Source organism: Vanessa tameamea, chromosome 16 (assembly GCF_037043105.1).
Source record: "Vanessa tameamea isolate UH-Manoa-2023 chromosome 16, ilVanTame1 primary haplotype, whole genome shotgun sequence".
NCBI lineage: Eukaryota > Metazoa > Arthropoda > Insecta > Lepidoptera > Nymphalidae > Vanessa > Vanessa tameamea.
Genome location: NC_087324.1, coordinates 656476 through 800654, shown reverse-complemented (window position 1 = coordinate 800654; position 144179 = coordinate 656476). Strand labels below are relative to the sequence as shown.

General features: G+C 31.8%; 1 protein-coding gene across 1 annotated transcript; it reads left to right on the top strand.

Moving 5' to 3' along the window:
- Positions 1–81279: 81279 nt before the first annotated feature.
- Positions 81280–143482, top strand: LOC113403565 (knirps-related protein-like). Its single transcript, XM_026644144.2, has 3 exons — positions 81280–81561; positions 130463–130540; positions 141651–143482. Exons 2-3 carry the CDS (start codon positions 130463–130465, stop codon positions 142680–142682), a joined length of 1110 nt encoding a protein of 369 aa, XP_026499929.2. The 5' UTR covers positions 81280–81561; the 3' UTR covers positions 142683–143482.
- Positions 143483–144179: the final 697 nt, after the last annotated feature.

The following is a 144179-nucleotide window of genomic DNA, read 5'->3' as shown; positions in this document are numbered from 1 at the left end:
AACCTCGCGCCCACGTCTTTGCTCGCTGTCTGAATGAGATTAGTACGAACAAAAGTTAATTAATCAAGTGAGTCACCGAGACGATTCAATGCGATAGGCTTAAATGAGATCGTCTACGGATGTGGGGTCACGATTTCCTAATACCTAAAATTATATATTTTCTACTCGAGCTTTCTTAGATATTGCTCTGACTAATTTTAAAATTGTACTTGATTATTTTAGTAATAAACTTGTACTATAAAATCACCTCCTGCAGCTTCTCCTGCAAGTGGGGGAAGGGAGAGGGGTGTGTAGGTGAGCCAGGTGGAAGGTACCCTATGTCCTTTTCAGCACCCCTGACAACGTGTGTTCAAGCCGATGATCACTAAAACCGAAAGCGTAACAAACAAAAATACTCATTTTATTATTTCTACTAGATAACACCTAAAGATGATAAACCTAGCTTACTTACGAAGACTTGCTTACTTAAGAATGACTTAAAAAATATAATTACAATCGCTTAGCTCGTTTAACACTTGCTCGAAGCGATAGAACTTTCAGTCCAAAAAAAACAACGGAATACATTTAATTTTTTAAATTAGTTTCACGTTTCACGTGCTCGGTGCTGTAGAAAAATACCTCGAGGAAACCTACATTCATGGAATAAAATTCGGCATGTTTATTTGTACCGACTCGTACTGAAACAGGAAAATGAAACAAACTATCTTCTCAATAATGTGATTTCATTCCTTTAAACATATTTTCTGCGTGAAACATGAGTTTAGTCATCACAAAATTCTCAAATAGCTATTATAAAGGATATAAGTTCACTATTTGTGGTGCAAATGGCGCGTCCTCGAACCACCAGTACCATACAAATACGATATTCGAGCGTCTTGTGTCAACAAATTATGGTTGAGCTTGAAACAGGAGCTTCGAGTGTGTTATTAATATAATCGACTCTTAAAATAATAATAATAACGTACTTGTTTTTCTATCGCATGTTGTCTAAGGTCATTGATCTGTGGTCAATATTTTGTGTATTAAATGTGCTCGAGGGACTCTTTGTTTAGTTAAAATTCTTGTAGGCTCATGTTTAATAAATTTATTAAAGAAATAAAAAAAACGAGATAATCTAATTGGGTACAATACATGCAATTTTATTTTATTATGACATTTAATTACCTTTTATTTAGTATAATATTTTTAGTGTGTTTTTATTTAGAACTATAATAGTTGTAATTATAACTAATAATCATATGTATTTTCAATTTACTTTATTAAAAGACAAACAGTGCACAATACATTCGGACCATTATTACTGAAACGTACACCAATTATATTTCTACTAAATTAATAATAAAATTCTCATAGTTATCATTAAGTTTTATAAAAAATAAAAGAAAACTTTCATCTTAAAAGTTTGCAGTCGCCAGTCACGTATCGTTTTATTTTCAACTCAATGTTTGTTAAAAGCTAAGTTTTTGAATGGGTATACAATCAAACATTTTCAAATTTAGAATATTGATATACTGTTAAATTTATTCTTATAAACTCTGAGTTAAATAAATAATTAAAGGAGGAGTAAATATTATTATTATTATTATTTCCACGAGTAGGGCAACACCACAAATCAGAACAACTCAGAACAACGAAAGTTGTATTGGTAGAATCCAATATATCGTATGAAGAAACCTCTTGAGCTCTTTATGAAAAAAAACCTTCAAAGTATTTAAGTGAACCCAATACTTTCAAAGCAATGAAACACAATCATCGGTACACTGAATTGTATAACCAATTAATCTAAAACAACACTTGAAAGTAATACGCAGTAATTTAATATGACAGGTATTTGCATCAAAAAGTGGAACTCGCGTCTGTTTGTGTTGTAAGACGAGAAGCATTCAGCTTAAGAGAAGTCAAACACACGCTACTGCTTTGGAGCTAATCTTCGCTTTGTCAATAGCTCGGTCTAAATTTAGATTTCGTTTTTCGTGTTTTTGTTTCTTAGAACTGCTTTCTTTGCGTGTACATAGGTACTTTGGATTTACAAGGAAACATATTTTTGTCGACTTTGTTAAGCTATTTATAATAATTAAATTGACAAGCTAATTGGCGTAAATTTTCACCTTTCACCCATAAACATTTGGATTGTATCCATCGTGTGTGCAAATATACATAATAATCAGTTGAATAGTTAAGACATGAAAGTATAAGATTATTATAACAACTATGGACCGAAGATAGTATGATCCATGTGCCAGTATTCTTGCAAATACGTAAACGCTCTAACACGAATTTAGTTGATATGACTCTCCCATTGAATATAATGAAAAGTATTATGAGAATTTACTTAGGCATTTTGTATATTTTTTTTTTTAAATGTATTTGTAGAGGGTTACCTCAAAATACACAAATATGAGAGTTACACATTTCATACAAAGCAGTTGACAAATGTTTTTATATAACCATCCCCCTAACCAGACCAGTTCACAAAATATTTTGTTATCGATACTTATTATTATAAACATTAAAATACGCGTATTATATAAACGTAAAATATCTAACGAGACAATAAATTAACGTTTAACTTTTTAAATATAGAGAGATACGACTGACAAGCAATTGGCACCTGACGGTGAGTGTTTACCATTGCTCATAAACCTTGGCGCTGTTAGAAATTTTAATCGTCAATGCGCTACCAACCTTGAGAACTAAGATATTATCCGTTGTGCCTGTAATTACAGTCGAACCAGAACACAAGAATATTGTATTGGTGCTGCTCCAGTCGGACTTGCACAAAGCCCTACCAAGTAAACATATCCCAATATTATCAAAGCAGCTTTTAAAAAAATGCCCCTTCAAGGGTACAACTGTTTAAGATAAGTAAACGCCATCGGTCGCGCCCTCAACATTTGCATTTGATACATTGTGCTGTCAATCATTGTGCGCACGCGCGCCTATCACAGATAATCTACATACGTATGGGCAAGCAAAAACGGGAAAACCTAACCACTAGCAATAAAATCGGGCGACAATATTGAATTTGTTTATTCAAATTAGAAAAATAATGTAAGAAATATGTTAAACTTTGTACGTGATCTTCAAGTTTGTTTTAGATGGATTTACTGGTTGATCTTTCTGCTATTCGCATACACCATATTTGAACAAATCGATAAATTCCTTGTATTATAATTAATCTTGTGGTATGTTTATTTTTTCAAAAATTATATCATTATCAAAATATATTGTAGTTCTATTGAGGAATCGATCCTATGAATCAACCATCAACATCGAACCAAAAAGTTAAAAAAGGCACGGGCAAACAAAAGAAATCCTATACATTTGACGACCTCCGTGGTCGAGTAGTGTGTACACCGCTTTCCATGGGTACGCCACTCCGAGGTCCCGGGTTCGATTCCCGGTCGAGTCGATGTAGAAAAAGTTCATTAGTTTTCTATGTTTTCTTGGGTCTGCGGTACCGTCGTTACTTCTGATTTTCCATAACACAAGTGCTTTAGCTACTTACATCGGGATCAGAGTAATGTATGTGATGTAGTCCAATATTAATTATTTATTATTTATACTTCAATTGCTTAATACATTATTGTATACAGCTTTAAGGGGAGCAAAATAACGATAATCAAAATCAATATTTCATATGGAAACAGTCTAATTTAATTTACAATTACTAAAAATCTTTACATATATAATCAAGGTACGAACATAGATTCTTCGACCTTTAAAAGTAATGGTACTCGATCGAGAATAGATCCCGTGACCTCGTGATAAATCGTTTCTTCTCATCTCGGATCAGTTTCAAATGCAATCAAACGAACCTCATTTGCAGCATCAATCCAAACCTACACATTTTACGTTGTTACGATGATCTGAGCTTAATACAATTGCGAAATAAAACGTAAATTATTTTTAATACCAAGTACACAGGTAAACCTTGTTACATATGACTTAAAACACGCTTCAGTATAAATTCGTTATGTGACATATACGACTAAATATGGGTGGACAAATACATATGTACCCTGTTACAAAATTATCGAATTCTAAATTTAAACAACTTTATAACCAATCGTAAAACAATTTATCTTCTGTATTTATAAAATTGTAACAGTATTAGTACCACTGGATTTTACTTGTATAGAAAAAAAATCTAGTGTTAAACCCATTACGATACTTTGAGGATTAGGATAACATCATTGTAATAATATATTTGTTATAGCTTCCCGTTTCGTTCTATACGTATAGGCGTAGCAAATATTTACAAAAAAGCTGTAAAATTAGTCATTTGAAAATATTTTCGTTTAATTATATTAAACTATATTATGTAAGTTAAAAATCAAAAATATAAGCGTCACAAAAGCAATGCTGCTCATTTTAAATGTAATATTTCTATTATGTTATTATTCACTGTACCAAGTACAATAAATTTCGATAAAATAAATTAACATAACACTTGATACTAACGATTTCAGCCAACACGTCGTAATGAGTCATTTGTTAAATCATAAATCTAGCCTACGTTAGGTTAGATTACTACGAATAAGTATCCGATATATAAAAAAAACACAAAGAGCAACCAGCAAACAAGAGGACACGAACAGATGACACTTGAGCTCTTGGAACTTAATTAATGAATTTTTAATATAACTACTATTATTAAGTAATCATAGGTCAAATAGTTACTTAGTGGCTTAGATTAATTCTTCTTAGTACTTATCAAAATCTTTTCAATCAATTATATCGTATTTAAACTGCATAACTTTATTATTATAACCTATTGTTGAAGTATTATTATGAGATACCAAATATTAAGTATCAGACGTAAATATTTGTACTAAAAATATATTCCCCAGAAACTACATTTATCAATCAAAAATACGGTTTAGCCTTTACATTATTTTAAGTTTTATTAAATCCATTAAATATACTTTATAAATAATAGTGTATATCGTTTTCATATTCGTTACCTTACCTATGCTAATTATTTATATAATTTACGAACAAGGAGGCTTATTAAATCATTATAACAAGTATTACAGATGTCATAAAGAAAATTTCGAAACAGTACATTAAGAAAAGTTTCTCTGGTAATTTATTGATCTGTTTGCTTAAATACTAGCCATGTCTGTATAACATGTGTATATTCATAATTGTTATAATTATAATAAAATAATTCGACCTTACTTAACACACTCATTTCTATATGAAATCAATAATTCAACTTTAACCTACGCTGTTAGTATTTGTACGCCATAAATCCATTTAAATAATTGTATGAGTAACTCATTACCATAACCAGGTGAAGGGCAATTGGCATTGTTGTGAATATAATGTATGTATCATTTCATATAATGTATTGAGCCCTCTTTAATTCAATTAAGGATTACTTCTCTTACGATATAATCTTACGACTACAACAATATGACTTGACGTGTCTTTGAAAGAATATATTTAAATATAGAACTATTTTAAATACCATAAGTATCAAATTTGAATTTCAAATTAAGAATTAAATTATCAATTTCAAACACGATAATTTTAAAATATAGCAGATTTGAATATTGAACTTTTAAATTCTTTGATTGAATTTTTAAATTCTTTTTAAAAATATATAATTTAAAAAAAAACCTGTACAATTTAAAAATTTGAATTATTTTTAAACATGCATAAAATCTCAAACCTAAAATCGTTTTAAGATTAATTTATAATCCTAAAAATATTTTAAATAGATGGCTTTATTTTAACATTTTTAATAAGACGAGTACTAATGCTTGCTTGCTAGAAAAATTAAAAAGCTTTACGATAAGTATGACAAGTATCAGATTAAATAAAAACAGTATCCAGAGAAATACAAACTAAAATCAAGACGTATGTAATAATAAATCTCAAGCTACATTGTGATGCTGCTTGCCAATAAAATGCAATCATACCAATATCAAACAATAGTAAATAGTTTAATATAACAATGGCACGGAGAGCACGTCTGTGGTGAAATAATTAAAAAACACATACATCAATGTGCTCTACTTTTTTCCTTTTAAACTATACAGTTTGGCGGACGACCTGTCACCAGATAGTAAGTGGTCACTCACCGCCTATAGGCATTAGCGCTGTAAACTAACTCTATATTAGTACAAAATTTCGCAGGAATTATTACTAAAAAAAAACTTTTATTTAACTAATTATTCACATAATTCAAATAAGAGGACATATAATAAATATACATTACTGAGGAATTGTATCTAATTTCCGATACGAACTTGAAATGAAACGCGAGTCCAATAAATACTGCGTAGAGGACCGTATCGCTCATCTGCACACACTGCATTTGATAACATATATCAACTCTACTCGCTAATATGTCTCTGTGAAGAGACACCGGCAAACCAACAGGGTGAAGTCACACTAGATGCGTCTAAAAAAATCGGAGAATTTCAAAATAAATAATATTAATATGTTAAAATATAGTTAATTGTAATTTTTTTAATTGGGATCTTATATCCATATAAAAGAGTTCAACGGTATAACAGCAGCTTCTTATTAATAAATTAAATTCCTATGTTAATTATAAAATGCTTATGACATAATACAATAATATATATATTTTAAAAACGGAGTTCGTATCATTTTATTTACATACATGACATAATATAAATTTACTATGTATTCAATTTAAGAATAAGACCTAAGTTAGATGCGGCTACTTAAAATCCACTCACGGTGCTAACTTTACGTTTCATTTAATTCTGTGATATGATATATAAAAATAAAAGGAAGCCTAGCTGAATAAAAAATATTTTGATTTTTATTACACTGGCTTACAAGTATCAGTTATTTTTTAACAATAAAATTTATTTTTATATCACAGCAAATTACAATTGCAGCAAGATGTGGCTATTCCCTTACGCGTGTGTGTCTTACATATTTGTGACTAACGCTGTGAAACAAGATGCACAGAGCAAGCGCATTTGTCCCTCGCTAAACGCGTATCACCTTTACACTCGGAAAACGTTAATACAGGATGATGTTAAGACGAATTTAATTTAATATATTTTACTAAATATAATTCATCAAATAAGTAGCCGTTATAGTATAAAAAAATATGTTTTCTATATATCGTAGTAAATTAATAAAGTGTTTCTTTTAACATAGGTTAGCCGACGGGCAAATGATAGCAATATGATGGTTAGTGGTCACCACTACCCATAGATCATGACGCCGTAAAAAAATTACCATTCCTTGCATAGCCAATGCGCCACCCTAGGATGGTGGAACTGAGATGTCCCTTGTCATCAACTCACTCATCCTTCAAACCGGATAACAACAAGACTGAGTATTGCTGCTCGGTTCTAGAATATATGATGAGTCGGTGTTACCTACGCAGGCTCGTATAAGGCTCTATCATCGAGTCAGTTTTACTATTCAGATTTTACTTGGTGGTAGGACTTTAGTAAGCCCGTCTGGGTAGGTAAAACCCACTCATCAGATATTCTACCGCCAAATAACAGTACTCTGTATTGTTGTGTTCCGGTTAGAAGGCTGAGTGAGCCAGTGTAATCACAGGCACAAGGGACATAGCATCCTAGTTCCCAAGGTTGGTGGCGCATAGGTTATGTAAGGATTGGTTAATACTTCTTACAGCGCCTTTGTCTATAGGCGGTGGTGTCCACTTCCCATCAGGTGGCCCATATGCTCGTCCGGCAACCAATGCCATAAAAAATATATATATTATTATATAATACATATAATTAAATTAAAAGAAATAATGAATCACACATATAGAAATTGTTCCCTTAGAAATATAAATAGACATAAAAAAAGGAAAAAAGAAAAACAAAATGTATATAAATATTCTGGTCTATTGCAACACTGCATTATGCGGTCCATTAATGCGACCGCACGCGACGCTTGACCGACGCATGTGGCCGCGCAGGTGTCTGCGACCTATCAGATGGAAATTTTTTATCTCCTATCGTTATCTCCCTCACTGACCTTTGACATCTAATAAACTCCAGAACCGAACTCGTCATGCATTATTTTCATTTATTATATAATAACTACTGACTCTAAAAAGAAACGTATCTTTATCATAAATTTAGCCTTTTGATGTTGCCAACAATTTAATCATTTTTCATCCGAATTCGGAACGAAACGATTGACTTTTTTCCAGTAAAAACATAACGTATCGGTTGTGAGCCGAGATGACCCAGTGGTTAGAACGCGTGCATCTTAACCGATGATTGCGGGTTCAAGCCCAGGCAAACACCACTGAACTTTCATGCTTAATTTGTGTTTATAATTCATCTCGTGCTCGGCGGTGAAGGAAAACATCGTGAGGAAACCTGCATGTGTCTAATTTCAACGAAATTCTGAAACATTTGAATCCACCAACCCGTATCGAAGCAGCGTTGTGGAATATGCTCCAAACCTTCTCCTCAAAGGGAGAGGACGCCTTAGCCCAGCAGTGGGAAATTTACAGGCTGTTAATGTAATGTAGGTAATGTAATGCATCGGTTGTGTCATTTACGTTCATAAGGCAATCATGCTGTTAAATCTTGAGTGAATTTTTTTTAAGGTTATTGTTCACACAACCGTGACAGTGTCATCGATTTACAACAGGTAAAGTATTTTAAGATTTTATATTTTGTATAAATATAAGTCACCACTAAGTAAGTCACCCAGTCCCATAGATATTGGTACTTCAAGAATCATACCATATATCACGAATGTGCCACGAACCTTGGAAACTAAAATGTTGAAGTAGTATTGTATAATTGCTTACAAATTAAATATACTATAACTCTGAAATGCACATACGCATCTGATAGTAAGTACTTAATACAAAATGCTAATTCCAGTTTTTCTCAATAACTATTTCAAGCATAGACTGTTTGATAACTCCAAGCTAGATGATGACGATGTCGACGTCTTAATCGATTAGCTCCACCCAAAACCTCAAAATCTACACTTTTATAAGCTAGCCAATGAGGCAGTCGAGGCGTTTCAACATATACACTGTCTAATTTAAATGACTCTATCTGTATTATCTTGAGTATATTAAAATACTAATTAGTAGACTAAGATCAGCGTATTCATTCCATAAGTACACAAGTCGCGTTTAAAAATACCAATCACACGCCCCTCATAAAAAAAAATCGTCTTACTTTTAATAAAAAGAAAGCCCACAACATTTCCTCGACGAACCAAATAAGTATTTGATACTGATACAATCTTTCACGGGATGAAGTTATTAATAAAATATTATACTTTAATAGGACGTGTTTCTGAGAAATTTTATCCGATGTAATATTTATTGAGAAATATGTATTATTGCTGACTGACCCACGGCGCTCGACCATCCCCTCGTCCATAAATTAGCGCATTTAATTAATAATTTCTTTAAGTACAAGATAAGTTATATTTGAACAACCTGACTGGAACTGCCCAGGTCATATGTAACGCTAGCGATTTTATTTCTTTTGTAATTGGTATAGATTAACATTGAACCAGAGGTTGCTTAATTTTGTTTATTTGATTCATGATATATGAATGTTTGAATAAAAAATATTGTATTATCTTTTATCTGTTTAGAGATAATTTTATCAATCAACTCTCTCTATTGGATCAATTATGTAAATTTTTAAGTTACTGACGTTATTATTATAGTTTAAAAATGTATCCCAACCCAATATCCCGCTAAACTAAATGAGTATAAGGATTTTTTATATACTTTACAATAGAGTTTAGTAACATACCCATTTAAGTAAAAGTTTTATGCTTTGTTTCATTATATGCTATTTCATTTTAAATTCAATATCGTTTACTGAAATTGTACCGTTTATTTTAAAAGTAGAAAAACTATATAATTAAATAATTAGTAATGTGAATTATTAATATTTAAAATATAACATAGAAACTTTTTTTTAACAATAATTTCTTAAGCATTGAAAAGATAACATCATCACCTCTACACGTAACTAATCTATAGAACCACCGGTCCAAGATCTCGCTCTGAGATCGTAGCACGAGATACAGGGATAAACATTGTAAATTATATTTATTACATTATATTCGGCCGATGATATTTGTTTAACCCTATCAAAACGGGCCACGCCCCCGCGAGCAATGGGAACATCGTATTGATTTGGATTTTTAATTCGAATCTCAGAACAGGTTGGTGAAATTACTTTTGATATGTGGATGTTTTACGGTTTGTCTAAATGATCATTTTATAAAGATTATGATAATAAAAATATTCCTCTAATAGTAGTTTCATCATTGAATTATGTTATGATGTATTATAAACTTAAATCTGAATAAGGTGATTTATTAACGATATTTATACATTTGTTTGTTGCTTGTGAGGGTTATGGAATAGAAAAACTGGAACGACCGTAGAACAATCCGAGGACGGCTTTAAGTGCTTTGTTAAGCAAGGGAGAGTAATGTTGCTGCAAACTTAATATACCAGAAACTTGTGATATTTTAGGAAGCCATTAAATATGCGCGATAATTGCTTTATATCGGCTTGTCACGTAAGATTGAGACTATGGAGCATTTGTTTAATTCCAAACAGGGTAAGGTGTTTTTTATATGACAATGAAATTTCATACGAAATTATTTATTATAATTAGTTTAATTATTTAAAGGTAAAGTTGAATTTGAACTAATCTTGTGTATTTAATGTAGTAGAGTATATTTTGATTATGTTTGAATTTTCGAACACTAATACGATACGATTAATTCTTATGTATGTATTGTTTGCGTATAATTCAAGATAGTTTTGACTTTATATTTTGCAAAAAAAAATCCTTATTACGTTGACTTAATCGAAACTTATTTATATAATATCAGAGTATGCATTTTGTATATAATTTTTGGAACGAATAACTTTTACGCGGCTTACAGTAGAGTGAACTGGCAGAAATCGTTTTACGAAAACATCGTGAGGAAACCTGCACGTGCTGGATGAATGAATATGCCACGCGTAACCAAGCCACAGTTAAAAACAGTGTGATAGAGTAAGATCCAAACCCTCTCCTCAAAAGACAGGCCTACGCCGAACAGCGGTACGTTAACGTTAGACGGTAACTTTACTTTTTTATAAATAGCAAAAAGACATCCAATGCGAAATTGTCCGTTTCAAATATCGACCAATCAACGAATATCTTTATTGAAGTTGCGTGTAACAACTATTTAACATCTCGTAACATTTTAAACAGTAGTTGAATAGTTTATGAATCACGAACTAGTGGTCATACAGTAAACACGTGTTAAGATACAACTCGATATTGACTCGCTAAGGCTACTAGTCAGCGACTTTATTGATAGATTAATTTTACCCATAAACGAATTTAGCTCTTATTATAATGACATTAGGTGTTGAACTTCGTCGAACTAAATAAGATTTTATGTTTTTATATTATGTATTATATGCTGGCTAAACTAATAAACGGTTAATATTATTATTGAACATTTCGTTCTTAACGAATTTACGAATATTTTTCATTCAATCATTAAAGTGAGTGAACTTAATCTGCTATTCCAAATTCTACAGCCAAAATAATAAAATCAGAAAAATTAAATATTTTTCATGACGCTCTCAGCTTAAACCATATTATGTCAAACTATACTTAAACTATGTTTTACCCTAATTTATAGCTAAGATATAGACTACAGATATAGTTTATAAGTAGTAATTTCCATACAAGTAGCACAACAGACATAAGTTTAAAACCAAGAAAATGCATTAATATTTCACATTCATCATAAGTACTATTCAATTTGCTACTCATTTATTTGTAAAAGAAAATTAAAACTTAAAGGGATGTTTATAAGAACTAATTTCCCTTGAAAAAGTTTAACTACAGTAATTAGTTGAAGGAGTGTAATTTGAGATGTTTAAATATGACTCTCCGTGCGTTATTACCTCTATAAGAGGTTTATTTGTCACTAAATCTAGTTTTTGCATATATATATTTCTTACTTAAATAATGAGATAGTTAATGTATTTACTCCTGTTTGTTTATGTTTATACCGCACCTCGTATCACTTAAATACAAACTATTTATAATATTTTCATAAAATAGGTGTTGGATTTATAATTCCCTGTGTTCTAACTTCACATATCAATATAAACATTTATGTTCATTATTTAAATAAATATAAGTTCAAATTAAAAACAGATGCTGTAACCATGACCACGTGGGACTAGTTCACAAGAAGTATTTTGTCGTTTCGCAATACTTGCATCGGATTTCCGATTTTCTTGACCAAAAATTAATCAGTTCTTTTATTTTCTGGTAGAGTCAGAGAGACGTGGCGTAACGAAGAAACGTTTTATGTCTTTGTATAATTCCTGCAAGGCCTAAATGTTTCAACTGCAAACGAAACAAAGATATACTTAGGAAATAGAGACAAATATTTGCACAATTTGTTCATTTTAGCACTTTAATTCAACACGAAACGGTTTCAACGAAAGCAGCGTCCCATAATAAAGCCCATCCTCATCTTCAAAGGACACGTGTAGTCTATATGTCTTATGCCATCCTCATGAATAATTTCAAAGCAAAAGTTTTATATGATAAAGATTATAAAGATCAGAAAGATAATAAAGATAAGAGGTCATTGACACTCCGGATAGACTCTACATTCTGAAACGTATCAGCGTTTTGTATGTAATCTATGATGTGATGCTCTAGTGGTTTCAAGACATTAACCTACGACTCTGAGTTCACACCCGGGACAACTAAAACTGCTTTTAGTGTTCAGCGGTGAAGGAAAACATCGTTAGAAAAAAAAATCCACCACGCTGCTCCAATACAGATCATCCAACCCGCATTGGAGCAGCATCGTGGAATGAGCTCTAAATCTGCTCCTCAAAGGGGAGGCTGTTACTTTTATCATCCTTAGTAGTTTTTTATTTTTGTATTTTCTAAAATTAATACACAATCAGATTGTATACGCGACACGAAGTTAGCATCACTGTTTCCTAATAACATCTCGACACAAACCAAATACACGAAATTCTTTAAAGAATGATAAAACGCGATCAGTAAACAAATAAAACACACAAAACACATGTTCCCACAAGCACCGTAAGAGAGATCACCGGCATTTTGTCATTACATCCAATATTTAACTTTGAGCGATGTTTGAGGCTGGTAAAAGCCGTAACGCCCGATCGCCAGGCGAGTGTAAAAAAATCGATTAAAACGTTGTGCTAGTACATCGCCTTGCAAGATAACCGGTAAAAATGTTTATCGGTAAACGCTATTGAAGTAGATACGCTGTATGTCGAGTGAAACATTATATATAAAGTGTAATTGTTGTCATCGATATTAATTGATTATAATTCCAGCGAACGAACCATATACGTATTACATCTACTGAGATGTGCACATTTTTTTTATTTTATTAAAAATAAATACTTAACAGAATTTCGATCACAGAGCCACGATGTCAGTTAAAGTTTTTTTTTTTAGACATTGAACGTGATAATCTTTTATGAAATCGTTTTCAAAATAGTGTAACTTTTATTATACGTTTGAGCATTTTTAGATTTAGATTATTTTTTATTTTATCAAAAATATTTAAATCTATTATAATTTTCAACATGATGGCGGAAAAAATCATTGAGTTCCGTGTTATATATTTCAGAAAAAAAATATTGACTAGCAACACATTTGAAAGTTCCTCTCACTATTAATATGAAATTATTGTTTTAATCGTACCAACTGTATATAACATATAACACAAAATGTAAACCCCATTAAAACTAGTACAATGATATACACAAGAAATATTTCATATACAAGTCCCGGCTTATTATAATTATATGTATAGATAACGTGTCTTAAGGTACTGTCAAGCACACAAATGTTCTCAGCGGTCGTCGCCTTTCAAGAGTACACATCACAATGGCATATACCAGAACACGCCGGGTTTTTGCCACCACATTGTAGTGTGCACCACTTCGAAATTCCATACTGGACTTAAAATTCCACAAAAGAATATTCACTACAGAACTGACATCTTATTTTGACCTGTTATAACTAATATAAATATTGATACTCTTTTAAAACATTGCAAATAAATTAACTTTAATGTCAATGAACTCGTTTCTTTTTAATTTATTAATAATTATCCACAGACGTGTTGTCGTTGCCGTTTTTATAAAACATTATTTAAAATTGTTTTTTTATTTAAATCTCTGCATTTTATTGTCAGGCAACATCAAAATCTGAATATCTGGATTGCAAATTGATGTCGAAAAGTTTGCATTGAACTCTACAACGATGACTTTTTCATTGAATCGGAATTTGTCTTAGTTGAGAATGTTCAATGAACGATTACATCATTAAACCTAAACTACTGTTACAGGCAGACATATAAGAATACATATAATTAACTAATTAAAACATAGTAGAAATAAAAGCTCTACTAAAAAGAATGAATTAATTATATGTATATGTCCAGTGAAACAGCTTTCATTACAAACATAAATACACTTCAATTGTTGTGTTATAAATAAATAAATATGTATCAATTTATTAATTACTCTAAATAAAAAATATATTAATGACAAAATACGTTTTATTGAAAAAATATATAAAAAAATAACTATCTGCAGGTTTAAATTTAATTTATTCTTACTCTATATTTCTTAGGAGGTCTCATCCAAACTATTGATCTTTGTGATGCGCACACGCATAAAACGGTGCGCCGTAAAACGCAGTTTAACATAGCCGTAATGCTTGCGCTCGTAAACTTAAACGCACGGACGGACGCGAACTAGCATTTTGTATGAACTATTTTACTTTATATGTAAAGTGTAAATATGAACGTCGTGGAACTTAAAATACAAGACACAAAGTGGTAGGTTTTATGAAACATTCTTCAATAATGTTGTGACTCAGTTCACTTTAAAAGCGTTGTAAAATTAAAACAAAATAAATGAGGTCAACATGCCTGAAGTTGTAATAAGATATAAAATGAGGATAGGTCTTTTTTGTAATGCTTAACTGAATAATCTACTAAATTAATATACATAATATTTATATTAGAAGACGTAGAGTATTTCGGAGAAGGTTTTAGTATGTAATATTTAGTACATAAGTAGTTGCGCTTCGCACTCTGGTTTAAATTTATACCATTCACGTGAAAATTATTGTTCTTGTAATTCTTAAAAAATATACTTACGTTTATATATTTATAGAGTAATGTATGTTCAGAAGGCGGACAGGATGGTTATAATAAAATATTTTTAATATCCATATTATATTTATATTATATACTACATAGCTTATGACGATCTCCGTAGTGGAGTAGTGTGTACACCGGTTTTCATGGGTACGCCACTCCGAGGTTCCGGGTTCGATTCCCGGCCGAGTGGATGTAGAAAAAAATCATTAGTTTTCTATGTTGTCTTGGGTCTGGGTGTTTGTGGTACTGTCGTTACTTCTGATCTTCCATAACACAAGTGCTTTAGCTACTTACATTGGGATCAGAGTAATGTATGTGATGTTGTCGAATATTTATTTTTATTTATAGCTATTGAAGTATATTAACTGATTCGAAATTTCGATTAAAACAAAATATGTTAACTCGGTCAATTCTACATTTATATATAAATATACCCTAAAGTTAAAACTACAAATAGATATGAATAGACAAATATATATCATATAGTATATTTGGTATATATTAAAATAAAATATGCACAGACATACCCGTAATAGTTTCACTATATATACAGTTAGTAAATATGTTTAAAGACGAAATGTGTTTGTCGTTTTTAACCTCATGTTCTGTGTCGATGCAAAATTGAGAGGCGCCGGCGCCAGTTCTATTGAGAGTCTAATTTAGTTGTGCAAACTAGCGTTTTTTGTTTACAAAGTACTCGAGAAGTGGAATTTCTTAAAGTGAAATGTTTTGTTATCTTAGAATCGAATAGTTTACACTTAGAATTATGTAATGTTAAGAGAAAGATGTATATATATTTAGCGACTTTTATTTTTAACTTGAGTTTAAAGCTCGCAAATATTTGCCACATACCCTTGACTTTGACTTGACTGACCTTGACTATGAAAATAAAAAAATATACTTATATTTGTACTTGGTCTCAATGTATCAATATGTTGTGTACGCTTGACATCGTTCATTATAATTATATAATATTTATGATATCTTGAAAAGAAAACGCCGCGTTTTTAAAATCGCGGCGGTTCAACTGTCCGTTTCCGCTACTACACTTTAAATTATCGTAAAAGTGTCATCGAATGTGTGGGATGGTGCGATACAGATGTGTCGTGGGCGATCATATTGATATGGGTTCACTTATCAATTCAATATAAACCATTGAAAATAAGAGAAAGTGTTCTGTTCGATTGCGTACAATTAATGAACATTTCGTGTACTTACCTATGGTACCACAGATTCACTACTTACTTTTCTAAACCTTTGTACCCTTATGAGGACTAATGAGTTGTATAATAGGTGGGCAGAAAGCAAATTTTGGCGCCTGATAATAAGTGGTCGCCACCGCCCTGATAGATAGATATCAGCGCTGTAGGAAATATTAATCATCCCATACATCACAGCAAGGCACCACAACCTTGGGACCTAAGATCTAATGTCCTTTATGCCTGCAGTTACACTGGTTCACTCACTTTTCGAACCGGAATACAACTATACTAAGTATTTCTGTGCGTGCCACCTACCCAGAAGTGCTTGCACAAAACTCCGACCATTAATAAATCACTTAGACTCTATGTGTTTACCAGTGTATTGGTAATGTAAGGAATTGTCAGAGACAAGCTCGCAATGTCTTTGAACCTAAATAACTTAATTATACGCCGTCAAGAAGTGTAAAATTCGCAGTGTCAATATAAATTTCTTGTACAAACAATTCTAGACGAGAATGGTAATGCAAAAAATAATTTAACTTATATTATATTTAAACTAAAACTGCAATGATTACTTACCAACAGACAGACCGCTTGTCAAACTATATTTTATCCAAATACGATTAATAAATGAATGAGTGAATCTTTCATTTACATATAAATCAAAATCAAAACATTCTTTACCCATAAATGCACTTTTGAATCGACATGTTACAGTGTTGGATTAAATTTAAAGCGGATACCGTTTCGGAAAGTAGATTCTACCGAGAAGAACCGGCAAGAAACTAAGTAGTTACTCTTTTCCAGCATTTAATTATAGAGTATATTAAAAAAGTACAATTATATGTAATAAAATAATTTTAATAATTAAAAAAGATTATCACGTATTCCACAAACTATATACATATATAAATGTAGTATAAAATATTTTTGAAAATTTCACCCAATAAATTTATTTCAAAACGTGACTTAACACCTGAATCGAATCGTGCGGTTCTTGCCAATGATTTCTGACAAAATTAATTCAGTACACAGCACGTTTGCAACTGCAGCAGACACCAAGAAATATATAAAATAATACATCCAAATTTATAAAAACATTTTTTTTATTTAATATCTTAAAAAAAGATTTCTTACATTTATGAGATATTATATGAATGGGAGTCGAGATGGGTCAATCAACGTTCTAACACATGAATTTGGTTGGTCACAAGTTCAAGTCCTGGTCAGTAGCTCTGAGTTTTCATTTGATTTATTTGTCGCCATAATTCATTACCAAACTGACAATCCAAAAAAAAAAAACTTCGAGGAATACTTTATATGAAACATTCAATTCATTGTCATGTAACTCTAAAATTATATGCTCTAAAGCAATATGGTTGAAAAAAGCTTTGAACATTTTAAAGAGGAAAAGAAAGCCAATGCTACATTTACATAAAAAACACACACATTATTTTCATTATTTAAATAAAATCCTAGTATCCCTTCTAGATGAATGATTGAAGCGGTAACTCTCTTCATTCATGGCATCGCTTGCCAAAAATTCTCTTAATCAGCTCTTAAAACATTCAAAGAATTGAATGTAGAACCTCTATTGTACTCTATCAACCAAAACAACCACACGATTGCTAATCAATATAACTATTTATAAAAAACTTAAACTTAATATTTACAAAATCAGGTCAACTAACTAGTAAAACCTAAATCCACAACGTCGTAACGCACAAAGTAAAACATTCATAACACTTGAATTATATATAACATTAAATTCTCAAGCGCTCAGTCCGTGTTATGCTTTGCGATAATATAAAATAAAATTCCTTCGAAAGGCGATTTGGTAATGTAACATTTTCTTTTTTTTTCATGGACATGTCACTTCATTTGCATACAATGCCTCGGGTGCAATATGCCCGCTAATACTTCGTACGAATCAAGTAAATAGACACGAAATATATATAAGCGTTTATATGGTATTATTTTTGTATTTATTTACGTATTTATATGAATAAGTTTATTATATGAATATATTGAAATTATTATTTAGTTCGTATTAAATATAATCTCAAAAGAAAAATGACATTTCTAACAATTACCATAATACACGCATTATTTTTGTTTTATAAATGTGAAAGTGTTTGTTTTATTTTAGTACACGGATATAAATATCGAATTGATTCTTGGCATCGTCAAGACCTTGCATTGTATATACCGCAATTTTTGAAGACGAAAGTTTTCAACCTCAACTTCTTGCCATGGCATACGGTGCGAAAACGTGGACCGTGACTACAGGACTAGTTACTACGCGTGCTATAGAGTAACTATGCTTGGAGTATATTTAAAGAATAAAATTAACAATATTCAGTAGAGAACTGGAGTTACCGACATAGTTTGCAAAGTTCGCAGACTAAAAAGTTTGGATGGTCACGCATAACGAAGTATTTGTAGCCGTTAGAGCAGACGAATTCTAAAATGGAGAGAGAGGAGGGTAAAAAAACAGAGGCTTGGAGTGGACTGCAATTGATTGCATTATAATTATGATGAATAATTTTAAGAATTCTAAGAGGGATAAACTGTTAATATGTTACAATGATCTTTAAATATGAATTTATATCACAACTTTTAATAATAAATACACAAAAAGGTACTAGTGAGACAAGGTCTGCTTCTCCGGCATCATTAAAAACAGTTTTTAATTGCATGATAATAATTAACTTAAAACTTTTTTTATTATTTATGTGATAAATTTAATTTCTTTTTTTTTCAGCACTACTATAAAACTCTAAAAACTAAACATTCACAATTTAAATTTGCAATAATATTAACATTGTAAAACAAGATAAGATGTGAAGATAATCTATTTCGAACGACTTGACAATTATTGGGCGTTTTAGCAAGTTCGTCGTCTCCCTATCACTCTGTGCGCGCATCCTAAAGATTCACTCTCATAATTTTTACTAAACGCGCCAAAAGAAGTATAACTTCAAAAATGAACACAGCTGGCTCTGAATTAATGATTTACTTTTTTTTTTATTAATGATATTTGAAAAGGTATAAATTCGTCTTACGCACAATTGTGCTGTACTTTTAGTACTGTAGCATGCTTATTAGATTGTATGATGGGTTAGCCAGTGTAATCAAAGGAACAAAAGGTTTCATATCTTAGATCACAATAGTGCATTTACAGTGTAACATACTATTAAGTTTTTGTTAATTTGCTTATTAATTTAAGGTGGTAGGGCTTTGGGCAAGCCCGTCTGGATAGGTACCACCCACTCATCATATATTCTAGCTCCAAACAGCAATACTTAGTATAGTTGTGTTCCGGTTTGAAGGGTGAGTGAGCCAGTGTAACAACAGACACATGGACATCTTAGCTCCCAAGGTTGGTGGCGCATTGGTGTAATGTAAGGAATGATTATTATTTCTTACAGCGTCAATGTCTATGGGTGGTGGTGAGTACCATCAGGTGGCCTATTTGCCCGTCCGCCTACCTATTCCATAAGAAAGAAAGTATGTTTAAATCGTTGCCAGGTACAATATCTAAGATTTTACTCTCCTAGATGTTAACTGCCTGTAAGTAGACGTAAGTACGAGCTCTGAACTTAAACTGGAATGCTCCCAAACAAAATAAATAAATTTAAACAACGATTTTGTTCACTAATACCTTATTAAAGTTATTTATTATGAATACGACATTTCGTGTATCCAAAATCATTTCAAATACACAAATCTTTTGAATTGACTAAATAAAATGTTTGAGTTAAAGTCAAATATCTCCCATCGTATGTGTAACTTGGCCTCTCACCTACGCCTTATATTGTTCGACATGTACGAGACCAAACACTATTGAATATTCATAAAACAATGGCATTCGTCAATTTGTCTTTAAATCTTACACAAACAAACGTTACTTTTGATAAATATTTGACGCGCACGTCGAGCGCCCATTTTTTTTTTTTTTCGTTTTAAGGTCTACGTATGGCATTCATACGATGTCAATTGAATATAAAAAAAATTTTTAGTACACGTTTTATTAAATTTTAAAAGACCTTTTAATGTCGGCTTACTTTAGTGAATATATATGATCAACGTATAAAGTAAGATTAAAAAAAAAAGGAAATTCCATCTTAAAAAATATTTATTTATTATAAAATATATAAATCGCTGTTATATTTAAGGAAATTTACTTACAAAGGAAATTATATAGTTTTTTGTTTATATTTGAGTTCAATCTTAACAATTTCGATATAATATTTTACAAGTTTATATCATATTGGAAGCGATAAAGTATTTGATTTCGCTGCACCTCCACCTTACTTTCCTCTTGAGGTAAACGCTTGGAGCGTATTCCATCTCGCTGCTCTAATACACGTTGATGGATACTCACGTAACAGAATTTCTACATACATGCTTCCATGCTATGTTTGCTGTTTTCCTTAATTGCAAACTACGATATGTAATATAATTAAACCTATAAAAACTAGTGCTCGCCTGGGGTCGAACCTGCATTCGGAAGATTCTTATTTCTTCTGTTTAAAGTGAAGCTTCGTTGATCGCGATTAAAACACTTTTATCGCAAATAGTATAACCTCAATTTCGTGCAATGATTGCCACACGCTTCTTTTTATGTCTAATTATTATTATTAATTGCTATAATCTTATCGCAGGTAAAATTATAACAATAGTATGATAAAGAATTGTCATACCTTTTAACGCAAACATTATTAGCTTCCGGAAGTATTCATAAAAACACGAATATACAAAAGCATTTGCCATCGATCAAACTAATCCGTTTGTCAGTTAAACGTTGTCCGTTTGACTGTTTACCGATGATAGATCGGCGCTACTGTATTCTTTCGAAAATTTTAAAACCTTATACTTATTGATATAAGAACTAAAATCACTTGGCAACATTAGGTGTGAACAGAAATAAGTGTCAGAATATTTGTCACTTGACAAAGATTTAAAAGAGAAATGTCTCACACTCTGTGTGATTTACCAACTACCTGAACCACCTATACTTGATACTTTATGAATTCAATCTTAGTTTAAATACCAAAATATTTTATACTGTGACGTTTTTAACATATTTGTCCTTCAGTTCACTTTACTATGACATCATAACATACGTCGATCTTCCTTGCTAATTGGTAGGTTTTCCGTTACCATACGTTCTCTAAGAAACTAAGTGTTTATGCTATTGATAAGTGTCTTAATCAATGGGTTGAATCCACACGTATTTATTCAGTATGGCGGATAAGACCATTTGGTTAATTAAGAATATAAAAACACAGAATGGTCTCTAATTTTCCTCGTTGCCAAGGAGAGCACGACATTGAATAACTCATATGAATATTAAAATGTCAGTGAAATCGCATTACCTAAATACACATATAGCCTATTCCAATAGAAGTAGAAAAAAAAATAAACAAATGATAGATTTATGTATTTCATGCGGTTTGCTAATAACTCAGGTATATTGTGCACGACTAAGAGTTTTTGATTAATATACATTTATTTATAATACAACACTATTACACTTAACCACTTATTTCCACGTTCAAAGCGCCATTATTTCGCAAATCCATATTGAATATTATGGATTAATCAAGCTCTCAACCAATAATACCGCGTCAATTCGCTGTCCCATTTTGTTTATTTGGCTTTTTCCTGTTATAGTTGGAATATAGTATACAAAGAATTAAGTCCTGTCCTCCACAAGTTCTAGGAAGTGTTCTAAATTATCATATTACCACATCAGATGTTTAATAATTATACTTCACCATGACATTAGAAATGGTGACCCATTGTCTATGTGTGCGTGGGCGTGTTATAACGTAATCCTTCATCGTCTTAATTGTAAACTTTAAAGTCATTGCATGAGAATTATAGTGGTCTTTTTTTAATTACTAAAGTACTGTGACGTGAGTGTCATTCAATAATAATAGCAGTTTTAACGTCTGCCGGTATCGCAATCAAAATTGATTTCGTTTGTGAATTGTATAACTTTTAAGTCAAGCTTCGTTGTCAACTGTCAGAATTATAATATTATGATTATGTTGTTCTAAAATTGACTTGGAATGCTAAAGCCGAATTCTTTAACGTGACAGCTATACTGGACTTGGAATTCGGGGAATTATTTGCAGCAGACATCCTGCTTCGATGTTAATTTCACGTAAAATATTAAATATTAATATTACCTTGACCGACTTTATTTTTAACTGAGATCAACCTTCTCAGGAGATTTTGTCGCGCACAAATATGTCTGCAATCACAAATCTACTCCGACATGAGTTATTTTTCGTTTCTTAATTTCTAAACGAATCTAAATTCCAAACCGCTTGTATCTTATAATTTAATTGCATAATTAAAATTATGATTCAAAAATGATTGTGCCTTATTTTACTGAATTTATCAATTCAATAACATACTGTACTGAATTAAAAAATATTCTATCTCTGTTGCTCAGAAATCATAAGATCAACCGTAATATGATTTTTTTTTAATTGAATAGATATGAATATATTTACATTTAGAGCATTCAGTCAAAAATCTGTAAGCTAAATGTAATGTTTAATACAGCGTCTTAAAGTCAACTCGTACTTAATATTTGAATATCTTAATTTATAAGCAGCATATTATTAGAGCTAGATTTGAATACAGAATGTATGTTGGTCTCTCATTTAGACCTTAGTCATTGTCGCGACATAACCAGACAGATTTATAGGTTTTCTGTTATATCAAATGTCAGAAATATCACGTTTACAAATAATATGCAAAGCGTAACAGTTCCCAAACAATTCTCAATGTTATTTAAATAGAAATTATGTAAACAAATTTATTTATTGGGTTCAGAAATATGATTTATTGATTCCTGTCCGCGGGTTCACCATCGTGTGACCGGTGGTGGACTTTATTTTTAGATGTTGAAAAAGAGTAACTACTGAGTTTCTTGCCGGTTCTTTTCGGTAGAATCTACATTTCGAACCGTTGATATAATTTGTTAAATGACGATTCAAAAGTGCTTGTAAAAAAAGCCTAATTGAATAAATTTATTTTGATTTTGTACAAAAATATACCATATTCACTGAATTGAATGGCTTTACGGGCTGTTGTATAATTAAACAAATGCAATTGAGAAAACCAGTAAGAGTGGTCTGTAATACATTGAGTTGGTAGTGGAATTATTGATCTCTGCTGCTCTTTGTACAAAACAAAATCTTGTATATTAACGAACGACACACAATTACCAATTTTATTTAATATTCCTTACATTATAGCGAAGAAAAATTATTCGTTCTTCCTTATTGTTCCTGCTATTTATATCACACAAAACATTCATATACTCTACCTGATATTTAATATACGCAGACTTCCTTGTAGGCTATCCATCATCGGGCGTCAAGGTATTATGTAGGTACCACTTTAAGCACTAGCTTATAGTGGTACATAATATAATATCAGGTACTAACCAGAGAAGGTTTACGGGTTTGACTTGGTGGTAGCGCTTCATGCAAGCCCCTTTGGTACCAATCATAATAAACTCTACCACCAGAGAGCTAATGCTCCGCGAGGCAGTGTAACTGTCTACAAAAGACATAACATCTGAGCTCCGAAGATTGGTGGTGATTTGGCGATGTATGGAATGGTAAATATTTCTTACAACTCCGACATGTTCTGACCACGACCGGTAGACCATTTGCAGGTCCATGTAACTATAATATAAAAACCCTGACACGTGCAACGTGCTGCTACCGCTGCAGAAATAGTGTTTAACGTTTGACAGACAAATTATGCAGCGATAATAAAATAAGGTCCTAGTCCTCAATAAGTTTTACTCGAAACTGATAAGCGGTTCTGGCATAATCGGACATGATAACGAATAAAATTTTAACAATTTATATAATAAATAAAATATATCAAAGTGATTCAGAACAGACAGACCACACACGTAGGTTTACGGTTAACGCTATCAAATCAACTTGAATCAAAATTGATAAGAGCTATGAATCAAGACAATACTATGACACTTTATAGATTGAAGCGCGAGCTCGGATCGTGGTGACCACGTTTATAACAAGGACAGATTGAAATTATATGATTTTACAATATCAATAATAATTTGAACTCACAGCTTTAATACGCTATCAATATAGCTCAGCTGTGATGAACATTAATTTATATTAAATTTACGTTATTTTTTGTTTTTTAATATATTGTAACGCATTGAGTTAACAGTACAAATTGTTCCATTCGAAAGCAACGAATATCTTGGCTAACTGATCGTATGATACGCCAAATCGTTCTCGTCATACTAACTAATATTACAAATGAGTAAGTAAGTTTCTTTGTTATGATTTTACATATTAACCGCTAAACCAATCATCATGAAATTATGCAAACACCTGATACCTGAATCCACGCTTACAAGCGGCAGTTGGAAATTACAATTATTATAAAAAATAAATACACTAAAATATTTTTACAAGTAAATGCTTATATTAGGTAAGACCGTCAATAAGGTCACTCAACTGGTGAGAAAGGTATCTCGCTCATTTTTTGTTTCAATGATTTTTCATTGAAAAGACGAAGACGTGTAATTGTTAGACCTAACCATATTTATAGGTAAATCCGTGTATTTTTTAAAACTGTCAATGTCATTTTATAAACTACTAATTATTATAACAATTTAACGAATAATTAATAATTTTTATTTATAGTATTCGTTTTAATTATTTATTAGTCGAAAATTACTTATTTTTTTTTATATTTAAATATTATTTCTAAATATATATTTTTTTAGTTAAGACAGGATATAACCTTAAATTTAGGGTCATAAAAATTGTAGTACTAGTATATGTATATTTAAAATTATACATCCGCAAGGAGATAAAGCATGTCCTGTATTTGTGTATCGGGTCTATATCTATTTCGCAACAAATTGTCACCCTACAGACGTAAAATCATAAAGTAACAAGTTTATGCCCTTAGACGCCAGTCATTGCGATTTATAACATATTTTATTTAATTATATGATTAGACTAATGAATTGATGAACACGAACATTACCAATATTTTCAAGGATAAAAACAAATTTTAAATAAAGAACAATTTCAATATTGTTTTTGAAAATAAATTATCTTAGATATTATAATATTTCAAATAAACAACTGAATAGCTTTAAATAAAACCAAAGAGGTTGTATTGAAAAAATATTTCCAAATTAACCTATAAAAACTTTTCTTAATAGACAGACCCAAATAGATCCACCATAACAATTATGCGATTTACGACTCGAATTCAGTTTGAACATAGAAATTGTTTAACTTTTATGTCGCCGTAATAGTTCAAAATGGGTGTGCATTAAAAGTGTCCGGCTAATTTATGGTTCAAATGGAAATAAATCGAGGTTTATTGTCTATGGACCGATCTAGAATGAATGTCCGACATTGATGACTGCTTTTCTGATATACGATCGACTTTTGAACCCATTTTTTAAGTCGTTACTTATTTATATTTATTCGGTCGTAAATTAATCATGACACTACCTTCTACTGTTATATTTATGGTATTCTAATATTTAGATTGGAAAAATTGTCTTTGGTATTTATAAGCTTAAATATTTAAAATATTGCTCTTGACATATATTTAATAATATCAATTTCGATTTAAATATTTAGATGGCATCATTGATTTATTTGGAAAAGAGAAGAATTCGTTTAATAATATAAATAAAGATCATCGAATCATAACCACGGCCTGTGATACTTATACCGAATATACGGATAGTTATTCGGTATTATTCCACCACGCTACTCTAATGCGGGTTGGTGGTTGCTGGAAATTACATATATGCAGATTTCCTCACGATGTTTTTCTTCACCGCCGAGCACGAGATGAATACTAAACACAAATTAAGCACATGAAAATTCAGTGGTGTTTGCCCGAATTCGTACCCGCCACCATCGGTTAAGATGAACTATATAATGCTGATGCGTTATAATCACTAGGACATCTTGGCTCTTAATATATTGAATTAAATCCACCAAAATTCATACAAAAATAATACATTTTATTATTTAAGAGATTTATGGTGTTCAGAGACCTATTAACAACTTAAGTCAGATGCTAGTCATAGTTATTAAAACGTGTTATATGTTGTATTAAATATATTTGTATAAGATACATGTGTGGTTGTCTGGAAGGTGACTAATTACCCAAAAGTCAGTGCATTGGACACGCGTGTCAAATAATTTCATATGCCATAAAACGCAGTTGCCTTTCGATGTTTTCTGTCATCGTCGAACACGAGATGGATTATTAAAACGAATTCAGCTCATGAAAAATGATTCTTGATCGGTGTTAACTCGCAAGTACTACTCTCACGTACTTTATCGCTCATAGAATTTAGTAATGAAAACATTTTTCAAAAGGAAATTGTCGTTCAAATTCTAACAATAATAAGTTTCTTCTTAAGGCCAGGTCACACCTGGCGAAGCGCAGAGCAATACATTATTAACTACGAAATAACATTGCGTATGTCGAAGTAAAATTTTAAATCAACAAACTACGCGGCAGTACTTCATCAACGTAAAAATAGTCAAAGGTGCCAACAGTAACGCAAAAATATAACGACAGTAAAATGCCACGCTATCTCGAGCTTATCTTTCGTGCTACATGCGTAATCTGCTCTACCGTGCTCTGCGCTGCGCTTTCTCAGGTGTGGGTTGGCCCTTAAATAGCCTACTGAAAAACATTAAGCATTTTCCTTTAAAACAAACTGTCGACTGTGAATAAATTAACAGATATTATAAAGATTTACGAATATATAAAAAAAACACACACAAATCAAACGTGGCTATAGAAAATTAAAACCACATTAAGGTGGAAGATAAAATCTACCTGACATTATATTAAAAAGCGTATAAGTTAAATATAACTAATTAGTTTCTCATTAGTTAAGAATCCATCCGCTTTAGAATTTATTACAAAATTTCTAACATTTTAATTACGAAATCAATTATGAAAATCGATAGTAATGATATGAAGGCGAAAGTTAATCTGTCTGTCCGTTGCTCTTTCGCGGCCAAACCACTTAACCGAATTTGATGAAATTTTGTATGTATGTATAAAGCAAACTTGAAGTCCAAGGAAGGAGATACTTTGTATTCCTAACACCTAACGTCTAACCCCTAAAAAGCGAGCGAAGCCGGGGGCTACAACTAGTTCTAAATATATATTTTTAAGACAGTTCCTATACATCCATCGATGTCATAATTTAAAATTGGATGCCATCAAGATACATTAAACGCTATTTATTGTTTTTTATATAGTTACATTAGTCAGTATTTTATCAAACATGTTATCAATAGATATTATATATACAGGATAGATACTATTATAACGAGGTTTGTTTTCAATAATTAAAAAAAAAAAAACCGTAACAATTGTAATACGAGTATTTTATTTCATAATGTGAGGTCAAAATAAATCACGTTTTTTTTTTAAAATACCTTATTAAAGGTTAAGTTATAGCATAGGGTCGTTTATACTGTGCGATCATTATGCGGGTTATCTAGGTAGCAGTGCGATGCGTCCGTAAATCGAACGGTTTAGCGCGTGTCGCGACACGGGTGGTCGCTTAGATCTCGCTTTAGGACGGCGTTCAACGATATAGCAATCATCATTTTTTCACAAATTTTAATATGTGGCAGAACCTAGATGTATCTGTATATGTTTCTAGGGCATACTGTTACATCTATACACGATCATTGGAGTAACAATTACAGGGTTGCATATATTTTGTAATGTGTACAAAGATTTAAAAATAAAATAAATTCAATGTAAAGATACGCTTAAGCCACGGACAACATATCCGAAATGAATTGTTAAATATCATTCAACTGTTAAAACTCATTCAACTAAGATTAAATAGTACTACTCATTTTAAAAGTTTGTGTAAGATAAATTAAGGGAGCGCCTCATATACTGTAAGTTTTTATAAGTATAACATGTAATATAAAATATATATCCTATAAAAAAGTGATAAAATTATTATAAATTTGATACAGTTTCAATGCTGCGTTAAAACAATACAGTATATGCAGTACAGTAATACTTCATTATGTCCTCCTGATCGATATGCACGGGTGTGTATACAAATACACTCTCTACTCATTAGATCTTATTATTCATCACCGGGAAGTCGAAGGTCCAAACTGCAAACGTCCAGATCCCGAGCTGCTACTGAAAATTTATTTACATTTAAATTCAATATCGTTTAAACGGTCTAACCTATAAGCTTAACCAACTTAACCAACGCGACATCGTAATTCAATAACACCTTTAACATCAAACAAAAAATTTAACGCGTATATACTCTTTTTTTTTTAATATAAACAAATATATTTGGTCACCTTTGGCATGAGACCGTCAATCCCGCCATGTCGTCGGCGTACGCACCGGTGCTATAATTCTACGATATCACATTGTTTATTCCCCGAGTGCCGATCGCTAAGTGCCGTGCACCGATCAGCAGGTGTTGTTACGAATAAAATAAAAAATACACAAATAAATATAACGATTTACTGCTTAGAGAATTTAAACAACCACACATCAATTGATCGTTTATTTGTATCGTTATCTTCGATCATGAGATGTTTCTTAATAAATATCATACAGACATACTTTTATACATATAAATTGTCGTGTATCTGAACAAAACACTTATATCTGATTGATATGACTTTTTTGACAAATCGGTAACTGCACAAAAATTAAATAGTCCAAAAACTCGTCAGTACATAACGACCGGAATAGATACAGCTTTTCGTGCTACAGGAGAATGTAACACTGCTTTTCTAACTCTGGCTGCTTCAGTGATTGACAGAAGAACTGAAAAAATGAAAAACTCGGATTGGACCTCGTGATCTGCATTCCTATAAGCAATAGAATCTCATATGAGAAATGCTTCGAAAAATTTAATTTAAATGTTACCGATATTATTCGATATTATTGATATTATACTGATTACCTTTGTATAACTTATCTAGCTTCTATGTAGTATGTATAGTTATATACAATATACAATTAAATTGATGATGGTTGACTGCCTCCTTGGTCTAATTGCTAGATACAAGGTTTCAAATTCCGAAGTCCCAAAAAAGTTATTGCATTTTTTGCAGAAAATACTCTATAGCTGGAGGTTGGAAATGAATGACACTCCGTGCCTCAGTAAGAACGTAAAGCCATTGGTCCTGCGACGATTTGCTGTCCTATCCGATTATGAGAATGAGGTAATAGAGAGTCACTTGTGTTTGCACACACACTAGTGCACTATACTCAAACTCAAACGATTAAAATTAACTTACATGAATCTATTCGAAAAAAGAATATTTTCGTATTAAGGCATTTGCATTATCAAGTTCCATGATTTTTTTCCTTGGAGATCTAGAATACGTACACAGGTAACAATCCTTAATGTAAACTTCTAGTTATACTGATATTAAATTTAGGAAAAGCAAAGAAGAGATGCTGTGTCAGTTAGCAGCCATTAGCAGAGATGACCCCAGCTTGCACCGCGACCTTGCACTGTACAAGGCAAAATATTTATATCGCTTTATGGTATAACAGTTTACGAGCGTTCATTAATTATCTATTTAGCTAAGCATAGCAAATAATAGATTTATGTATAATTAGTTTATGCCCAAATATCAACTGACACGCTATTTTAAATTATACTTTCACTGAATTGGCAACAACTACTGCACAAAGTTTCAACAGAATCGCATGTATGGTTTAAGAAAGTACAGACTAAACAAATATTGAACTTGAAATAGCTTTATGAGTACCTAAATAGTGTACATTCTACTTGACGGAATGATTGAGAAAAGCATGGCTTTAACATTTGTTGATTTCCAGAAAATGGCTATCAAAATAATGGCCCAGTGGTTAGAACGCGTGCATCTTAACCGATGATTTTGGGTTCAAACCCAGGCAGGCACCACTGAATTTACATGTGCTTAATTTGTTTATAATTCATCTCGTGCTCGGCGGTGAAGGAAAACATCGTGAGGAAACCTGCATGTGTCTAATTTCAACGAAATTCTGCCACATGTGTATTCCACCAACCCGCATTGGAGCAGCGTGGTGGAATATGCTCCATACCTTCTCCTCAACAGGAGAGGAGGCCTTAGCCCAGCAGTGGCAAATTTACAGGCTGATTATGTTATGTTTATGTTTATTCAAGTCCTGTGTCATATTCGTGTTGTCTGATCCTGTGGTTTCGTCGTCCTACCATTTCGTGATCCTAGACGCAAACAGGGCAGTAGGGTTTCGGGTGATAGTTGGAGTACCTGTTGCAAAGAACGCTGGGCTTTGCTAAGAATATTAAGGAATAAACTTTTTTTTTATGATATCGGTAGGTGGACGAACAAATAGGTCACCTGATGGTAAGTGGTCACTACCGCCCATAGTCAATGGCGCTGTAAGAAATATTAACCATTCCTTACATCACCAATGCGACACCAACCTTGGGAACTAAGATGTTATGTCCCTTGTGCCTGTAGTTACACTGGCTCACTCACCTTTCAAACCGGAACACAACAATACTGAGTACTGCTGTTTGGCGGTAGAATATCTGATGAGTAGGTGGTACCAACCCAGACGGTCTTGCACAAATTCATGTGTTGCTTGCATATATTGAAATTTGAATTTAGAATTTATTTTAAATTAGTCGTACGAATTGAGGCGACAATAGCTGTTCCGTTGAATTTAGAACTTCGAGATTAACAGAATATTACTAGCAACCATTATATTGGTACATGGATAAACGTGTTAAGCCGAACAACTGGGACATTTTCAGTAAACCGTCCTCGGTCAAGTCTGTTAACATCGAAAGATAAAACCATACATAGTCTTACAGCTCTTCTAATAACGTTAGAACCTCGACTCTCCACGAACCTTGTAAATTGATAAAGATTACCAAATATAATATTATACTTATAACTACCTATAAAGACGAGTGATCTTCCCTGTGTAGTTTGTTGCCAATGATTCTCATCTATAAAAAGTAAAAATTTTAAAATTAAAACACAACCTCTGTTAGGCAAAAGTTTCCTCTCTCTTTTGAATAAAAGGTTTGAAACAGTGCGGCTTGGTACCCGTGGCAGATTCTCATCCACCACGTGCAGGTTTCCTCACGATTGCTTGCTTCATCGCCGAGCACAAGATGAATTATTAATACAAACCACATGAATTCAATGGTTCTTGGCCCGAGTTTGAACAATTGGGCCATAGCGGCTCTTATAAAAAAAAATACGTATTCATCGTCCTGAAAGCATAACATTTTCTATTTTGTTACTTTTACCAAATGATCGAGCTAATTCAGCGAGCGTAATATATATTTATGAAATGTGCTAATTAAGTCCTTTCGTTTGATACCAAATGTGTATATTTTGATTAAATACTTTCTGTCTTCTAAAAAGCGCAATATTAAATTTAAAACGACGTCATAGCATATAACCAGCAGACGATCAAGACTCTTCGAACAATACCTCATAATGTCGAATTCTGATAAGTATTTAATATTAGAAGTTATGCGGAAATAAATGAACGTACTGATATACATACAGATTCCAACTAAAATCTCATACGTAAAAATACGCAACATTTTAAACAAAAATGTTCCAATTGTAAAATACGTAGAATGTTAAGAATTGCACTAAATCATTACTTTAAATGTTGATAATCTGTACAACAAAATGAAAATGATCCGAGTATCCAAACGCTCACGCAAAACGGTAAAAAAGGTTCTTTCATACAATATTTATCACTTTTGTAATCTCTAATTTACAGACGTTAACAAGAACCCGAACACATTAAGAACCTACATTTCATCAATCAAGCTACAATCCGATCCGAGTATCCGATCGTACTATCGCGCATCGACCGCCATATTTCGCGGCCATATTGCGCGCCCGAATACCGCGCGCGCCGATATCGTAAATCTCTGACATTTTTGTGGCGGTTAAAGGAATTCGTTCTTTTTAAAATAAAATGAGATTGTTTTACAAAAAAATTACCAGCTGGTATTTAAGCATATTCATGATTTCTTTATAATAGCCCTTATATCATGTGTGTAAAACAATCTAAGTAAATTTAAACAAGAAAAAAAAAATGTGAAAAGAGATGTTTTTAATTAGTCCAATAAAATAATATAATATTCATTGAATGTAATGATCAGACGTAAAATTTCCTAGTATTATTAACACTATAAAGCAGCCATTATTATAATAATAGATTAATAACAAAAGCTTATAAATAAGACAGAAGGTTATTAATGAAACTAAACAACGAACCGACTTCCATAAAAATCAACGCAACCATAAATGCAGCACATTTATTAGTCATTAAACACATAAAATCGATATCGATGAATCGGCGAGAAATAGTGCGGTACATCGTAGCGTAGTTAACCCAGGGTCGAGCACAACACTAAATTTATTTTAGTGATGTCGCGTTAGATACCTTATCCCGCGCTACTGTGCCCCGAGATCCCACGATAACAGTCTCGGTCCCGGATAATTTGTTATCGATCAAGGGATATTTTTTCAATTAAAAAAAAATCTTGATTCATTTATAACGGTATAAAGTAACTGTTTTCATTTTTCTCGCATCGTATTTTATTATGTAAGAAGTGTTACTTGAATGTCGTTTTTAGTTTTTTATGTCACAAGTAATTTGATAGTCTAAATATGTACGATCTGAATATTATTTTAAAAATAAAAAAAAGATATTCAACACGATTCGTTTAATTTTAAAGGGCCTTTACATTTTTTTATCTGCGATTAAAAACATATTTTTATTATATATGTATTTGAATGAGACATTGCGTATTCTTATCAATCGTTTTAATCTATTCATAATATTTCCATATCTCTTATCAAATTCTTGTTCAGAGTAACGCTTCTATATTGATTAAAGATTTTTTACTTTGACTCCTTTTTTTATTATTATTATACGAAACATAGGATTTCTAGCCGAGTGCCAGATTACCTATTTAAATAGTAAGTGGTACCTTCTCGACTAAAATATTTTTCTGGCACAACGAGGTTCCTCTGATACTGTCTGCCAATGAAGTGAAACTTCATTACGGGATTTATAGTAAAATTAAAGTTTAAAGTAAATGTAACCCCGTACGGGTTACCTACAAATGTTTCTTACGCAAAACAAAAATTTCTATCACGTTCACTGTTTGCATTTCGGTTTCGCTTATTTTTTTCTTAAAGTCCAATTTATTCATCGAGTTATATCAACTTTATGCCACAGAGTAGATGAATATAATATTTAAAAAAACTGGACTTTTGTCAAACTGTATTAAATGATACTATCGTTTACATAATTTATATTATTATATTGAAACCAATAAATAACGTTTAATCTCGACGTATATTTCATGGTGATTTCTTCCAACCAACATGGCCTATGACCCCAAACTACATTATATCACGATTTTCTAATCAAACATATACTATTTCACGCTTCCTGCAACATTTTTTAATAGAGTTGTTCCCGGTGATTAATACACTCATTTTTATTATACAGAACTATTTAATGTTATTTTCGAATTTATTATATATTATTATAAATATTTCGAATATGAAAACTATCGTAGCACAAAAAGGGCATAAATTATATCAAAAACTTGTTTAACAAAAGATCTTTTTAGATTGATATTTGCAAAACGTTAGTGCATTACTTAGTACTTAATATGTTTTGGTTTTTAAAAATGATTTGTATTTTTAGTAAGATTAACCTTGATAAAAATAAATATTTTTTAACTACAAAACAAAAAGGTACAAAATGATCGATTTCAATAACTAGTCCCACATAACAGCTACCAACTATTGACCATAATTTCTAAGCAGCGGTAACATAATTTTGAAGTACAGATAAATTAAAAAGAAATAATTCTCTGTTTCCATGCGCAGCCATGTTAAGTTTTTACAAAGCGCTGTTGCATAGATTATATCAATTAGTGGCACCGCGTGATTTGTTCTGTGGCGCGATATAACCGCAAGGACGGGACGCACCGTGTCCCGTACTATCGCGTCCCGATCGATACGTTCACATCACTAAAATAGTGAGCAACTTTTCGATATATATTTATTTTAACACGTTCTCATTGACGTATGTTTATTAACGTCCACATTAATAAAATAGTTGCCACCTTCAAATAATGTTTCTTGATTTTCTTGGTTTTTTTTAATAGTCTTTTATTGTTTTGGCGTGTCAATAAAATATCGTATAATAAAATTATTCTATTTGTATAAAGCTAATTACTGATCACATAAATTTAAATATCATTAAGCTTATACTGGACTTGACTACTTTCAACGACATAAAAAATGGTAACAAATTGTGTTCCAGTCATACTAGGTATAAAACTTGTTTTTGTTGGTTATTTTGCTTGGGTATTTTTGCTTGTGTGGGTAATTAGAAGTCACTCATTTAAATAATACTAGCGACCCGTCCTAGCTCTAGAAGGTCATAAGGTCTACATATTTAAAAGCAAAACATAAAAACATACTAATAAGCCTTATTCCTTTAATTAGGAAGGCTTTTATGGTTAAAGAAATTGTGTATAATGAGGTTATAAATTGATAGTTAAAATTTTAAAGGAAAATTTTATTTTCTTCTTTTTAGAGCATTTAAATAAAAGCCTTTTTTTTTAAAAGTATATTTACTTTGAATTTATTTTTGTTAAATAAAATAGATGACATTCTGTGACATTTAAAATTTTATTGCATAATTGGTTTGTTTGTATTAATTTGAATGAAACCATTAATAAATAATAACAGCATAGAGACAAAATTATAAAATGTTTTTATTTTGATTTATTGTATTCCATAAAACATTAATTTTTATTAGCCTAAATAAGTCAATTTTAATATAATTAAATTTAAATATAAATATAAAAAATACACTTTTATTATATAGCATTTTATGTCTTTAATTCTTATTGTCTAGCTTTTAGATCAATTTAACGCAATACAGATAGAGTTTACTTTTCATCTTCATCAATTTTCAGCTGCGAAGAAACGTTGTTTTAGATGAATTTTAGCCACATCTATTCTGCGTTGAAGCAGCGTGGTGAAATAAGCTCTAAGCTCAAACACAACAGTGGGAAAACTAGTAAATAACGATTTGTTACTTAGTTAATTTATATTTATAATGCCGAATACTATTGGCTATGCTAACGCCTTATCACCGTATATATTCTTTATCGTTCGTATAACAATTAAGAAAATTAGAAACATAAAATTAGACCTAAAATAAAGATACAATAAAGTTTACTTGGTTGTAGTGCTGACTGATCATATATCCTGTTTCAAAACAGCAATACTTAGTATTATTGAGTTCCAGTTTGAAGGGTGAGTAAGCCAGCGTAAATACAGGCACAAGGGACATAACATATTAATTTCCAAGATTGATATTTCGTAGCAATCGTGACCAATTTATCAGGAGGCTCGTTGAAGCGTCCGCCTCCCGGTGCCATAAAAAAGTAATTATTAATTATTCTGAAATTATATATATACCGTACTATACGATGAAAGAAGACACTTCAAAAATTATTCTATTGATTGAAACAAAATAGTTATATAGATTCAATTCAAGCCACAACAATAACAGACTAATAATAATATCAATAATTTAAAGATTCTCAGAAACCGGAGCAAATAAATAAAATTTAATATCATCTTAAGCTGTGATTTCGATTTTAAGATTTAGAAATGAATCAACTTTTCTCTTGCAAATTTATTTGAGGTAAACTATAACGCGCGATTTCGTTCGGAAATCCATGTCTGTATTTGGAAACAAGTAATTATTTCCAAACACAATTCCAAGGATGAATTGTATTATTTATATTGAGAACAATTCATCCCGAGACGAGAATTCATTTGAGAAAACATTTTTCACCATCAACATTCAGGAGGTAAAGTGATGTACACGTGAGAACGTGTCAGTTGTTCTACCACAAAACGAGACTGTCGTGATTTGTCTGACTGGTGATTGAACCAGAACACGCACCGTATTACCGTCGTCTAAAGGTGCCAGAAAAAAAGTTTTAATATATTGTCTTCTTTCAACATTAACATCTTACATAAATTTATAAATTAATTAAAATAAAAAATAAACGACTAAATAATATCAATACCGCTTACGGACAGACTACATTTTTACAAACACTTTTTAGTGTCGTTTTTGAACAACTCGTTCAAAAACGATAGCCATTATTCGTTCGAAAATACTAATAAAAATTAATTCGATTAATAGCAATTCGTTACCAATAGTAATATAGTAACGCGAATTAGTAATGTATTACACGATCACACTGACCTCGCTAACTTTAAACTAGCATATATACATACATATATTTTATATAGAACTTTTTAAATATGTGATCCTTGCTAGTCGAAATAATCGAAATATTTGTATATATATATATCAACATTGTCTCCGCTTTTTATCGTCTACATAATTTTTCATATAATAATGTACTGTTTATTTATGTTAATTTTTAATAAAAGCTTTATTTATTCGCAAATACAGGATTATTTTTTTGGGACTGAATTTTTTTTTTATTTTTGTTAAAATATAGTACATCTTCTGTACACTCTAATGGATTGTTATGTTTGTGAATTTTATAAATATTTATATACATAAAACGTGTTTTAAATGTAAAAAAAATTAGTACCTTTTTGTCATTATTTTGTCTTTAACTTGTCATTCGATTTAATTTATTGAAAAGTATGTCGTAAGTAAATTAGACCGAGCACCTCATCCTTTTCGGTCGTACGAGTCATGGCAGCGAGCGCGCGCCCCGTGATTTACAGGCGCGCGCGTCGATCAACGATAAAGTTTTACTTATTGTCCGCAGTTTGATCGGCGCACCACCGATACGCCATATCGTATTTATGCCCTGTCACCGCCTTTTATTGCGATTAATATGAACCGACCTTTTTTATTCTTTCGGCCCTCCACCTGTTTATGTTGCCCTGGTACCTGAACATGCCTGCTGTTTTCATATATTATTTTCGTTCATATTTACATAATACTTTAAATATAGCGTTTGTATATATATCTTAAAGAATATTAACACAATGTGAAATGGTTATTTCTCTAGTCTTATCTTTGTTATAATAATTCGTTTAAATTACATTATTATAACTTCATGTTACGAGGAAATATGGAGGGATATCTGGATAGACCGATAGTTAAACAATAAAAGTACAAAGTAATCATCACATTTCTTATTTTATTTATTAGACAGAAAGGCTAACTTGCTTTCATTTTCATGTTACGAATACCCAGCTTTAACCATTACAAGTCATTTAATTTAAATACAGATATATTTTATTTATCAGAACTCATCGTTTGTTAAAATGTAAGAAAACCAAGCGGCCTTAGCAGCGATTAGTTACAATTAAACAATAAAGCTATTTACGATCAGATCGGAAGCAAGTCTTCAAGGCAATGACGACCTCGCTGGCTGCCAACAAAGATGCATTGTCGTTGCACCGCTTGGAACAAATCCAATATTGTTGGTGAATCTGAACAATCGTGACCTCCAAATTCCACATTAGAATAACTCCTTAACGTGAAAGGATTGTAACTTCCAATGTACTGTTAATTAAAATTGAACTCAAAGTTGTTACGTTAAAGTTTATTATTAAGTGGCAATTGAATGTAGGGTGTTTGTCACTGAGAACTAAAGGCCAGGATGGGGCGAATGGTGGCCATTGTCTATTGACCTCAACAAAGAAAGGAGCGATGACGAATGGTAGCCGAGTCAAGGTTACTACAGGACGGTTGTTTACTATCGCTATTCGTAGTAAATTAATTAGCGCGTCCTCATAACGTTAGGCCTTGGAAAATCATTTGACATTCGATTGTATTGCTTAGTCATATTGAACTTTTTATTTGTAATACATTTGAAATCTTTAAAACGTATAGGATGAGTGAAGGGATTCCACAGTCACCCTGAGTGATTTAAGATACTTGAAAAGCATTGGAACAAAAAATCAATGTGTTCTATTGACAAAATTAGGTATTTTGTCATTGGAACATTTACATATAGTATCGTATATTATTATTATTATGTAAAATTAGACAATATTTGATATTTTTATTAATGAAAAATCGTCAAATCGCTGGTCGATATATTATCCTATTTTTGAACGAAATGCTTTTGATCAATTTCGTTTGGAAAACTTTTTGGCGTTGTGTACATAAATTTTGTCTCCTCTTCAGAATTTTAAATTGATTATCATACATTGACATTTCTAAAATAATCCAATAAGTGCGCTTGCGTTACCTTCAAAGTTATCATATTATATTTAATCATCATCATCATCCTCCTGCCCTTTACTTTACTTGGGGTCGGTGCAGCATGTCTTCTTCTTCCATACTTCTCTGTCGGATGTAATCTCACAAGTAAGTCATATTATATTTTATATTTGCAAATATTTATTAATTTATATGAACTCAAACGATAATCCTTTTATTGGCAACATTCAAGCACCGATAAAATTTATATTCCGAAGACCACAGCTTATGTAGTTACTGTTGACTTATTGGTTTACATGTGTCACTTTGGTGACACGATATTAACACCGAGAACTTGATTAAAATCACACAAAGGAAAGCAAGCTCTATGATAAGATAAATAAGGAATATAATAGTTTGATGTATTTATGCAATTTCGCTATTTGTTGCTGATTGTAATAGAGACCCAGACAACAAAGATCTGATATGTGGTTTGGCTTGAGACAGAAAGTATGATTCTAACACTGAGTAATCGCTGCCTAAAACGGTGTAACCTATATCTTCCATATAAATTTGAGAGTTCCCTTCCTCTATCTATCTATCGTTTGCTGATACTAATAATTTTATAAAATAATTAAAATCTTCTTAATAGTATATAATGCTAAATATAACTGCTATAAAAGACTTTTTCGTATCTTGAAATTTATACTTTAATGTATAAAGGTTTTTCTTTTAGTTTATTTCTAGTGTGTACGAAACCTTTAAATGGCATTGCATTATTTTAAAAATATATTATATAATATAAAACAATAGCAGACATTTTCTTCATAAAATACTTTGATATCTTTATTTCGTTTTAAATTAATTTAATCATAAGCTTAGATCTAACCTCAAACATTGCTTTCAATTAAGCATTTATTTATGTTACAGCTAGACTAAAAATTCCGACCTCTTTAATTCCAGCTCATTACCTAAAAGGACGATCGGTGGCGTGTTGCTGATAACATCGCGGCGCGCATGCGCGTAAATCACGTGATTCGTATCGCGACGATGTCGCGCGACATGCAAGCTAGGCCTAATTGTAGAATAGGCTTATATGTGCTGAAGTTCAACTGCAAATAGGGTGATTTGATAAACGATCCCCATATTTGTTAGAAAGTGTTTACCAATATATACTTAACATAATGTTGGTTAAGCATAACGGGTTTTACATTTTAAGTTCGGTATTACTATATGATATGATAATATGCAAAATGTTATAGTAATAGTTTAAAATATAGCTTTTCGTGTCGTTAAATATAGATATTTGAATCTTATACAGAGTTTTTTAAATATTTGTCGATGAAATTACCGATGCTCCTAGATATTGTGATACTGTGAACTATTCTTCGTACTTATTTTCTTTCCGCTGCTAAGGATTACATTGACTTACACACTCTTCAAACTAAATTAACCTTCAAAAACTTATTACCCTGTAAGAAATATGTGTAGATTAAACAAAAAAATGTAATATTATATAGATTTTGTAGCAAAAAAAATATTTGATTATACTAGTATGGTGTGAAATTTGTACCTAAGCACGGCCACTTAAAGGTATGTAACTTAATATGTATGCTTGGCTAATTACTTATACCTCGATTCAATAACGAAGACGCGCGCTTCCAAATTAAATTATCGCCGTTTTAATAAAGTAAAGTCAACAAATATAATCCAATTTCTATCATTTTGCTTTCTTTACTCGTAATCCTCTCACGGATACTCAGACATCTTGTAAACACAAGCGTAATTCACTCACACTAATGCATCCGATAATAAATTCCCGTGGAGGGGCGCGCCTTCGTCGGTGAATACGAAGATAAGCTATACAAAAATTATAGCGTCCAAAGTGAACGTAATTCCATTGTTCGAAATTTAAATGCCACAAAATGTTCTAGTTAACACAAAATTCCGCTTTCGAAGATCGAAATGAACGAAATGAACGAATAACAATAAAATAAACGATTCTTATTCGTGAAATAATAAACGTTCGAATAAATTTGAACGCCTAGTTTTACATCGAGTGTGAATAATTTCACGTTTTCCTGTTAAAACTCAGTTTCGATAATAGATATTGTTGTGGAGTTATCTTTATATTTATTACGTTCTTTTAAATGGAAATATTGACCTTTCAAACTTTCTACGATAAAATTCATTCACACCAACATAAGGGTGAGTACATACATATATTTTAAGATAAATTAAAATCAATTGTAATGTTTGCTACCGGTTCAAATCATCACGAAATTCGCCTTACTTTACTGATTTAGGTATATTTAAGTTGTTAAGATAAGAATATTAATTAATGATTTAAAAATAATTTAGACTCTAATTAAATAAAAATGTAATCTACTTTCATATACATTTTCCGGATTACCAATATTTCGTCTGCAAAGAGAAGTGCAGACAGATTTTGTATACATCCTACCACAGGGTAACGTTAAATACAAATGGCACTTCCAAATTTAAAACGAAGATTCACCAAAGGTTCAGTTAAAAAAAAAATTAAAAAAAAGATTATTAATTCATTATGAAATGAGTTACAGCCTGCAAGGAAATACTCATGGAATTGTAATAATATTAAAGCATAACGCAAAAATATACTTATACGGTGACATGAAGATGAGGCTCAAGTGTGTCGTTGCCCTTAGCCAAATAATATACAATAAAAAAAGGTTCGGTTTCACTTAACCCTATAAAACATCTTTCATATAATGAAAACCAGTAAATTTATTAACAAATCAATAAATAATACCGATATGACGTATGACAGTTGATACGTCGAATCAGCCCCAAGCGATAATAGACCCTATATACACGAAATTATTTCAAATTTAGATAATTTTACGTTAAATGTGAATATGTCATTCATCAAACAGTTATTAGGTAAAAAATATCGGTGTGAAAATAGAAAGGCGATTTTACGGTTGAACGATTGTGAAAAACTTCGTGTGATTTTGTAAACGTGTTCGACGCGTTTTGTTTAATTGATCTAATAGATTTTAATTGATGTTAAAATTTCGTTAAAATTAGAAATTACAATTTCAATATTTTAACAATAAGATATATATGTATATTGAAAATTTAAATTTCAATCTTAAATCAGTATTGTTGTCTTAGTCACTCTCAGTTTTATAAAATATAATATTAGTGTGGTTTATAACATATTAAATATGTACAAATTTTGTCGTGTAATTTAATTCGTTTATGTATTTTTACGATACACGCAGCTCAGACTAACTTAATATGAAATAAAAAACAAGTTTTAATTGATTAAAGTATTAAAGATCGCTCTGTTTCACTATGTACCATGTACAAAGTAGAGCCTTACTTTAGTTATAATGTCTAGGAAAGGATCAGTGAATACTTTTTTTTTTAATCAAAAACCGAATCCTTAATATTGTCAGACGTAACATTATACGGACGTAATACATTAAATAATTAACTATTCGATAAACTATCTCTCAGTCCTCACCTCGAAACTATACAATGACAAAAAACGTCTCAAAATTGATTATTACCATTACCTCTCGTGTCGAAACATGGGCGTTATAAAGCCGATGTACATGCATACAAATAAATAATACATCCGACACGACGATTTTACAATGTCACATCATTTGTTTTGCTTGGGAGAAAACAATTGATATGCTATTTTCGTTCTTATGTGTATATAAATAAGGTCTCGAATGAGTTGTATAAGTGCAAGTGAGTTTTGGTGTAGTTTTTCGAAATCGGACTGGATTAATTGTCGGACCGCGACTCGGCAAACTGACAAATTAGATACAGCACATTGAATTCAAATCGATTAAGAATCTTTTGTTTTTTCTCATACTTATTTGGAATACGATTTGGTCCGCAGCGGTGAGGTTTCTAATATCCGAAGGGTTTCGTATACATTGAAACCGGATGTAAGGTTTTTATTTGTTCGCTTTGGTCATGCGTACGATATATAAGTAGAGTATTCTATCACCTCTATAGCTGCCTCGTTGGTCAAGTAGCTTGATATAAGACTACAGATCTCGAGTACTGGGTTCAAATACCAGTTCAGGCCTAAGTGTGGAAGAGGGGAGTGTGTATACTCCCATGTAGGAAAAGAAGTTTTGTGTTCCGGTTAGAAGGGTGAGTGAGCCAGTGTAATCACAGGCACAAGGGACATAACATCTTAGTTCCCAATGTTGGTGGCGCATAGGTGATGTAAGGAATGGTTAATATTTCTTACAGCGCCTTTGTCTATGGGCGGTGGTGACCACTTACCATCAGGTGGCCCATATGCTCGTCCGCCAATCAATGCCTGCATGTAAAGGTGGTGGTTCTGAACCTACACTCTTTCGGGTCGTGTCGGATTTGCCGTCCTATCGGATTATGAGAATGACGAAATAGAGAGTGCACCTGTGTTCGAGCACATACTTGTGCACAATAACATATGGCTGACTAGCTGGCTGGCTGGCTGGTCTCCCGTGAGATTCGCCTTCATGACTGATATCAGCTGGACGACATCATCGTCATCATTCTATTTCCAAACAGACAACGTACCGGAAAGTTTTTAATTTAAATTTGATTTACAGAATTGTTTATCGTTGTCATTTTTTTATGAAATATAAAACAAAATTAACAGATCGAATCCATACAAAAGTAAATAAAGATCCAACCGATAAAGGTTATAAATGTCATATTTGAATCACTTTAAATATTTTAATATATATATATATGTCTAAGAAATAAAACTACATAATTATAAAATCATTGATATTCCAAATATGTATATCACGATAATAAATAACACATATTCGAGACCACACAGTCGTCTGTCCATTCAACTCATAAAATAATAGAAACGACATTTTATTACAGACGCTCAAGTTACATCGAATATTATATCATACACAATGTATGAAACGCGACGGAAATGTATGAACCGTTACTTTCTTGTTAAGTATAATGACTTGTCATTAAATCAATCAAAACATAACATATTTAAAATAGACGCAGTGTACCAGCATATCGCAGATTCGATTATAATAAAATGAATAATAATTTCTACATATACTAGTTCTTATAATGAATTGAATTAATTTGTTCCATATTTACCTGACACTTCCGTCTGACAAACGGCTATTGCCACTTGTTATCCTCTTGAGATACATTAAAGTCACAAGTTTTATTTTTTTAATACTATTCGGGTATTCATATGGCTCCACTTGATGGTAAATTGAATTGAAGTCCAAATGCGAAGACAATCAGGAGACCAGTATAATCAAGAAGAATGAACTGTACTAGTCGCCCTCGCCATGCCTGCCTGCAAGATGACTCTTCACACCTCGTTTGAAGGAACCCAGGTTATAAGAGAAGGGGAACAAGAGAGATATTTTAACGGTGCTTCAAAGAAAAGAGTTGCCAAATTTCTGCGTGTACGATGGAATTGCATCCATTGTCACATACATAAGTGCTCCGTCTAATATCTCACTTCAATCTTGCTTAGGAACCAATTGTACTAAATAAATATCACTATATCACAATTGAATCAAAACGTAAACGTTGCTGTTTAAGCGTTTACCTCTCCTAACACAACGTTTCAGTGGGGTCCAGAATCGGGAACGTATCTTAGTCATTATAAATTATAAGAAGTAGTCCCCTGATGAAGGGCCAACAGCTTTATGTTCTGAAGCATGGTGTCAATACCAATCATTATCATTGACAATCCCTAAATTTCGGTTATTTATTAAGAACATCTCCCTAATACTGTTTTAGAGCCCAATGTGCCTTGAACTCGGGATTTCGAGATCTACGGTCTTTTAAACTCAGTATAGCAACAAAGAAATTAGTTAACGGCTCTTCTCGAAATTAATTCTTGAATTGCAAGCTTGTAAGAGCCCCAGCTCACTCATATGGTGTAGTGTATTGATACAGAGCAGTGTCTGAGCTGCATGTAAAGGATTACGTAGATTTTAAAAGCCAATCATCTTCTTAACGCTATCTCTCCTTGGGAAAACATTTATAGGATATTGTTCTTTCGCCATTCATACAGTAGAAGCACTGATATGATCGATTGGTAGATGGGCATAGGTAAAAAAATCGAGTAGAATTCATATACAAACGCTAAATAACATAATATTATGAGTCCAAGTAATTGTAGTATCTATCGAAATTCGTGATATACCGTGCTTGTTCGGCCTAATGCAATCGTGATGAAATATATCGAAATATTTACTTATAAGGAATAATTTTACGATAGTAAATTCATATAATTTTTATTTAATGTACGAGTAGATAGGCAGCCTACCAACCGGCCTTAAGTAGACCTCACCTCCTATATAAACTGGCTCTAGATATACTGACTCACTCACCTTTCAAAGAAGAACTCAACTATACAAAGTGTTGCTGTCTTGCGGTAGAATATACGATGAGGCCAAGCCTCATAAACCCTATATTACTTTAGGATGCCGTATGCGTGATAAATTATTAATTCGTGCTACTATGCGATTAGTAACATTTAAATTTCAAAAACACATCAAATATTGTGCCATAACACGGCGTGAACCCATGGCCCACATAATTATATATAAAATTAAAATTGAAATATTAATCAAATATTCAAAATAAAGCCCGTGATCATGTCTAGATTACCCATTTAATATTTGAATTGCGTATTCTCCACAGGACGGCGACGAAATGACACCGAGGAGGCAACGAACAGACATGGGAACGTTGCCGCTAATTGAACAAATATAACTCACGCAGATCCAGACCGCAATGGAGCGCGGTCTCATTCACACACGACACGATTTTAAATCATATCTAGAAGACGCAACCTAAACTACCTTTAAGGAACGACAACGAGTTACTCATTAAATATGATGCTTAATTTCTAAAACAAAATGCTTACTTAGTAGACAGACTAGCAAATTATCGATATGCCGTATTGGTGCTGTGAGAAATGTTAACCATACCATACATCGCCAATGCATCCAACCTTGGGTTCTAAGATATAATTTTCCTTGTGCCTGTAGTTACAGTACTTGTGCCTGTATACTGGTTCACTCCCTTCAAGCCGGAACTCAACAATACTAAGCATTGTTATTTGGTGGTACTATATGTGACGAGTGGGTGGTATCTACCTTGCACTAAGACCGGTAAAATGAAGTGCAATGGTTAAAACGATTTTCCTAATTCATATCTTGCTAACATTATATATAGAAATAGGCAGACGTCTATGACAAACTACCTACCTCAGGATTTCAGTGCATTCCTTAAGTAACTTTGATTTGATCTTCGGTTAAAACCATCGTGTTCCAATCGCGACGTAATCTCGGCTCCGACACTTTAATAAACAAGACATCAATTAAATGCAAATGGAAACAAACCTATAAACGGTATCTAGAACGCCCACATATTAACATGTTTATATTAATTTTATATAATTGTAGACTGAGTCTTAAGTTACATCTCTTATTAATTGTTTTGAAATCAACGCTACGGGAATCTATTCGAAATTATTTTTTTACCGATACGAATTATCGATGTTATCAATAGCATCATTTACATTATACAACGGTTGTCGAATTAAACAAGATTGAACTACATTACATTTGAATAAATATCTCTTTTCGTATAATTCTTAATCGTTTTAAATGTTTCGAGTTTATAAAATTAAAATTTAGTATCGATTCATTTAACGATCTACGTTTGTGATATACTACTGATCTGCCTTAACTCTGCGTCTTGCTGTATGTATATTAAATTAAACTATTTATAAACATATGTTTATTATTTAAATCAAATCAAATAGTTTTGATATTAATAATAGCTTCGACTGTATTATATTGATATAATACATATTAAGACATAACTATACCCTTTTATATAGTATGGACACCTCTTAAATATTTTATATGAAGCTTACTACAATGAATGCATTATATATTCGTAAGTTGTTATATATCTTTTGGTAAACAAACTGGAGGCTCACCTTATGGAAAGGGTAGTCCCTTTCTCCGCCCATGGGTATATGCAACGCTGGGGTTGCGCGACCATTGCCGGCCTTTAAGAAATGTGTAGGCTCTTCCTTGAAGGTTCCTAAGTATCGGTTCGGAAAACCGCCGTTGAAAGCTGGTTCCATTGAGTTGTTGTGCGAGACAGAGCATGCTTTAAAAATCGGACTGTTGTGGATATTCGGACATCTAGGTAAAGCTTCACCCATCCCTTCACACATCGGTAGTATACCAACAAACACCAATATTTAGTATCGTTATGTTCTGGTCTGAATGGTGAGTGAGCCTCTGAGGCACAAGGGACATGATATTGGGACCTAGTCCCAAAGGAATTGAAATAGAATACAATAAAATTTAATACTAATAACTCTTCATACAACTAGCCATCGTTAATGAGCTTACGAATGGTATTCAGTAACGGAAATCATCTCGAATCCGAACGTCAACTCTAATAACTACAATAGCCTACGAGAGTCATAGGATACTTACTTAGTTAAGAGTACGCTCCAAAAAATAATTTCATTTTCAGCCAATAAAACTTTAGTTTAACATCGATACTTAGAGATGTTACAGAATAATGAACCACATAAATATATTTATCAAAGTACATAATCAATGGTGAAATAAAATTATATATTGTAATTTCTAAGCCTTGACGCATGCGCACATTAACGCATCTGACAATATGACATTCGTGTAACCTCTGAATTGGCCTTGCACTAAATATAAATTATAGTCATTTTGTTATTACCGCAAATTATGTCACATTACAATTATATTCTCACGAGAACAATGTCTCAGCCGGCTTTTGTGTCTAAACCTTGACTTACGAATATAGACTTTGGATTTATATTTGAGTGTATCAAAACGAGGTTTCTCTGGACAATTATTTGTCGCGACTTCGACCGCGTGTGAGAAAAGAGGGCATGATCCCTGACCCCTGACCCTTGAATGCAAATTCATAATAATCGGTTGGGTAATCTCACTTTCGTTTTTTTTTTAAATATAAGACAATAAGGACATCTCTCGTGTATACAAATAAATGCAATAAATAAAGAAAATATATTCAATACTAATGAAAAATAAAATACAAGAAAAATAAAAACAGTGGCTGTCTTATTACTAAAATAGCAATCTCTTATAGGCAACTCTTGTATAGAGAACAATACGTTGCCCTTAATAAGATGCTATGTATTCTAACAAATTTCCTCGTTGGTCCTGTGGCTTGATATGAGGTCATATAATCTGAGGTTCTAGGTTAAAAAAAAAGTTTTTCTGTCGAAAAAAATAGTCTGGAAGTTGGAAGGGTATACTCTGGCGCCTCGGTAACCAAGTAAAGTTGATATTCCTGAACTCTTGCCGGTCCTGTCGGATTAGTGTGTCGGAACAGAAAGTGCATATATCTGCACTGTAATGTGTCAGTTGGTTGGTCTCCCAAGAAAGGAGATGAGAGGAGAAGGAGATTCGCCGTCATGACCGTAATCGGCCGAACGAAATCATCGTCGTGTTACCAAACAATACATATTTTCAAAATCGAAAGTGATCGATTATTATTTGGCAAATGTAACTTGTATCTGTTCAGTCTTTTTAAATAGCAGAGGGGCAAGTGAAAATTAGGTCACTTAACGGTAATCGCTCTGCCTTTTCTCAGCCTTTGTGAATACTCCAACCATGCGTTCTTGAGTCCATCAAAGTAATACATTTATATTTTTCAGTAGAATAATCCAATTTTCATTTCTTGATAGTTCTTATTGATATAATTTATAGTAAAAATCGGTGGAAGTTTATTTTACTCGATAAAGGATTATGTAGATGATAAAAAAGTCATAGGCGTCACTATTATTGGGTTTCCATGCGACGTAACTAATAATTTAATTATTATATTTAATAATTGATGTAAGTGATTATTGAAAAAGAGTACCTACTGATTTTCTTGCCGATTTTTTTTCGGTAGAATCAACATTCCGAAACGGTGGCAGTTTTAAATTTAATTTAATCATGTAAAATGATTGATTCAGAAGAGTTTCTCGCAAGAGTCTGCTTAAATAAAAATATATTTTGTTTATATATTTTTTTAAAGAATTATACTACAGTGATTGTAAGAGCCTGAACCTGTAAGTATAGTTTTATTTTGATAAAAATAATTATCCTAACGCGTTCGATATTTGGCTTAATAGTACTATTACAAATAATACTTTTAATGATATCACTTAAGGTAGGTAAGGTAAATGAGAAAATAAGCTAAAATTAACTGACTAAAAAACAGACAAAAAATTCGAATTTTAAACGTCAATTTACGTACGTAACATGCATTTGTATTACACAAAGGTTTTTCGACAAAAACTCGTACACGATCAAGTAAAATCACGACCATTAAAGTCGACTAATTAAGGATATTTTTGACTAATTAATCTAATAAATTTAACTTGCGATAACCGATCCCACGTGTCCAAACAAAAGGTTTAAATAAATCGTTCGCGTCACGGCTTTAACCTTGATGTGTTAAATTAACATAATTAAAATAAGGGTTAGTTTATTTTCAAATTTAATAATTTATTTTAAATTAATTTATATAAGTCACAGACTTCTAAAACGCTCAATATATTACGAATTTTTTGTCGTTAATGTCACGGTTTTTTATTTAGTTTTTATCAGACTGTATTGCAGTTGACATTACATACAAAAAAGGCTTCACCCAAATTGCTTTAAAAATCGATATTTTGTGTTCTTTTTAATTTGTATACCTAATTCAATTTTCAATTATTACTCAATAAACATTCGTTTCAATAAATATTTAGCAACATATGTCTGTCAACTATAGTCGAACTGTCTGAATCTGACTCAACTAATTTTGTCGTTTTTTCAAAGTCCTACTAAACACATTACATGGATTTTAACTTTATTTAATAAAATATCAATTGTTCAATTGAATTAGTTATATGATTTACTACAATAGGCAGTTGAATTTAGAAAGTAAATCAGTAAAGGGATATACTTTATACTTGTAAATAATCTTGCAAACACATAAAACCTTACCCGAATTTGAACTCAAGGCCTCATCTCCGGATTTATCTCTCTACCATACGCTGAACAATGTCGTTATAAAATTAATATAATATCATACATAAATATGTATTGTAATTAAACAAAAACTGAATAAACCTCTGTACAATCGCCGGATGCAAGACTGCTCGAGATACCATCTCAGGTGCAAAAACATTAAGACAAATGCATAGATTCGGTGCAAGGTCAACAACAATCGCATCTTGTACGCGAGACGTGATACAGTTTCATATAACTATATATAAGTTTATCTGTCAATGTATAAAACGTCATCAACACAATTTTATTCAAAAATTATTATTTATTTAATTATACTTAGTCCATGTCTCTGTTTGTCTAGTATACATAACATACATACATAAACAGCCTGTAAATTTCCCACTGCTGGGCTAAGGCCTCCTCTCCCGTTGAGGAGAAGGTATGGAGCATATTCCACCACGCTGCTCCAATGCGGGTTGGTGGAATACACATGTGGCAGAATTTCGTTGAAATTAGACACATGCAGGTTTCCTCACGATGTTTTCCTTCACCGCCGAGCACGAGATGAATTATAAACACAAATTAAGCACATGAAAATTCAGTGGTGCCTGCCTGGGTTTGAACCCGAAATCATCGGTTAAGATGCACGCGTTCTAACCACTGGGCCATCTCGGCTCTTGTCTAGTATATAGACCCAGTGCTCCTGAGTTCAAACGCCGCCTGGATAAATAAAAACAATTGGTGATTTCTAACGAAAAACACTCCGCAGCCCAAGGACTAGAAGTTGGTGTCTGAACTCCCGCAACTCAAATATCGTACAAAGTTACGCCTAAACCATTACCGGTAAAGTCGATGTCATCCAATTGTATTATGGGAGTGAAGGAATAGGTAGTACACCTGGGTTGGCGCACACACTTGTGCACCAAAAATGGTCTAGTCCTGTGCGCTGGACTAGAGGCTTCAACTTCAATAAATCTCTAAGAGAGAGAAAAAACATTTTTGACTTTGTCAATTCATAAAATCATTTTTTTAAATAACAATAATAAATAAAGAATATTATTCAACGCAAGATTATATAGATGATAAAAAAGCATGGAGCTAATTTTAATTGTTGACTTTCGCGCAGGATATATTGATATATATATATATAATAGAATTTAAGTGACATAATGTATCTCAAATGTTGGAAAAGAAAAACTACTTAGTTTCTTGCCGATTCGGTAGATTCTACACTCGGAACCGGTGGTAGCTTTACTTTTAATATAGTTATATAAAATATGAATTCAAAAGTGCTCGTAAAAGATTACTTGCCTGAAGTATATTTTGATGTTGATAGTGGCTATCCTTATATATTATATATATATATAAGCATATATAACAATAAAACAACGTGTCCTTTTAAATTAAACATTAAAGTAATTAAGTAGGTACGAGAATTGAGATATTTTTTGCTTTAAAATGATCGCATTTAAAGTGAGATGTAAATTATTTGATAATGTTCAGGGTATTTATACGATATCAAGTTCTTGCCACTTTGGGTTTAATTATAGGTTGTAATCTCCTTGGTATTTGGGTTTTGTGATTAATTGTTACAAGCAAACGTTTTTGTACATAATTGTATTGTACATTTGCAACAATACAAGTATTATTTTTCATAACCAGTGCGTCAGATAAGCGAGGAGTAATATACATTTTTATTTGTAGATCGTAATCTAGAACCTTCTCTACCCACACACAATATAATATGTTTAACGATTTTAGCGTGATTGTATTTTTATTGTAAATAAATTAGATATGTGAAAAATCTGTTGTTCTTGTCGGAATTCGAAACTGTGATCTTGTATTGAGATCAATGTATCTACTGAGTCATCTCGAGTCTTTAATTTGAAATGGATTTTGTTGGTTTATATTCCAAGTTGATCAGATTTGATGTAGACGTGTTCTGGAGTGATCTACCAGCTAAGTGGAGTGACGATGTACGCAAAGCGGTTGGCAACTGATTGAAACTGAGATCTGATTGCTAAATGTCGAGTTAAGTGACGTATTATTGGAGAGGCCTATGTCAAAATAGACGAGTGTAGGATGATGATGATATATTTTATAGAAAAAAGACATTGTTATAGTCTATACGTTAAGTAATAGGCAAGGATAAACGGTAACATAAACTGAACCTAACAGTCACATAGGACTTATTGCTGGGTTGATCCACAATGAAGGTCGAATACAAAAAATGATACACGCGGAAATTTTCACGTTTACCTTCACCGAGGATTAACTAACTCAATTAAGCATATGGAAATTAGTGCTTCCCCAGGATTGAACCCGCTATCTTCGGTCATGTATAAGGCACACGGCCTCGACAACGTTTACTAAAATCGTGACGAATTTAATGAACGTGTATAACTCACCACGTGACTTATCTTAACTCATATAGTGTCAATATATTCCAGATTTTCGGGCTACATTTTATTTTTACTCGTATTATTGACGAAATTGATAGCATCAGATAACAATGAGTAATTTACTTAACTTCCTTTTGCTAACGGTATAAAGTTAATTATTCGTTTAAAATTTTAATATTTAATACAAATATTCAATCCGATTCGATGGCAAAAAGAAAAAAAAACTTAAAACAAAGACAAAGACCAAGAAGACAGACAAGGTTGTTGCAAAATATATAATTAACCTTACGTGTTTAATTGTCAGAGCGTAACGGACGACAATACAGATAAAAATTAGCTTGAATTACCTGTTTATTATATTGGTAACTGCGGCGCTGGTTAAAAATTAAATCTTATATCCAACATTGGTCGGGTCGACAGTTGGCTGTGCTACACTCTTGCACCTCCGAAAGCACATAGACAACTGCATTCAGATCAGTTAGTATCTTTATCGTCACAATTCCGTCGCATATGGTACAACATGTATAATATATCTTTTGTATATGACTAGCTTCCGTTGTGTATGGGAACTGTGATATAAAATCGTGGACTATTCGAGTAATAATATCTGACCCTCAATAGCTCAAGATATAAGGGCCGCTAAGCGATGTCAAAGTCGCAGATTCTATAACGATCCTTCGAGTGATTAAAAAAAAACTCCATGTTATACTCTGTGAAAATAAATTATTGTAAATAAAATCCGAGCCCAAAAATAATTTTATATATAAAAATAACGGAGTGATCAAATAAATCAGTTGATAAAATAAAGGATGGAGAACAAACGTTTAAAAAGTTTTTTAAAAAAAGTTGTTTAAAACGTTTTTTATAGTCTATTAAAAATTACACAATTAAACAGTGGGATTATTCCGTATATAAGAAAATACCTGTAACATATTTTCTAGTTGACTTAAAATATCAATTAACTACGTAAAGTCAGTTACACTGGCTCGGAATTGAAGCCGCGATTTTTCGTAAGAGATCGATCAACTTAGCCTTTCGACTCTACATTGAAACAGATATTGTTAGTTTACTAAAATATGTAGAATTTTCTTAAAGATTCTTTGGCAACGAAGCTACGTCGAATTATGGTATACAATAAACACGATCAAAATAATACAATAATATCGTCACACTGTTGCATAAAATACTCACTACAGTTATTTAATTTATACAAGAACTACATCCCCTGACTTTGCACAGATATAAGGGCAGATTATTATAATTGAAGGTCAAAAATAAATTTAAAAAAAAACGACTTAAATCCTTCACAAGTGTAAACAACAACTAACCAAAACTATAGTGATAAACATATATATTATATTATAATATCTAAATATATCATATATTTAGAATAATAAGATTATTTATTGCCGTCATTTTAACACGGATTAATTAATCAACATCCTTGCAGAAGTACCTCATACAAATTGCAAATTAACTTTTGTACATAAAAAACCCTCGTACTTAATTTTATTTACTTGCATTTTCATTTTTGTGCATTAACAGATCTTATGATAATTGTATATATTTTTTATCGTAATAATTTGCAGCTATTGTACAAGTGTGCGTCCTGAGAGACGACGCGCGCGTATTTGCACTCGTCAAATTTTAAAAACCGACTTAAGCTGATACGCTGTTTGATGCTTGTCTCATTTAAGCGATCGTTGCTCTAATGGCTAGCTTATAAGGGTGCAGATCTGGATATTCTGGGTTCTATCCGGGTTAGGTCAGTAATATATTTAGTTAGTAAGCCGTTAGTCCTGCGCCGAAACATTTATTACTTTAGCCATACATAATCATAACATAATCAGCCTGTAAATTTCCCACTGCTGGGCTAAGGCCTCCTCTCCCGTTGAGGAGAAGGTATGGAGCATATTCCACCACGCTGCTCCAATGCGGGTTGGTGGAATACACATGTGGCAGAATTTCGTTGAAATTAGACACATGTAGGTTTCCTCACGATGTTTTCTTCACCGCCGAGCACGAGATTAATTATAAGCACAAATTAAGCACATGAAAACTCAGTGGTGCCTGCCTGGGTTTGAACCCGAAATCATCGGTTAAGATGCACGCGTTCTAACCACTGGGCCATTTTAATCTATTCAACTTTTATGATTTTTATTCAAACAACAAAATATAACATTAAAATTAATCAATAGGTAGCGATACAATATTTTCTAATATATAACACTCTTATGAGTGTTTTTTAATTCAAATGCAATCACCATTGAATTATATCCTATCAAGTAAAAAAGGAATGGAACACATGAAAAATATAGCTGAATTGATAACCTTCTTATCGGTACGATTAATGATAACAACATACATTATTGTGAAACCCGTTTTGCATCTCCACGCATGTTTTTTTTTTCTCAAAGCAATTACAATTCACACTTCGAATAACGTTCAAAATCAATGCTTTCCCATATACTTCACGCGTAGATCAATTTTAGATTCGCAATACCAAACTACACTATGTCAAATTGATAAATAAACAGTCACATTTCGATCCGACGTAATCCTTCCATGCTGTGATCGGCTGAGCATGATCGATGTGCGCATGTGCCGAACTAAACGGATTTCGGGTTCCTGACAGTTCAAATTATTGGATCACTGAGATTAAAAAAATCGGAAGCCTTTTTATTTCTATACATTTATTTCACAGATATTTTTTAATATATTATATATTACAATAAATTTAATAAAAAGAAACTTTTATATTACAATTAGTGCAGCCTTATTACTTAAAGCCAATGAATCAAATTATTTTTTTTAACAAGAACACTCAAATAATACTCTGGTAAATTAATATTATTTATTTATTATAAATATTATATTATTGAATTATTTTTATCAAGAATCCGAATATAAAATTAATTATACATATTTATATAAAACAAGCAAGATATATTATAGAACAAAAGTTCACTATTTTTGACGCAAGCAAAGTCACCACTGCTGGTATTTAAGATTTCTTGATAGACAATTCCAACAGCTTTTACCTGTCTCAGGAATGGTATTCAGGACTTCGAAATCTGCCACCGTATAAACATCCACTGGACCAACGAAGCTATCTTACACTTTCAAAGAAAAGCTGGTCTTCCATATATTCATTTAAAATGTTCAAGTCATTCCAGTACAATTTTAATAAGCCTTATATCAATTAAGTGATTAGCACATTCAAGTTTGTATATATAATGAAAACTATGTATAGAAGTTTTGACTGACAAATGAAACTATATATAAGAAACGAAGTAACAAGACGTTACAAAACCATGGAAACACACGGTGTTGAATACCGGACGATCACGCTGATGTTTGATTAAAGTAATTGAAGTTTTTATTATATTTACTTATGACTCAGATTGTAAACACTAGCTTGATTTAAAGGGTAAGGGAGCCAGTGTAACTATAGGCACAAGGAACATAACATCTTAGTTCCCAAGGTTGGTGGCGCATTGGCCATGTAAGGAATGGATAATATATCTCACAGCGCTGTTGTATATGGGCGGTGGTAGCCACTTACGACCAGGTGGCCATATGCTCGTGCGCCAACTTATATGATAAAAAAGAAAAAAAATTTTTTTTTTTAAGTTGCTCCATTGAAAGGTACATTCATTAATTTGATATTTTATGAGATATTACATATTTTGGATCCGGTCATAGAAAATATAATTATAATATAAAGCATTTACGTGCATAGAACAGTGCACCTTCCAATTCTCAACAGACTTCCAACAGACATTTTTAACTTTGCCGTTTCATAAATTCAAATCATTTGTAAAAAATACATTGATAAAGAAGGCATATTATTCTATACAAGATTATATAGATGATAAAAAAACGTGGATTTAATGCTTGTTGACTTCCAGGCATGATATATAACATACATATATAATTGATTTTACCTAACATGACTATATTTTTAGATGTTGAAAAAAGTAACTACTGAGTTTCTTGCCGGTTCTTCTCGGTAGAATCTATATTCCGAACCGGTGGTAGCTTCACTTAATATAATTTGTTAAATGACAATTCAAAAGTGCTTGTAAAGGCCAGCTTCTTCTATTTGACCGTATTCAACGCGGCTCGAATTATTGATGATCGACCACTTTCCGACCTGCTTCATCCCATGGCTTTGCGTAGGGATGTTGGATCACTGTGGATCTTGAAAGGCATCTATCACGAGGAATATTCCGAGAAATATTTTGGATTAATCTCAGCCGCTGAATGTCACCTCCTAACATCGCGTTAGAATTCCAAGTCTCATCTTAATGTCAGAATATCCACAACAGTGCGATTTTTAAGACACTTTCTGCCTCAACCACTCTGTGGAAGCTTTAGTCTAGCTTTTCCTGTGTTGCCTTTGCCCTGGTGTATCAGAAGTCTATGGGCGAAGGAAGTCACTTTCCATCAGATGAGCGTCCTAAACGTTTGCTACGTATTCAATAAAAAAAAAATTAAACAATTATATCTTCGTATGTTTTCAACCTGAATACGTTACGATTTAACGGTCAAAAAAACTTACAACTCAATCCAACACGAGGTTCGCGCGTAAGCATCACTAATTGGTTTAAATCAAATACGATTTATCCCAGCATTCAGCATCCCAGAATTATCACCACTATAAGGTGACCTACACCCTCCCTAATTTCGTTTTAAATTCTCGTTCGAAATAAAGGTCTAGTTAGGTCTAGTTATACTTGCCGTTGTGATAGTTATACAAACGGGCGGTTTTTTTTTTTTATTTTTATTCTTTTCTCTATTAGAGGGCCGCGTTGCATCAAAATTGAAACGTCATAGAGAAATATTGAGCGGCAGATACAAATAAGCAATGGCGGGCGGCGTGATGAAAGCTCAATCTCGCTCGTTACGTTCGCTGCGCGTGCGCACATAGCCAAGACTGAGTTTCCTTAATTTTATATCGAAACTGAGTTATATCTAATTATCTGAAAGAGATTGCCTTTTTATTTACAACCTATAAAATTATTAAAGCTGTAAGTAATTAAGTTGCCGCGATTAAACTACTAAGTTTTATGGATAATATTATTTTTATAATATACGATCTTTGTCGTTTTATACTCGTAACTTAAGTTCAACTGCCATCGTTTATTTATTATATCAATTTATGTACAGCCTTCGTAGTCGCCTTAAATATATATTATTATATTCGAACAAAAATCAAACACAAGGTAAGGATATAAAAACGAATTTATACATAATGAATACACCTTTTTCCCAAAGTTGTTGGCGCATTAGCAGGAGCTAATTTGTTGACGGCCCAGGCGCAGACGCTCAATGCTCGGGAACGCACACTATCGTACAATCACGAACAGTAGTCGCCACTAAGTTCGTAATTTATAATTATTGCACATGATAACAGCTTTGTTTGTATATTAAGATTTAAATAAATATAAATAAATATATTAGACAACATCACATACATTACTCTGATCCCAATGTAAGCAGCTAAAGCACTTGTGTTATGGAAGATCAGAAGTAACGACGGTACCACAAATATCCAGACCCAAGACAACATAGAAAACTAATTAACTATTTCTACATCGATTCGGCCGGGAATCGAACCCGGGACCTCGGAGTGGCGTACCCAAAAAAAAGGTTTAAATGAACTTCTAAATTTAAAATATTGTATTTTTTTTTAATCCTGCCTTGATAAATATTAGATATCGCATGGCGGGTTTACATTTCTTTACAATTATAGCTTACATCATGGATAATACCATATGTCGGATGGAATGTATATCAACCGCCAGTGGAGCAGTGTGGTACTTACTTTTTTTTTAATTATCGTAACTTGTACACAAGTAATGACGATCGATGTCAAGCACATACGGAATGTTTTTAGATCCGACAAGTGAATGGGGAATGTATTTGAAATACTGTCACGATTGATAGTTCGACTTTTATTGTAGTTTGCATTGGTCTGATGCCAGGGGAAATTCCTATGACGGTACGCGGATATGGACTTATTAACAATTTACATACATTTTACATTTACAATAGATCTATAAGCCGCGGCTATAACTACAGCTAAAAACTATTTTATAGAGGATTCGGACGCTCTTATTCACCGAAAATCGATTTTACGATTGTATTTTATATTCTGTTATATCACGCCATCGGAAAAATAATTTGGTAAATAAATAATATCATCTTCTATATTCAAAATCTACGAATCCCATAGTATATAAAATTACATAACAATTTTCATTTATATTCAAGGGGAAGTTTTAAGTTTTTTAAATAAAACCAATACGCTACATTAAAAATAATAATAACATTGGTCATTTGATATAAATAATCACCAACGCCCGTTGACACTTTATGAAACATAAATATAGCCTTAAATCGTAAATACACCTCTATCCACGGATATTAAGAAGTTACGTTCCTTAGTAGTTTAATCATAGTCTCTCATTACTTAGTACTCCTTATTATATATTAATATAGTCAAAGCCTAGGTGACCTAGGTAGCCTAGTTGTTGACCAGCTGTGTAACATTTACGGATTATTGTACTTCACTTTATTTGCTATAGGAAGGCTGACTGGCAAATAGTTGTAGTGATGTTAAAAGGTCACCACTGGGCATAATAACAACCATCCCTTACAAGGCCAATGCGCCACCAAACCTGGAAACCAACGCTATATCCCTTGTACCTGTACTTACGGGCTTACTCATCTTCAAAACCAGAACACAACCATACGAAGTATTGTTGTTTGGTGTTAGAATACATATTTATATGATGAGTGGGTTGTACTTACCCAGACGAGCTTGCCCAAGCCACCAAGCAAACTTAACTTTCTAGTTTTTTCCATCATGGATTTAAATTAAGAACTTCTATTATGATATCTGGAAACTAAAATTACAATCTTGACTCAATACAAACGAATACAGATAAGTAAAACCGTTATCACTCGCATTCACAACAACCCCATGGACAGAAAATTGAATCAAACCCGTATGCGATCCGTATCAACTATGACATTCCGCTCGTGACGTCGCATAAAATAACGAAACAAACAAAATCCATACGATTCACGCTTCCGAGGCGTGTATTATAAAAACATTCGACTTCAAAATGTATGAAATGAACGATATCAAAATAATACGATCATTTTTAACTTTGCCGTTTCGTAAATTCAAGTCATTTGTAAAAAATACATTGGTAAAGAAGGCATATTATTCGATACAAGATTATATTTTTTTTAGCATTAGCAGCCTGTAAATTTCCCACTACTGGGCTAAGCGTGTATTTAACTAACATGACTGTACTTTTAGACGTTGAAAAAGAGTAACTACGGAGTTTCTTGTCGGTTCTTCTCGGTAGAATCTACATTCCGAACCGGTGGTAGCTTTACTTAATATAGTTTGTTAAATGACGATTCAAAAGTGCTTGTAAAAGCCTACTTGAATAAAGTATATTTTGATTTTGACCTTTTGATTTAAGATAAAAGAAGATTATTTACAAGATTCTTAGTGATAAAACATTTTAAACAAAAGCATTAACTAATTTTCAATAAAAAAATTATTGTTTTATAAATTAAATAAAACAATAAATGTTACAAAAAATGTCCATTATGACTTAGGACATATATAATCAATTACAACCGAAAACGTGATATTAAATACCGTCCGATTTTTTAAAATATCACAATCGTAACAAAAAATAGAATTCGCTTTGTGATACTGAATATAATACATTGAAATAGCCTCTAAAAGGTGCAAAATGAAAAAAAAATTAACAGACAGTTACACATTGCACTGAACCCCATTTATTATAAACGTATTAAGATATTATCTGCCAACAAAAAGTCCTTTCAAATTACTCTTAATCCTTCCTTTCATCGCTATTAATATTACAAGCGATTATCACCTTTACGACCCTAATAATACATATTTGTTCCGTGTCAATTTTGCGCAAAGAATTGAAAATGAAGACATTCTAAAGGGTTGTTCTTCGATAAATGATTTTGACTTCTATAAGTTGTACATAAAGGTTATTATAGCGTATTTATATTTAAAAGTCAGTAAGTTCGTTAAAAAATGTACTTATTCAAGTCAAGAACAATAGCGAACGTTTAGTGAGAGAAGTATCTTGACATACGTGAGCGTGTCGACTACAGAAGCTATGGAGATTTACGAAATAATTGTACTACAAATAAATATATATCATAATTTATTTGTTTCGTAATAAATCAACGTTAGTTGTTGTGTCGGTAAACAAAATAATTTGGGTATTTACGTTCTGGATACTGATGATATAATCATCATAGACATAGCGCCCATTAAAATTATATGAGATAAAATTCTTGTATTAACAAAGTGATTTTAAAGGATGATAGTTCAATCGGACAATATGCTTGCAATTAAAAAGACTGTAATTGAAGATCCAATGATATCAACTGCAAGCGTAGAAATGTATTCTAAATGACCATGAGTTTAAAGAAGGAGTTTAAGGAAGGGTTACTTTAGGTACCAAGATTCAACACGAGATGCTCTTTTTACTTTGCATCACAATATATACTATACTATGATACACAGTAATCTTCCTCTAATAATCATATTTTTATTTAATTTATTATTAATATTATCAATTTGAAAGTAACATTCTATCTGTCGGTTTCGTTTTCACGGCTAAACTGCTGAACCGAATTTGATGAAATTTGGTATAAAAAAAAGCTTGAGTCCTAAGGAACCTTCCTTATGCTTAAAACTAAGTTAATTTAGTAATCTTACCATTTTTTTTTTATTGAATTATTTAGACCAAAAACTCCAAGACAAAAATCTATAATTGTCATTTAATGATATCAATTAAATTCACTATATATTATATTCAGAACATTTATATTATTATTTATTTTCAGAATATTTCAACTCAATACTTAAATACATACAGAACATAAAAACGTACAAACTATAAAAAAAATAAACCACTACACTAATTGTTTTCTTATTTATTTAATTACTGACGAACAAAGAACGTTCACAAGTGCAAGTGCGTTCAAGTAACCGAGCGATAAAACAAATTAATTTATTATTTGTCTGTTAAAAAAATAACCCCACATTCTTTACTAATAAAAACTCGTGATGGACCGTCGCGTGGAGTATCTTCGTTTTATTTAATTCACCTTAACTATGAAAAAAAAACTGTCATACATATATTAGCTAAATTGTAAATTATTATTATCTTAGCATTATGTGAGCAATGTATGCAGTTAATTTTAACAAATATGATGTAAAGCGGATGCGATGATATTTTGATATATGAAGGAAAAGAGCATATAGCCTTATGTACGTCAGAGAATATCATACAACATCGACCCCAAGTAATTTTAATGAGGTAAGCGAATAAAATAGTCATAGCAACTAATAAATTCTAGTGCGAATTTCATTTCCGTTCGTCATAAATAAAACTTGAAATCTACGGATGATTTTATGGGACTTGTTTTTGAATCCCTAACATCCCTTAGGTTAGATGATGCTCGATTTTTCAGCGATATTTCATTTTAATTTTATTACTTAAATCATAGCTACGTTTTTATATGAATAACTAAATAGATGAGTAAAATGTTTTTTTTTTTTAGTTTTGCACGGACCGAGCCCAGAATGCTTTACCTTCCTAAGATTGCTTGGAGGAGCATTTTATATTTGGGGTGTGATATAAGATAAACAAACGAAAATATTCCATACTTGTAATTTAGATTTAAATTTTTACTCATATCCTTTGCAAAATAATAAATCTTAATATGAACTAAAAAAAACGCCTAAGACAGAAGAATCAAAACAGACAGACAATAGTCGACGCTCACACGTCAACGTAGCCTTGTGCTCCTTACGAACAATGCGCAGATAAGCCGCAATTACCGCGACCGGCGATTTGGCGTTAAATTCCGTGCGCACGCGCCGAAAGTATAGAAACAGATCGTGGTAATGGTGGTGGTATACATGAATTTATTTAAATTTAAACTGATTAATATTATAGAGCCGAGATGGCCCAGTGGTTAGAACGCGTGCATCTTAACGTTGTTTATAATTCATCTCGTGCTCGGCGGTGAAGGAAAACATCGTGAGAAAACCTGCATGTGTCTAATTTCAACGAGATTCTGCCACATGTGTATTCCACCATCCCGCATCGGAGCAGCGTAGAGGAATATACTCCAAAACCTTCTCCTCAAAGGTAGAGGAGGCCTTAGCCCAGCAGTGGGAAATTTACAGGCTGTTAATGTAATGTAATGTAAATATTAAAATTATAACTTATATTAGACAGCTCAAGATGAGTAAGTATCTTATGGATGAATTTTTACGATCAAGGTTCAAGCCAGGATCAAACCAGATTCGCTATCTGCTCAGAACAAAACATAAAACAGAAATGTTACTTCACTCTCCTATTTTGATGGAACGGCAAATTTGACACGACCGGAAATGGTCCAGGTACAAGTCCAAAGTTATGAGCTTTAAACATAAACGGTTGCATTCAACCAACGCCGCAACCATAGGCGATTCATTACTTGTTGATAAACAGTTAATGCCATCTGCGATGATGAATAAGATCGCACTCTGCAGTCTTACAAAATTGCCATAGTAATTGCCATTTTATTTGAGACTTCCTCACATACGAACTAACAGTCAATATTTAATTTAATTTTACGAGGAAATCTCATAAATTTATGTAAAATTTTTGATACAATTACACATTACTCAAATTTTATTACTATTTTGATAAACCTTGAAAAGCTTTTTGCGTCATTATTTATAAGTGCAATAATTAATATTTGATGTAATAAATATCTTTGTCTCAAGGTCACCTTAATTAAATAATCATGGAACAATTTAATTTTAAAATGTATTTTACTTTAATATATAGTTTAATTATTATAATTATATACTGAGTATAAATGGAAAATCCAGAATTGTAATATACATATATAACAACACGTCACAATTTTTTTTATTACATACTTAATAATATTTATCATTTCTACTGATACTAATTTCGTGTCTAGATTTTAAATTTCATAATGATAAAGATGTACACAAAAAATAATTTTGGGACTTTATAATTCTATAAATCAGTCTTAAAACAGTGAGATTTTAATATAAATAGATAGTGTTATTTAAAGTAAGAAATCTGATTATGATATTATAATCTATATTGTATTATATTTACAACTATTATTCCATAGACTTCGTTTTGGTTACAATAAAACTTATGCAAGATATTTAAACGATTAAATTCTGAATAAACAACTTTTGATCCTTTTCCACATTTAAACTCATTCATATAAGAATCATTAATAGCTCCTCCACCTAAGTTCCTAGCTCGGTGTGGAGGTCTAGGTGTACTGAGATAGCATCTCGGCGGAACCTGCGGTCATCTCCGATCGCTGGATTCCATTCACGTAGAATTTTAGCCCATGTTTGATTTAACACCAATTATGGACTTCCCTGTTCTTGGATTTACATTGTGATTTGTTTCTCGTTTTTAAGATTGTAACGGTTCGTTGCAAAGCATTATTGTTTTATTGAGAGTTATTAATATTGTTTTTGTTTATTTCGCAGCTTGAGTGTTTCAATTTCAATTTCAACAATATATGTAATATATTACAATATCACAATCAATCAATTAATGTCCAAATAAACTAAACAAATACTACACATCATAACTAACATATAAATAATTAAAGGAATATTTTAATCGACCACTCTGAAAAATTTTAAATGTGCCAAAAAATTATATCTTTTATTTTAAACGTTAGGTAATTGAATAAAGATATTGATGCTTTACAAGGTATGTAAACTCGGAGAACTATAAAGCGACGGACATAGAATAATACCTTGAGGGACACCTATTTCCCAATTCAATTTGTCGTCGACAATAACCAATAAAATGTATACGAATGTTTGTAATCGATTGTCTCGCCCAAAGATATGCATGAGGGCCAGTCATTGTTGTGTTTTTTCCACATTTTCACAGTGAAGGGACTGTGTGAACTATGGCGCGTCAAGGTCAATCCTGTCAAAGGCTGATAAAGATACAAAAACAATCCAGGCATTCTAACATCTGTTATAACTTTATTGTCTGCAAATAAGGTACAAATGTTCAATATAGTGAATTTGTCAAATGTGAACGTGGAAGATTTAATTCCAAGCATTGTTGCGAGTTTTTGCTCGATTGTTTATCGATTTTAAATTGAATAACCATTAATTTTATCGATAAATTTGTCGAGTCTCGACTTTCACAATATTTATAATAGTCATTGAAATCAAATACATTTTTACAATTGAAATCAATTTAATACTATAAGTTACTGCCGATTCTATCGGTATATTTTTTTCAAATCGTCTAAACTGTAAGTTTAACTTCATAAAAAGTGGCAATAAAATCGATTCATAAAGAGAAATGAGAGAAATCAGAGAGGGATGTGAGGAGATCATTGCTGGCGAGTCGTGGGCGTAATGCGGTTGACGGGCGGCGATGGCGGGATTTGGAATAAATAAACGATTTAACATCGTCATGAGGGCTTACTGTAACCCGAGACGGGGCTAGGACACCGAACTCGTTGGCCTTATGAGCGCAAAAATGAACAGTCGGTACAGGCAGGAAACACGACATTACGCTTTTTATTCGATATTTGAATTTCATTGATCATATAATTTAATTTGTATTATAAGTCTGTTTTATACTATTTGTAAAATGAACAGAGGATATTCTCACACATATATATATTATTATTATTAAAACAGGCACTATAATATAGTAGGAATAAAAGTTAAGAAATCAATTAATTCCTAAAGAAGGTACAGATAGAACGAAATAAAAAAAAAACTTAGCAATTGAAAATTGCGTTTCGACTGTGTTTTAATATATTTATTTAAATGTTTTTTGTTGCTGACAGTACGTACGCTATAAAGCAGATGACACATGGGAGGTAAACAGTGCTGATCATATCATACTTGAAGTTTCAACTGCACAAGACAGAATAACAGTAAAATAATTACCTATTTATTTAATGTATATTTCACGAGCTACTGTGGTAAGTGGCATGAAAAAATATATAGGCGATCCTTACGAGCTACGTAGTTTTAGTTAGACAAAGTAAAAACCAGTTCATGCATGATTGTGGGTAAAGATATTTTTTTCCCGATAAAATGATTACTATACCAAATGTGTCTATAGTAGATTTGTATAAGATTCAGAATATAAAAATGTACGTTATGATAACCTATGAGTTAGCCTCCGTGTATTTTTTACTCCATTGATTTGAGTCCGTAACAATAGACTTAACATCAACATGGTCAACCTTCTTCATTCGCTCATTTTTTAAAGCCAGAATACTCTATAAGCACGACGTAAACAAAACTTTTTACGTAAATTTTTTTACACAGCAAAAAGCGAGATTTGTTTTCAATTCAAACTGTACAACTTAAAATACATGGAAATCTTATTAATAACTAGTTGTTACCTGCGGCGTCGCTCGCGTTTCTGTTTATTAGTTCGGCCGCGAATGAGCAACAGACAGAGTTACTTTCGCATTTATAATATTAGTACAGATATCAAATTACACATCTAAATGAAATAGCTTGGTTTAATACGAAAATTAAAATCATATAATGGTCATTGTGGTCGTTGTGAATCTAAATGGTAGGTGGTAAAAAAAAAACTAAAATTATTATAAATTATACCTCCATTGCTCCTGCAAAGTGAGTTGAAAACATATTAAGGGTACTTTGCTATTAAATCTACACTTACATAAAGGGACGAACCTTATGGCCGGCGGCGGCGCGCGGCGAACACAAATATAAATATTGTAACAAATAGGTTTGTTTGTACAGATCGCACTTAAGATAAACCTATATATAACCCAGTTAGCATTTAATTTCTAGAACTTCCCGTCTAAGCACATATGAGCATTTTAATTACATTTCATGCAAAGGAAACTGTCATGATGCGTATCATATTATGCAGAAAATATGTTATAATTTAAAAATGTTACTTGTCATCCTCGTTGAGAAATATTCTTCTATATGAGATAGTGGGGGGGGGGGAATGCAGATTTACCTGTACTGAGGTCGCTTAGCGTGGATCATTTAACTTGTATCCTTTATTATAAGCTCTTGATATTTTCTGATGACCTTTGGTCGGGGTTTTGATTTTTTATATCAATGTTTTATTTTTAAGTGTTTAAATTTTCATATATATTAAAACAGGCCTGTGTAATGCTACCGTTTATGTAATTTAGATCGCCCCGTTGGTCTAGAGGCTAAATATAAGACTATAATATTCCGAGGTTTTGGATTCGAACCCCTAGTCGGGACGGTAAAAAATTATTGGGTTTTTCTATAGAAAAATTCTCAATTACAACTCGGAGTCTGGAAGTGTGTACACTCCCGTGCCTCGGAAAACACGTACAGCCGGTGGTACTTCGCCTCATCACTCCACCACCACCACTCTTTGCGGTCATGTCAGACTTGCCTTCTCTCTATGTGGTAATACAATATGTCCTGCATATCCTGCGTAATTGGCTGGTCTCCCTTAAGATTGGCCGCTGTAACCGAAATCGGTCGTATCGCCACCATCATCACCATCATCTATTTTAGTCTTACCATTCCATTATAACTCACCACTAGTAGGATAATACAATGCCTATGTTCTTAATCAAGCAAATTTCATGCTTTTATCTTTTTTATAAACCTATATTGCAAGCTTTTATTTAAACATAATAGATTTAGTTTTTTTACATAAAAAAGTGTTGTAGACATTAAAATATATATTTAAATGTGGTTTTATATAGTCATCGTTTATTACTGTACCAGTTAGTATTATTATTTTTTAAATATTTCCTAAGCTTATTATAGCATAGATAGAGCGAAAAAAGTTGAGCTGTTAATAATTTAGTTGCTAAAATAATTTGGTTTTTGATATTTTCCTACTAAAAATAAAGTTTTACTTATTTTTAATCAGTGAATTATAGTCAGTTATAATCCTGAGTAAACAAAATTATAAAGAAGGCTTTTCTGAAATAATTATGGTATCAAATCATCGGTATGATGAATAGAAATGAAAAAACTGGAGAGTCCATTCCAATTTTGAAATCACTTTTAAATCCTATAAGTGATTTTTCTTTTTCATTTATTTTGTTGCCTAATAAATTTGATTAAATACTATGTATAATTTTTAATTTTGTTAATAGAAGAAATATAAGTGACAGAGCAGTCAAAAATCAGTTTCTCCGATGCATCATCATAGAATAGACCTCAACGCAGTAAATGAAGTAAATTGATTTGTCGCAACCGCCAGAGGAACCGCACAGTACGACCGCACAATAAACACTAGATATGCCATGATAAGAAGAATAATTCTCTAATATATGAACAGTATGGGGTTTCACACGACGTTGCAGCTTGTTTATAATGTAAATTATTACTTTGGTTGAAATGTTATTGTGTATAATTATATAGTATCTGTTTCTGAACATGGAGCAAGTTCTTCCAATAGACTTAGTGTGATGAAGCTCAGTCTGTAAATACTTTAGCTAATGATTTGAAATAAAAGAATCGAGTCTATTTAATTTTTTTAATATACAAATAAATTATTTTTAATTTTTCTCAAAAACTAAAATTATTCTCAATAGTCACTAACTTAAACCTTATAAGGAACCAATCAATATGTTTCTTTATTTAGTTAAACTAAACAGACTAAAATAGCAGTAGTATGTATGTCTTGTATGTAGAAGGATTGGTGACCTATGATGACTGAAACCGCGGATAGACTAAGGCCCCATAAAGCGCTCTATAGCCATATGCAACGTGGACCCGCACAGGAGTTAGTGTCAATACCGGGCGACTGAAAGTTGAAAGAGAATCGGGCTTTGAGAGACTCATAGGCCTTAACACTACAAATCGCTCTAGCCATTTAATTATATACCATAACGTGTTTATGTTTCTAGATTAATCTATAATTTACTTACAGATAACTCCCTATAAACCATAAAAATAAAAATTACCGTTAACAGTACATTTGCACAACAACATAATATAAAATACACAATTTACAATAACGTTTATAAAAATCAAAGTATACTTTGTTCGAGTAGACTCCTTACAAGCAATCATTACGTTTAACATTTATGAATAGAATCGTAAAACTTTATCGCGGAACCATAATGCAAGTCAACACTATCGCCTCAATATTTTTTATCGAATAAGTAGACTCCAAAACTTTTCTAACCCAGTTTTTATGTATTCAATAATTACTGAGTAGGAACGACGAGCAAAAATTATATTCAAAATGTTAATTTATGTTTTGATATCGAACTACTTTTTTTGAAAGAACATACGTTGTTCACTTGCGTCACTTTGGCATTGAAATAATTAATTATTATAAGTCAATTACACTTCGAATTAGAATATAGTAATATTGTACTGTTTATCAGAAGAATTGCTGATGAGTGGTTACACTGGTATGCAAATGCCGTTTATTACATACTGGAGCTTATTCCACCACACTACTTGAAGGCGGATTAGTGGATACACGGGTAGCAGAATTTCATTTAAATTAGACATATGCAGGTTTCCTCGTGATTTTTTTCTTCGCGAGCACGAGATAAATTATAATCACAAAATAACCACTTGGAAATTCAGTGGTACTTGCCTGGATTTGAATCTGCAATCATCGGTTAAGATGCATACATTCTAACCAATGGGTCATCTCGGCACTTTGATATATGTAAATATTATGTTATAAAAAACGTTAATAGATCAGGCTTATAACATAATAAGAATAATCTACTTCACGAACCGGTGAAAGCTTTCGATTCAGTTCAATCGAGCTTCCATCGTAGCGTCTGCTTAAATAAGAAGAAAACATTTGGCTTTAGATTTACAAATATGTTTTTATGTAACCTATATTTTAAAATAAAATATCACTAGGCTGCTGTTAATTACAAAGATTTTAAAAATTAAAAATAATAAATGAATAAAAAATATATTCTTATTTAATCTTGAACGCAACCAAAAACAATAAAAAGCGCGTTTACGGCAACGAAAACGCATGGATATTTGACAGATCCCGTATCGAAGGCTCACATCTGAAGACAGGGAGTGAACAGTGGGTATTGTGCGCCCGCGCCGGTCAAGGCCTGTCCCGATTCACACACAACAATCAACTTTAGACATTGTGTGCTTTTTATTGACGACTGTACTGATACCATTGTTTCTTGTCTCCGGTATTATTACGCCTAATGGCTAATATTAAATTACGTGAATTCTGTTTACAAGAACTTAAATTAGATAATTGAAATAAGGACCTCGACCTTTGGCCGTGATTAACGATGAATTATAATTTAAGTTAGCTCGTATGAGATCCATTCATTGTTGAATTTGTAATCGGACGTCAGTTTTACTTTATAATAAGACACAATAGCGCAGTGGTTCACGGGCCGCCTAGCGATGTAAAAAGTCGCAGGATCGATCCTGACCCCTTGGGCTATCGACGTCCCCACACCTAACACAAATGATAAGCTTAAAAAGAGGAGAAAATAGGAATATTAGTAATTCCTTTATTCATTTGGGACGTTGCTAGTATTCTTTTTTTTTTTACTAATTTAATATTTACCTTCAAACGAGCAATGATCAATGTCACAAATTATATTAGACTAATTTTAAGGGTTTGGTTGTTAGGTAATATTTACACAATATATTTATAAATTATTTTCTATCTTTTATGTTGATGTTTAAGCTGTATTATTTTAAAGTTTCATTAAAATCTATTCAGTAGTTTTTGCGTTAAAGAGTAACAAATATGAACACACAAACTTTCGCCCCTATAATCCTTACTGAATTTGATTATATCTGTAGTTATAATTATATGGTTTAAAGTTGTATAATATCTATTGATTTTATAAAGTTCGTATCCAACAGAATACATAATCTAACGAAATATCTCTTTTAGTGTTACTTTAATCTATGTTGGGGCATCAAAGCCTTAACCACCTTCTTTATCAGATCCCCTTCACAAGTCACATTCCATCTGGAATACACAATTTTTTTGGATAATGTTTTCTTTCTTTCTTTAAATCTATTATTAATTGCAGAGTTAAAATTAAATGAAATATAAAACAATTGTGAAACAAAATAAATACTTACATAAAGATACCTATTTCCGACGAAATCAAATGGAAGTCATCGTACTAAATATAAAACATTTTAATGGTTATGACATAAAATAACTAAACGAGGCATAAAATTGCTATAGACACCGCTTTTATATCATTACATATAAAACTAGATTCATTTATTAAACTCTCATTAAAATTGTACCAGCAATAAAATTGATAAATATTCATAAGACATTATATGACTTATGATAAGAACTAAACAACCCATTTCAGTAGATCGTTGTTAGTTTAAAAGATGACAAGTAGTTGCGACTTCGTGATCTTAATATTCCTATATATACAGAAAATATCAAAAAAAAAATAAAAAATATAAATAATAAATGTAACTGATCTCCGCGATTACATCCGTATCTTAATTCTTTCCGTATATCGCATAGGCCGATCGCCGATCTATAGCTTAACCTCGATAAGATGGCCCAGTGGTTAGAAGGCATGCATATTAACCGATGATTTCGGGTTCAAACCCAGGCAAGCACCACTGAATTTTCATGTGCTTAATTTATGTTTATAATTAATCTCGTGTTCGGCGGTGATGGAACACGTCGTGAGGAAACCTGCATGTGTCTAATTTTAAAATTCTGTTACATGTGGTTTCCACCAACCCGCAATGGAATAGCTTAGTAGAATATGCTCCAAACCTTCTACTTAAAGAGAGAGGAGGGCTTAGCTCAGCAGTGGGAAATTTACAGGCTGTTCATGTTAATGTAAAAAATGATAAACAGAAAGAGGCAATAATGCCCGTAGACATTGGCACTGTAAAAACATTAACTGTTACTTACACGCGCTACCAACCTTGAGAACTAAGATGTTTTGATCCTTCAAACCGGAAAACAATAATACTATATTTCTATTGCTGTTTGGCGGAAGAATATCTGATGAGCTAGAGAGGATAATGATGACATTATTTGATACCTATTTTGATATCAATTATTTTATTATCCAAGCCTCAATTTTTGTACCACCAACTATAGTATGTGATATCCCTTATATAGGTAGCATTTTATGTATTAACAAGTATCTAAATTAGTGCGTATTTATCTTTATAGGATTTCTAAACTATTTATACATTTGAGTTGTAAATTAAAATTGTTGTTTATTTGTTTGTTTGATTTATTTTATACCTTGTAACGACAATTTATATTATAGAGTAAAATTAAAAATATTGTGTGTTGTATTTGAAATCCGAAGATTATTTCTTGATTAGTCTGTTCATGTGGACAACTTCAATACTTTTCGAACATAAAGTTTCTTAAACTGTTTTGTCCTTTCGTCGTATTGACGATAACAGGAGTATTTTGTATATGGATCGTATATGTGACGAAAGTAAGCACTTACCATCACGTATTTACTCCCCAATTTACTCGTCTTGACAAACTTGAAACAATGATTGAATTCCATCAAATATATTACTCCAGTTGACAATCAAAAAAATGTTACCAACATTATAAAAATATGTAGTTTAATATTTCTCTGACCTCAGCCTGTTGTGATTAAATATAACGATACCATTATCTAGTAATTTCTTGTATCGACCGTGAGAATCGAGTATTCTGATTGCATTTAACGAACACTATTTAATCTGAAGAGTTTAATAAACATCAATATATTACAGGCTTTGATTAATACCAGTCTATTAAAACTGAGCGTCATCTAGCTTTTACAATTGGAATCAATAGAAAAAAATCACACCAATAGTAAATACGTCACTGATAATCTTATATAAATAGTAGCAAACGGATATTATCAGAGCGTGATCGTCGGAGCCGCGGTCGCATTCACACCGAAGCCTCGTGATAAATTGACGACATTTATCTGTGGGCGATTGTATCAAAATATTTTAGTCGATCTTCGGGATAAGTGTCAAGATTGTAATGGAGCGGACTTAGTGTAGCTCCCTGTGGGACTCCGAACCTCTGCCGCTGTACAGACGGGCGTTTATGGCCCGCCTATTACTTAAACGTATCAGTGACATCTTATTTATAATTTTCTATTGTGTTTTAATGTCGTTTAAACACGTCAGTCAAAATATGTAGTATTGTCATAGCTGTGTGCAGATGTGCGAGGCAATCAAATGCTTATCTGAGGATTTTTCATAGGTTATATGACTTTCTCATTTTAAAAAAATTTATAATGAAAATATAATATAATGTAAAAATAAAGATTTTTTTATAGTCTCTTTAAAAACTGTCAAACAAGATTAAAAAGATTAAGGCATTATTGATGTTATTTTAAGATATTTTTCTTTCCAATAGCCTAGTAAATTATTTCGTGCTAAGTTACTATGAATATTGGAAATTCAATAATTATAAAAACGCTAAGCCACGAGGTTAAAGACCTGCCTGTTCTTGTTCTTAGAGTTAATTAGATGGATATTTCATAAGTATTACAATAAAAATATTGATTGGTTTTGATATGCCAAATTTGTTAAATGGGTCACCTGATTGTAAGTGGTCACCGCCAGCCATAAACTTCATGACTATAAGAAATATTAACGACATATAGTCAATGCGTCCGATTTCGGTAACTATATCTATTTGGTCACTGGCTTACTTACACTGGCTCACTCACTGTTCAAACCGGTAAACAGTAATACTAAATATTTCTGTGAGAGTGGTTGGTACCTGTCCAGGTAAGCATTTATAAAGCCCCGCCGCCACGTGATGATACTAACATAATAAAAAAATTACAAAAAAATTAAATAAAGCGTTTCTTATATATTTGTTAATCAAACTCAACGTATTATATAAATATTCGCCGGTCTGCAAAATCACATAGTTTAAATCCTTCCCTACAATCCGTATGGAATTGAATAACACTAACGGAATCTATTATCTAAATGAATAATTTAGCAGTAACGGGTGTGAGATTTGCGCTTTTAATCATTATGGTGTGATAACTTCGGCTTCCCCACAGACCTATGGCAATAAGGTCGGACATCCTCAAAACGTATAAAGCGATAACAGAATATCATAAACTAAATAACACAAAATCGATTTTCTTGTTAAACATAGATTGTTATTTCTATCTCTCTCTGACTCTATGTATGTGTGAGTGTATTCGTCTCTATGTATTTTTAGCCATTTAAGACAAACAAACATATACCCAAATCCAACAAATCGTTTCTATAACTCTATGACCCATATTTAGATCGAACTCGTAACCGTCTGCGCAGAAGCATTTTCAATATTCACTACATGTTCCTCGTCTATGAAATTACGTAATATGTTTGTATTGGAATAACACATAGAGGGGATTATTGCTTTAAAAGTAATCGATAAAGATTAATTCTCATTAAAGGAGAAAATCTCTTAAATTATACCGCGATGCTAAGCTTTAAATCTATGGACGGTCAGACTTAAGTTGAATATCAAGCGTCCCAAGCTCAGGGTCATGGGTTCAAATGCCGGATGCATACGAATTAGTTTTCAGTATTGTAGTATTTATTTCTAGGGATACTGGAATTCATAAGCCGTTAATAGATGCGTGTGTTTGTCGAATACACATTCAGGTGCAAGGGTATGCAATACACAGTTATAATTTACTTTAAGTTATATACGTATTGCAATAAGTTATATTATCCGTAATAAGATGAAGATTTAAATGACTTTTGGTAATAAGATATATTAAATTACAAGCAGTTGGTCGCAAATTTAGTCGAAGATTAAATTATCTTTTCACACTAATTCAAATTTGTATCACTTAATAAATTTTGGCAAACATTTTTGTAAATCGAATTCAGCTCCTTGAAGATGAATGGTGGATTCATAGAGCCATGCACTTTGCAGTTTCATCCACGGCTGATTATATCAGGATATTTTTAACAGCTTAAAATATTGACACACTTTTGCCAAACTGAGAAACGCATAGACATATATTAGTTGTCAGATACTGCAAAATGAAAATCAAAATAAACTTTATTCAAGTAGGCATTTACAAGCACTTTTGAACCGTCATTTTACAAATTAAATTAAGTGAAGCTACCACCGTTTCGCAATGTATATTCTACCGAGCGGAACCGGCAAGAAGTTCAGTAGTTGCATTATTTGCTACTGGCTATCTGGTGTTTACCATTGTACAAAATAACGATGTCCGAGTACGATTTAATAACGATATTCACCAGACCGATTTTGGTATTTGCGTCCTTTCATAGCAGATACAATTGCGCCGGAGTCATTATGGTGCACTTGTGTGTGTTATCACAAGTACACACTTTATTTACTTCATCTCATAATCAAAACACGATTGGACAGAGACTAGCAAGACTATTCTAAGCTATCTGAGACATAGAAGCAACAATGCTACGATACTAACTGAGAATTTCAAGAAAAATCCATTAGTTTTTATAGACTCCTTGAATTCGTACCGAACAGCAGTCACTGGTTTCAATCGTCCGATATTATTGCTGAAGCAAATCGATCGGATCGTTTTGCTACTAAACTCACAAGGTAGACTATAATAACATTAACTCGGCAATATTCCTGTTATAAAAATCATGATTAATACCTAGTCCTTGTTAGATGTCTTTTGTCATTTTGATCTTTCTTAAAGGCTTATTAACTAAATTTATATTTACATGAATATAATATAATTATAACAAATATTTATTTACGGACTATAAATACTTAATTAGTGCTACAACTATTCTATTTTCATTTTAATACTTCCTCGCAGATCCAAACGTTTCCAAAAAGTAACTGCGTTTTTAATCTCTTTAAAAGCTTATCCTATTTATTACTTTGATAATCTTAAATAGTTTTATTTAAACAAAAGACAGTAGGAGGCGTCCAGACTTTTGTTTATTGATTTTTAAAGAAATGAGGATTATATTAAGGCGATTTTGTGGTTTTGTATTAAAATATATTCGTCTTAGAGGTATTTATTTCCGAATTTGACTTCGTATTTTGACAACATGTGTTGCGTATTAAACAAATCCCTGTTGCTCTTGCAGGTATAGAAACTACGCTTCGGTTGCATTCAGTACTTTTAACGTATCACAAATACTTTTTTATTCTTCTCGTTTATAATATTTTGTTAGATTTATTTTAAAGTATCAACAGATATAATAAATCATACCCGCAATTTGAGAGAAACATAAAATATGAACTAAATTAAAATTTTATAAATAATGTTGCATTTAATTCTATTCTAAGTATACCTATTTGCTATAAATTTATATATTTAAACATTTATAAGTTTAATAACAATAAACTATGAACAAATATTTCTTTTCTAAGTATTAAATCGAATAATTATTTGTACTATATGTATTAGCTTGCAGGTTTTTAAATTAAAAAAATAATAGCAGTGTAAACACAAAGTCACAAAATAGAACCGTTATTACAATCAGCCGTACCTATTTGCTATGTGACATAATGCGTATTGGCGACATTTTACAACAGGTCAACGTACTCATCCATTCAAGACTTAACTTTTAACATATTCAAATGAATTCGAGCCATATAACAACAGTAACAAGGTTAATTTTTGTATGAATTAAATAAATATTAATCAAGTAGACGATACATAAATCGTAGCGAGCTCCCTAAAGTATCAGAGTATCGGATTAACAACTCTAAACGTACGGACGGTATCGTACTTGGATGTGTTAATTCAACGGAGAAAATGATAGGATTTTAGGGTTCCTTATATGAAAATAAATATTCGATTTGATTAAATAAATAAATAAATAAATATTGGACAACATCACATACATTACTCTGATCCCAATTTAAGTAGCTAAAGCACTTGTGTTATGGAAATCAGAAGTAACGACGGTACCACAAGCACCCAGACCCGAGACAACATAGAAAACTAATGAACTTTTTCTACATCGACTCGGCCGGGAATCGAACCCGGGACCTCGGAGTGGCGTAACCATGAAAACCGGTGTACACACTACTCGACCACGGAGGTCGTTAAAATATGAGTACATTTCGTAGACTGAAAACATAACATTCAAAAAAATTCAAAGTGTTGCCACTTTTATTAATAATGTCATAAATTGGCAGTGCACTATTCGGATTAAAACCTATTTGTAACACCACAGGTATTACAAGATGACTCATTATATCGTTCACGCTTCCAATCAGCATTCAACAACACTTGAAGTGTCATTGTTTTTTAGAAGAATAAATACTAGTAAAAATAATTTTCAATATACCTACTCGTGTTAATTATTATGAAATAACATTTTAAATTTGGAACTATTTAAATTATTTTTCTTTTTTCATTTATACATATATGATAAAAGTAAGATATTTTGAGCTTAACCCGCGCGGATACATGTCATAACAAAATAAAGATTATAAAAAAAAATATTAGTACTAGGTGATTAAACTTGCCTGCGACGCTTCTATCAGCTAAATATATATTACAATTGAGTTTAATTTTTCTATATATGCAAATGTAAAGTCCCGCTAGTGGTCTAAGGCTCTTACCCTCTTTACGGTGAGTTCAGAACTTAATATGCCACGCTGCTCCATTTGGCAGAAATTCATCCCACTCACAGTTTCCTTCCAGATTCCTCACAATATTTTCTTTCATCAGCGAACACAAAATAAAATAATCGCACATGTCAACTCAGTGGGACCCGGATTTGAATCCACAATCTACGTTTGAGTTACACGTGTTCCAATCGCAGGGTCATCTCAGCACTTCATCATTTTATTATAATATTAACAATAAAATTAAAATATTTTAATATCAATTATATGAAACACACTTGACCATCGAACTAAACTAATAAATATTAAAAAAAAAGGTCCGTTATTCAATACCGACCACCACTATCTTGTACCGACGTATTTAGGTACAGTCGGACTAATAAATATGCTGGTAGAGTCAAACTAATAAATTTATTGTAAAATTAAGACGTATGAACGAGATCTAATCTTCTCCTGTGATTTATGTAACGGGGATGTATTTTTTTTAAATGAATGTTGACTCTATTAGGCAAACGTGATCTGTTCTCTTTGATATTATATAGAAATACTTTAATCTTTAAAAAATAATGATTAATTTTTATTCATTTGATAGTTAATATATGGATGTTTGTAAAGAGAATTTGGTAAATAGTTGTTACGCTATATATTAGAGAATCACGTTAAATTTATAAATCAAATAACCAATGCTGGTTGGTGTTATCACATGTGGCAGAATTACGTTGAAATTAGATACGTGCAGGTTTCCTCACGATGTTTTTCTTCACCGCCGAGCACGAGATGAATTATAAGCACAAATTAAGCACATGAAATTTCAGTGATTTTGAACCCTAAATCATCGGTTAAGCTGTACGCGTTCTAACCACTGGGCTATCTCGGCTCAATCAAATGTTCAATAGATTAATAATAGACTAAATAATAGTTTTAACAATTTCACTGCACTAAAATAATGCAGATTGCTAGATATGCTTATAAAAGTAAAGCAACAGCCTGTAACTATCCCACTGCTGGGCTAAAGCTTCCTCTCGCTTTTGAGGAGATCTGAGAGCCTACCACACACTGATCCAATGCGTATTGGTGGATATGTATGTGGTAGAATTTCATTGAAATTACACACATGCAGGTTTCCCAGGAGTTATAAACACAAATTAAGCACATAAATAATTCATCGATGCCTGGGTTTGAACCCACAATCAGCGATTAAGATACAAGCGTTGTAATTCATTCTCATCCATTCCTATATTTTCCTTAGTCGTCGAAAACGAGAAGTCTAACAAACGTCATCACCACTCAATATTACTCACCTAGATTAAAAATATGATAATATAATACAAAACAATATTATATATTAGAACAATACCTAATGTAAGCGTTTATTAAAGTATTCAACACTATTATTTACAAAAGTATATTTTTTTAATTATTAGTAATACTAAAAAGCTAACAGTAAATTTCTATAAGTTATCTCGTAACGGTACGAGTAGTGCCGTAAGGATAAAAAACAACTGACGTCACAGGGCAGGGACGGACCGACCCTTTCCTAAAAAACATACCGTTCGAAACACTTAGGAACACTTACACTGGTCGTAAAACAATTTGCGCTGCGCCGTTTTGCGCAAAATTTCTTTTCAAGGAAACCCTGTCTAAACGTGTCGGCATACTTTTGCAATTTTTTTTATTACTTTTACTAATTGTCCGTTTAACGGGTGAGTTTTTTTCATTTGTACATGTTTGAATTGTTTTACTTTATTCATTATAAGTGCAATTTTTTAAGAAAGTTTTGTAACTCACAAACTTTCAAAGTTTTAGTATATCGGTCTTGATTAGTTTATTGCTAACTTATGTACAAACAAACTGTGAAACTTCGTTATGGGACGTTTATTGACTAAACAGGATTTTATTCTTTTATTCCATCGCCCAATATATTACAGATTTTTAGATCAGATGTTGCAATGTAATATATTTAAGTGTAAATTAAACTCTTATATTACATTATATTTATAATTATACGTCGAAAATTGTGGCAGTATATACCTATTACATCGGAGCCCAAATTTGATAGAGTTACAAATTTTTACAGACAGTGTTTTTCTGATTGTATTTTGTGTGTATTAACTTTACCAATGCTCACGCAATGAAAACAATTCAAGTTCGTAACGTTTTGGACTTTGTGCAAGCCAATCTACTGTCATACACATATATTAGTATTTTTGTATTCCAGTTTGAAGAGTAAGTAAGCCAGAGTAACCACAGGAACAAGGGACGTGACATTGGTTCTGTCTGTTCCCAAGATTAGTGGCGCATTGGCGATGTAAGGAATGATTAAAATTTCTTACGGTGCACATGTCATTGGCAATGGCGTCCATCGTGTGGCCCATTTGCTACCACCTATACCACAAAACTAATTTAAAAAAAAATCTTGTCTTTCGTGAAAGACCAAAAACGTAAAATAGTTATGGCGTTTTTCATTCAAGAAATTGTTACAATATTAAAAAGCTGTTTGGTTTTTTTTTCTTTCCTTAAATGATATAAGATAAATTAGGCTGTGATTTTACTCACGTCCTTCGGATAGTAAGTAAAGTCGTTTATTCTGGATCTTATAGTACATCAAACGTATAGATATGCTTTTCCATGGGATTACATAAGTAAAGGTATAGAGAGTGAACACGTGTGAACACACAATTTTGCCCTATAACATATTAAGCACAGCCCCCTGCCCTCAGTAAGATTGGCTGCCGCAGTCAGGGGTTCATCAAACAGTTCATATTAAAATTTCTATTTTTAAATTAATAAACATTAGAAATTGTGTGTGGAATGTGTGGAGGTCTTGGTTCCATATTAATATGTTTATATGATATATCTTATGTACATGAGTTCAAAACGTTTACTAGAAGAAGTGGCAATGTTAAGACTGTATGATAGGTTTTATGTTATCTTAGCATTTCCGATTTAAAAATGCACCATTTGTAAAAAATACATTATCGAAAAAAGACATATTATTGAACACAGGATTATAGAGATGATAAAAAAGTGTGGATCTAATACTTGTTAAATTTCAGGCAGGATAAATTATATATACATATATCATTGTATTTAATAACGTAACTTTGTATATCAAATGATGGAAAAGAGTAACTACTGAGTTTACCGGTTCGGAATGTACATTCTACTACGGTGGTAGCCACACTTAATATAGTTTTGTAAAATGACGATCAAAGGAGCTTGCAAAAGCCTTCTTGAATAAAGTTTATTTTGATTTGATTTTATTTGATTGTGTTATTTGATTGAATTGTTACATAAGTATAAACTGAATACAAGTATAATGCAATAGGTATATAACATTCTGTATGGGAACAGAATTTTTGCACAATATATAATATACTGTACACAATAAATAATAAATAAAATAATAATATATAAGTCTAATTTATTGTACCTTTAGAAATATGTTATGAATATAATACGAACACAATAAAGGCAATAAATAAAACTTTACCTATAGGTAAATTATAATAATTAATTGTCTGAATATTTAATAAAATGTCTATAAATATCTAGAACTAATGTCTACGTACCAATTGATCAAGATGGCTTCTTATGTACTTATTTACATATAAACAATTCTACATATATAAATTTTATCCTGACATAATGTGTAATGGTCAATATTAACATATACATATTTATATTATAAGATTTATAATGTAATTGTATTTTTCTTTATATTTTTGAAATTTAGAACTACATACGTAGTGATGTTTTTTTTTTTACATAATTTAAATTATTAGTACACAGATATAAAAGCCATTGTTTGAAATTTCGATTTCGAAATAAATTCAAAAGCAAATTTCATGTTCGACAATAAAAAAAATAACAAGTCATATAAATAAATTACGAAAATTAACGCTTATGGCCTCATCTTAGTTTTCATTTTAAATTTTATTTTGAAGCAATATGTAATTACGAAATGACACGAAAAAACAAACAAGCAACAACAAGGCAAAACAAGATGTATTAATAGTTTTAAAAATATTATTTAGTTTTACAGAATATACAGTTTTAAAATAAAATGAAAATAATTAAAACGAATATCTATATATGTTATATTTTTACAACTCGATCTCTTAGACTTAAAGACAATAGCCATCGAAATGCAGGCAATAAAATCATCCTTACACAGATCTAAGCTCGCTATCAATGTATGGTTTCATTAATGTGTTAAAGTTCAAGCTCCCCACCACAAACCATAACGCACGAGTATTAGAAAGAGGGACGGGCATACATCGAAAACTATTCGAAAGAAAGAGACAGGTATATAGATAGAAGGTACGTTAGAGACACACCACGCCCCTTCAACGATCAGCTCGCCGTGTCCACCTCTGAATGCATTCGTGCGCGCGCGCCGCCGAAGCAACACGTTCTGTGTTCGAATTTAGAAATGAATTTTATGAAAAAGCGTGTTTTTAAAAATACGCGTGCTTAGAAATGAACGTATTTGCACCGCTATTAGCGCGAGCTGAGAAAGTTATTTAGGTTGAGTTTTCAGTTAGTTATGTTTGAACAACGAAAGTGACTGTGATCTCTGAAAACATTATCGGTTTCAGCGAAGCCGTGACCCTTGTGTAACTAACTGTGAGTGATTGTGGAATTATTGGTTTTTGTTTACACCAAAGATACTAAGGTAAGTCAGATATATAGTGTAAATTATTTAAAGGTCTTTATTGGGTTAAACGTATTTCAAAGGATTTTAAAGGATGTTTTTATTTATTTATACAATGAAATCTAAATAATAAAAATATACCAAATATATTTTTGACGTAATATACATTTACTAAAACCAATAAATTATTTTAATGTCAAAAAAAATATATATTACAATTACGTATGTAGTAAATGCATTTAAAATAATTAATTTATAAAAAAATTATAACACTCTACATGCCTTATTAAAATTAATACATCACAAGAACTTGATACATAATTATTTATGTATCATTGTATACTTATTGAAATGAACTATAATCTAAAATATATAACTCAACAGAGTATTTACAACAATTGAAAATGTACACACATAATTCACGTAAACAAATAGCACATACAAAGAGTCTCCCGACTCTATCACGAAAGTTGTTTTAATAAAATTTGCACCAAAAACATGTTACTTACTGAAAGATAGAATAAATTTATACATATTTAATCTCCTAAGTTAATATAATTATAAATGAGGGCTTAAAAATGTATAGTCTCAATACAATATAGCGTAAAGTAACCCTTTTGCAGAGACTAAAAGTTATCCCTATAAAAGACTTAAACGCGCTACTAATCCTTCATTTTGTTTTAAAAACTTTCTTATTCAGTAACTAATCCTATTAATATTTAAACTATTTAAAGTATTAAGTAAACTTAAGAACATAACTCTACATTTTAAGTAATGAGAGATAATCTTTTAAATTAAATAAATTAAATTAGAAGTTCATTTCACTAGAAAAAATATATTATTTTAAATAGTATACGTTTGAAGATTGTCATAAATAAGCACGTGGAAATTTATTATTTTATAAATTATATTAGATACTAAAATTCCGTATTAATTATGAATATTTTGGAAGGAAATAAACATAACTAGAGAATTATGCTCAATACACATTTAAGTATAACATACATATGTTATATATTTCTATAAATAAATAAATAGATATTTTATATGTGATTTTAAATTAACACAATAATCATTATTCTTGTTAAAAATATTAATTCTAAGGAAAAGACATAATTGAGTCTAATTTTATGAAGGCAACCTAAGTAGAGTGAATAAACTATATACTTTTTAGTTAAAACATAATTATTGTAAGAAAGTTTATTATTAAAATAAAGATTTGATATTCCGGTATCGCCTCATAATTCCAGAAATATTTTTCAACGTTATTTGATCTGATCGCAGTTTCTTTCGATCTCTCTTAATAATTTCACGGCATTCATTATTTTATCAATTATAAATAAGAATGAAGTAAGAACAATATAATACTTTTATCTTTAGTTCAGTACGTCCATATTAAAAGACATATTCGAAACTCTTTCAGAACAATTAATGTTAACTGAGGTAAACGCTAATCGTAGCGTCGCGCGTCGCGTTGAATTGTAATCAGCTCAGAATAACACAAAGTACTTTAATTAATAATTAAACCACGTAATACTTAATATAAAAGGCTATTCATCTCTTCAATAAAATTAAACGTTTTTACAAATATTTATTTATACAGCTACGGTCAACAAAATAAAAAAAAGTATTAACTCTATAACTCTACTACTACTCATTCTATATATTAGAAGCATTACTCGTTTTTCGCTCTTTATTCGCATACAATTTAATTGTATTATCTTTTACTAATACCATAAAAAATATTATCATTCCCTTTGTTGGTACCAACGGTCTATTTTTCTCTTCCATTCTTTTTTATCGCTACAGATATCTTTGTATCTACAGTCGTTTTTTTTTACTCTTGCCCTTTAACCAATCCTAGGAAATAAACGAAATAAAATAATCAGTTCGAACATATTATCCTATTACAGTAACATAGAAGTTAGAAAACTTTTCTTTCTAATTGTATTGTTGTATAATAAATAAAACTGTGATATACGTCGTCGAAACGTCTACTTGTATTATCTTGGTTCAATTCAAAAAACTTGAGCACGCGATTGAATGAATGTTCTCTACCTTAAAATATTGAATAACAATTAATTCATACACAAGTACAACAGCGACCCATTTAATAATCAATTGAACAATTGACCATTATGTTCGTAATAGTACAAGTTATTAAAAAAACAACGAGAAAAACGATATTAATGCACACAATAACGTCCGTGGGAGATATTCCCACGTGGTTAAATGATATGACACAAAAACTGTGTGTCATTCGTGCTTTAGGCTTAAACATGTAATGAGCGTGGAGACGTAACACAATGACGATTGTTGGAAAACATTAGAATAACTCGGAGATAACGCGAATATATGACGGGTCGCTAAATTATGGCAGGTGACGCAGGTCAGATCCGAGATTAATTCAGCTCCTTAGCCAAGGATATTGCGAAGAAGCCAAAGATTTGATTGTTTAATTGTTAATCTTTGAGAATTTAATGTAGTATGTATAATAAGACTTTATATATAGAACTGTGCAATAAATAAATCTAAATGATTTTTGCATCTACAAGTCCAGACAGCTTCGAATTTAATTAAAGACAATAGATTTGATATATTCACATTTTTTTTACGCGAATCTAAAAATAATACTTGAATATTCACCCTATAATAATATTCTGATACATTTATGAACTTTATTAATAATGCGATACTAGGAACGGAACAAATGTCACAAGATAAAAAATACAGATCAGCATTCTTTATAACATTGACAATATTTATAAAATATATTATAATTAATAAAAAAAAACTCATTTATAATATTTCGTTTGTTTAAATATTATCCATATAAATGTATAATTATTCTATCGTCGCGTCATATACATCTGGAACGATTGGATGTAACTCGTTATGTCGATGCCTTATGGATGTAATGGATATCATTATATACCTACTTTGTACTATGCATTAAGTATAAAAAACCGTGTATCTAATTATAAATTAAACATGAATATGTTGAAGTGATAAACAAAGTCATAAGTGTTCCTCAAATAGAGTCTCAAAAGTCCTTTTGACAAATAGTGATCAGTAAATACTTTCTCGTTCAAAATTAGCACGCAATCCATCATTGTCAAACGTTTAGGAACAGTGACGAAATCTTTTGTGAGAGAAATACTAATTACAGACAATTATCTACAAATGAATAGCTTACCCCATTGCATCAACTTCCGAACGCCATACAAACTGTCGCAATTGTGAGATTTAACCTTTTGATTGTTAAGAAACGAGATCTCGAATCGTAATATCTTGTTTTATATTTAATCTGTTACTTTTGATATAAACTTTGAATTTTATAAACTATTTTCATATTAAAAATACGGTACTATCAAAATCAATCAGTTCTATATTCAAGTCGACTCCATGTGAACATTTATATTATCATATTAAAAATAAAACGTAAGGTTTCATGTTCGAAATTCAAACTCTACTATAGTTACTGTCTTTCCAAATCCAATAGGTATATACTTATATATATATAAATTTCGCCTTGATGCGTTCGATCTGTGAATATGGGAACTTACTCTCCCTTACTCAGAAAAGTTAGTAAAACCTGTATCTTGCGCCTAAACACTCTGTTCGCGCACATCATTGCACTCTATAAAACGCCCTGCGCGACTGCATCATCTACAAATATAAAGGTATGATTAAACTTCGACATTTAATGTCTTTGTTTGTAATACTACAAGCAATAAAAATAATACTAAAACATCAAAATAACTATTTATTTTTACATTTGATAACTCGACTTGATAAGCCACTCGCATGACCAACATAACAAGACCTATCAATTACACTACGTATATACTACACTTAATATACTAGCAATAAATATAACTCATAAAATATATAACGAAAAATAGTGTTAAATTGAATAAATGTTACATTAAGAGCAACTTTTCATAAAAAAACAGTCAAATTAAAAGTATTACATAAATCACCTAACCACTTCATTATGATATTATTCCAGTCGAAGAAATAAATTCTTTAGTAACATGACTCGAATTAATTACGTGTTAAATTACAAATAGAGTTAACAAGAAATTTGATACTGATACAATAAATTTGACTATAAGGAGAATTATCGTATAAATCCACTACTTTAAAGTTAACAAATTTATTCTGTAGGTACATTTATGCTAGCGTTGTCACTTGGATTTACTTACTTGCATTCAGTTCATTCTATTCCATTGCAAAAGTCCTCGATGTGAAATGTAATCAGAATTCAGTCGTTTGGACGTAATATGTCAGCCATGCCAGCATAACTGTTTACAATACCATGAGGTTTTTAAATTAAGTATCGTTTTATTTGCGTTGGGGAAAACGTGTTCTAGAGTGGAGACCGCGTCTCGGCAAACGTAGTGTACGATGTCCTCAGGCACGGTGGAGTGACGATTTGCGCAAGACGGCTGGCCGGAGCTGGATGCGAGTTGCAGAAGAAAGACCACAGTGGCGTGCATTTGGAGAGGCCTATGTCCAGCAGTGGACGAATGTGGGCTGATGATGATTATGATGATTACGCGTACATTTTAATTCGTATCGTAAATACTTTGGAAAATATCAGTATAATCACGGCATTCAGTTGCATGTAAGACAAAGAAATATTAAAATTATTTGAAGTCTGATATTATTACATGTTTTACAAAAATTCCAAGTATAATATTACTATTAAATCTTAGTGTACAACCGTTTTTGCACTCACGTGTCCCGTTTTAATAGGTGAGTGAGTCAGTGTAATAATAGACGCAGCACATTATTCGTATACCTTCTTTAAAAAACTAAAAATAAATAACTGAGAAATTAGTTCTAAGTAAGATATTTCTATTACATTATCTAGAGATATTTTTCATTTATTTGATCTTAAAAATATGTTAAATTGAAACCTACTGCTCTACGAGTAACACACTAACACAGGTATCTACGCTCTACGTCAACCCGTTATCTGCCTGTCGCATCAGGTTCACATCACACTTACGCGATATTACATTTAATATTATAATGATAATTGTTTAATTATGTATGTCATCTTAAACATCTAGTGAACCTTGTGAAACAACAGCGGTCTAACTTGTACCCTTGTAAAGGCTGACCGGTTGCATTTTAAATTGTAAGTATAATATGCAATTTTATTTATAATATATATAATACGACCTCCGTGGTCGAGTAGTATGTACACCGGTTTTCATGGGTACGCCACGCCGAGGGCCTGGGTTCGATTCCCGAGTCGATGTAGAAAAAGTTCAGTAATTTTCTACGTCTATTGTCTCGGGTCTGAGTGTTTGTGGTACCGTCGTTACTTCTGATTTTCCATAACACAAGTGCTTTAGCTACTTACTTTGGGATCAGAGTAATGTATCTGATGTTGTCCAATATATTTATTTATTCTACATTATTTATTTATTATTTATTTCAAGATACGTCCATAGTTGTGCTACGTCCACATCTTAGTAGATACCAACAATCTACCAACGAACTACCAGTTTAAAATGAACCAGCCTTTATATCTGATTAACTTCAGTTGAAGGAATAACACCATTATATTGTATTTCATATTTCATTTACAGTATCTAGTTTTAATTTTTAAACCAAATATAATTAAATTCCTATGTAAGTAAATATTCTATTTATGTTTTTAAACTGTTTTAAACATGCAAACGAAGTCTAGTCTCATGAAACAAACATTAGGGCGCCATAAAATCATACAAGTCAAGTCGAAATCATCGATTGTATGCAACTTTACAGCGGTGATTATAATTTTATGTCCCATGTCTCTGCATGAGAATCTTCCGGGTGGTTAACATTGGTACACTGGTACACTGAAAAGTACAAAACACGGCAAAATGGGTACAACTTCATTCGGACGGAGTCGTGCTCTGTCGTGAGCGCTCGGAGAGGTTAACACGATACACCCTATTCGGCTTGTCTAGTTAGGCAGGCTACAGACTTTACTACTTTTAACAATTTTAATAATAAGCAATTTCCAATATCAATGATTTATTATTACATGAATCATTTTCTTACGATTCAAATTTTTCTTGAGAGCCGTGATGGCTCAGTGGTTAGAACGCATGCATCATAATTATTACAAACATTTGAGCAGTGTGCTGGTATAAAAACCACCTCCACTCTAAACCTCCTCTAAGGAAGAGGAGATCTTAAGTCTGCAATGGAACATCTACAGGCTCTTACTTAATAATTTAAAATATGATATATATATATTATCAAAATATACTTTATTGCTCTCATAAATACTTTTAAATCGTTATATTACATGGATATTGCGAAAAACAATTGCTCTAGAAACTCTTTTTTAGGGATTATGTAATAAATCATAATGATTAGTAAATAAACGTTAATTCAAAGTTTTTATTTGTAAGATTATTCAATTATGAATCAAATTCCTATATATAACATGAATTCGATTCATAATTCAGCTGAAATCTACACGCATGATAATTATAGAAATGACAGTATATTTTAAATATTTATATATCAATTGTTTGTTTGAATTAGTATTACATGAATAAAATAAACATGATATTTAAAATTCTTCCTCTCCTTTCTTCGATGTGAATGTTAAAATTTAATTCCTTTTTTAAATTGCTTCTAACGTTTAGGTAAAATTAAGTAATCCTTGTACGAAAACCCTTAAATCGTATACATGAACGACATTCTTGTTTACGATGCGAAAGCACTTACATTTTATTGGGACTTCGTGATGTCCCCACAATATAAGCGTCATTTATCAAATATTGATGCTATTATAGACAATATTACTTAAGTCTAAAAGCCAAATTTGTATAATGTTTCAATACGCGCATAATTTTGCTATAAACTAACATATTAACTGAAAGTTTAACCGTTTTGGCATGAAAACGAGTAAATATTTATTGAACGTAATAAAATACGATGCTCCTTTTCTCCGTTACTATCCTTACCTTTTTATCTTTATCTTTAAATATAGAAAGTCAATATCTATATTTTCGAAATATAAAATACTGGTAATCCACACGAGACTACTATTTAGCATAGATATACATTTATAACTCTACAATTATTTTACTCAAACGATTGAAATTCATTCTGAATTTCAATGAAACACAGGATATTTTTATTTCACAGTGATCTGTATAAATATGAATAAAACGAATATAATATTATAAATTTAATATAATTGTCTCTGTGAGATATACATATGTATATGTGTTTTAAAACTAAGTTTCTTGCCGGTTCTTCTCAGTGGACAAAAGAAAAAGTTTTTTTTTAATATTTCTATTTAAATTAATGAACCATTAAAAGACTAACATCTAATTTAACAACGACATAAACTAGTCTTAAAAAAAATTGAGAATATTCTACAAAAAAACAAACTTTAATTATCATTTCATCATCAAATCAATACGTCGTTTAACTGTATCTATTAACAATTCTTCGTTCATTAAACACAAGACACGTGACCCCGGGTCAATAAACAATCAACCTGACAAGCTGACAACGTTCACTAATTAATATCACACGTCATTAAACAATACTATTAGTAAAACATCATTAGTTTTTTTTATCCGAACCACTCACCCCCAAGTAGCGTGTAAGATTTTATATATCATCAATTACAATAGCGTCAGTGTTAACGACTATTAATTTTAATTAAATCGAATCGTAACTTATTATGAAACGGTACAAGTCAACTACGGATTGGTAGCTATGTTTTTAATATTTGAAACTTTTTAAAATACTAGCTCTTTCCTGCGACTTAGATCATTTGCTTTCCCGCCTTTGGAGTAATTTAAAAAGGTTTAGTGGTTTTTATATTTATAATATTATTTTCACAATATATGAATGAATTCGTTTTAAATGCGTGATGGATGACGGATCGATGTTAGATCTTTTGAGATCTTATAATTCTTGTTTTATAAATCAGTTAATATTAGAAAAACAGACCTTAAAAATAATACGCAAATATCAAATGACTTATTATTTTAACAGAAGATCGGAATAGCGATTCGATAGACGTTAGTCGAACTCACTCGTACCTTGTACCACAAGTCACAATTATTTTAAGATGATTTCTATCATTCCGTTCGCATGACCCCTTACATCACTCACCAATCTCTAATTACAGTGTAGCGAAAATTTGATGGTACCCAACAAACTTACGTTTACGACTGGCGATGTATGAGTGACCCAGAAATGTTTAACTTTCTTCCAACGCCAGCTGCATTAATAACTTTGCGAGATACGTTGATATTTAATCTGTCAATGTTTCCGTTGACAGACTTGTTATTGCGTTGCATACTTTTTTAATTTTAAGTAATTGTGTTTTTTTTTTTAAGTTCAAATGTCAGTCAATATATCCATATATAAATGGATGTTCGCTTGTATCTATTTGAGATTAATATACTGCATCGTTTGACCGATTCCCACGAAAGTTGAATAATATATATTCTTAATGTGGTAACTCGCCGTTAGATGGCGCTCATCAACTTCTGAATCGTTTGACCGATCGACATGATAATCAACAGTTGTTGTGTACATTTTCCTAATATTATAAAGAGGAAAATATATTTGCTTATTCGACTTTCGTAATAAAACGTCAGTCTGGATCATTGTTAAGGAAATACGATAGAGATTAAATAAAGGACAATAAGTGATGATCGCCGCTAATAGATATTGGCACAATAACAAATATTATAAATCCCTAAGCACTTACGTCGTTAATATGTCCTAAAAATAATAATAACCTTCTAAAATAAAATGTTATGTTCCTTGTTGTTATATTCCTTGCAGTTAAATGCATATCTTAACGTATGACAGAATCGAAGAATCAAACTTACGACTCTCACGTCTGTTGTCAACATGTAATGGTATTGCCATTAACATACAGAGGGAATATTTAATTTATAATTTCATATATATAACGATGTATATTAAAATTGTAATGAATATAACAATACTGTTTATATACCATAAACAACAAATTTAAAGCTTTTGAAGTTTATAAATTATCGTTGAAATAAGTCGCGTAACAAGTCTTTATGGGAAACCTTTTTGATTTATGACAACTTTTTATGAATTTGAGATAATAAATAAAACACGACATGATGTAATCCATTGAAATTGTCGATGTCTGTAAGTTTTTCAGCTACGCTTTACGTATCCTTCGTTCGATCGATCGGCGCCGTTAAGTCTACAATTGCATATTAAAAGCGCTTTTACAGCCAACGACATATAACTCATACGACTTGTCGTAATAAGTAACAATATTTAAGACTATATTTTTAACTTCCGGAAACAACAGTCTGTTTTAAATAATTTACTTGGTGCTGAACCTTGGGAAGGCCTGTCTGGGTAGATTATCAAGTATTGTTGTAACCAGTATGTATTGTGAAATCCTCACCCAGTGTAACTACAGGCACAAGGGAAATAACATCTTAGTCGCCAAAGTTCGTTGGTGATGTAAAGATTGGTTAGTATATCTTATAGTGCAAATGTACATGTCTATGGGCTGTGGTAACCACTCACCATCAGGTGGCCCCTTTACCGCCTATCTATATAATATAATTTATAGCAACCAATAATTTTGTTTTGTAATATATTTGTATATTTAAATATTAGCATTTCTTATACATCACGTCCGTATCTCGTTATACTTTTGCAGGTGTAATGATTTTATCAAGGTAGGAACATATTTTTATAATAAAATTAATTATTGTGATACACGCGGGCAATTAAAATTAAGTTAGTAATATGTTACATTATGTAATATGTTTATTTGCGTTTAAATATATAGAATAGTTAAAAATGACATATAATTATCTTTATTATATGTTAATATTCTATTAATTTGAATCAACGATGTGCAAACTAGCATAACATACATGGCATAGCAACATCACTTAGATATAAAAATTACACAATTAACATACAATTTTAAATAGTAATATCAACTTTAAAACTAATTCAGAAGTATCATAGTTCTATATTTAGTCGTAATGTTATAGTTCAAAAACTAGTAACGAAAAAGTATACTAAATATATTCTGAGCATTTTAATTTTAATATAATTATATAATCGTAAGTTAAAAATAAACGGATGTAAATAAGTTGGGCTTCTTTTGTTATAATTATAATTGAGAGTAAAAAATTCAAATATCAAAAATATTTATTAAATGGATTTAACTACTTTTATACATCTAATTAAAAATGCATGGAATTACGGTGAAATATTCTTTGAATTTATTTTTTAATTATTTATACAACCACGTAATAGGTATAACCCAATAATAACTTTAAATTTATAGAATACAATAATGATAATCATTATTATGAATGGTTTCGACCCCGACGGTCGGACAGCAACACTAACACAATTGTCTTTAAGAAAAAAGAGCACTCCATCACTTTCATAATCCGATGAGTTATCAAATCCAATTCCACCGGAAAACGCCAAAAGACAAAGCAAAGTAGTATTACACTATCAAATACCAGACCCTGGGCCTCCACTGAAATTTCCTGGATGAAAAGACATAATAACTTTTAGATTTGAATTCAGTACCTAAGATCTGCATCATTAATGCTAATCACAAGACCAACGCGGCAGAATAATGTAGTCATGTTTCAAAATTAAAAGGGCATGTACCGCAATCGGTCATTATTTAATTTGCAAGAACCCGTTACGTGCGAAACATATTAGAAGGCGAGCCGTAAAAGAAAATCGTATCGGTCACGCGTCGCATCAAGACGACACACACTAACGTAATGAATAGCAATAACTCGGGTGACATTCGCTATAGAAATTCAATTTTACGACCGCCTCGTGTCGTCTCTCTATGATTGATTCTCACAAATAACACCTGACTATATTGTTCTGTCAGTCCAACGAGATTACGCCGCAATGAATTCGAAGCGAATCTCCGATTTCTATTCCTAGTATATAATATACTGATATTAATTTTGAAACACGTGTCTCGGCGTAGGCTTTTATACGCGACATGCGACGCCCGGTAACGCAATGTGTGTTGAATTGAAATACTCATTGTATGTCTTTCTGGTCAATTTATTTCATTATGTTCGAGGTTTAATCAAACTACACGGTTATATCATTAAACTTAATGTGCATAGAGCTTACTGCAACGCAAACATGTATGTATATGACTTTATTTATCGACAATTTTATGACAAATTACTTTATATAAATAAGTTGCTTGTCGAATCCTTCGTGTATACTGAGTATGGAATTTGCCTACTCTATACTGTATTTGGTGCGAATACAATTATTTTTACATTATCAATTAATGTTTATTGAAATGTCACATATTTTAAGTCCTAATATAGAGTAGTTGAAATATAGATCATTCCAAGTATATTTAAGTTATTATGTCAATCAATTTCCACAAATATATAACATACAAAAACCACTTTTAATATATTTACATGTTAATATATCGTTTAATTCGTAGTACTAGTAAGATACTATAAAGAGTCATAATATAATTACCAAGCAGCGAGTAATGTGCAGTAATTAAACATAACAATGGTACCACTACGTCACACCGAGACGTACCGTCGTAATTACAGACATGCAAGATCAAGGTGTTACGCGGCGAAGTAGAAGGAATCTTAATGTAAATATTTCTAACATTGTCAAGAAAATATATTAACTTAAACAGGTCTCTATTAAATTATTTATAATAATTTTACATTTTTATTGCCGACATTTGTTTAATAAATATTAAATGTAACAATTATAGGACTAACCTAATACTTCTATAATTATAGAGACTTGAATTTCAAAGATAAATTTGATTGCAACGCTTTTAAGCGTAACGTTTATTTGAAACGCTTCTGATACTAAAACCTTTTACTTCTTTCACGTACTCTCAATTGCACGAGCCTTCGTTTTTTATATTTCTTAAAATGACATTTATTACAAAATATATCATATGTTAAATGACTTATTCATTTGAAAACGCAATCCAACCGAATAACTACCCAAGAACAACAATACAACCCAAAAATAAACGTCCGTCATTGGATACAAAAAATTTTACTCAACGCATAAAATTAAATTTTTTATGCATTTCCATTTGATAATTCGCTAATTTGAACGCATTATAACGCGATGTCACGGTGACGTCGGCGCGTGCGTAACGGCCGTGGATAATTACAAGTAAGATCAAGGTTGCGATGCGGTGTAAGTGACGGCCGGGAGCGGGCCTTCGGAAATATTGCTAATGTATTATACAATTGGTGCACTGTGTTTTCTGCATGTATTCGTATCTTCAGTTCTTGCACACGTGATCTCTAAGTCAACCCGTTCGTCTCTTCTTCCTCTTGCTTTATAGTTATCGTTATTGATATGTAACACTCATCATATTGAGATACTATAATGATCACGAATTATATTTACGAGAAACGACGACTTATACACAGTGCACTTAATATACTTCTTAAATTTGCGACTTTATCATCTACAATTTCAATTACATCACTTTACAATTATATTATACTTTTTTTTAAAGTCGCGCAACATTTTTAACAGCTTTCTGATGTTCGTCCGTCGTGACCATTGCCTATTATAAGCTTGATTTATTTCCATCTAGATAACCTACCTGTGTATCCGAAAAACTACAGCTTACATCGGTTTGATTGATAATAAAATTAATGGTTCGATAAATTGTTGTCTTATAAAATCATCTGCGAAGTAATTTTAATGGGTTTTTAGAAAAATATCGAGCATTGTATATTTTTTTTTATATGTCGACTAATTCTTATTTCACTCACCAAACGAATGCAAACGAATTAATTATTTGCATACATAAATTTCAAAAAAATATTTACGAAAATAAAGACGAAAAAAAACTAGATCTTAATAAAAAATATATATATTCCGCTTCAGCTTGTGACTTAGTTAGGTAACATAAAAGCCGTGAGAACTGGAGCGATAACTTTTTCACTCTTATCCGTAAACATAATACATTGTTATTACCATTATTACGAATACCGACTTCCACCACTTATATATATTTTTTTCTATTTATTTCTCATAAAATAACAGATTTTAATTTTTAAATAAAATTGTATTCATATTAAAAACTTTAAAAAAACTATACAGAAAGCAGTTTGCTTATCTCTAGATATTGATTTCCTATTAACTGACTTATAAAGTCACTAATTACAACAAACATAATACTATGATGAACTTGCTGACATCATATATCATCCTGGTCACTGTTAGCAAAATACTAACTCCTACTTTATATCTTCAAACCATCTTACTCGAGGATGTCTTCTCTCACATCAAATAAGACCTGACCATTATCACTCCAGCTTTCAAATTCCCTCGCTCATATTGGTTACTGTCAGTAATAATTATTAACAAATTATACTCGTGTTTTAAATATCGCATTACAAAGATACAAAATTGACCAAACAAACAGTTAAACATTGAGCGTAACCGAAATCTTTTAACGGATCGACGCAATATCGTCAATATCAACAATAACCATCTAAAAATCCTGAACACATAATGAGCTAATCGCACCACGACTAACCATAGATTAAACAAAACACGTGCTAACTGATGTTAACCAACATTAAACGATATTAATCGCGTGTTGAAATAGTTCTCAACGAAAATACACCGTGATCAAACAAGCTTAATAAAGTAACTTCGAAATGCAAATATAAAGCTTACAACATCTATTCATCTGTGCACACATCAGACGATATTGTCTTAAGACTTTTTAACGGTCCTTCATGTCTGCAACATTTTTTTTTTTACTATTAATAGATCCTATCTATTTGCCGATTTGCATACTGGCAAGTATAATATAGTCAGAATTCCAAATTCAAATTAATAATAAAACGATATTTTAGTAGTGATGCGACCAGACATTCGCTCGACAGCCTTGTCTGAGTGTGTGTATAAATCTAGAGGAGATTAAGAGAAAATCGCTTGTAACCACTAAATGTCCAACAGAACAGTTTACACATCAGTTAGTTTATAATTGTGAAATACTCCACGCCGTTCTAGCTTTTAAAAGTGGGAACAAGAGATGAGAATTGCATTAACCGAATCGATTTAAGTGTTAATCTATTATTTATCACCAATTTAATTTCCCTCTAATGAAGAAAATCTATGCCGTAAACCTTTCTGTTAAGGTCGTTTATTGCGTGCACGGAATTATTACGAGAGCAATTTATGCTTCTGGGTGGTGTCAGAATCGACCGTGCCCACAAGTTGTTTTAAAAGCAATTGTAGTGATGAAAGTCGTCTTTAATATAGCTGTGGTCTTTAATATATTAATGGCCTCATATATAAATGTAATACTTAATTATATATCATAAACAAACCATCCTAAAATTTGTTATTACTTTTAAAGTAACATCCGTTAATCTCCCACTGCTAGGCTAATGCCCCCTTAGCCCTTAATTGAAATATATGGATAGTATATAATACACAATAGGCAAATTGCCACGTCAATATTGATCACACATATTATTATAGGTACATAAACACGATTAAAAGAAGTGAAATTTTTGTTAAACAACAGAAATGAAAAAAGTTATTCTATGTATATTTTGTCAGCGTTCTCATCGTTTGACATTACGTAACATTCGTTTTTTTTTATTTGTAAGAATTAAAATGAAATGAAATTCACTAGAAATCCTAATTAATAAGTTTGATTGTTATTCATATTTTTACTGTTTGATTTTATTTTATTTTAAATAATATTTATTATATATCTTTTATTAAAACAAACAATACTTCAAATCAACGATACCGGTGTATATAAGTTTAATTACCTCATCTCTGCATTCGGTTCTCACTTGTATTTACCACACGCTAAGTGGCATCTTCCAGGCGTAATCCAGTAATTAGTATGTTTATGAAACATTCTAATAGAGCCACGACCACACATCATCGAAACGATTTAACGGTAAACCTCTCAATATTAAATATTGCGTCTATTTTTTTAATATACTATTTTTGAAATGACTACTAAATCAAAAAATATATTTTAGAGCACTTTTAATTATTTATAAGTTTAATTAAACTTATAAGTACAAACCAATCGAACATCGAAACTTCAACTATGAATTACTTACAATAGAATTATCAAAAATATATGTACATATAAATATCATTTGTATACAGTCGAATAAAAACAAATTCCATAAACATTATTAATTCAAGAACTATTATACGAGTTAAAAAAATTAAAGTATAACTTTATAAGTGTAATGTCTAGACATTACAATAATAGCATTACAAAAAAAAAGTCATCATTAAAAACAAAAACCGTGAACGTAAGAATATTTATATAAATTTTTATATAGCAATTTGACCCTTCAAAACGAATACCATGATGATCAAGTATTGCATGTACGGACAACATAAAAATTTAACCGTGAAATTAAACCTACGGAGTAATTATTATTCGGTCTCTCGAATGCCTCTAATTTGATGACGCAATAGTTTTATTGATAAAAATAACGATAGCAAATGTTTGTTTAAAAATTCCACGCTCAATCTTTTTACGTTTTTGGACTAATATTTATTATGTAATATTTAATAACGGTTGTAAAATAATTGTAATTTTTGAATTAATTTTACCATGATCGAGGGTATTTCTTGATTAACCTTTCGAAATGTTACTTACATTTTAGTTAAAATAAGATTATTTTGTTAATTTATCATTTTATAATATTAAAAATATGTTCAATATATTTATTATATATACGTCACAAAAAGGCAAAAAGATTATATTATACTAAGGAATATTTTACTATTAATGTTTTTTGTTTTATTGAACAAATACGTTTTACTGTTAAAGTAGCGTAGGTACTTCTCCTATAATCGTATAAGCAAATAAACAGTTCTCATTTAATGAAAATCAATAAATCATACCGGTTTATCAAATTATAATAATATTTACTCAGTAAAATAACACCCATTAAAATATATATTTAAAAAAAAAACTTTTACTAGCTGTACAATAGGTCACGAGACCAAATCGGAGATGACCTTTTCATGGCATAATGAAACTTAGCAATTAGGTAATAAAACACATATTTACATAACCGCAACGAGCTGCGGATCGATATGGGTGGCTTATCGACACGCATTTATCTTAAAACAATAACCATTTTAATTCTGTGTGAAATTCGAACTTACTATCACACTTCGAGATGAGAGATAATTTTTTATAGCCTTTGTTTCGACTTAGTCGATAAGAGACGCAAAATGATGCTATCTCTTTCATCTCATTGGCATTGGAAAGGATGTTTATTACTGATAGCATTATATTAAACTTTGTAACTAGAAAATACTCGTTTAGAAATATGAGAGTGTTTTAACGAAAGAAATTTTATATTGAATTCAAATTAAAATAAATGTTTCTACCTTTTTCTTTTTGCCAAGTTTTCTTCGTCATTATTTACCTGGGTACTTTCTGTATTTATGCTGCTGATATATTTATTTCAAAAACAGTTTCTGTTTACGCAAAGTTACCACTTACTCATTATTTTCGAATCCGGGTGACGTCTCTTGACAAATATTAACGAAACATCGCCTTCAACTCAATACTAATAAAAATATACATAAAGCAAATTATTTAAATCGCATCGCATTCGTTTATTGTTAAATAAACCTATGATTAATTTTAAATATGGAATAAGCAAGCGTAATGCTTCTTTATTCGATATATTATTTACTTCGACGTATTCGGTACATTGTGAGCTGGTGTATTTTTTTTTTTTAAATTAATTTGCATTGGGAACATAAAAGTAAAGCCGCAACGGTTAAGTTAACGATATAATCTAAAACATCAAATAAGGAATGGAATAGTATATATAAGTCAGTATGTAAATTTCCATTATAGGAGATGTATGGCTTGAAATCTCCGACTCGGCTCGTTTTTATGTCTGATTGATCTTGAATCATGTTTTCGTTGACGTGAAAAGGGCTCCGACATTCCTATACCAATAACAAAATCTAAATGTTTTAGTTCGTAAAGGTATTGAATTAAAATTACTTCATACGAAAGTTTGAAATAATTAAAAAAAAAACGTTGCTGTGTTGCGGTTTTAAGGGTGACTAAGCTCGTGTAATAATAAAAGTTTTAAACACTTATCAAGAGCGAGACGTTCATTGAGCATTGAGCGTGACTTATATAACATATTTAATAAAAATCGCAGTTTCCAAGTCACAATAATATATTTTCCTCAAAGATACAAATATTTATTTAAAACAAACATCGAAGAGCAAGAAATTTATGTTAAGTGTGTAGTGTAAACATGACTTTCGATACTAAAATGTGGACAAATAAATTATGACTGTATATTGTCCACTCTCACTCGCGTCTCAGGTCGCAAGCACCTGCGTTACGTGAAATATTAAAAAGGCAAACATTACGCGAATCCTAACTGAATGTGACAATATATTTGAATTCACACTGACTGGATGTATAGTAAAAGTTTTAATGTTCTAATATTAAATGTGCATGCATATTGTACGGAACACACAAAATTCCATTAGGTATATAGAAATGAACATTTTTCTTTATTTTTTAATTGTTTTTTGAAAGCAGACAAGCAATAGTAAGTGTTCCGTACCGCCCAGTTTAAATACACGTGATAGGAAATATTAATCATAATATTCGCCTTAAATGCCAACTATGGAAACTAAGACGCTATATCTCTTTTGCCTGTCACTGGCTCACTCATCACGCAAATTGTGCAGTTCGATTATATATTTTATTTTATATAAGTCAATATTTTAACATTATTTTTTTTAAATTGCACTTCATATAAATTAAAATAACATCTTGTAAAATATATCAAACCATACTATTTATCTTTTCACTTTCAGAAGCTAAGGTATATAAATAAGCGATAGTAACTCATCGCAGCATAAGAGACCACCTCGATCCTGTTAAAGACCACCTCAATCCGGTTTTTATGAAAAGGTCCAAATAAGACGTTTGCTTTGGTAAATCGGGCGCACCGCGTAAAAGTAGGTGCTAACACAATCGTTCCGGAATAACGTAATGTGTAGCGCTAAATGATGCTCGACTAGAGACACCAAGCTGTAATATGTTTTAAATTTTTACTCGTCTTAATAAAATGTCAGAACCTACTACAAAACATCTCTGATAGGCTAATATTATTAGGTAAATGAATTTTTCCATGTGTTCTTGTATTTATTTATCTCACAAAATAGGCAGAAGAAAATAAATTATAATATATTTTTTTTTAATATTTCGCACTCCTTTACCAAAAAAATTGAAAATAAATTAACTTTCTGTTAAAAACGATATCCGCGCAGCGATTCATGTTAATAGTTTATTCATATTGTTGCTTCGTTGAATGAACGATAAAAATTAATTGATTTTAATTGTTTTATCTGACCTCCGAGAACAGAACAGTTTGTTAAATTTAAAATAAAAAACCTATTTCGAATAATAACACAAAATTTGAACCATTTATATTTTGAGATATATTTTACTGGTACAATTATCTTTATGAAATAATCCAGTGTGATTTCGTTATTAACAAAAAAAAACAATCGCGCCAATTATATTTGAACTAAATACAATTTTGAAATTCGAATACAAATAACGAAGAATAATTATATTTCGACCTTTGTTCTTATTTTACGATTATTACAGCAAACTTCTTTTTTTTTAATATATATATAATTTGTACCTCGCATAAATAAGGCCTATCGCCGGACTTCAAGTTTTCAGTAACTAAATGTTTTCAATTGACCTTTACGTGTCTAGCTTTATTTATAGTGATATATTTTTAATCAAAATTAAAACTACTTTAAAATTTTCTTTAAATTTATCAATAATTATTAATAATATTAATTAATATTATAAGATTTTTATGAATGTAATATTAAAATTTTACACTGCGGAATTTTCACCATAAAATATTATCCTCATCAGTATCCACATACCATGGTCACCCTACAAAGAGCGTGGCATGTGGCGACCAACAAAAGCCGCTAATACGACCGCTATCAATCCTCATCCGACGTGCTAATTTAGAAACGCGACTTTCCCCGTTCGTGATCATTATCGCTAAGTTTATTGTCTATGATAATATTGAGTCAACCTGCACAATTTATATTTAAACACTCAATTTCTTACATATGTTTATGAATTATATAAAACGATAATGTAAACTGCAGAACACGTTAAACTTAGCAAAAGTGTTACCAAATTTGTTCGATACAAACTCGCCCAAGTGAGTTTGTATCTAACCAATCTTGTTCACAGTTCATCATCTTACATAACGTTTTATTACATATTTTTAATATAATAATTTAAAAAGTATCAGCCTGTATCTCACTGAGGCCACTTCTCCTTTTTTACCTTAGGAGTCTTATTCCACCACCTTGTTCCAATGGGGATTGGGGGAATAGAAATGTAGCAGATTTACGAAAATGAGATGTAATATAAATTATGCAAATGGAAGCAAATCAATTCTTGCCTGGACCTGAATCCGCAATCGGTGTAGATTCACGATCTAAACACTGAGCCATCTCAGAACGTTATTTATTTAATTAACATAAAATGTTAACAATATACGTCTTAGATACTTATATACTTGTAATGCACAACACAATAATATTTTCAAAAATAAACAACTATGTGAATTAAAAAGGATCTTCCTCTGTAGTCTTTTAACACCCGAAATCGTAAGTATACATATTTTGTGTAAAATTCTATGTTAAATTTAATGAATGTCGGAATGTGTTAACATAGCACTTAACTTGTTAGAGCCTTCGATTGTGTGGGCCAATCTTTGAACCAATGATACCAATGTGTACATATTGGTCCCAATTATTAATAAGGAAAGATTATGTAAATTTCATAAAAAGAAATACGTTTAATCTACATTTCAAAATAAAACCACAAAGTATAAACAAGACATAATCGACACCATGCTGTTGGGAACATTTTATATAGAAACTCTTTTCTAGGAAACAAAAAACTTTTTAATCCTTTGCAACTTTAAACAAAGAAAAAAAGTCGTAAATCAATCAGAGCTTCAGAAAAAATTGCAAATAGACTTGTAATGCACCCTTACAAGAAGTCAAGTTTTTGTTGCAACGGTATTTAAGGGATTAAAATAACCGCATGCAAATTATTACAATGAGAGAGATTATTCTATTTTGATGTCTGTTGAATGAATATTGGTTATTCCAGTTAACGATTTTTTTTCAGTTCTCTCATGGATGGAGGCTGATCTTAATATTTAATAATTGTGTAGTCCAGGAAGTGATTACTAAATACAAATACTGTTTTAATTTTAATACCTGCTTTGTTTGCACTTGAAATATATTAATCGTATTGCTGATATTTATTTGATTGTTTCATATTGGTTTAATAATAAATAAGGACTTAATTTACTGATTAAATATAAAGAAAACTTTAACTAAATACTTTATATTTCTTTTACAGGTACGCAGTAAGACCTCTTTACTACTTCAACTTTAAATAGGTCGGTGCCATTTTTTAAAAATAATATTACATGTTTTCCTCGTCGCGTATTTAGATATTTTATTTCTAGCAAAAAGTGCTTTACTCTTTTCTTTAAAATGCGCCTACATTTTAAACAGAGCTTGGGTCACGGGTCGAAGCCACTCGCCTGTGCCTGCCCCGCGTAGAATATAGAATAATACCTCAATTGTTTCAACTCCGCATTCCGGCCCTTTCGATACAATGTAGACGACAGACAAGACTGACATATCTATTTTCATAGTAATTTTAAAACAGCTTTTTAATATGTGTGTCTATAATCCGAATATAATATACGATAACTTATACCATAATGTAATTCACAGAATACATCTTACTCTACTACTTTAAACTAAAGAATTAGATATTTATTTTATTCCTGGAATAATACCTTAACCAATAAATCGCAGATATCCCCGCGATGCAAAATGGAAGATGCTATTCTAATTTAGTTTGCTTGACTGGTATCGATGATAAGATTTTAATTCAATATTGTTGATTATGAATCTACTGAATTTATAAGATCTATAACATTTAAAAATACGAAACAAAATATATAAGTCTGTCTCGCCTCAAGTCTGCACTGTCCCTCAAACACATCATACGATTTGTATCAATGTTTTAATCGATAATCGAAGGTATAAAATTGCTATATTTTTACGGCGATATAAAGAGGCGTGAAACGAAGTCCTCACGTCTTAAAATAATTTCCGCTGCGTCATCAAGCCCTTAGGTTAAGATAATAACGTGTTATTAACAATAACTAAAATAACTTTAACTTAAAGTGGCACTAAAATGGAAAGGTAATCGAACTAGTACATAAAGATCTGTACAATTACAAAAGAGGTCTTTAAAGAAGTTAATTACGATTCTTTTGATAGTGATGTGCGTTTATATGTATTATTCTTTATGATGGTTTCGCTGGTCTAGTCGATTCTGGGTTCAAATCCCGGATGAAGGTGATTTAATTTACTTAGTGCTTTGTGCAAGCCTTTATGTGCAGGTAACACCCACTCATCATATATTCTACTGCAAAACAGCAATTCTTAGTACTGATGTGCTCTGATTTGAAGTTCAGTGACCCACAGTCACTACAGGCACAAGGGATGTACCATCTCAGTTCACAATATTGCTACACCGGCGATGTAATGAATGATTAAAATCTCTTACAGCACTGATGTCTAGGGGCAGTAATCACCCTTAACTATCAAGTATCCTTCCCTTGGAAAGCACAGAGTAATTATGACTGATATGTAAAGAGAAGCTATATGAATATCGATAAAGCCATATGTATTACGATTTATACTTAACACCGAGTTGAATTATCCATCTTTAATAAAAAAATCATGTTGTGTAGAAGCAACATTATTGTAAAACAATGAATCAATTTTTTACCTTGTGATAAAGTATCACTTTGTAAATAGTTTTACATAAGTTAATGTAACGAAGAGTTTAAACTGTAATCAAATTGTAATATAGCAATTAACCTTTAATCATTACATAACAATACGAGCGGATTTATTATGAACTTCATTATAATTAAAGTATAATTCGTCTTATATGATTTGAAATATAAATAAATTCACACAAGTTGAGTTCAAATCAACTGCAATTATGAAAAAAAAAAAAACAATAAATTCTGTAACTGTATTTCATTACCGACAGTCTGTTAATATTACTTTTAATAAGAAGGTTAAGAGCATACGCCCACTACGCTACAATATTACGGATAGGTGATAGTTCTCCAAACGATGTCTCGTGATGTTTCTTTTAGAATTGAAACACTTAAACATTAATGTTTGGGCTGATTTCAAATCGATCTTCCATTAAAATTAAAGTGTACTAACAAGTTAAGTTCGTTAAGTTTAAAATTCATTTTCAATTATAGAGATTTTTAAAAGACCATGGAACAAAAATGTCGTTATAAGCAAATGCTATCGACAGAATATAATAGTTGACCATTAATCCAATAGTAATAAAATGTTATAATCAATAAAAGATTTATACATAATTTTACTAATTAAAATCTCATAATTCATACTTCAAATATAAACTTAACTATTTGCTTTATTACGGATCATCTTACGTATCGTTATTAAATAAACATTAAGAATGGTACGATGCCATTTTCCTGCTTTCGTAAATCGTCTGAGCTATTAAGCTAGTTTTAATCTTTGCGTTTTTGAATAAACTCGAACAAATCTTATCTGCGTTGAGATCAAAACGAATACTGAAAGATTTTCGACACGACTCCAATACTTTCCGATTATATCTAATACTCTCAAATAAAAATAAAATTATATGAAAATCTTAGCAAAATTAATTACAGCAAGTTTTTTAAACGATTATAAAATGACCACGGAAAGTGTTCTTCTTCAACAATACACTGAATAACGTTTTCATAGTTACAAGAAACTAAACAGTCGCCTGTTTAATTGATGATGAAACGATTTACAAATAAAGTCTAAAAATATTTTATTTTTTTTAAATAATGTAATAAAAACTTTTTCGATGTTTATATTTTATTATCAAATCAGTGTGTGATATCGAAGACCGTTGCAAAATCTGTAATAGCCTCATTTCAACACGTAATAAAGAAATGCGTCCGTACAAGATATCGTATCTCAAACATTTCTCACACAATGAACCTTATGGCATACATAATAAGGATTATAGAGTTTAAATTACAGCTCATTTGTAGAAATTAAGCTATATCGAAGGTGTAATATCATCGTCAGATAGTCCGGCGCCCGCGGCGTTGGACGCGACCAGTGATCTCTCTTTCACACGTAACGCATTTTGCTATATTCGTCTCTCTTCATCTCGACTTTCGCGTTGTCATTTTTGTGAATTGACCTTTGAACCAGAATGTAGGAACGCTGCAGATGAAACGAAAGGCACTATAACTCAGGCTGTCTGCATTAAGAGCGCGATGGACTTGGATAATCTATACACGTAATAAAACCATAACGGATGGTTTCTTTAGACAATATATATGTTAAAGGATTAATTTTGAATATTTTATTGTGAAATTAATAATAACAAATAAAAGATTTTAAAATATAATCAATTTATTGTTCGCATATTACCTAAACGTTTTGATATTTGTAATGAAACTGGATAAAACTAGATCGATCGACTTTTTTCGTTTTCGACAAATAAAGTGTTTCATATACAAATATCAAATAACTGTTACCCTAAATCAAATGCAATTACGAACAAAGTCACGTGCGCAGCCTCTCGTGTTATATAAGAAAGTGAGATGTGGGCAATTGCCGGAGGTTCCCACGGCGCTGCGCCCACGCAACCATCTCGAACTAAACTGATCCTGCGCACAATCATTCACATTTGTTTTGTATATAAACATTGTTTATATATTTTTATATATTTGTCAATTCGGTTTAATTTATTAAGTTTGATGAGAATTTACTTATTTCTAATAAAAGTAAGGTAATTAAGGGTAATTTTGCTGTTGAATTAAAAAAGTAAAATAAAACAATGATATAATAGAATACTCTAAGTTATACAAGATAGGAATCCAATTTCTACAACTCACCATCTTCAAACTATTAACGGTTTAACAACTAGTACAAAAACAATTACAGTAGCGTCGAAACATTATCAACAATCACATATCCGACGATTATTATAATTTTGTTTCGCAAGCATTACAACAGTATACGAGTATACGAAAATACTAAAAAGAAATGACCTCATAAAAAACAAAAGAACCCGATTAAAAGAACATATTAACATCGCGAATTTAAATAAATTAGTATTCACTGTTCACAGATAAAAAAGAGCAATAAACGCAAATACTAGTCGCAGATCGCAATCCGGCTTATATTAACAACGTATATCGGAATATTTATATACGGAGTTTTATCTTGAAATATCATCTGTCAGTGCGTCCGAGCAGTTTAGATATGTGGTGTTAAACCGCCACCGAGTTGGGTCCTCGGCCTGGGGCGACTGTGAAATTAATACATTGCTATCAATTAGTGTGCAAATGCCTAGGGCTTATACACATCAAATGTTTATATGTAGCGTTTTATGAATACGTGAATTTATTGATATAATCAATTGTGGCCTGTGTGTTTTAAGTTAATTTAAAATTGTATCAGAAGATTTTATTATTTTATATTTTATTTTTACTCGCGGAATTAAAGTCGGATAGTACTGTTGATGATTATGGCGTATTTGTATTTAAAATTCATTTCGTGCTCAGTTTATAATGAAAACGTTGTGAGGTAACTTTAAAAAATGGTGGCTATCCAATGGTAAGTCAGCTCTTTTTGAAAGTATCATTGTTATATGATACAAAACAGATGATAGTGGAATAAGATATTAAGTTTGCCAGTATAAAATCATATACCTATATTCTAAATTATATATATTTTAATAAATACCTTCCGAAATTACTAATTCATATAGGATTAACAAAAAAAATGTTAAAAAAAAAAAAAAATTTTGTTAATCCTATACGTTTTAAACGTGCGTGAGTACGTCGCCTTACTGTTACTTACGTTAATGTCTCATAATGAATGTCATTTTCTATAAAACTTATCTTTACGGACGCTAGTTACATATAAATAAATATAATTTTATCTTGTCGATGTTCAAATAAATTGAAAATCATTTATTCTATATTTAATTTGCTATGTAGATTTTGAAATAAAACGATAAAGTAAAAATATTCCATAAATAAGCTTTAATTGATAAAAAAAATATCAGGCTCGAAGGACCAAATTTTCTTCTTTAACTTAAAAATGTATAACAGCTTTAGCAGCCTAATATGAGATTAAATGGCAAAAGCCGCACCGCTTATTGATTTCAAACAGCGAGTTTCCACCAAACAACAGTTATTTGAGTCAACACAAGGGCTAAGTAGTTTCAGAAGTCTCAATTACATTAGATTCCCATACGCCAGGCCGCATCATTATGGGAGCACGAATAGCTTCAAGCGTTCTCAGTACAATTTGATGGTTGAACGAGTTTTTGGAATACTCGTATGCTTCGCTATTTGTCTGTGTGTCACGGATTTGTTGCAACATTGTATCTTTTTACAGAATTATATATAAACATGTGTATTTCTAGGTATTATTATTCTAAAACAATTTATATCTCATCAAGGTATTCTTGAAATTGTATCGTTATGTCTATGACAAAAACTATCGCAAATCTGTTCAATTATTGAGCGAATCTTTATTTGTTAAGCAAAATAACTGCTGCATCCTTCGTTATCAGCTTAAGATTTGGCATCTCATCCTACATAAATCAGAATATCTGATTATTATATGACAAAACGCCAAAAGTTTCAAAAGTCTTTATCGAAATAATTGATTTCCAAAACCGTCTAATTACATTCAAAATGATTCCTAATTCACATGTACTTATGATCGTACAACAAATCGATGTTATCAAATAGTCTCTCTATTTATTCTAATCTAATGACTCAAGTCAGTAAATAAATATTTAAAAATAAATACCTTTATATTTCTATTAAGGTAATAATATATCCGTGATTTTATTAACACACTTATTTGTTATAAACAGAAACATTTGATAGTTAAACACAATGTTTATATTTATATTTTCTGGTCCACCTAACTACTACTGGTTTGTTACTTCTTTCCCATTTACGTAACTTAACTAAATGAGGATATTCGTGGTCACATGACCTCATTCACACTATTGGCACTTAATGTCCAAGTAATAAAGTCTATATTATTCAATATTTACCAGCTCATACACCGGTGTCCACGGTTAGCAGAAGATCACATCGAGACATAAATATCTGATATTATTTGATCCTTTGACGATCTCACGCCAAGATTGGTTCTACTGATCACTATCAGAATATTTCATTTTATAGTCGAGCCACAGTAAAAAGCCGTTCGACTCTAGTATCCGAAGTACTTAAACCGAACAAGTTATTAGAAATTACGCATCTAAATTTTATCTTAAATGTGGGTAGTATCAATAAAATTTGTAAGGCACATGTTGAAACAAAGAATTTTTAGTTACCATAAAGACAATAAATCTCTAAATAACTATTTGTACACGATTTCGGAGATCGTATCGGAAATGTCCAACTGGGACACGAAAACGCGACCTGCGATTCCTTGAAACCCTTAAAGGGTCACTATTTTGTTGCATATGAAATTGATCCGTATTTTCTATTTCATAAAGTTTGAATTTAAACTCAAGTAGTCCACCGCCCGCTGGGCGCGTTAGCGTGGCAATACGAGAAATAAAATATCAATATTCAAAATAATAAAATCTTAGAGCGGTCACACGGCGTCACCACGACCGCCTTAAGTTTTGCTGTCCCATAAACAAACCGCATTCAAATATCAACCCTATTTACAACGTAATTGAGTTTACATATAATTATATTCGTAGCACGCGAAATCGTGTTTCATCGTATAGAATCGCATAAATTCGAATAAAAATGTCAAAAATGAATTCTTGTGATAGTAATCGCAATCAAGTTAATAATATCGCGATGAAGTTCGAAATAAATAAAAAATAAACGCTGACATGTGGATACCATTAAGAATTAGTGTAGCTTACCGTCGGTTTTTTTTTAAACTATTTTATACGACAACGAATTAATTTAATTACAAGCTTAATACTGCCATACATTGTAGCTTTTTCTTTTTACTTACGAGGTGTTTTATAGTCGGTAGATGGTGTTTAAAAAGATATTTTAGCATAACTTACCGAGACAATTGTGTATTCAAAAATCTAGATAAAATACTTAATTACGTTTGTGTATCACCGAACAATATAAAATACTTGAAATATATACGATTAATTGTTATTTATACGATCCAAATTAAGCATTATGTTAATTTATATATGTATAATAAATTGTAAGCGACCAAAACGGTACAGAAAAAAATACCCCAATTAAATATATAACCTCTTTAATCGTTCATATACAACAGACTATAATTGAATTTTTTTTATATTTTTCAAATGACACTATTATAAAGCCAATATTCATAGTTGTGACTTTAACTGCGGTCTTTGAACCTGCTACCTTTTAACTACAACACATTGTTGTACCAATTACCTTTACAATCTATTGCCTCACCGGGATTGGTCGAGGCGATGTTAAGTTTCTGCTGGAGCAATGTCTCCTGGCCGTGAGTACAAGCAACAAGCGTATATATTCTGTACTTACTGTGTACTGCGTGTAAGTAACTGATCTCCTTAACGATTGCACCGATTTCGGTGATTGTTTTTGTGCGAGAATTTGAGTGTGTATAGTTAAGATTGGTCTTTAGATCTTATGTAAATACATTTTGCCTTAGACACATCTGCACAGAAGATATAGATAAATAAATATTATTATAAGTGCTCTAATTCCTGAGTGAGATTAGACAAGGTTAACGGTTTTTCACTGACCTGGGTATTGATTGTAACCAAACGCATATTTAAGGGACATACCATCTTAGTTCAGGTTGATAGCGTATTGACGATGGAAGGCATGGAAGTGACCACCTACCATCGTATCGCCCATATGCCAATCTGCCTGCCTATTTACAATTAAAAATTATATCATTATATAGATCATCTTTTATATATATACGAGAACCTTTATATAACTTACAAGCAAACGTTATAAGCGTATAACTTCAACCACCACTTAGACCATAAACTTAGTCTATGTCACCAGAATGTAGCCTCCCCATTACTTAGCTAAAAGACACCGCTATAGTAGGAAGCTTGACCCCTCTGCACTCGCTTAAAATAATTTTACCAAGTTCATATTGAATTATCTCGAAAGCCTTCAACGCGTGGGTTCCGATTGAGTCATTGCTTTTTTGAACGTGAAACAGATCAACGCTGTGTACAATTATGTATTATTTTTTTCAACAACAATACTTACACTTAAAGAATATAATTTCGCATTTTTTATTACATGTTGCCTGGATGAAACGTGCATGCGAATCAAACTATACATCTATTCGATCCCGAAGGCGCGCCGCTCCACGTAAAAGTTAAAAACAAAGTCAATCACATAATCTAATTCTTAATTTTTGACATAAAATTAAAACTCTACCTAATCAATCTTACAAAATATTTATTCTATAATCCACATCCACTTTATATTATTCATTTATAAAGAAGGTAACACAGAATGTTCCACCTCTGACCTATGACTTTTCCTCTCTCTCTCCATCTCTCTCTGTCTCTCTGAACCCCGCTCCCCTTGGCCCCCTCTGTATCTCCACTTAATTTTTACACAGCTTTAATCAAGTCCCACTAACCACTCGATCATTTCGATACATTATATGACAGTGTAATAAAAATACCTTTTATGACATACTTTCAGTCAATTCAGAGTGTGAAGTTGAAAGTTCGCTATGAAATACGTCAGCATTTGCATAAATTCCCGTGGGTTATACGCGCGACTGGAGGGTAGTTATAGTAAATCTCGCCGCCAATTATTTCGCGAATTATAGCTCCGTACGAGATAATACTATTACAATAATTTCAGAGCGAATGCCCTTTTGACGTTCTCATACAGTAAATTCTCACATTTAACGCTAGTCTTATTATTTATTCATAATATATAGTTATACACGCTTCTGCTATATTGTTTGCACCTATGGTTCTCGCCTTAATGTTTTTCAAGTATTTATTGTGTGGGATATAATAACATAAACATAACATAATCAGCCTGTAAATTTCACACTGCTGGGCTAAGGCCTCCTCTCCCGTTGAGGAGAAGGTATGGAGCATATTCCACCACGCTGCTCCAATGCGGGTTGGTGGAATACACATGTGGCAGAATTTCGTTGAAATTAGACACATGCAGGTTTCCTCACGATGTTTCCCTTCACCGCCGAGCACGAGATGAATTATAAACACAAATTAAGCACATGAAAATTCAGTGGTGCCTGCCTGGGTTTGAACCCGAAATCATCGGTTAATATGCACGCGTTCTAACCACTGGGCCATCTCGGCTCTTGTGTGGGATATACGGGTTGAATTAAAAAACTAAATCAAGATATATCTTGTAAATTATCGTTAAAAAATATTATAGGGATTCTGTGCCGAAATTAATAATGTTATTTAAAATAAACTTCTCTATAACCATTCATTAGGATTTAGGCGTAATTCTAACGATTTTATTTGTGTTAGTTCAGCGAGGTAGTATTCACTCTTTAAAAGGTTTATTTAGCAAAATAATCGTTTACGAAAGGATTTAATTGTTCAAATAAAAACAGTTGAAACCTGAGTTTCCTTTAAAACGGTACGTCAAGTGGAAAAAAAATGTCCACGGAACGGTTCCGCAGATGCGAAGAGATTAACATACAATCCTTACTTACAGGATTTCAATAAATGTACGAACTTGTACCGTACCGAGAGATGAGGAGAAATGCACTGAATGCCAACACGGTGACACATCCACAGTGGTGACAGATTTTATGTTGAATACAATTTCTAATTATTTTAAATAAATTATTAAATATAATTGATTAAAATATTACATTTACAATACAATTTAATTGTTTATATATTGAAGTAGTATTTAATGTACTATTATCGTTGATAAATTAAGGCCACGTAATTTCTGTCTGGCATCGGTATTTTAATTACATTTTCTTAAACAAACAGAAAATTAAATAATAAATAACATTGTTTATGTATATAGCATATAAGCATACCAATATATCGCATCATACGTTCGAATACCAATGTGGAGCCGCCAAAACACAAAGCTATCACGTATGAACGGTCTCTATTGTCTTCTAGACCTTTACTGTAGTAAAACATAACACGTATTGTTTGATTTCGCCGATAAATACTTTCATAGTAACGAAGAATTTCCTCTCAATCTTTATCAAAATACTTACCTCACATTTCCACGTTACAATGAAATCGCACCGGCCGCGCCCATTGTGGAACGAACCACGCGTGAAAGGTTGGGCGCATCCCGTGACCTGCGCAGAAAGTGCACCTTAAACCATTTAGTAGCTGAGACACTGACATCCAAACAAATATAAACCTTAACGATTTTCACATTAGGTTTAATTTCAAACAAATTATGAAACGTCCAATCGAAAGTGTCGATGAAATCTAGGTTTTATGCTATAAGTAATAGGGAAGATGTGTTACTTGTTAGATGAGCCAGACTAGAAAGTTTGACTCCTAACCCTTGCCGAGACTAGTTGAATAAGTTTGTAATTTTGAATTTGGAATTAAAACGCAATTGATTTAACTTTGCTTTCGAAACGGTATGTAACTTACGACACTATAATTAAACCGCAAGGAATCTTATTGGTTTATTTTAAAAATCAAAATACATATTAATCATTCGATTGGACGCAGCATCTCTATATGTATTTTTATTTGTAAATATCAGTAAATTTACACAAGTGATCTTCTGGTAAGTAGAGGTAAAAAGTAGCTTTAGAGCTAGTATCAGACACACATTGACACATTCAGAAACACACAAAACAAATGACAATAAAAAATAAAAATGAATGAGGATTCGATTTCTGAATTTAATTTCACAAATGTTAAAACCAACCTAATAATAGGTAAAGGATGTTGGATTGACACAATTTGGATGTCCTCGACGGTGATCGTCCGCTTACCACACTTCCGACCCAGTCACCGTGACCATACGCCTTATAACCGCTACTTATACATAATAAATGGTGTTCAAAAAACCATTTTTCTTTATTGCAAACATATCACAATGATTTTTTTACGGGCTTAGTTCTAACATTAACTTTAATGATGTGTACAAACGCTCCTTTGCCTAAAATGTAATTTTAAAAGTTACGTTATAAGTTATTATTCTCCTTTTAAAAGAAGATACGTAAAGAAAACAAAAAGATCTAAGGAAATTATATATAATTTATAGTAATTAATAATTATTTTACTAAATAAAAATAAAATAACATTTTTGAACATCTGTATAGTACACAGTAGTGCGTCTAATCTGTCATTAACATCGCCTCATCCCGGACGGACACTCAATTGTCTTTGAGGTCACCTCCAAAGCCTATCGAAAACCTAATGCCTAGACATATTTTTTGTATCTTTAAATGATACAAAATCTCTAACGTTGGGAAGTATGCGATGTACATCTTTATGAAAAAAATATTTAATACAAACTCACACACACACATAAATACACACTACATAAACAATTACAATTACTTTAATCTAAAATTTAATTTAAATATTGTTACATGTGTGTAATTTTACCTTCCATCTTTAGATATCTACTAGGGATATCTATATTGAAATATAATTATTACCAGGAATAGATATTCAATGTGACATTATTGGCCTTGGTGGTAGGGCTTTGTGCAAGCCCGTCTGAGTAGGTACCACCCTCATCAGATATTCTACCGCCAAACAGCAGTTCTCAGTATTGTTGTGTTTCGGTTTGAAGGGTGAGTGAACCAGTGTAACCATAGGCACAAGGGACGTAACATCTTAGTTCCCAAGGTTGGTGGCGCATTGGTGATGTAAGGAATGGTTAATATTTCTTACAACGCCATTGTCTATGGGCGGTGGTGACCACCTACAATCAGGTAGCCCATTTGCAAAAAAATTAAGGCATGATGGCATATGGGCTAGGATAATAAAAAATATTTAAAACTGGCAAAATTTAAAAAAAATACTGAGGTATATTTAAAATATATGACGACTTCAACTACTCAAAACTCAGCATTTTTGATACACAATCTACAATATTATTTAAGTTATATAAATCACAAACTGTAGGTAAATATATTCCCTACGAGTCTATAGAATTGTGTCTTACTGAGGTTTTCGTGTAATATAAGTGAAGTGAACAATATTGTTACGTTTGATTGTCAACATTGATATTACTGTCGTAATACGAATTTGATGATCTGTTATTAACTTGCGAAGGTCGAAGAGGATACAATCTAACACAAGGCCGCGTATGAACGCTGATTAGAATGTGCACACTTGCGACTACGGCTTAACGTAACACAACAATAAGACTTTTTTTTTTTTGACGAAGGTAGCAATGTCAAAGGTACAAGGATAGATACCATTGTTGATAGCATCATTGCTTCTTTCAATGCTGGGTTCTGTCGGTACTACTTATTATTACTAAATGACCTCCTCGCCTTTTTTTGTTTACGACCAACAAAAACAAACTTAAAAATGACATCCAAAATGTATACATAACATATAATCATCATCCTCTATTCAATCATTATATAAGACTTCATAACAATAAATAGTTCTAGATGCTTCTACTGAAAAGTAATTTATGGTAGAGTTTTATATAAGGGTTTGTATTGCTGTGTTCTTGTTTGATTTTTGAGTGAGTAATTACAGACACAAGAGACAAAACATCTGATCCATCATGGCAGGCGCATTGATGTTATAGAGTGATCGCCACCAGGCACTCCTAATGTAAGAAATTATAACTCAGTAGATTAATCATGCCTTACGACTGTCTTGTCTTGTGTTTGCACAGAACCAAAGCAGTGTGTTTCCGTCGTGTTGTCAAAGGCCAAGCGATTTTGACGACCCATTTAGCGCTCTTGTGCAAGATTTCCATGGAATTAGAAGGATTAATTGCGTTTCTCTTGTCTATCGGTTTTATAATCTGTGAACATTGTACTTAAAATGTGTTAATTATTTGAACGTTTGCTTAAACATTATTACAGATTTCAATTTTCTAAGAGAATATTTAGACAATCATTTTAATGTTGAATTTAAAAATTAACATGTTTTAAAACGCAAAATATCTTTGAATAACATTTTGTTTATTCTGTAATATTACTTTATATATATTTATCCTAATGTTATGTTCAAATATCAACAATTCCGATTTACATCATAGTATATCTTTGATATATTTATGTTGTGTATATTTATGTTCGATTTTATTATCAAAATAAGTTTATTAATCAACAACATAATATTATTCCATTGTATGATATATAATTCGAACATATATGTTTGGCTACTGTAAAATATACATTAAAACATAAAAATATATAAATAGGTTTTTAAATACCTAGCATAAATTAATTAACATCTATTTAAGTGTTAATATATATATATATAAAGGAATATATGTAAATTTTAATTATTATTGCTTCATGAATATTTAAACCGAATATATCTAGTATTTTTATAAATAAATGCACCGAGACGAGTTTAAGAAGGAGATTTATATATTGAATTACCATTTCATCGGTTGGTAAATAAAATAAATCGGTTCCGATGTGGTTATCGATCAGTATCGTGGCCGGGAGCGCGAGGGCATCTCTTGACACTTGAATGCGCAACTCATCCATATTGATCCGTCGCCGACGCAAGATCTAAAAGTTAGTGGCGGTCTTTGTGATCCAGATCGAATGCCTAATTATTGGTTTAGTTCTGCATCTCATACATCTCTATCTTATAAAGTGAACAGTTCATTGTTGACTGTTACATTATGCGTTGTTTAACGGAAATCCGTGACAGAAAGATTTTATTAAGTTAAGTGAAACAAATGCCGCTTCTCACACAATATATATTATTTGAAACTATTCAATATATATAACAATATTAAACCTAAATGCTTAATAACAAAATTACTAATGACTTGGAGAACAAACAGCCAGCGTCCATAACAGGAGTTTAATATAAATACTCCAACAATAAAACAGTTATTATGAACTAACTATACGTTATAATTTACATATACAATACTATGTTAAATAATTCTAATTATTATGTTTTATTAATAAAAAATTAACAACAGTTTTAGTAAACGAAATATCAAAACAATAAAATCAAATAAATTCGTTACAAAGAATTCAGTTCAATTAAATATAATTTTAACACAGCGATGTAACATAATGATACATTTATGGCACATATACGTCTATTATTGTCGCGGTAAATAAGTGATCTATATAAATGACGTCACAGAGGCGGGGCGGCGTCATCCAATCGTATGTCAGCGCGGGTACCTATTGTCACGATACAATTTTAATGTGTGACGAATTTAAACACGTTTGATAAAACATATATCGTAAATGGCTTTAAACTTAAACAACAATTTACTAAGATCTCAATTTACATACTATAATATAGAAAGTGTATTTAAAATATCATATTTTCGTACTTAATTTTACACAATTAATTATAAATATTAATTGCTAATTAAAATAACGACACGAAAACAAAATCATTAAAGCTTTTATTGATTGAATCGTTTATTTTTTGTTCAAATTTTTCTGAAAGACGATGGCCAAAATGGCGACACTGAATTCAGGTGCATAATTTATTATTAGGAAGGAAAACGACGCAAGGAAACCTGCTTGGATTGAATGGCAATATGCCACAAGTGTATTCACCGACCCGAGTTCGAGGAGCATGGTAGAATAAGCTGCAAACCTTGTCTCAAAAGAATATAGACCTTAGACCTGCGTATGACATTATCAAAATCTATTTAAACGCAGTCACAAGATGATCAACAAAACTAAATTCGGTAAACACAGCTTAAAATTAATTATTAGATAGGACAAATACGGCATTTTTAAGTCTACTGTAAATATTCAACATCCAACAATTAGCATTCTTACTAAAAAACAGAGGTAACTTAAAAAATCGTTACTTATACAACAATTGCGAGCGCGAACAATGCGCTCGCGCTGGTGTTGTGCAAAATTTCTTTTCCCCGAATAGATCTTTATGGCTGCTTTTGTTTAGCTCTGCGTCGGCGCCACTTTGTTCTTCCACATGCCGATATTCTCTTTTCGCAATCACCTAATGTTTTTACCATATCTCTAAAGATGATTGTGGAGTGGAATTGCGCTCGTATTTTTCATAATTAATATTCAACTTTTACGGTGATATATTTTAACTTTTAACGATAAAATGACATTAATTGTAATATAATTCAACATTAATGAATAATTATCTATTTAACTAAGTATATCCTAACTGATATTATAATTGCTAAAGTTTTTTTCGTTTCTTATTCTTTTACTAACTACGCAAGCGATCATCATGAAAATTTGTATACATGTTATCAGGGTTACAGAAAATGATAAATAATCAAACACTAGTCAGCAGTGTGGTGGAGTCAGCTCCAAATCCTCTCAATAATTAGAATTAAGGATGTCTTAGCCTAGTGGTGGAACTTCTACCGACTCTCCCGATACATATTGGATACGGTTTATTGATCTCATAACGTATAAGTCCATTCCAAAAGAATCCAATATGGCCCCCAAGTAAATTCAAACAATACTTATGGCTAATTAATAAAAGTTGCAGAAATAAATAAAAACTGACATATAACGTTACATTTTATATATTTAACTTTGAAACGAACGAGACGCGGCTTTTGCCAACGATGAAAGGATAAATTAGCGGCGACATTAATGAGTTGAGCACGCGCATGACAAGTCGATCGCGTAGGAATCGAATCGGTATTGTATTCGAATGCGATCGATACAACGGGAGCCATTGTGTAGTGACAATGCTATACTCGGTTTGACGACTTAATATATTGCACGATACTTTCAACTCGTATGTCAATCTTATATTTGTAATATCTTATATTTAGAACGATATATTACATATAATTAACAAGTATGAAGTAAAGAGTATTCAGAGGCATTTTGTAGATTTAAAATCGTAATGAAATAATTGTTGAAAATGAATTGAAAAAAAAAAATTAAATAGAAAATTCGTATTAACTTAATTTAATCGGTAATCAAAATCTGTACATAAGTAACAGAGGTTATATAACGATGGTAACAAGAGAAAATTAAATACAACAAACAAGCCTTATAATGTATACTAGTTTCCGCCCGCGGCTACGTCGCGTGAGGGTGCATCTTATGTACACTTTCCGGGATAAAAGTTAATATAATCTCTTGGTCAAATTTCATCTTAATCAGATATTGAGTAACGAACACCCATCCATCCAAACTTATATACACAGTAAAATTTATTAATAATGATAATAGTTCATAATCGAAAAAACAAAACTGTTGCGAGATTTTACAGCCATGCGCTTTAATATGACAGATTCGAGTTTTTAGAATTTATTTTTTTAAATCACTGTTTTCTTTTTACACAAAATATACAAAGGCCGTTATGTATTAAATCTAATTGACATGCACGTCACTTAGACACGGCAAAGTCCTATTTAAACCTAGATCCAGTTCTTCGAAACGTATTTAAATCTAGTATGATTTAGTGTAATTATACAAGAAGGGACTTAACCTAATTGATTGGTCACGGATCGGCATAAGAAGGTGTGATTTCAAAGGGTAATCGAGGAAAGCGAATATATTGGAATACGTTTACCTCTTCAGATAATTTGATGATTGAATCACGTTGACTGTTAATTGCGTGTTAACAGTCTAGTACTATTAGACAGCTTTAATTGATTGCGTCGCTTTACTGAATCGCGCTATCAAGATTTTTTGAACATGGTATATATATAGAATAGTCAAACGGGAAAAATAAAATCTGTAAGGTATGTCACCGGTTATTATTACATTCATAATTTTATCGACAAATTTGTTCTGTTGAAATCATTCACGACGATTTTCATTGATTTTAATTTGACTTAATTAAGTAATATGTCTTTAAACTATTTTTATTAATAGATATACAAGTAATCACACGTGATCTTGAAAACGAAACTAATTACTAAAGCAATAGAGATCAGATAAAAAAAAAAACAAAACGAAAAAATATTAATGCATTTAGTCTCAACAAAGAAATGTAAGCATTGCTCTACAAAGCTCTTATACTGTGACACCAATTGTTTAAGACGATGTGACTCAGCTAAAATCATATTAGGATATCGATTTAAGGTCCCGTTTTAATAACAAGATCGTATTTTATAGTAATAAATGTTTTGAAATTTGATAATATGGAAATTTCTTATACTCACCCAAACAAAAAAATAGAGAGTACTACACTATACAACAAACAAGCTCTACCAATTTCTAATCTAAGCTCTTTTTTATCCCACACATGATAGAGCAATAGTAAACGAAATCACAATCAACAAGAGATTTGTAAAGTATTTTCTAGAAACCTATGAACACTTATCAATCGCACGTAGACAAGTTTTATTAAGACGTGTATCAAATAACTTAATTCGATAAACGATCAGAAAAGAAAATGAAATTCTAACATAACAAATGAATAATAACAATTCCTAGAATATCGTCGAAATTTAACCAACGACATATAACGGATGATTTGATTAATAATTCAAGTCATTTAAACTTTCATATACATTAAAAATTTCACTCTATGCAATTTCATAAAAATATTATTAACCGTGAGATTAATGGCTCCTCATCAAGCGAGTATTCAGAATTTTTCCTGTCTGAAACGTCTGTGTGTCGGTCCAATGAAACGCAAGTCTAAACGTATCGTTTACAACAAACAATGGATGTATTATGTACAAAAAGAGTCAGGTGATAGCGACTTGTATCGTAATGCTATCATGGCGAGCTATTGACCAGTCATCGGAGTTTGATTTGTGGGTCAGGGGTCGGCCCGGGACGATAACATTATCGTAGAAAGCTTTAATCTGGTCTGTCATTAGAATAATATAATGGAAATTCTTATTCGTCGGTTTGTCTCTACGTTCGGAATTCAAAAGTTTCACTATCACAATGCACTTGTAATTAAACTTATATTGATATTAACAATCGTTATAATTGTTTTGTCACGTCGACGTGTTAACGGTTTTCAATCAAATCCTTCTTTAATTATGATTTTTTTGTTTGCACATCTAAAATTAAATTTGTTCTTAAAACATTTAATTAAACTACAATCAGTAGAGCTGTTCGGTATGATCAAACTCGAAATTCACTGCAGAACACGGTCGCATAAAATATAACAAAGTGATATGGACTATAATAATCATTACATTTAAAGGATTCACGCATCAAAATTTCGTATAACCGTTTTTGACGAATGAAATTTGAAGTTTTTAGAAGAGTTTGTCTTTATAAAATAATAATATCTAGCGACATCACGACGTATAGTTTATACATAGATCCTATATCAAAAGCGGATACATTTTTAATTTATTGTCTTAATATATCACTCATATAACGCAGTTAGAGTTCTTAAATTCTTTAACGCTTCTTTTAAAGGTGAAATAACGAATTTTATTATCTTTGCTCGAGGCAGTCTATAAACTATAAATTTTTAATTAATTTTAAACTTTGCAACGGAATTTTCTTAATAGATTTTTGATTTATACCAAAACACGTCGATAATTCGAATAATATTATTTAATTTATAATTTAATTAATCGATAATCTTATTTGCATAGCATATCAGAAATTGATTATAGTGTTCGTTCAATAAATTTAACCGACAAATCTATAGCAGATGTTTTACATAGATATTGATAATTTTAATATTCGAATTTTAAATTTTCCATTCGCCGAGTCATCTTATAAATCGCAGTCCCATACGTTCCATTCATTTCTTTATTTCCGAACGTGAATTCATTCATTCAAATTTGAAAATTCAGAACGCTACGTCATTCGTGACCTGCGTTACGCATTCGAAATGCTAATGCGTTGTGATAAGTCGTTGATAAGCAAATTTAGTCTCTACGCAGTCGGAATAGGGTATGGATGTTTTAAATGCGTCGGCATGTTGCATTGTATAGATTTACGTGAGATTCGATCATTGAAGAGGGTTGGTTCGAATAAATTGATGCAACTGTTGAAATATTTTGTCATAACAATTTGTCACGGGCTGTCGTGGAATTGCGTGTCAGGATGACGTGATCGCTACCCGGGGGCCTGAATTATATCGATTATGTACAATTAATCACTCGCTCATATCGATCAATAACCGAATCCTTTATCGATTAAGGCGAGCCCTTTTCGAATGACAAACGTTTGAATGAATAATTGTTGCATTTAAAAAAAAAGCGTTGCATATGCAACGCTAAATGCATTGAGTTTCAAATGCAGGCTCTTTTTGCATGCATTGTCATACAATCACTATAAAATAATTTCTTACAAAATAAATATTGTAATTGTATCAATAGTCTGTTACTTTTGTAAAACTAAATGTTATAACGATCATAATATATAATATAAATTCCTAAATAAATTTTAAATGACTACGAAATCCTCACAATAATACAAAATTATTAAACAAAATAAAAATCACCAAGCTGTCATAATATAATTAAAAAACATTAACAGCACAATCACAGTTGTGAAATTGATAGTATTTAAATATGTTCTGCGAATATTACCGCCGTTATAATTGAAGATGCCGTGTATAGGCTATGGAAAGGCTTTATTCGGTATAAATAACAAGACAGATATAGAATTTAATTGGCGAATGCAGGTACAGCGATGATATCTCAATATTTAGTTAATATTCAACTCAAATAATAACTCGTTATTGCTGCTATAATAGATTTGTATCCAACTAAGCAGAGGGCTATGTTGTCACGCAGCCAAATCCAATCTTGGTCAATATCTGAATATGGAACTGGAATTATCCGGTTTGTGGAAATATAACAGAATTCATTAAAAAATATATATAATGATCAAAAAGTCATTCAATATAAAACATCATTTTAAATGAAACCGAATGCAATTGTAATTCAATCCGCTTTTATTTTTTAATTAAAACTATTAATTATCTTCTTGTTTCTGTTTTAAAAATTCTCAACAGCAACATATTTAACATCTAAAAATATTTAACCTTTAAACACTAGATTATAATTAACGTTAAAACGATATGCAACAAGTTTTCGCAAAGAGCGCAAGCATTTGAGATTCCCTAATGAGTATTAATCGATAGTAATTTAAATTCAAATGATTACTTTAGGAATAAAATAAAATCATCGACTATTCCTTAGTGGCTAATTGAAAAAAATGGAATTGATCAGCACAGTTTAACACATATATAGACTACGATACGCAAACATTATAATATTAACGAAACGAGAATATCGACTAAGATTTCACAGATTAATTTAATACCGACTAAAATCATATAATAAGTTGCTCAATAATTTCGAATTCGCGTTCGAATTTTGAAACTTTGCAATTTATTACCATTGCAATAAAATGTTAAATGTGACAGATGGAAGACTATTCCATAGCGCCAATTCAAATACAATATCCACTTGCATTGCACGGGTCAGGCAGTAATGACGGGACGTGCGCGCCGATTCGTGAACCCGCATAATATCGTGTTCGTATTCAACACACATTGGATGCATGTCGAAATGTTACAAATACTAACGTTTTAATGTTCAAATAAATTAATTCAAGAACACTTACGCGATCATGTATTGGCTGAAATCGACGCTGACATTCGTTCGAACTGTTAATTTCAATTTCAAATTATATTAAAATTAACTGTAAATAATTATTATTACATTTATAGCTCAGTTTTTGGATGGAAAAATATTTGACAAGCCGTATGGAGCGCTGATAATCAAAGGTAAATAAGCTGTCTCTTCTAAAGACAGCTTATTTACCAACGAGCCAATGAGGTCGATCGATGCACAGATGACAGAATTTTATCTGACAGATGTAGGTATCCCCACAGTGATTTTTGAACGTAGAATACGAAATAAATCATACATAAAAATTAAGCACATGAAATCAATGGTGCTTGCCCGGACTGGAACCGGCCATCTCCGTTTAATATCTGATTTATAGTTGGTAAACCTTTTTTAGGCTAAATAATTTGGTGGTTGGTTACCATGGTATCAATTATGACATATTGAAATAATGTATTCGATGCAAATATTTAAAAAAAGTGTTCAAAACACATTTAAAAAAATAACTTATAATAAGTTAATCGTTAAAGATATATTAAAATAAGACATAATCACATTTGCATAATCAACACGTATCATCGTATATTTAAAAACAAACATAGAAAAACGTTAACCGGTCGTTTATTATCTCATCAAAAACCTTTGCACGAGTCTGCAAAAAGTCTGGAGATGTAGAGAAACGCGATAGCTTAAGACGACTTTATTTATGATAATCGTAATCTCATTTATATTTAATTTAGTCCAATTAAAAAAAAAAAACAATTTTACTTTCATTGAAATTTGTGTAATGCATTCTGATACTTAATATGGATTGTGTTTGGCGACTAAATGTTTTATTTCGGAACAAGCCAGGAGGGCTTTGTTCCGAAGTAAGTTGACCGTTTTTCCGAAGTTTAAAGGGGAGAGTTTTGCAGGTTATTCCACCAAATTGCTCCTCTTTATGTTGGTGGCACAGGTGGCATATTTTCATCCCACAAACGCGGTGTTTTGCTTCACCACAAAGAACATAATTTTTTTAATTAGAAAAAACATCTGGACGTCACTTGATTACGACAGATATACAAAAAAGATATTATCATTAGTTCTTCAAAACCACAATTATTTTTCTTTTCTTTTCCTGTTGTTATTGTTTTTGCACAGCATAAAGATCGTATTAACATTTTATGTATTTTAGACCGGCTCTACTATTGAAGTTAAGACAGCCTTATTTAATCTGTATGCAGTCACAGATCACAGTATGTTACCATGAGAGCATAACAAATTATCGCCTATCAAAACGAAATCAAGAGATCGCGGCGCTGACTGCAGAGGTATTACAGATTTTATGATGGATTATTATATTCCGATCGACCCTGCTCTTTAATGTTTAATCGCGGTTCTGATGTACAAGATTATAATCGTAAGTGTACGGGTTAAGGTTATCGATATTATCGTCCGATTTTATGTTTTATGTGGAATATTCGAAAACACTTTCAAATATATCGCAATTATTACTAAGCAACAAGTTTATTTAGTAGAATAATTTTGAATTTGTTTCTCTAATGTTGTAAAATGAACATAATGTTATTAATTTTAAAGGCGGCGAATGTTCTTAATTTGAAAAAAAATCAGCTTCCATAATTTAAAATGCCATTATTACTATGTATACAACCTTTTTGGTCCAAACAAATGTAATTTATATTATCTGTGTTACATTTTTCCCGCGCTATTACAAATTAGTCGCGCTCACTTACTCGCAGCCTATTTTGTGTGAACGCCATGACACATCGGTTTACATTCTGAGCGCTTTTTACTCATATTATCCTTTTATACTTATTTCATAGTCCTTGTTATCTTATTTACTTTTTATTCTCACGTCTCACGTCTTAATACACATTCGGCTCACATTGGATTTTTTGTTCGATTACTGACTTTAAACATATACAACAAAAAGTTGCCACAAATAAAAATTCTTAAAAAATAATAATAATATATATAATCGTACAAATTGCATCCGCAATTTGTACGATTTATTGAAATCCTTGTCTGAAGCAAATATTTGAAGAATCACTGCGCAGTTGTTTTTTACAGTCGTGCACTTATATTCATTTCAAGTGTATTATATGAATATTAAAAGTCAAGTGTCAAAAATGAATCGAGATATATGTACTAAAATAAATACCTTTTTTTTTATCAATATCAAGGTTTTTGTTGGCACCACAATTGACACTAAGGTAACAGGATATAAATGTCCTAATATTAGACTAAGCCCTCTTTTCCTCTTAATAAAGGAAGAATGAGAAGGTCTTCATATACTCGTATAATAAATTGCACAGAAACCTAAATAACCAATAAGTCTGACTAGAAAAACTTCTACTTACTAAGAATAAATAATTCGAACTTATTATAATTTATTACATCTTTTGTTTTAGTTACTCAATTGGTATTGATATAAAATCTGTGAGTGACCTAATAATTAAAATGTCAGTCAACAAGTCAATACACAACAGACAGACCGCTACGACCTAATTAAAACAGTTCGTATTCCACGCAAAAACATTTGCTTTTACCAATCAAATCACGAAAGTGGTTGTAAATACACGAGTCTTAGAATTTAGATTTTTCAAAACCAGTTTCGCATAGCCCTTACGCCATTGAAATTTCAAACAGTGCAACAATAGAAATTAAACTTTTCATGTAGGAGGGTGGTGACCTAGTTCCGTTGGAGAATACAAATTGTCTTGGTTAAACAATACTGATTAGATTCAAGAACTTGAAGGGTTACGTTCGTTTGATACAAATAATTGATGACAATTAAGATGGTCTTGCCACCACCAAAAACTTTTTACAAATAAAGCAATTGCTCCGAATCAACCCAATTCATTTGTTTTGTTAATGTAACAATCATCTTGTTCGATGACAACAATCATCACGATTGCATCTTCGGCTATTACTCTGCTAGCAGCAGAGTAATAATACAACATAGAAACGATAACTGCAATGCTAGGACAATAGTTTACCAAAATCAAAGCTAGACTCTCCTTACGGGATCTTCCTGATTTTATTTTCTAGGAAATTCCCTATACCGATTCCCTAACATTCCCACGGAGGTCGGCTCAGCAATAATGGCGGTCGGGGCAAATGACAGGCCGGCCCGTTTCACACGCTCGCATCAAAGCGAACACACACTGATTTGTCCGGACCACGGACAAGTGTAACTGCATCGTCGTAATAGCAATAACCCTTTCTCTCAACTTTGAGATTCGTAGACAATCTTATCAGTTTTGAATTGCAATTCGAAATTTGTAAGATGAGATGTTGAATATTATGCTGGAGTTTCTAACCATTTTGATTTTAGTAAGTACTCCTTATAATCAATTCAATCATCAGTTCAAGTAATTATTTATTTGAACTTATTCTTTAAATATTTATAATATGATAGACAGATCAAAAAGGTTTCGTTGCTGTCAGTTTCTTTGGTCAATAAATTGGCAAAAATATAGGAATGTTGTTTTTTGTATAATAAATAGTACTTATAATTAAGGAATGACAAGGGTCGAAGAAATTTAATTCGATTAATTCCTCTAAAGATATCACTCGGTGAGATAATTTACGAAACAATATAGATAATCATATTCCGCCTTATTAATTTGTGAATTTATCGTGACCCCAAAAAAAACGCGGTCATCGCACTCGAATGCAAAAATCCAAAATCGCTCGATCGTACCCGATCCGTATTCCTGTGTATTCGAGCATGTAACCCGATGCAACAGATCGATTCCCTTCAAGTACCACTTAATTAATTTGTCAGTTGCGCTTACGTATTTTGAACTTACGCATCCCATTTTTCTGAGATCTCACCCTTCAAATTTAAACGTTATCCAAATCACCTTTAAGTCCATTATCAATTGTCACTTCACTAAAGACCATCGGCCCGTATGAACCAAAATTTTATGACACGCGATTTGAGAAAAGAACCGCAAGGGCCGTCACTGACTCGGCTTTATAATTTATCTCGAATGCAATCTAGACATGCAATTACCATATTAATTACTTAATATTTGGTTGACGTGCAGATTGAAAACGTTGTTTTGTGATTTACGAAGGTGTGGAGTTTTTTCGCCCAAATTGATAAAGGTGTGAAGGATCTTAAATTAATCTTGAGCAAAACGTCAGAATTGACGGGTTTCGAATGCTAAATAGCGCTACGGAAATGTTCGTGGTTTTTATTCTCTTAAATAGTAATACGTATATTTCAAATTTAATTTTGATGAAGATGTTTTTTGTTAATTATTAAACACGAAGATCATCTGAACATAAAAAGTGAACTTAAGTCCTAAAATTGACTTCAATCATCTTGCCTCAAAAAATCTGATATAGATAAAAACGTTATGACCAAAGTCAAATTTCCATATCTTAAACAACATAAACACGTGTAAGCTATGTACCAACCTACAGCAGACCGAAATCGCAAGACCGTAATGCACACGACTTAACGAGCCGTTCAAAATATTAAAATACAGCAGGCGATATCATAAAACCGACAAATCATTGAGACAGTGGGTTACCAAAGGCTACAGTTCACTATGCATATTTTTAATAAAATATCATCTTTATTCCATTAAAAATAAGGGCTATAAAGGTTGTCGCGTATTGTAAGCGGGATCTTGTTCGATCTAATTTAGAGCGGGCGGCGTGATGAGCGGAGCGATAAGCGAGGAAGACTCCATGCTGGGTGATTTACTTGATCCGCTGGATGCGTATTTACAACTGTGCTCTGAGATTTTGTTGAGTGACCCGCGAAGGGACTTTGTATATGCCGCACTTAAAGAGCGAGCGTTCTTGTCTCGTCTTTTTTAAAATTAAAAAAAACTGTTTGTATATATTTTTAATTAAAATGTATGATTAGTAGATTCTACGTTATTTATTTTAAATAAACCACTTACTATAAATGGCGTCTGTTTAATAAACACTTACACCTTCATGAAGACGTCAGCCAACGGTTCTGAGATGTTATATCTCTTGTACTTTCAAATGGTACACTCACTCTGGACACCCACAGTAATAATTGTAATATCTGTACAACCATTATCTATTTTATATCCATGAAATAGTTAATGTCAATTATAAAACATTTATTTCAGCGACATACAAGTACTTTTGAATCGTCGCAAACGAGATATTGTCCCGTAAGTTGAATATTTATTAATAATAAGTATTGCTTGGAATATTCCGGCTAGTGTATATAAAATTTAATGATTTATTCTTGTATATTATTTTATTATAAAAACTGCAACATTCCAGGATTAAAATCAATTCCATCCAAGCTATTCAAAACCGTTGTTTGAAAATACGCGTCTGAGAGACTGGAACGTCTTCGCGCACCTGTTCCGCTTACTTACATCAGCGATGTCAGCGCTTATACATACCAATACGTTTTGTACAGCCTATTGTTTGAGCTCTACAGCGCTATAGTTTTCATGATTCAACATTTAAAAACAAAGGATTTTCGTCCTTTTGAATTAGGGTGTATAAAACAAAATCAAATGGCAATTTATGTGAACTATTGCTTAGTTGACGAGGATACAGAAGGCAAGAGATAAACGATTACTTCGTCGAGTCAACTTGTGATAGGTTTTGTTCTGCGAAGTTCGCTATTTGCTTTGTTTATCTTTAAGACTGAGCGGTCTTACATATGTAAACCTATTGTGGCTAAAATGTTAAGGATTTTATTACCCCAAGATTATTGATTCTATTTCGTTCCACCGTCCAAGCCTTAACGTAAAATGTCTTTACAGAAATGACCATCAAAAAGCTAACTAAGACTTCTTAATATTTAACGACTAAATTTTATTTAATTAACTTCTGTAAACTAAGAATTTTGAGTTATCTGTGCATTTATCCAATAGCTAAAAGACCTTTGCCAAGATTTTCAATATAACATTTAAAAAAGCAACAAAAAAAAATACGTTAATTATGAAACATGATATTCGTATTAAATATGAAAAGTAAAAACCGTAAATTTCAAATATTATTCTCAATAACAGTAACGAAGCACGTTCTGAAATATCGTTACGATTATTATACATTTAAATAACATCTTGATACTTATGTCTTTTGGGTTTTTGAACGTAACTTTTAACGTTATTAAATTAATGTATCTTCTTATTTCGTTAGCGATGTCATGAAGGGTATATTTTATTGAACAATTATGTGTTATTAATTTATTTAATTGTATCTTATTTTGATAAACGTTTATGATTATTTTTATATAGTATTAATTATTAAGAATTACAAATATGCTACTTTTGGGTATATTTATTTGAATTTGATGGTTGTACAGAGAAGAGCTAATCTTCTTCTAAATAAATAAAAGTAAAAGTTATTTTTTATGTATCTGTTTCAAAGATATTCATTCGATTGTAACATTAACTTTTCCTTCTTTGTATATTCGAATTATTCATCGGTATAAATGTTTTATATAGACACTTATTATACCCTTGTTATATCGTCAAACAGCAATACTTAATATTTCCGCTTTAAAGGGTAAGTAAGCCAGTGTAAGTACACAACAGACACAAGGGACATAACATCTCATCTCATAACAGTTCAGCAACCAAAGTTGTTGGCCGATGTAAGGATTACTTAAAATTTCTTACGGTTCAATGTCTATGGGCATAGGATCATATGCCACCATACTATTATTGCACATGCAGGCTTCGTATCACATTCTCAAGATCGATAAAATGGTTTACTAATATTTTAAACGCCGTAACTCTTGCTACCAAAATTTACAGTTCCCCAAACGAATAGCTTAAAAATAAGGGCTCACTATATAAAAGAAGCTATGCCATTTACAGTTTAATGTTAAATAAAAAGATATATCCAAATGTACTACGAATGAATAAACAAGAAAAATAACGTTCCCAAAAAACTATATTAAAAATATTAAACGTAAACAAAATTAAAACGCGAAACGAAATCGCCACACTACGTCTATTTATCGTCACACGATTGCATCCAATAACATGCGCCGCGGTCCTTAAAATTACCGGCTAAATGTCCGATTGTAATCTAACGTTACGGTTTATTAACAACGAATTGGGTTTGAGACGGATTCATAACGGAATTTACGATAACGATAACGTGTCGTACTTTGTCGAGATTCATTTCAAATTGAAATATTTTGCAACGTTGACGACGCCGCGTTTGGTGAGCATTTCAAGTGTTCTATTTTTAAATGTAAAAAGGTTTTATATGATATAGCGAATTCATAATATATATTCTTCATAGTTACATTGACAATTACCTATTATTATCGCTCTTGATTATAAATAGTATTGTAATTGTAATTTCATATATATTACATATATGTATGTATGTTTTGATTGATTAATAAAAGTTACTACCGATTTTTTCTCACTAAAATCTACATTGCGAAACAGTGATCGTTTTATTTATATTTCTAAAACTAATCTCGTAAAACGATAACTTAAATGTTTAAGAGCATACTTATTTATTCCCTGGTTCAATACAAATTAATACCTTTAGTTTATTCCTCGTATTAGTTCGGTCAATTTTTTTAGTAGCCATCCCTGTCGATTCGTATACATCAGTAATTGTAAGCGAACTAAAAGCGTTACAACTTGAAGTCCCAATGTAATAATATAGGTTTCCGTTATAACCTGAATAGCTATCCAGATCTGAGGCAACATCCCATGTCACCGAAGATCAACGGAAATATTAAACTATAAGATAAGAAGCTTTAAATTATTTCGAGATTTGGTTAATTTTTTGTAAGTAGCTTCATCCTTTAATTTGAACGTCATTTTGATTGGCAAAGACTAAAAAAAATATGTTTAAACAATTTTTAAGACGAAACAAACGCGTGCTGAAAACAAGACGTAATGTCTTTTTATTTTTTATACCTTTAGCGCGGGTCAAGTGACGGCGATTCATAAATGTCGGTGATATTTAATTGTCGTGGAATGTACGCATTTAATAATATCCATACTTTGATTAATATATTTTATATCTTGTTACAGATGAATCAAAAGTGCAAAGTATGCGGAGAGCCAGCGGCTGGGTTCCATTTTGGTGCCTTCACGTGTGAAGGATGCAAGGTGAGATACATATATAATATTGAACTATATAATAAAACGGACATCAATTTCCGAAAAATATTATTGACAACACAAACTCCTCAGCTAACAAACAAAAAAAGATAATCGTTTGACAAACAGGGGAGAGCTATGATGTGATTTACAAGGCAAACTTAAACGGTAATTCTAAGTTCAAACCACATAATTTTTATTTATAATTCATCTCGTGCTCGGCGGTGTCACAAAAAAATTATCTGCAATGTGCACCAACCCGCGTCGGAGCTCCAAAACTTCTTAAAAAGGAAGAGGAGATCCTGGCCCAGTCCATACTTTAAACAGAGGAGAAAGAGGCACTGAACTATTTCGCCTTCTCTTATACAGTATAAATGAGACGTTGTATTCCAAGGCACTGTTGTCTTAATATTGTTTTGTGGCAAGTATTCGGTAGTTTATATTTCCATAACAACAATGAAATAATTGATATCATTTTGTTACTAATAGTGGAAGCGGTGTGGAAAATCGTTTGTGTAACTTTCAACTAATTGTATCAAGGGCTAAAGGCGTTTTCAGACGATCCGTTAAATTGTAAACAAAACAAAAATCAAAATAGTTAAATTATATTACAAGAATCAAATCATTACAAATGCCTTCAAGAAAATTTTACGTATTACGTATAATGATAAAGTTTAAATTAATATTTATTAATTCTCAATAAATAAACTTAACGCTTTGAGAATCTTCACCACAAATTTAAACCGCATTTAAACTAAAGGAATTCAAAACAATATGAATATGAAAAGATCTTTTACCAATACATATCAATATATCAAAGTCGATCCGATATTAATTGCAATTAACCGATTCCGAATCCCTGTCTATTAACTAACAATATACACAGGCAAATATAGACCTTATTCTAAACGTTTCCAATATAAATAACGATCAATACTGTATGTATTATTCGTAAACATTGTTACTCCGGGAGATGCACACGAATAACTCGTTCACGCAACTCGGCCGTTATAGTTTTTTTGCTGAGGCATAATAAATAAGAACACTTTTGATTTCTCGTTCGTAGGATGTTAAAATTAATGCAAACGTCCTTATGCAAACAATTCTTATACTAACTCTGTCCAACTGTGTTGGAATATATAAGGATAATGGTTTTACTGTATGTAATATCTAAATTTTCAAGTATATCAAAAAATCCTCTCCAATTATGCATAATACTTGTATTAGGAGTGATGACGGCAATAATCAATACTTTCACATCGGAGATTCGTATGTCATTAAACTAAAGTAAAAGTCTATAAATGTCCCACTACTGGACCTATTTTTCTTTAGAGTTGTGAAGACTATTCCACCGCGCGGAAAGTTGATAACTAAATAAAAATTAAAAACATAAAAAATTAAATTTTTTGTTTAATAGTTTAGAGTTCTAACCACTGAGCCACCTCCGCCTATTTGATATAATTGACATACTTACAAGGAAAAGAATCGGCTCATTAAATTTATTTCAAAAACCACTTATAACGATATGACATACAACTTCATTAGACGATACGAAACCAGGTCTTCTAAAATGACTATTATTGTAGGTTTACGTAAACAAAGTGCAATTTATATCAAGTGGAACAGAACTACAATGGTGTTTGCGTCACGAATGTCGCAGGATGCAGGAAACTCGGTCAATCGGTTACAGCGTAACATCCTAGATACATTGATCATATACCATTTAAATCTTATAAACATTCGTAACGATCGATCCCGGACGTCGAGAATCCCTCGATTCGCCCGAGCGAGTTTTCAAAGTTAATAAATAAAATAAATGTATTAAATAATATATACTAACACGATTATTGTATAAATATATAATTTAACTGAGATACTGTCCCTATAAAAATGGTTTTCTCTTTTAAATCTTAACCGTTAATAGTGCTTCTGTGGGTTGGTACATTCCAAGATCCAATTACATTTTTCAAAATTAACATTTATAATTTGAAAAAACTCAAGGTCAAAGAGTGCAGTGATACTGTCATTCTTAAATGATACTCGTCATTATAAGTCTATTACGTTTTAAAGCGAATGTTTTTAATGTTTGTAGCAGTGGTTCTAAGTAATTGCAAAATATACATATCATGTTTTTTTTTTTTTAAATTTTGATTCATGATTCTACTTTATGCCACGTTGACAACAATATACAACTTCAATTAGAAAACAACGAAATATTATCAATTTTTTTTTAATTATAATTGAATCCTTTGTGAAGTTTACTTAGCAAATTCCATTTACTTGCAGTGAAGTGTTTCAAGTTACACCAAGCACGTGATTGAACTTTAAATAGAAACCTTGAAACGTTAAATTGAAAGTCTTCCAAAAAAAAAAGCAAATCTATTAACTTAATATAAATTCTATCTTAGTTATAAAACCCTATTACCTATGTAATGATACCACATCCTGGATACATAACCCTGACCTGCTAAATTCAATGTGTCGATTTTCTATAATCAATCTTTAAAATTCGAATTACAAAATCAAGCCTTCATGTAGGGCGAAAAAAACACACTTCAAAGATGATTTTGATTGATTATAATGATTAAATGATATGTTTACGATCTCAATGGAAACGGAATGGTCGGTCATGGCGTTTGAGTCCGATTGAGCAATGAGTTACAGAAGTTCAGAGGCCGTAAAATGACTTCGGATGAAATCAAATTATCGAAATAGTTTAAAGTTTTTCGACGTATTCGGATAATTCGGTAATGCCTTGCAAATACGTAAATTGCTAAATAAATGTTAAGTATAAAATGTGTATTTAAAGAATAGGAAAATAATCGATTGTCTGATGTCCTTCAGTTATCGTGTTCAGAGTTACTGTTCCTAATTTTATAGACACAAAATAAAATCACCGATCAATAAAAAACATTATCTTTCATAAATAATCAGCGATATTAAAAAGCTAAAAGAAGAAAAATATACGTAAAATAATCACAACAATTTCAAGGCATAGAACTAATTAAAAATGACCTATCCTTGAAAAACACGTTTCATACTTTAGTTTGACCGACAAGAAAAATTACCGAGAACAACCAGCAATCAAATTAATTGACCGAATAATTTGTTCATAATAAATCATTAAATGATTAATCTAAAACTATTACTACATTATAAAATAAAACTTAATTATAATTGTATAATACCATTGTATTAATTTTAATGTCGATATAAAACTGGATTGAACCATATAAACATTATAATAGAGAAATAAATAAAAGTTTTATTCTGGAAACGGCACAATTATAAAAAAGTATTAAAAAAAACAAAAATATATACATATTCTGAGAATAAAAAAAATTAAAAATAAACAAATTACAAAACACCAAAAAAGGAAAGAAAAAAAAAACAGATTAGATAATAAGGACTTATTGGAGAAGTTTATAGTAACAAATAGTTCGTATACAACTTATACGACTTTTATTAGCTCCTATTTTACTTGGTTAAAAGATAAAGATAGCGTTAGAAATTCTAGGACATATATACCCATTGGGAGCCGAGATGGCCCAGTGGTTAGAACGCGTGCATCTTAACCGATTTAGTTCAAACCCAGGCAGGCACCACTGAATTTTCATGTGCTTAATTTGTGTTTAAAATTCATGTCGTGCTCGGCGGTGAAGGAAAACATCGTGAGGAAACCTGCATGTGTCTAATTTCAACGAAATTCTGCCACATGTGTATTCCACCATCCCGCATTGGAGCAATGTGGTGGAATATGCTCCAAATCTTATCCTCAAAGGTAGAGGAGGCCTTAGCCCAGCAGTGGGAAATTTACAGGCCGTTAATGTAATGTAATATACCCATTTGTCAAGTACCGCATGTATTCCTACAAAAGACTACTCACCTGTAAGAATTTTTTTTAAACCACTGATTCTTCTAATGAAATTAAATCATTCGAAAATAGCAGAATATTATGAAAATATATATCATACAATATAATCATAAACGTACTATTCTTTTAACGTTAATACTGCTATCCAGTCGTCGTTGATCGCTATAATCACTATTGACACAGACTTGTCTATCTTTGTCGGTTGATTCACCTGCAGTAGTTACCGGGTCCCGTACCGCGTGATTGATGGACTCCAGCAAAAACGTGTGACGATCTACTACTGCTCCAATTACAAGCTCATATGAAATTACTATTTTCTACGTTCATACGTCATTTGATCCAAGTATGATCTTGAGAAATAACGTGCTCGGGTTCGATGATGTTGTTTTAATATCACGCTTTTTACTGTATTCAGATTTGCCAGTGTTTATGTAGTTTAAGCTGTTATATGTTTAACTAATATTACGTATCGAATATTCGTGTACGTTTGTTCGGTATTTAATTTGCAGAGATATTTTTTTGTTTTTAATATATGTAACACTTGATGCGTAATGTAAAAAAAAATACAACTCAATTAAAACTAAAATCCCAAGTGCTTTTATCAAATCCGGATGTTCTTGCCGCGACCATCGCAATCCCGACGATCGCACGACCGTCAACGGCAAATTATATTCAAATTTGGAGCAAATTCAAATTACAGTAGTGCACGCGAACGGAAAACGCTCAGCTAGGAATATTTGGGCTAAAGTGGAGAGGTCTCGTTTCGTAACCGGTCCGTAATAAATCATGGCTACTAATTTGTTTTTAAAGGTTTTCTGCGATTATCTGTGTGTGTAATCGTGTATTGTGCGGGGACAATCGGCTGTGGCGCCGTGCCGCCATTGTGCGCGAACCTCGGTAGTTAAAAGGCACCGCTTCGCTCCGTAATTTGTCACCCGCATTAGTTTCAACCTCAAAGAAAACAAAAGTCTCGCCTTTAATGGCCTCGGACGAGTCTGAATTAATCGGATTGTTACTTTATTCTTAATTGGGCGTTCAGCTCTTTAACGTTAGCGGTTTAATGCCCTTAATGAGTTTTGCGCAAGCTACCGATGTTCAGCGCTCTATTCATTAATAAAATAATTTACTTTAAAACTAATTTTATTCTCACAAACATTAAAATAGCCTTACGTTACAGAAACGTTAGTTTTCAATTCGCAGGTGAAATTCCCGTTTTGTCTTTTCTCATTAGCATTCAATGTCTATAATCGCGCGTGCCAGGGGGTTATTAACATTATAATATTTTATAAAATGTTCATATAAATTCATAAGCACCTGTTATAACCTTTGCTCAATCATAATAAATATTATATCACGAACCTTGCAATTAAAAGTGATTAATTTAAAAAAACTGGTTCAAAATCAATCGGTTCATTTGCCGCGACGGCCGTCAGCATATTGAAACAATATCTGCTACTCGCAATACCATTAACGGGGTGAATTGATTCGTTTCGTTTCTGACGACACTATTTTGCTCTATCATTCGCGTATCCTCCATTTATTTGCCTTCCGTCGTTAAAGGAATATCAATATGAAATCCTTTACGATGTCGGGACTTAAAGTTGAATTTCGTTTAAATAGTGGGTCAGTGGTTAATGATTGTCATTGTCTTACTGAGGTTATGAAACTGTCAACGGACGCAACTGTTGGCACACCGATCGACTTATTGGAGCATGGCGATAATTTTTATTCAAGTCACGAAATGCAGAGTACGCGACGTTAGTTAGTCCCTTTGTAAACGTGAATTACCTTAGGACGAGTGCAGACTTGCGGAGCCATCTGAAGACAAAATTGTTCACGGTCATTACCAAAAATTTACTTAAACGATAACAAACATTCATAAAAAACTTATTTTGTACCAAATAGTACTTCATCGTCGAGCTACTATAATTAGAAGCTTTACCGAAACGTTTAATTTACATCGAAATGGCTACTAGTTTATTGTCCTGTACAAATGATTGATGAACATGTTCATCTCCAACTAATTTTATTACAAAATCTGCTTAAATATCCAGATGGTCTCGTCTGATGTCTACACTGTACCTTAAGTACTTTATTGTGACAAGTGGCATTTTGACGGATGACTCCACTGTAACTGCGCGAGTAACTCCATAATGGTGACTTTGGGTTGATTTATGACAATTGATAGGCGTATTTGCGTCTGTTTAAACAGATAAACTCTTACAAAGACAGCTTAAGGACGATCGAACTACTCGCCCATACTAAATACTAATAATTACCAAATCACCGTTTATTTCTGTAAAATTTAAATTTAGATCATTTTGATTTTAATAATGACGCTTTTGTGAGTTTAAATGAACACTTGATAAATATTGTTCTCATTATGTAGGTTAAATACAAAAAACATGAATACTAAGAATACTCTTCGTTATATCAAATACACAAGGAAGCAATAAAATGTCATGTTTAGAACGAAAATGTAATTTTAAAATAATGGAAACGATAAAAAAATTCTAAATTTGACTTAAGAAAATTTATCTACAAACATAATTCTAAGTATTAATAAATATCGATCACAAATGTTCCAATTCCAAATCGTAACCGGATATCGAAATATCAGAAGCAGTAATGCGCGGCATCGACTCACATTACACGAATAATCGATTGTATCCTAATGTCAGGCGTAATCAAAACATCGAGACTCCGTTCAGGTCAGCGCCTCTGAATGAAAACGAGACATGACGAGCCGTATCTTCACGTATATCGATTTGGCTGTAAAAAGACGAATAATCGATTGCCAACTTTATGATGATGATTTAAAAGTTTAAGTTCACAATTTTTTATTTAAACACGGTAAATGTAACTTGGTAGGGTTACCAACTACCGAACACTAGAGGTCGATATTTCTAACGTCTGGAATGTTCTCACGCATGTATTTTTATTTCGTGATTATTTTAGCATTTAATCGACAAAGTCCCGACGATGTTTGCGGATAATTTGTCAATATTATTGAAAGAAATATTATTTTTTAATCGCATCGGCGTCTCGTGTTCTATAAACATTATTATTTAAGTATTGCGTGTACAATATCCTGCTTCAATGGAGAAGATGACGATGTAAAAAATGATTTATACTTTTTCAAATTCTAATTGATCTTATCGATATCATAGGTTTAGTCTAAGCTATATATTTACGGGTCTTGGTCCTGTAAGAAAAATTATTTAAAAAAAAAAAACAGCTGTTCGTAATACATTAGAATATTTTCATTTAGTATCCTCTTACTTTAAGTCACACCCATTAAACTAATGATATATTTATTCGATCTTCGTTAGATTTATGATATCAGCATCTATTTATTGTGGTGTTCAAGGTGGACTTGTGCAGATGTCAAATTGCGGAAACACATAGCGAGTGCTGAATTATTGTTTTACATTAGTAGTTAATGACAACCTATGCAAATAGGTACATTTGCACAAGGAATACACTTATAATTTCTCGCGTATAATACAGAAGTTTTTAGTTAATTATTGTATGTTGTTACATCAATATCGTGTCGATTTTACTTTTATTTGATATATGCTGGTAAAATAAGTTGTGTCGGTAAATTGTCCCCCAGTGGGCTAACGGTTAAGGGTTGGCTATAGAACAAAACAAGACATACTACTAAAATGACGATAAAAGTAAATTTCCCAATGCTGGACCTTCCCTTTTGAAGAGAAGCTTTAGTGGATACAAATGTGACAGGTCAACAACCGACATTTGCAGGTTCTTAAGATGTTTTCCGTCACCATCGAAGACGAGGTGATATATAAACACAAATTAATCACATGAAAATTCAGTGAAGCTTACTCTGGTTTTAACCCAAAATCTTCGACTAAGATTCATGTTTCCTAACCATTGGGCAATCTCTCAATTTACTCCTGCATTCATTATAATTTTACTTTTAATCAAATCTATTTTGCTCGTCAATAATACCAATATTAAAATTATAATCTGGATCCATTGGTTCACATATTTGAGTATCTTATTGATTCAATGTTTTGTAAATGTTTTATGTAAAATCATGTTACAGTTTCATAACATATAGAGATCTAATATGTCCAGACACTGCGGTAGGTGAGCACGAAGGAGAGCACTATAAAATCCGTCTTAAGTTTTATACCTCATTTAATGAAGTTCTAATGGGGTACTGCGGAATTTACTCAGTTCGAAATTTATGATATCTTACTTTGTAAAACACGTTATATTTTATTTTGACTATTTCGCTTTCGTAATTTTGAAAACAACATTTGATATTTAAAAGAATTATCAATTCAAACAACCTTCCCAATTTTGCAATTATCTTGATTCTAAGCAGACTTAATCAACGTATTCGTTTCAGAATGCATTCGTTTTATACCGATAGTATATTTCTATAAACGCTATTGCGTTATATTAATTTGGTTTTGATGACGATGCTACGTGTTATTTGAAAATCGATTTTAGAATTGATTAAGCAGTTTCTCTAACCTCTTCATTCAATATATTATAGAATATATCCACCGGCTGTATCCACGTTAACATAAAATATATCGAATAGCCGATATAATTCAAATCTTTATCGAGTGCAAAGATGCTATTAGGGACTCTATAATAAATGTTATTATCCAGTTTTAATGTATTTGACATTTCCTTTTTCAGCGATTCCGCGATATGAGGATTTCACGTCGGACGCTTAACGAGTATTAACTTAGATTATTAGGTACGGCCTTTGCTAAACAAGAATTTATCGCTACGCCGTTAAATCCCATCGCACTTTTATCGTCGATAAATAATAACGGAACCATAAAAACTAATGTACATTCGAGCGCGTAAATATTATTCGATGGGACACAAAAAGGTAAGAATACAGGCGAGCCAAGAAGTGCATTTGTTAATAATAATTTATTGACGTTCAAATGTATTACGAAAAGGCGATACTAAACTTTATAATAGTGTAGCGGATTGTACTAAACACGATTCATCGGTGCGTCGATCTGTATCGCTTATTTCATTTCGTATAAGGATCAGTATTAAATATAATGTCTCGTTGAAGCTCATCGTACAGTGACGTGGACAAGTAATAAAACTAAACCTTATTTTGCCATTAAATACAAAGCGGTATTAACCTTGACAGTTCAAGCAATCTAACTAATAGGATGTATTCATAAATATTTAAGCCTGCAATAATGGTACCATATATGACCGCGTCTTACATTCTAAGGATCCTCAAGGACTGCGATATTAGAAGGGTTTTTGATGTTGATTATAATCTTTCTAATAGACAATCCTGCACAGCAAGACGCCCAGGTCAGGCTTACGAAGGGAGTGCTGAATAAAACTTTTTAAAAATTTCGATAAACTCACTCATTGGTCACACGTGCCTGGATATCAGGAACGTAACATACTACAGGGCTAGCTGTACATATATAATAAAATGCTTATATGCTTCTACCATATCCTTCTATGTATAAACCAATGATGAATAAGAAGTACCGAGTACCAAGAGTTTCACTAGTTTAACCAAAATATTAGTTACGATTGATATCCCCCTCTTAAATAGTCATAGGCGGAAGTAATTATTAGTATCGACGGTTCGTTTGTGTATACGAATGTAATAATTTCTTCCCAGTAATAGTAAGTATATAAATATTATATTGAATAACAGCAATTTAATCTCGGAGAGGTCAGAGGTGGCGGCGAGCGAGTCGCCAAGCTCGTCCTTTGAGTTTTAATATAATTATGCATATATTATTGCCCAATACACCATATTGAGAATACGTTACTTATAATGTAAAACTATGAAATTGTGGAATATGTGGAAAATGTTACAAAACGATGGTTCAAATATTAGCTGTCCAGTATCGTCAACGTTAGCTCTGTCTCGCTTCCACTCCAGCAAACGCAATATTTGTTATCTTTTCTTTTTAAAAACAATAAATATTCAATATCAAGCAAATGTCTTCACATCCCATTGCTCGACAAAGTATGACGTGCCGACGTGACGTTAATAAGGTTTGAGCTTATTCTACCGTGCTTCTGTAATGTCGATTGGTGTAAATCGTATTACAGAATTTCATTATTCACGAAGTTTTCTTTCAACAAACTCCAAACTTCATGAAACCGCGAGCGGAAACTAGTAACAAAAAACGCTACAACTAACGCGCAAATTACGTCTTACACCAAGAATCTGCGGAGATCCTCGCCTAATGCATTAATTATAACATTACACTAACATATACAACAGGAAAACTTTTATACCGACTGGTCCGGTCGGTTGAGTTTCAGTTCAATAGGTCGTGGGTTTGTGTGAAAATATCGTCTTGCCTCTTCATTATGCTAGTTAAGTTTCTCTTTGTATTATTAATTAGTAAAACGATTTTAATTTTTCATTACGTCTCTTGATATTCATGTTATTGTGATAGGTGATATTTTAAGTGGCAGTAAATATATTTAACAAAAAAAAATAACCTTCAATAATGAAAATATTTGTCCGAGCTCAGTACAAAACACCTAGCGCAGTGACACCGGCTCGGGCGCCGACTCTATCTAACATTTGATCTCAAACGGCGTTTACACATTCGTAAGATTCGGATCACGCGCGGAACGCGATTTAAAGATGGCATTGTTTCAGTTTAAATTCCTCATCTATGACGCGATCGGTGCAATCGTGCTCAATTTATCATTCACCCCGTGTTCCAAGAATATTTTGGCAGTGTCCACTCCATTAATATGCCTTTGTTACTTGACTACACCGAAACAAAAACTTAATATCAAACTATTTCTCGACCTTCAAATCGACGTGTATATTTTTCCTTTTATTTCTGATCACCCCGGAAAACAACAATGGAATACGATTACATAACAAGTTGAGCGAAAATCCAAGGTCGAAATTGAAACCGTACATAAACGAACGTAGCCGACCGGAACCGAACCTGTGGCCTATATACAACGGAAGTAGCGTCTTAAACCGTAAACACGATGTTAGCAAGGCGGTTTCGCTTTCGATGTTACGCACTTGACTTGTAACCAGCAGGCCGTGTAAACACGCCTTTACTTGTTACATACAACAAGAAGCTTGCTTTATAATATAATATGATTTAATAGATAATTAACGACGTTTATTTTTACGACAGTATTAATATTTTTACATCGCATAATAAATACGACTAATAAACGTAATGTTTATAATGTTATCACTAACCCGTGCCCTTTCTTTCTTTTCAGTCATTCTTCGGTCGCTCCTACAACAATCTGAATTCAATCACCGAGTGCAAAAACAATGGCGAATGTGTCATCAACAAGAAGAACCGAACGGCGTGCAAAGCGTGTCGACTGCGGAAGTGTCTCATGGTCGGCATGTCTAAATCTGGCTCCAGGTATGGAAGACGGTCAAACTGGTTCAAGATTCACTGTCTTTTACAAGAACAGCAACAAGCTGCTCAGTCACAATCACCACCTAGGATGCCACAGTCACCTCACCTCGCACCGCCGTTCCCGCCCCACCTTTTCCCTGGGCTTGCTAGACCACGATCTAAAGAAGAATTAGCTTTATTAGGTCTGGATGACTACAAAAGGCCCTGCTCTGGATCGCCAGACTCACATCGAAGTGGTTCATCCCCTAAGCTAGACGAAAAGACTCGGATTACGCAATCTCGCCCAGCGGATAGACCGCTGACCCCACCTCGAGATGCCTTCCTGCAACTCCCCTTAGCCAATATTACCTTGCCCCACTTTCCCCATTCGCCGTTTTTACCACCACCACATTTTAACCCATTTCCCCCAAATCACCCACTTCTATTTCCACCTGGTTTCCACCCGATTTACTCAAGACATTTGCTCGACCATGCAGCCTTACGGCAAGCAGCTGAGAACAATAATGATGTCAGAATCGATGATAACAACACCGAGAACTCAAAGCGCTTCTTTTTAGATGAAATTCTCAAACAACAAAGATCCGTCCAGCCTACGCCGCAAGAAGACATTATATCTGAGGCTGAATTTGTACCCACTCCACCCGCCGAAAGGAGAACGTCGGAATCTCCCTTACAAGAGAACCCTATGGACTTATCCGTTAAATCAGATGGAAGATCAAGTTCTGCCCGACGGAGGTCAGATGACAGTGAAATAATCACTCCTGACAATGATGATCCAGAGTCTGGAAGTGACCGAGCGTCCGCTAGTGAAGAGGAAGATTTGGCTTACTCTCAGATAAAAAGGATTAAGCTCCACCCTCTAGATCTGACGACCAAAGTCTGACGCCAATTACAAAGAAGCGCTTCAACAGCGCTGCTATGACCTACTATTGACCACACCATGTCAAAGGCCAGTAAATTGGATGGTATTACAGTGGGACGAAGAGCCTTAGGAAAGTTTGTTCTGTGAATTGTTATCGATTGAATAAAGAGTCTATCCAAATACGTATCTTAAGTAGTTTGTAGTTAATAAAAATGTTATTCGTACTTAAAAGCCCGGTTGATGGATGTACAAATTGTGTGTAAATACTAAATTATTTGTACTGTAAGCATTAGGTTAGTTAGCTGGTTTTTAAAGAAAAATGGAACATTGTTGCATCCCATTTTTACGAGAAAGTAATATAACTGCATATATTTTTGTATTATTTTAATATAATTTATTCAATTCTAGTAGAATTTTGATTGACGTGTCGTTTGAATTTTTAACATGTTTTAACTTCGGGTGCATTGTGAAGAAATCTTTTGTTTTCGATTCAAATCTAAATTAACTTTAAGTTCTAAGATTATACGTCCTTGATATATTTAGTTTGACACATTCCATATTGTTTACAAGGTATTTTTGTAAACTCTATACTTATACATTCCTATGGATTTGCTCAATATTTCATTGTAATGTTTTATATACTGCATTGTGTACTCAACTCAATAAAAAATTAGTCGAAAATACATACTCAGATGTCATAGTTTTGTGAGAAATATATGTGTATATAAAGTTATTATAAGTAGCATGTTTTATGAAAGAAATGATTTTAATGAATGCCTTCTACGGAAACGTACAAAATAAATAATTCACGCACTCGAAAATATTTTATTTTATTTTAACCCAATCGTAATCTAAATATATTATTTCTAGATAAAAACTTTCCTATCGTCATACTATGAAAGATCTATAATTAAATCAGTTCCACATAAAGTCGCTAATAATATAAACATTTTAATTTTTGTCGGACCAAAAAGTATTTTATGAAATATATTAAATTCATCATCATCACGTACAGCAAATATAACTGGCCATTCATATTCAAATGTTACGTGGAAACGATTTTTGTCATAAACGCTATCTCAACGCGTGCTATTAATGTTAAAAAATGTTAAATCTGTTAATAAAAAATTACTAGTCCTAACCACAAAATTTAAATTTAATTTTTTTCTACGTCGTCAAGCTTAATAAAATGCGATATCATATAGTTAGATAAGAACTAATGCAGCAGCAATTATAACGAACAAAAAACATTTTTTTTATTATTTCTACTATATCTGTAGTTGAATATGACTTTTTCAATATCCTTTTAAATAACATTATAACGGAGTCATGAAATCTACACATGTTATAAAGAGGTAAACTTTATTTATTTATTTATTTAACTCTTTATTGCACACCAAATATACATAAAGAGACAAAGTATATTTTCTTTAAAACGAAATTGGCCAAGCAAATGGCGGTCTTATGGCTTATAAGCCATTTCTTCATTTTCTTAAACTTTATTTGTTTGTATAGCGG

What these genes read in the sequence shown, in the direction of transcription:
- LOC113403565 (XM_026644144.2), top strand. Translation starts at nt 130,463, where the DNA reads ATGAATCAAAAGTGCAAAGTATGCGGAGAGCCAGCGGCTGGGTTCCAT. An exon ending in TCACGTGTGAAGGATGCAAG is followed by an intron (nt 130,541 to 141,650) that starts GTGAGATACATA and finishes CTTTCTTTTCAG; the next exon opens with TCATTCTTCGGTCGCTCCTA.